The sequence below is a fragment of the Arachis stenosperma genome, chromosome 6, assembly GCF_014773155.1.
Source record: "Arachis stenosperma cultivar V10309 chromosome 6, arast.V10309.gnm1.PFL2, whole genome shotgun sequence".
NCBI classification, from domain to species: domain Eukaryota; kingdom Viridiplantae; phylum Streptophyta; class Magnoliopsida; order Fabales; family Fabaceae; genus Arachis; species Arachis stenosperma.
Window position 1 is genome coordinate 12,617,098 of NC_080382.1, and position 125,905 is coordinate 12,743,002.

Consider the following 125,905-nt stretch of genomic DNA (forward strand, 5'->3'; position numbering starts at 1 on the left):
ATTTTAATTTACTTTATTTTTTTATTTTGGTATTTTGCTATATATCATTGACCTAAAGTTAGTCCACTCTTATTTTCAAAATGTAATTTGATTATTGAAAACAGGAAATAATGTAGCGGATGCTTTTTAAAGAGTCTATTTACAAATTATATAAATTAGATTCAGAAATGCATTGCCTTCGTAGTAATTTTTTTCGGCAAAACCCATATTTTCTCATATTGTAATTTTTTATGCGTTTTGCTTTTTTTTTTTATATTTCGTAACAACATAAAAATAGAGTCTGTGTTATATAATATGTATAAAAATAAAAAATATTATCTACACACTAAAATTAATAATTCTTTTTAAATAAATAAAATAAATATTTTATTTACCAAAATAAATAATTTATAGCATATTTATAAAAATCCATCATATTTTATTTGGTTTACAGTCATTTATCTAAAAAAATCCTAAAATTAACTATTATATAATTTATATTTGTAACTGATTTCACATACCCTAGCATGGTTGTTATAAAAATCAGCAAATTTCACCTTTGAAAGCATCAACTTCACTTGCTTCAATCATCGGTGTTATGTGAGAGTGAGAGTGAGAGTAATGGCTAAAATGATCAAATTCCTCTTTCAATGCTTCTTTGCATGGAGGTAAGCTATATTTTGTTTTTTCATAGAGTAACACAAAACATGACCGTGAATTTCTCCCTTCTCTTTTTCTGAATTATTTTGTACTTAATTAATTGTCAGGAAATTCTAAATACGAAAGTCTTGTTTTGCCAGTCTTTCAGTGGATGTAATTACCGACATTTTTGTTAGGCTTCCCATAAAATCTGTTCTGGTTTGTAGATGTGTTTGCAAGCATTGGAACACATTGATTTCTTATCCAAACTTTGTCAAATTACTCTTTACTTATACACCTACGTGTACCATGATCCGACACTTGCATTCTAGAATCTTTCACCTTGTTGAATATGAGCGAATCGAATGGCATGAAAGGAGAAACAATCCATTATGCTGCAGTGTGTTTGATGTCCTGGATCCCAATAGTAGTAGCAACATAAAACTTAGATCCTAAATTTGATACATTTGTTAACTCATTCTGCTTATTTCAATGGGGCACTTCATTGGATTGGTACAGATGTTGATGGAAATGTCTCAATATGGGCTTTCAATTTTGACATGGAAAGGTTTCAATCCTTTTCTATGCCACCGAGGGATCAAGGTACAAAAGTCCGGATATTTGAATTCAGGGGTTCTATTTGTTTGATATATTTTAATGAGCTACTTGTCACAATGTGGATGATGAAAATATATGGAGATGGAGAATACTGGGCTCCCATTTTTCAATATACTAATTCTTCCATAACCACATCTCAATTACCTGGCTGCATTGGCTCCCTTGATCGTGAAAATCAAGAGTTTAGGATTTTTGTGACTCCTTGGTGTGATTTCAAGGCTCATGGCAGTTTCAAATAATTCACCATGTTCCTACTCTTATTCCACTGAAAGATATTATCATCGGAGATAATGTGAAGGTGCAGAATATTTACTCATCAGATAATCCAAATTAAGGTTCTAACGCTTGTTTGTTAGTTTTAGAAAAAAAAAATCATTTCAATATTTCTTTATTAATAGCAAATTTCTGTTTAATTATTTTAGATTCACATTATAACTTTCACATCTTATTTGGTTGCTTAATTATTATCTCTATCTACTCAATAGTATTTGCAAAACTGTTAGTAAATTTTTTTTAAATTTGTTATAATTTAAAATATAATTAGCTGCAATATGGCTGATTATTAGGTAATAATTGTAAAAAGAAATATTCAAGTTCGTGCGGTGTTAAGTTGTTTATTAGTGGAATATGAAATGATACACAAAACTAATGCCTTTTTTTTCTGCCAAGTTAGCTTTTGCTTAATTAAACCACTATATACTACTAATCAATCACGTAAATGACATGTATTGTTAAAAAAAGTGTATCTGCATGTTATCTTTTTATTAGAACGAATGCAAGCTCTGATCATATTGATGGAATTATTAATGCATCAGATAAGTCCTTCATGTTTTTTAAATGACCAAATGTATTTTTACTCTCAGAAACGAGAATTTTTGTTAATTTAGAAGTCACCAGATATTGCACAATGATGTAAACATATAATGAGTTTAATTTAAATTGGTATTCAAAACTTGGTTAACACATTCATATTGATCCATTCACACTTATAAAATCTTAACCCCCAAATCTTCATCTTTATCATATACTATTTTTCGTCTCCACTTCTCTTTACTGTTGTTCATAGCATTCTCTTGTCAAATTTTGAAAACTGTTCTTTTGGATAAGTCATGATGGATGGTGGTGATAGATATCAAGAAGGCTCAAGCAAGAATAACTATAATGGGAGAAATTACACTAACAGGGACATTCGAACTAGAAGTAAGAACATTGTATTATGCAATTGTGGATTGCATATGGTAATGAAGTACCGAGCGAGGCTAGAGAATCCAAGAAAACCTTTTTATGAGTGTTCCAACTATAAAGTAAAAAATTTTATTTAATGGAATTGTTAAGTGAATACGAGTTTAAAAGAATGATTTAGTAATTGTTGATTCAATATTTCTTTTTTCATTATTATAATATGGAGTTCATTATAATTTTTTTCGTTGAGCTGATGGATATAAAGAACAATAAGGTATATGTAATTTAGGTTTCACAAGAAGTTTTCAATGAGCTCAATTAAAGAATGAAAAATTTAGAGAGCGGTATTAGTATATTGAAAATGTTGATGATGGTGCTGTTGTGTGTCCTAATAATTATTAGATTTGATTTTAGTGTTTGGTTGTTTTGGTTTTTAGTTAAGAAATAATTAGAGTGTGAGTGTGTTCATGATCATTATGCAATGATTATAAATGAAGTTAAGTTTCCTCAACAAAAGAGCTAAGTTTGAATGATTCAATTTTTAATCATATTGGAAATTTTCCTTCTAGTGAGTTAGCACACCTTGATGAGCTGTTTTTGGCAAAGCGAAGCAAACTTGAGTATAGAGCACGTTGCATAATAAAACTAGCTCAAGCTATGTTGAAGGAAAAATTCAATTAGGACAATTTGAAGAACTTTCCAAAGATGCAAGCTTATCTAGGTGTTGTTTTCTTGTTTTTTCCTGTTTCATGTATGCTAAATGATCTTGAATCTTGATATGTATGGGATTTGTTAATTATTACAGTAGGTTCATTCAAGAAATTATACCTTGAAAACAATTCAAACAGATGTTGAAAAAGTTTATGAAAAGTATGAGCCCTGTCAGTTCCTAGCATACTGGTAAATAACAAGATGTCCAAATCTAAAATCTTCATGTTTTGTTGGTGTTTTATGAAAGTTGTTTAAACATCTGCCTTTGAACAGGTCCAAAATATGGGACTTTTATGAAAAGTATTTGGCAAGATGAATGAAATGCTTCCTTCTAACTATAAACTTGTAGCAGCTAGTAAAATGAGAGGCCATGGGGATGGCACAAGAAGGAAGAGAAACAGACCCTCCTCACAATGCTAATATAAACTTGAACAAGGTGTATTATCATCATCACTTAAGAAGTGATTTGCCCCCATTGCAGAAAGCTCCTTGTTTCATGTTTATAATTATTTATAACATTCTGTTACCTGTTAATAACAGTTGAGGTTGAGGGAACCTCTAAATTTGTTATCCCTTCTCTTTTTATAAATGTAATGCAGCTACATTTTACATGGGATGTAAAATTATGTATTTCCATGTTTTCTAAATTCTGAATAGTAATATTAGGTCAAGTTCCTATGGATTACTGGTCTTATTTTATTTATTTGTTCTTTCTAGTTCTGACTTTGATGAAAAAGTAAAAAACAACAGATTCGATTTCACTTCAACAATGAATTTTACAATTAGGGATAAAAATGGATCGAGCCGAGTTGAACTTTGACTTTGACGAGCTTGACTTATATTATAAATAGACGGCCCAAGTTTAGATATGTTACTTCTCACAGGCTTTTTTTTCAGGCTCAAGACCGACCTGTTTAAAGTCTGACAAGCTTACGAGTCAATTTGAAAAGTTTGTTTTGTAAATTAGAACTCAAAAAACAATAAATTTAAAAGAAATCTAAATTGACATTAAATGGATTCTAAAATTTATAAATCATGATTTGTAAAAAAATTCATTTATATAATAGTTTTTAGTCATATATCGTAATCATATTTATAATTCATAAACTTTTTTTTTAACAAAAAAACTACGTAGTTAGTATTAACTATTGATTTTTTTTAGTTTTGTTTTGTGTTTAAGAATTACTTATTTTTACAAAAATATATATATTTTGACGAGCCAACCCAACGAATTTTGTAAACTTTTTCTAAAGTCTATGACTTTGCCATTTTAACTAATAGACTTTACAAAAAGCCCAAGTCTAACTTGTTTAATAAAATAAATCGAGTCAAACCACGAGCTTCTATCAACTCTCTTCCATTCCTATCTACAATGATATAAACAGTATACAAAAACCTTATACTATGACCAAATATGATTGTGTAATGGTGCATAATACCTTGATCATAATGATATAGTGTCTACGAGTATGGGTGCAGCTGCCAAACTTTAGGAGACAATCTCAAATAAGCACCATATACTCCTGTATACCAGTTATAGAATTAGTCGTAAGGCATATAGTTGTCAACTTGTTCTCCACTAAGCACATTTTGATTGCTAACTAAAAATCAAAACATCCAAATACTAAAACTAAAACCAATAATTATTACAACACAACAGTACCATTATCAGCATTTTCGATATACCAATATCGCATTCTAAATTTCTCATTCTTCAATTGAGTTTATTAAATTTTTTTTATGTAATCTGATCTATATTTTGTTGTTCTTCATCTCCATTAACTCAACTCAGCAAAAGAAATTACAGAAAACTCCAGACTATAACAATATAAAAAAAAACTTGAATCAATAATCACCAAATTATTCTTTTAAATTTGTATTAACTTAACAATTTCATTAAATAAAAAATTTTACTTCATAGTTAAAACATTTAAAAAAAATTTTTCTTAAATTCTCTCATCTTGTTCAATATTTAATTACTGTATACAACCCACAATTACATAATATAATTTTCTTATCTCTGATTTGAATGTCCTTATTACTGTAAATTCTCTCACTATAGTTTTTGTTTGAATTTCTTTTATTTCTATCATTACCATCCATCATGCCTCCTTAAAAGAATAAATAAGTTTTTAGAACTTGACAAAAAGATATTATAAACAACAGCTACGAAGAGTGGAGATAGAAAAAGATATGACTAAGATGAAGATTTTAGGGATTAGAATTTTATAAGTGTGAACAGATCAATTTGAGTGTTTTAACCAAATTTTGAATTCTAATTTGAATTAAACTTATTGTCCACATCAAAATGCAGTTAAAACGTCTAATGATTTTTGTATTAACAAAGATTCACATGTATGAGAGTGGAGAGAGAAGTATATTTAGTCATTTTAAAAAATCAAAAACTTATTTAATGTGAGTAAAAAATTTCAAAGATCATTTTAGATATTATCTCAATTATTAATTAATCATACATGATTATATTTTATATTTTATTTAATAACAACTGTGGTTAACGTATAATTATACAGCCATATTATATGCAAACCATTAACTATCGCCTTTAAAAACGTATTTTTCATCTCAAAAATTTTTATTACGTTATTATAAACAAATTTAATTATTCATCTGTTATAAATTTAATTATTTTATTATGATAAATTTGATTATTCTAGTAGTAATTATTAGTAAAAAATATGTAAATTAATATGTAATATATATATATATATATATATATATGTTAATTTTTAGTGTATGTGAATTATTTTTTTTAAAAAAACAGACTTTCATATAAGTATTGAATTGCTTTTTTTTTATAAATCATTTTTAAACTTAAATTACCTTTTTTATTTTTTAATATTCAAACTTTTAAATTTCATTTCGTGAAAGATGCTGAACCAATATAATTTGTTCGTTCGTCGGGTTCCGGACAGGTCGGGTAGACGGAAGATGCAAGGGTGGATAGGTGAGGATGTCTGAGCCTTAGTCGCGCTGATTGCGGGTTCGCCGAGCTAACGAGCACTTGTGCTGGTGAGTGGACGAGGGGGGGTGCCACCTGCAAAGACACTCCGACGCTCAAGTCAGCAATGTGCAGGCGAGCAGAATGAAGGGTTGAGAAGATATGACGTACCTCGGGGGAAGAGCCAATCTTCCCCTTATATACATGTCAGTAGTGGGCCCCTCATGGGACAGGCCCATATTCCCAAGGACGCTGTCCTGCAGCCGTGTGTGAGCCGTACAGGACGCGTGTCCGGGTCGGGCGGAGGGCGCGTGTCCGGGTCGGGTATGGCTTGGGTCGGGTCGACCCGCGCTGATTTTGGGCCGGGCCGTAACAGTGCCCCCACGCGCCAATGGTAGTCGTGGGAGCTACCAATGGCGTGTCGTCTCGCATCTCGTCTGGTCGGCCGCTCGTGGGAAGGATGTGCCCCCAACGCGCGTCTTTTGGTTGCTCAAACAACCGTTTCATCGCTTCGTTTCCTGCGCCGAGCATTGAATGCTCATAATGGGGTGAAAAAACCCCGTTTGAAAAGACCGTTCAGCCCCCAGGTGTTTCGCGCTTTGGAGGCAGTTTTTAAACGATCGGTTTTGATATTTCTGCACTTTTTTCACACTCCCTATTTTTCCTTTCTTCCTCCCTGCTACAAGATTCCAAGGTGTTGCTGTGGTGCCTCCGTTCGTGTTTCTTGCATCTTCCCAGACTCGCAATCATCCTCTTTTCATCAACTTAGGTAACTTTCGAATCATTCCCCTTTTTATGCATTATTTTTGGTATGCTTGTTGCTTGGTTCTTTTGATGTTACTGCGTAGCCTTTTAGTTGCGAATAGATGTGTTAGGGGGAAAGTACCATTCCAGGGTAGGCTTTTTCTCGTTCTTAGCCATTTAGTCTTGTTTGGCCTTAGTCGGGAAGTCGTGGGGGGTGGTGTTTGTGTTCGGCCTGAGCAACCGATCTCTTAGACTAACTGGATGGTACCCCCATGTAGGTATGGCTCGCACGGTCTCCCGGGCATCCGTTAACCCTGCAGCGTACGACCAATATGCTTGGGTCGTCTCTGATATAAGGGATTCACCCAATCAAATGGGCGAGGAGGAGCTCACCGAGTTCCGACAAGCCGGGTATTTATGCGGCGGGACCGACGAGGAGGCCAATTACGACGTTTTCGTCCCGGCTCCTCACGAGCGATTGTACGAAATCAACTTCCAACCCCGCCAGGTCGCCGACTGGATTTGGTTCTACAAAGCCATGTTCACTCAAGTCGGAGTTCGCATTCCGTTCTCAGCCTTTCAAATGGCGCTCTTAAACCGAATTTCCGTGTCACCGTCGCAGTTGCATCCGAACAGTTGGGCTTCGATCCGCTGTTTCGAGATGGTCTGTGAATATCTCGAACTGCCGGTGTCCGTGGATGTTTTCCTCTTTTTCTTCACCCTCACAAACCCTTCCAAGGAGGGGAAACATAGAAAAGGGTTCATGTCCTTCCGGGCTGCCCAGGGTCGGAAGATTTTCGGTTTGTTCGAGGATTCTTACCATGGGTTTAAGGACAAGTATTTTAAGGTCCGCCCGGCCAAAGATCATCACCCCTTTTGGTTGTCTTTGGAGGGGGTACGGCTCATCCCGACTTATTGGAGCTTCGGGGCAGGGGCCAATAGTTTTATTAAGGTAAATTATAGGAGCATGTCGGCAGTAGATAAGCAGATTGCCGAGGTGCTAAACGCAGTTTTTGGGAAGAACCCAGTAAATCCCCATCTCCTCATGGGTGACCGGGAGTCCGGCCGTAATTATATTTGTGAGAAGCATTTCACTTTTCCCTTTGTCTTTTTCCCTTTTGTTGATATTGTGTGACGACTAACCGACCTTCTTTGTCTTCCTGTAGTGGATATGTCTGCGTCGGTGACGGGTCTTCCCGACTTGTTTCAGACTTTCCTTGGCGGTGGTGACGATGAAGAGGATAATGACCAATCTGCTGCTGAGACGTCTATAGTTCCCCCAGAGGACAATACTACTTCAGGGCAGGAGGTCGTGGTTGGGGGAACCGGGGTCTCGACCCAAGCTGCCCAGGTCGAGGTCGAGAAAACGGTTCGTGCCTCTCCTCCTCGCGAAGTGGTAGGCCAAGGGGGTTCGACGTCCGCCCCTGACGATGACGTGGAGGTGGTCCCCACCCCTAAAAGGAAAAGGAAGGCGTCTTCTAGTCCCGAGGGGGTCCTTACCGTCATGGAGAGGAATTTCGATGCAAGCAACTTTATAGATACCCAACTGATCCCTGGCACCGAGGAGTACTTCCACGAGTCTTCCCTTGCCGGGCAGGCGAGGTGGATGTACCGAACACTTCTGCGGGGTGCTGTGATAGCCCGGAAGGCTGAGTTTGAGCTGTCCGGGATGGAGTCCCTCCGCAGGAGGTTGGAAGCTAGTGGGAAGGCCAACAATGAATTAAAAAGTGAAGTGGAAACTCTCCGGGAGCAGTTGACTCAATCTTCAGAAAAGTTGGATGCCGCCGAGAAGAAAGCCACCACCGCTGAGCAGAAAGCTACCGCCGCCGAACAAAAGTTAACAGCTACCGAGAAGAAACAGAAAGAGTCGGACGCGACGATTGAACGTTTGGTCGAGCGTGAGATGGCTATGGAGGGTCAGGTCGGCGCGGCGCAAAAGCGTGTGGCCGAAGTTGAGGAAGAGAAGCGGGCCGTGGAGGCCGAACTGTCGACATGGAAGGCGAAGTACAAGGACGTCGTCAAACAGGGCAGGGGTGCGATCCTGGCTACCGAGGAAGCCCTTAAAGCTCAAATTAAGATTGTTGCCCCTGAGGTCGATACGTCGGCGATCGGTGTCCGCAAGGTTATCCATGACGGCAAGGTTGTCGATGCCCCCATGAAATGATCCTTCTGTTTACAGTTCCTGTTTAGCCGCTTTGTCTTGACTTGTAAACTATTTTAGTTTTTGCCGTTTTTTGGCTTGTGAACTATTTGATGTTAGCCGTTTTACTTTTGGCTTGTGAACAATGACCTTTTTTGGTCGCTTGCTCGTGTTGTCGCGATGAACCTTTTCTTATTTGTCTGAGTGCGTTTTCGTTTCTAACCGTTTTGGTTTATAGTTGTCGTTTATTCGTCTGATCGTGTTTTTGTTCCTATTAACCGTTTTTGGTTTGAAGTTGTTTAGACCGGCGGCCCGTGGCCTTTCGTGTAGTTATTTGTTACGACGGTGGTAGATGACCTCCCGGGGTGATCAGTCCCGGGTCGCATGTCGTTAGTCATGACGGGATGTTTTATCTGAAAAGCGGAGATAAAATATGGTGGAGAATTTGCACAAGTATATCTTATTCGGTAACCACATAAAGGACTTGAAAGTTACTATAAATGACAAATTGACTACTTAGCTAGATTAGCTGGCATGTCGTTCCGTCCTCTAGGAGTAGAACCTTCTAAGGTTGTCCGCGTTCCATGTCCTCGGGACCTCCTTGCCATCGAGCCTTTCTAACTTAAAGGCTCCTTTTCCCATCACCTTTTTGACTCTGTAGGGACCTTCCCAGTTTGCCGCTAGCTTGCCTTCTCCGGGGGTCGGCGGGCCGATATCATTCCGCCTTAGGACGAGGTCGTCAGGCTCAAATTCCCTCTTGAGCACCTTGGTGTTGTATCGCAGAGCTATTCTTTGTTTTAGCGCCGTTTCCGTTAAGTGGGCCATTTCCCGGGCTTCATCTATCAGGTCCTTTTCTACAGTTTCCGCCACTCCTTTCAAAAGCAATCGCGGGCTCGGTTCACCGATCTCTACGGGTATTACCGCATCCACCCCGTACGTCAATCGGAAAGGAGTTTCCTTGGTGGAGGACTGCTCGGTTGTTCGGTAAGACCAGAGGACCGACGCTAGCTCGTCGGCCCAAGCACCCTTCTTACTGTCCAACCTCTTTTTCAACCCTGAAAGGATAACCTTGTTGGCGGACTCCACTTGTCCGTTCGTCTGAGGGTGTTCTACCGAAGAGAACCTTTGCCTTATACCCAGGCCGCTGAGAAATTCTGTGAACTTCTTGTCAGTAAACTGTGTGCCATTGTCCGAGATGACGACTTCTGGTATCCCGAATCGTGTTATCACCTGCTTCCACATGAATTTTCTGCAATTGGCCGAGGATATGCTAGCCAGTGGTTCGGCTTCTATCCATTTGGTATAGTAATCAATCGCTACTATGAGATATTTGACCTGCCCAGGGCCGACCGGGAAGGGCCCTAAGAGGTCGACTCCCCACTGAGCGAACGGCCGGGAGGTCGTTAGCAAGCTTAACTCGGAGGCCGGTGCCTTGGCAAAGTTGGCGTTCTGCTGGCACTTTATGCACTTTTTGACAAACTCTTTGGAATCTGCCATCATCGACGGCCAGTAGTACCCAGCTCGGATTAACTTCCTTGCTAGGGCTTTGCCTCCGATGTGGTGCCCACAGCAGCCCTCATGGACTTCCTTGAGGACATAGTCCGTCTGGTCGGGGTGTAGGCACTTCAGTAGGGGTTGGCTAAGCCCTTTTCTGAACAGCTGTCCTTGGATAACGGCGTATTTTGCCGCTTCTCTTCTTAATTTTGCCGCATCCTTTTCATCACCAGGGACTTGGCCGTGTTCTAGGAAGTTGGTGATGGGGTCTAGCCATGAAGAACTTAGGGTTATTATGGGTAGTGCAATTGCCGGTTCCCTTGTCATGCCTTGGATGAGAGACCGGTTCCCCTCCCCTGGCTTCGTGCTGGCCAATTTTGATAGGAGGTCTGCCCGTGTGTTCCTTTCTCTGGGCACATGCTGGACCGTGACCTCTTCGAACTTTTGGCTCAAGCTTTTAACCTTTTCCAAGTACTTCTGCAACAAGGGGTCCTTGGCTTGGTAGCTGTCGTTTACTTGGGAAGTGACGACTTGGGAATCGCTGCATACTTCCAGTCTTCTTGCGCCGACCTCCGCCGCTAGGGTCAAGCCTCCTATGAGGGCTTCATATTCTGCTTGGTTGTTTGAGATGGGAAATTCGAATCTAACCGACTGTTCGTATACAACCCCAATCGGGCTTTCCAGGATGATCCCGGCACCTTCGAAGGTCTGGTTGGAGGCTCCGTCCACATGGAGCTTCCACCGTGTACCCATGTCTTCGCCTGGATCTCCCGTTACTTCAACCAAGAAATCCGCCATGGCCTGCGCCTTGATGGCTTGCCGGGGCTCGTACCGTATGTCATATTGAGAGAGTTCGATGGACCAAGTCATCATTCTTCCCGCTAGGTCGGGTTTTTGGAGAACTTGCCGGATCCCCTGGTCCGTTCTGACGACCACTTGGTGACTTTGGAAGTATTGTTTTAACCTTCTCGAGGAAGTTAAGAGTGCCAAGGCTAGCTTTTCCAACTTGCTATATCTTAATTCTGCTCCTTGTAGGGCCCTGCTTATGAAGTAGACTGGTTGTTGGGCTTTCCCGTCCTCCCGTATCAGTACTGCGGCCAGGGCTTCGCTTGTTATAGCGAGGTATAGGTATAGTGGTTCCCCGTCCCTTGGCTTCCCGAGAACGGGAGGTGCCGCCAGAATTTCCTTGAAGTGTTGAAAGGCTTCTTCGCACGCGGGTGTCCACTCAAACGCCATCCCTTTCTTCATGAGGTTGAAAAATGGCAGGGCCTTTGTCGCCGAGGCTCCGAGAAACCGGGAAAGTGATGTCAATCGCCCTGCCAACCTCTGGACGTCCTTGATACAGCCCGGGCTCTTCATCTGAAGTATTGCCTGGCATTTCTCCGGGTTAGCTTCTACCCCTCTCTGAGTTATCATAAATCCCAGGAACTTGCCGGCCTCCATGGCGAAGGCGCACTTGAGGGGGTTTAGCCTCATACCGTGTTGGCGCAGGGACGCAAATACACTTGCCAGGTCATTTAGGAGGTCGTCAGGTCGTGTTGTTTTTGCCAGGATGTCGTCCACATCGACTTCAACCGTTTTCCCTATGAGGTCGTGGAATATCCTGTTCATCAGCCTTTGATATGTCGCCCCCGCATTTTTCAAGCCGAATGGCATTACCTTGTAGCAGAAGGTTCCTCCTGGCGTTATGAACGCCGTCTTGTCTTCGTCTGGTCGGTGCATCGGTATCTGATTGTAGCCGGAGTAGGCGTCCATGAAACTCAAATACCGGTATCCTGCCGCGGCGTCGACGAGTGCATCTATGTTGGGGAGGGGGAAGCAATCTTTGGGGCATGCTTTGTTAAGGTCAGAGTAGTCCACGCACATTCTCCATCTGCCATTGTGTTTTTTCACCAGTACCACATTTGAGAGCCACGTCGAGTAGTCCACTTCCCGTATGAAGCCTGCTTCTAGGAGGCCGGCCGTTTGCTTGGCTACCTCCTCTGCTCTTTTCGCCGACATCTTTCTCCTCCGTTGAGCCACTGGGCGTGCTTCCGGCTTGACGGCTAGATGGTGTGAGATGATTTTTGGATCTATGCCCGGCATGTCGGCTGGAGTCCAGGCAAACAAGTCACTATTGGCTCTTATCATTTCGATTAAGGGCTCCTTCAACTCATGTGGGAGGTTCTTGTTAACGAATGTGAATTTCTCCACTTCGTCACCAATTCTAAACTTCTCCAGATCCCCTTCCGGTTCCGGCCTCGGCTTGTCGTCTACTCGAGCATCAAGGTCGGCTAGGAACACGCCGGATGCTTCCTTGGACTTCTTTCTAAGGGAGAGACTGGCGTTGTCGCAAGCGACCGCCGTCTCGAGGTCTCCCCTTATGGTCCCTACGGATCCCTCATCGGTAACGAACTTCATAACTAGCAGCTTGGTGTTGATTATGGCCTCAAAATCATTGATTGTTTTTCTTCCCAAGATGATGTTGTAGGCTGTGGAATCTCGGAGAATTACGAACTCGGCCATTGCCGATCTCCGGCCTTGGATCTGCCCCACCGAGATTGGTAGGGAAATGACTCCGTCTGGTTTGATGAAGTGGTCGCCTAACCCGATAACCCCGTGCTGGTGAGTCGTCAGGTCGGCATCTTTCAGGCCGAGTGCGTCGAACACGTTGCGGAACATGATATTTGAATCAGCTCCTGTGTCGACAAGGATTCGTTTGACGAGGCCGGTTCCCACCCTGGCCGTTATGACCATGGGGGGGTTTTCCGGGGCGTCGCTGAACCATTGGTCTTCCGGGCCGAAGAAAATGGATGGAGGTTTCTTGGAGCTCTGCACCGGCGGGGATGAGATCGCCAGTACCTTGGCGTCTTTCTTGTGTGCCGACCGTGATTTTGGTGCAGCGTTTTTTGCCGTTACCACGTTTATCACAGTGAGGCCGTGGTCTCTGTCCTCGGGTTCTTGTCGCCGTTTGGACGAGCGGGCTTTGCATTCCTCGTCTTGATCGCGATAACGTCTCCTCGGCTCCCTGATGAGATGGGAGAACGCTGCTAGCTTTCCTTCCCTTATCGCTTGTTCCAGCGCATCCTTCAGGTCAAAACAGTCCTGCGTTTGATGGCCATAACCCTTGTGGTAATCACAATAAAGGTTCTTATTTCCTCCCGTTCGGTCCTTAAGTGGTCGGGGCTTCGGAAGAATTCCCTTCTCTGCTATCTGCTGGTAGACCTCCACAATAGGGAGAGTGAGTGGAGTGTAGTTATTGAATTTCCCGACCCGGGGGAACGGTCGAGGTGCCCTGTTTGACGCTTCCTCCCTAGCTTTTTCCTTTGCTCTCTCTCCGTCGACTGGTTGCCGGGCTTGGCTGTAACCGGACTGCCGCTTATTGGCAGCCACAACTCGGCTGACTTCCTCGTCGTTTATATACTCCTTGGCCACTGTTTGGATTTCATGCATCGTCCAAACCGGTTTCGTGGTAAGGTGTTTTCGGAAGTTCTCGTTGAGGAGGCCGTTTGTTAGGCAAAGACTGGCCACCGAGTCGGTTAAGCCGTCAATTTCCAAGCATTCGTCGTTGAACCGATCTAAGTACTTCCTTGTCGGTTCTCCTTGTCTCTGGGTTACTCCTAGAAGGTTGATAGGGTGCTTAGCATTCGCGATCCGCGTTGTAAATTGGGCCAGGAATGCACGACTGATGTCTGAAAAACTGTAGATGGAACCTTGCGGGAGGTCGTTAAACCATCTGATCGCTGGCCCTGCTAATGTTACCGGGAAGGCGCGACATCTTACTTCGTCCCCTACTCCCTCTAGGTTCATCCTGGCCTCGAAAGCTGTGAGGTGTTCCAGAGGGTCCTGAGTTCCGTCGTACCTCATGTCCGTTGGTTTGTCGAAGTGTTTCGGCAACCGGACCTCGAGGATGGATCGGTGGAACGGGGTGACGCCCATTATCACAGGTTGTCTTGTTCTTGTCCCTTCCCCGTCTTCGCGACCTCTTGCCGCTCGGCGGGTCGTTCTGCCGCGGGAATAGATGATTGTGTCATTTCGTCTTCTTCTTACGGGTGATTCCTCCCGCGTGCTCTCCGCTTCCGTCCGGGATGCGGATATACGTCGCGGGCGGCTTCTGTGAGAGTCCTCCTCTTCGCTCGCGGGAGACGGGGTGTAGCTTGGGTCGGTAAACTGTCCATCCCGTTCCCGGTCAGCCAGTTGTCGTTCTAGGTTTTGGACTCTGTGGCGTAGCTCCTGCATTATTATGGCACTATCGCCGCCCGTTCCCCCGAATGGTCGGGTTCTCGTGTGTTGTTGGGGGGATCTCCGCCCTCCCCTTTGCGAGGCGACGGAGGCTGCCCCCTCCGCTCCGGCTGCTCGAGCTCGGTCGCCGGGACCTGGCGCGACTTCCATTCAGGCAAAGGTTCCCCACAGACGGCGCCAATGTTCGTTCGTCGGGTTCCGGACAGGTCGGGTAGACGGAAGATGCAAGGGTGGATAGGTGAGGATGTCTGAGCCTTAGTCGCGCTGATTGCGGGTTCGCCGAGCTAACGAGCACTTGTGCTGGTGAGTGGACGAGGGGGGGTGCCACCTGCAAAGACACTCCGACGCTCAAGTCAGCAATGTGCAGGCGAGCAGAATGAAGGGTTGAGAAGATATGACGTACCTCGGGGGAAGAGCCAATCTTCCCCTTATATACATGTCAGTAGTGGGCCCCTCATGGGACAGGCCCATATTCCCAAGGACGCTGTCCTGCAGCCGTGTGTGAGCCGTACAGGACGCGTGTCCGGGTCGGGCGGAGGGCGCGTGTCCGGGTCGGGTATGGCTTGGGTCGGGTCGACCCGCGCTGATTTTGGGCCGGGCCGTAACATAATTCAAACCAGAAAAGAATAAATTTATAAATTAAATTAAATTAGCTTAAATTATTTTTCAAATTATAATTGGTGATGTCCAATATATATTTAATTGGATTGAAAGCCCATAATGTTTGATGAAAATTTTAATGGTGCAGGTCCAAAATAAAAATAAGTGCACAGCCCATGAAAAAAGGAAGCTAATCAGCAAACAAAGGGGGTATTGCACTGTTAAAAAAACCTTAGGAGCATGCTTTTAAATTTTGTTTTCATCACCGTCCAAAAAAAAAATTGTTTTCATCATTATTATCACTTTATAATAGATTTAAGTTATTATCATTATCCTAAATTTTGTTTTCATTTTTTAATATGTATTTAATTTTCAAAGATTATTAGTCTAAAGTTATTTTACATATGCATTTAGAATTTATTCTTGATGTACTAATCTTGTACAATTATATTTTTTTTAGATGATAATTCAGGTAGTTAATGTAAAAAATAGTTATTTTTATTAATGTGTCATTGCATAATTGAACGCACGCATAAAATTATTTACACTGATTGTGTATTAAAATTAAATTTTTTGAATTTAATCTTATATTATTGTCAGAAAAAAAATAATTTACACATTTACAATATAAATAATTATAAAACAATAGATATAAACGTTTAATTTTCACGTACAATAAAAATATTTTACACAATTAAATTTATATTTTTATATTATTTTTTAGAAAATAAATTTTAAAATTAATTATTTTATTAAAACAATAATATATGATTATTGTCCATCCAAATTTTTATTAAAACATTTAGGGTTTGCTCGGGTGAGTTTTTAATAAAATATCTTTTTTTAAAATATCTTTTTTTAAAAGATTTTTTAGAAAAGTAAAGTAATTTTATATTTGGATCTCATGTGAAAAATTTTTTTTATCTATTAATTATGTTTGGGCAATAAGATAAAAGTTTTTTTTGTTTATTTATCATATAAAAAAATATATTTTTTTAAAGAAAAAAATATCTTTTAAAAAATATGTAAATTATAACTTCTCAAAAAAGAATTTTTTTATTTTTTTTAGTATTTTTACTTTTGTTATTAAAAATTTGGCAAACACAAATTTTTTTTTATCAATTTAATTGCGCCAACCACGCACTTAACAGATTTTTTTAAATAAATAAAATAAATATTTTAATTACCAATATACGTAATTTTTAGAGTATTTTACGTTTTTTCATTATGTGTCTTATCTCATTTACAGTGTAAACGAGATAAGGCACAAACACGTGTCAATGTATCACATTTATAAACATGTTACGTAGGAAAGAGCGAACTATGCATATCTTATTTACTCTATAAACGATATATGTGGGATTTTAAAATATTTACACAGTAAATGAGATATATTAGGACAAAAATCAACCATCTATAAAAGGATCAGCAAACCGTTGGTATTCTTTACAAAACTCTCAGATCTTCCTTCTCTTCTGTCTTTTCTTCCAAAAAATTAGCAAAAATGTCCAGTAGCAGTTGTTTCCTTGTTGTGATGGTATATCTCAAATATTAAATGAAAAATAGTGACACCGGAATTATATTTGGGTGTGATAGTCTTGCGCTATTCTAAACTTGAAGAGCAAATTCGTTGTTCGAATTAAAAAGTATGATATTGGCGCAGTAGGTGGTAGGAAGAGAAAAGAGGTTGATAGAGTTGGGTATAGGATGCTAGTACCGATGAGGAATGGTATATTTTAGTTTCGTCTGTTATGGCTTGATGGCGATGAACACGTGCGCCTAATGTTTGACGTGCACGGGAGAAGTATGGTTGAACAAGTGATGGAACTTTTTATGGAGGTTCGTAATGTTGGTGGCGGTGGTACTGGCAGCTCGGACTTTGTGTCGAATGACCCTCCTCTCACACCACGACCGTTACACTGTGCTAGTTCAGTGCAGGATATGGACATGGACGTTGAGGATGAGGAATCCGACGAGGACTACGTTGCCGATAGACACAGAAGTGGTTCCTCTAACGATGATGGTGAGGATGAGTTCATACTAGAGACTCCTGTTGGTTGATCAGTTCAATACCTTTTTCCTGCTTCGCGTCTAATTTCAGAGTTAGCATCTGTATCCAGCCACTACCATATATTAGATTTGGATGCGATGCACGAGAAAATTCCATATTCGAGTATGGGGGCCGACGATTACGATACCGACGGTGGTGTGAAGTTTAGGGTTGGTCACAAATTCAGGAGTAGAGAGGTAGTGCTGCAAGGCATGAAGAATTACAGTATTCAGAGAAATGCGGAGTATCGAGTAGTCGAGTCGAATCGGTTAAAGTACCGTGTATGTTGTCGGCAATTCACTAATGGTTGTCCTTAGAGTTTGCGTGTCGCCCTCCGACAGAATCTAGGATATTGGTGAGTGCTATAGTATTTTAGTTCGTTTTCTTCTTTGTCGTTGTTATTTTGGTTAGATTTTAATTCGATTATATTTAAAATTATTAGGGAGGTGCGTAAATTTGGCGGATCACACACGTGTATAGCCTCACCATGTTGCAGGATCATCGACAATTGAACAGCAGCCTCATATGTAGAATCATCTTGTCCCTCATACAGTCCAATCCATCAGTTTCTGACCCTATTCTATAGAGTACAGTGAGCATAGCTATCACTTCAAGCAGTCATACAGGAAAGTTTGGATGGCAAAACAAAAGGCAATTGCGTAGATATATGGTTATTGGGCAGGCCTCTGAATGTCTGGTCGCACCTCCCTGGCACGCCTACGGCGATCAGGGACATCTGGTGGAAGGTGGAGGACCTCCCTTAGCATACTAGGTGTGGGCTAGACGTTGTCAGGGAGGGTCGAAAGTCTGGGATCGTTAAGCACATCTTCCCCGGACAGATGCCTGACCCTGCAGGCCTACTAGTACTAGACCCAGTATTCTAGTGTCGGCCTGTCGTCAGTAGTAGGCTGAATGGAGATCACATGGTCCGCCTCAAACGGGGCCTTGAATGCGTCGTACAAAACCCGTTGAGATAAAATCAAAACCAAAATCGTATCTCACTTCTAGGGAAAAGGTCAAAATCTGCCTGTCGACCGGATATCACTGTGGAAACCTGTGGTATATCCACGAGACAAGCAGCAGTGTGCAGCCCAGCTATGTCAGTTGTGGCACAATGTGCTGCATGGCACAAGAAGTGGTATGTCTATGCAAGCACAACGGATCCCCTACGAAAGACCGACGCACCTTCTGAAGTCAGCCAACAATGACAACCATCTGATATGCACCTGATTGTCAGACTTGTGTGTCATCAGGTAGCCACCGATCAACATCATGTGTAACACCTGGTGTATTGTCAAAGGGTGGCTGGATCGATAGTTTGTGGGGGCACGTGCCGGACTCGATCTCGGAGCCACGTCAACTTGATGCTAAACGACTCTTTCCTCTGGGTGCCTTGTTGCATTGGAAGTGGCGGTCTGGCACCTAGGAGTTCCTCCATGTGCTCCCATGTCAGTCGGTGGTACCAAGTCTGAAAGTCATGTAGGCACCCACCCATTGGCTTCCCGTCTGTGTGTAACCTAAGGTGGCATGCAATGTCTTGCAGGGTGATGGTGGACTCATCCCATAGCAGGTGAAAAGTGTGGGTCTCTGAATACTACCGCTCAACGAATGTAGTGATTAGAGAGTTATTAAATACACAGTCAATGAGTTGTACCGTGTCGCCAAACTCAACTTTCCTCAGGTAAGGGACGATGGCGTCCGAGGGGGACAAGTGCGTGAAGCAGGCGAGGCCTCTGTTTAAAAGAAAAATTTTTATAAAGATTCTATTTCGTATTGAGTTCTCTAAGATATTAAAATTTTTTCTAAAAAATATAAAATGTAACTCGTATAAATATCACAACTTCTTAAGTAAGTATGAAAAAATTATACTATTTGAACTCTAACTCATTGGCAAAAAAAATTCCGCACTTTAACCTATTATTAAAAAATGAAGTGAATTGTTTGATGTTATAAGAAAAAAAGTTTTGTGAATTACTATTTCTTAGTGATGTTTTTATTCACATGCACAAACTAATTCATGATATCAATCTTACTAAAGACTAAAATATATTTTATAATGTAAGTCCATCAAGCATAGGAATATAAGATCTCTTTAACTAAAGTAAATTCAGCCAAGACACGAAGACAAAATACAAAGAAAAGAAACAAATAGGAAAATGAAAACAGGCTTTGTCTTTGGTGGGAAAAGTATTTTTCAGACCTTGATGGACCAAGTGAAAAGATGCTAATTCAATGGATAGGATTGCATCCGTACAACAAGTGTTAGAAATTCAATGTTTGACCCAAAATTTAATGAATTTGTAGACCGGTTCACTATGGTTTAGTTAGACCAACTATTTAAAGACCGGTTTTTTTGAAAAAATTGATTTCTTTTTGGACCAACTATTTTTTTTTTGTAACATGGGCTCAAAATAATGTAATACAAATTCATACTCCCAAAACAGCCTGAATTACTACCCGTATTTTAATGATCAAACACTACATATTTTAATCAAACACATATTTTCCTGTACAATTTCATCTTTCATATTGAAATTTGATTTTTTTTTTCTGGAAAAATTTGAAAGAAATAAAAAAGAGTTTATAATAAATTCCAAGTGATTTAATTTATCATTTCTAATAGAAACAACAATACATATTATAAAAAAAATTAGAATAATAAACAATACACAAAAATTACAATGATAAATTTTACAATATCAAACAAAAAATATTCTATAATTGTTTTAATATTCTCAGTATTTTTTTATTTAGTATTATTTTAGACAATAACATTTTACTACTTATGACTCTATTGTTATGTATGATCAAATTTTTATTTATTTTGTCATTTTTAATAAAATCAATAATTCATATTATAACAAAATTATAATAAAAAATTTAATTAAAAAAAATAAAAAATCAAAATATAAAAGAAAGTATTAAAAATGATAAAAAAAATTATGGAGAAAACTATTAAAACCAATAATGACCAGTAACAAATCTAAACACACGTTAAGTGCGCAAAAGTTACAGTTTCTTGTGCGTCAAGTGAACGCACTTTTAGAATACAAAATTATGTCTACGTTCAGAGAAAAAAAAAGTTTGCCAAACATAAAGTCACCCTTAATAGTAATAGCGTATCAAAAACTATAGTCTCTTGTTTGAACAGAATGACATCAGGTAACGGAATTCCTAAAAATTTATATACCAACATAATCCACAAAATACTAGTTTGATTAAAAAAAAAAAGAATAGCAAGATTGATCAGCTTATCGAATCCTCTGTCTCCTCCATATCTCCATTAAATTTCAAGTACTATCACCAATTTGTTAAAGGTGGCATCATCAAATGAACCATCCTGCAGACCTTGCTCCCAACTGCTACTAATTTGTACAATGAAGTTCCCATCAAGGTCGGTAACCACCTGAATACATTTTGGGATTTGAGGTTTAATTTGAAGTTGAGAAAGAGAGAGAGAGAGAGAGAGAGAGAGAGAGAGAGAGAGAGAGTTGTTGAGGATATCAATTGCTAACATCAGTGCTGCCTCTACAAAATCATCAAGATCCTTTCCAAAACAGGAACAATGCAAAACTTTTTTAAATCACCACACTGTAATAAGCTTAATATCTATAACAAGAATGACTACAAGTATCAGTATATCTCAAAATTATATTTCATTAATTCAACATATCAATTTGAATCAGTACCTTCTTGTGACCTTCTCTAGCAAGTTGTGCTAGGAGCTTACCATTGGGGCCAACGACAGCAAATGTTGGCCATGAATTTATGCCTAACTTGCGCCAAAGATACATGTCACTATCATTCACAACCTACAAATGAGTCAAAATAGAAATTTGATAGAACAAGTTTTGTTAATCATGTGTTCAGGAGTCCTAAAGCATTAATATTAACAGTAGTGCAACAATAAAACAAAATAGCAGCAGAATAACCATGATATATCAGTTCTCCATAAGCAGAAGAGGATAAAGACCTGATAATATTTAAAAATGTTAAATTTCAAGTAAAAGATTATGGACTTTGAAATACTAATTGAATTCCAACTTTTGTCGTACCGGATGAGTGATATCATAGCGTAGAACTGCATTACGAATGGCTTCAGAATCTTTCTCATTATCAAACTTCGCAGAATGAACACCTACAACAATGAACTGGATATATAAAGCATACATAAAATTATAACCTCATGTTTTCAATGTCAATAATGACTAGCCACCTTCATGCAGAAGAAAACTGAACAAACAGAGAAAATTTTATAAAGCAGAAACGCAAATGCAACATTTTATATCCAAAATATATAAAAATAAAATTTAAAATAAATTACTGGCATATCTTTGTATTTCTTCTCCAAAAATTCTAGGTCTGGTAAGACATGCATACAGTTTATACAACAATAAGTCCAGAAATCCAGGACAACAACTTTTCCTTTCAGATCCTGTCAAAAGATAAAATTACAATCCAATGAGTTATTGCAAATCTTTTATTTGGATTATAACACAAGCTGAAGAAAGGTACCCTGCGAAATTGTAGTGGAGCTGTATTCAGCCAATCAAGTTTCGCTGGAAATTCTGGAACAATCTGAGTGTTTCCCCTTGAACAGTAAAGGGAAATTAACGACAAATATCAAATTAAAACTTCTCATTTACAAGCCACAGTTGCTCACTCACGGGCTAAATGCCAAAACTTCAACATTCAATCTCCACTTCCTTTTCCAAATAAGGAGATTTAAACATTATCTGTGATAAAAATTTTACAACAAACTCCCAAGACTACATACTATATCCAACAGATCCTCCACTGAAATTTTCAGTACTGACAATATTCTTTCCTGTATGATTTTCTCCAGAGCCTCCAGCTCAATGAACCTCCTCTCTGGCCTGTGAAAAAGCTACTCACAGTAAAATTTGTGTCACTTCTTGAAATCATACTTCATCAACAATCATTTGAGCCAAGTTAGATACATAATTAAATAATTTATCAAAAGCCTAGAAACCAACAAAGAGATCAGACTAAAATTTTGAGCTACTTGAATGTTTAAGAAATTAGATTCTAAACTTTAAAGTAAGCACAAAAAAACAAAGAAACATGAGTGATAGAAAATTAGGAATTTAAAAATCCTAAATTGAGGGAAATTTGAAAAGATGTAAAAAGACCTAATATGCACTGATGGATGAACTTGGCCATGCCGGACTTGAAGATGAGAATATGAAGGCGGCACTCGAGGAAGTTCTCAACAGTGAGAGAGAGAGAGAGGGAGGATATAATCGAGCTTGTTCTGCGTCTCGTCAAGGAGGTCGTAATGGAACATCCTCAGAGGCTTGGGCGTTGCGACCAGATCTGGAGAGGCGATGAACTGCGGTGGCGACGGCAAGACGACGGCGAGGCGAGTTCTCTCTCCTCTCTGAATCTCTCTGTTTTGATCTTCTCTCAGATCTCCTCAGCCAGTGGCATTGAGTCCACGCCCAAACTGTGCTCCGAGTGCTTCACATCCGCCGGAGCAAAAGCAGAACAAGCGGAGAACTTGTCGGGGAAGACGACGCAGCGATGACACCGTGCAGATCTCCTCCCCTCAACCATGACGTGCCGTTGGTGCTTTCTTGTAATAAGAAATTCTGAAATTTTTTCAAATTCCTCTCAACCGTTATTTTACTTTAATTGTGAACCAACCCATGCTTTTTTTATTATTTGAATTTATAACCTGGTCCTTCAAGGTCCAGATTATTCTTTTCCCACCGAAGAAAGCTCCAACAAACAAATAGGAAAATGAAAACAAAACAAGATTAAATAATCGTATCTTGTCTTCCCCCCAATTTACACTCACTTTCACACACAGACGCCAAGAAAGAAACCATACGCCAAGAAAGAAAGAAACCATTTTTTCACATCCTCAGTAGTAAAAACCCTAATCTTCGATCGCGCTCCTCTTCCGCTCTCTAAAACCCTAATATCCGATCCTCCAGATCGCTTCGCCCATCAAATCCCCGCTCCCCAATCGCTAAGCTTTCCTATTGCGCCACCAATTTTCCTCCTAGGGTTTGTTCTGATTGAAATTCCGTCAAGGCTGGCGGCTACCCGGGTCATGTAAATGGCGGATCCGCCAACAATCCGCCCCTGCAAGCGTTGTGTTACAGTTACAGATACAGTTACGGGCGGTAGCATAGGAAGCAGAAGCAGCAGCAGAAGGAGAAGAGTGGTGTTGATAGGGTCAGAGAGTTGTGAAGATTGCGAAGAGTGAAGCATGCTGAGCGTGGTGCGAGTGCACCTCCCTTCCGATATTCCCATCGTAGGATGTGAGTTAACACCTTATGTGCTCCTCCGCCGCCCTGACAGGACCGTTACCACCGATGATGTTTCCGAGATCAACCCCTTAGATGGCCATTTCTTGCGTTACAAGTGGTTAGTGCACTTCCCTCTATTCGCATCTTCTTTTTACTCTATTGTGAAAGAATTATTTATCTTTCTTGATGATCTTGAATTGTGTTTCTTGTTTCTTAGAAGTGGGTGTATGTAGTGTTTGCTGTTAGGTTTTAGCTCATTTAGCTATTTTGGCGTATTAAACTTGAATCTTTTAGTGTCTGCTATTTGAGATCACCATTTGGACCTTCCTTTTGGCAGGTATCGTGTACAAAGTGATAAAAAAGTTGCTGTTTGTAGCATACATCCATCCGAGCAGGCCACACTGCAGTGCCTAGGTTGTGTTAAGGCTAAAATACCTGTTGCCAAAAGTTACCATTGCACTCCAAAGTGTTTTTCAGATGCATGGCAGCATCATCGTGTCTTACATGACCGTGCTGCAAGCGCAGTTAATGACAACGGAAATGAAGAGGAGGAGTTATTTGGGCGATTTAATAATTCTGGTTCTGGATCTTCCAATACCACCTTATCTGCCTCTGCTTCAAGTGCTAGCCTGACAAATGGAGCTGCACCTGTGTATCCGGCAGCAGTTACACAACGAAGTGGTGGTGAAACGTGGTTTGAAGTTGGACGTTCTAAGACATACACCCCTACTGCTGATGACATTGGTCATGTACTTAAGTTCGAGTGTGTTGTAGTTGATGCAGAGACAAAACTTACTGTGGGGCATGCTAGCACTCTACTAACATCCCGTGTCATTCCTGCTCCTTCGCCTAGTCCACGTCGAATGATACCTGTTGATGGGATGGGGCATTTAGATGCAGAAGGGCGTATAACATCTTCGGGATCTTTTACGGTTCTATCATACAACATATTGTCTGATTCATATGCCTCAAGTGAATTATACAATTACTGCCCTTCATGGGCTCTTTCGTGGCCTTATCGCCGGCAAAATTTGTTACGAGAAATAGTTGGTTACCGTGCTGATATTATTTGTCTTCAGGAGGTATGTTCATGTGCTGTTAGATGCTATGAGATTTTTTTTAATGTTTTTTAAACTTTTTGTCCGTTGAATGGTTCTGAGTAAATAGCTCTTTATGTCAACCACAGGTTCAAAGTGATCATTATGAGGAATTTTTTGCCCCTGAACTGGATAAACATGGTTATTATGGTCTTTACAAGAAAAAAACAAATGAGGTTGATGTTTAACTTTACTTCATTATTTACATAATTTTAAGTTTTTTCTTTTGTTGTTAAGCTAAGATGATGGGGGTCTTGCAGGTATTCCTTGGTAATGCCAATACAATTGATGGTTGTGCGACATTTTTTCGTAGAGACAGATTTTCACATGTGAAAAAATATGAGGTGAGGAGTTATTTTATGGGTATAGACTTCTCTTAAGTTTCTATACAACTTAAAGTGGTGTTTTCTTGCATGCAGGTTGAATTCAATAAGGCTGCACAGTCATTAACAGATGCAATGATTCCAACCTCTCAGAGGAAAACTGCCTTGAATCGGCTGGTTAAGGTTGTTTATTGCATGAAACATGATACTTTTGATATTTTGAATGAAGAAATTATCTGTAATAGAGATGTTGCTTAACAAGTTTCCTTTATTTTGCTTTTAGGATAATGTTGCACTAATAGTTGTACTAGAAGCAAAGGTAAACAATCAGCCTGTTGACAATCCTGGGAAAAGACAGCTTCTTTGTGTGGTATGCTTTTCTTACTTTGATTTAGTCACTCCCCTTGCTCACTTACGTGGGTCCTCCTTTGTGGTTCCTGTTGCTTTTTTGTAATATAAATACTTATGCATCCATCCTTGTTGTTGTTGCCAATATTACTTACACAAATTGTGCATGGATTTCTCTTATTGTTTTCCATTTCTGTGTTATGCTGCAATATTTAATTGATGATTGGGCTGTTTTTTGAATTTTGCTTTATGGACATTTCTTTGTTCTTAGTATTCAGTTATTATTAAGGCTAATCATTCCTGATATATGTTTAAGGCCTCTTTCTTTTAATCATTATTCTTATGGCTTATTGTCTTACTTGTGGATTTTGGCTCTGTTAATACAAATTTGGGTAGCATATAAATAAACCATTGTAACACCTTGTCACACCTAGTTGAGTTGTATTGAAATTCTCTATAGTAAGGTCTGTTATTATTTCACTTAAATTTTCTTAACAGTAAGAGGTTTAGTATAGTATCCTTGGTTTGGCCAAACAAGATGGGTTCTTGGATATTTTCAACATAGTGGGCTTATTAACTTCACAAGATTGGTGAGCCAAACGATGTCTGTCATCAGTAGACGCAGTAGTGTTAGTTTTTTCTTCTTCCCCCGTGAATTAACTCTGAAACCTCATATAAAAATGACCAACATAATTATCTGGTTTCAATTTTTTTATTGAAATCACTGTCTGGATTTATCTTTATTAAAGATATGCTTTTCCTCCCCGTTCCCTACCTTTACTACTGTTGGTTTATGTTCAACTTCATTTCTTTTAACTAATATCTAATTGCTATTACTAAATCTTAGTTTTTGTTTGTGGAGTTCAGGCAAATACACATGTCAATGTGCATGACGATTTAAAGGATGTCAAACTCTGGCAGGTTAGTAATTGCTTTGACTTGTTCATATTGAAAAGGAAACAGTGTGTACTTCGAACTCGATCTTTAATAATTTCTTCCTCCCTTTTAGGTGCATACACTTTTAAAAGGATTGGAGAAAATCGCTGCCAGTGCGGACATTCCAATGTTGGTTTGTGGAGACTTTAACTCAGTTCCAGGAAGGTTTGGTTCCTTCCCTTTACGTTTAATGTTAAATAAAGTTCTTCAAGGGTCATTTTATCGGTGTCAGTAATTTTTTTCCTAAGGGCTATTCTGACTTTGCTGCAGTGCTCCTCATTCTCTTCTTGCAATGGGAAAAGTAGATCCTTCACATCCTGACTTAGCTGTTGACCCACTTACTATATTGCACCCTCGTACCAAGTTGGTTCACCAATTGCCACTGGTAATGCATTCATTCAAGTATATTTAAAGTTATATATAATCTCTCTCGCTTTAATTCTGTATTTCCTTGTCAACTTTTCTTATTAACTTTAACTTTTTGGGTGGGGCATCCTTTCTGTTTTAGGTCAGTGCATATTCATCTTTTGCAAGAACAATTGGTGTTGGGTATGAGCAGCATAGACGGAGATTGGACAGCACAACAAATGAACCTTTATTCACCAATGTCACTAGAGATTTTATTGGATCTCTAGATTACATATTCTACACAGGTAAGCTATCTTGCCATATTATCTTACTAATAAATCTAACATCCTGGTTTCTTGCTTGTGAAGTAACATCATTTGTTTTTTCAGCGGATTCCTTGGTTGTGGAGTCGTTGTTGGAGCTATTGGACGAGGAAAGTTTGAGGAAGGATACAGCTCTTCCTTCACCTGAGTGGTCCTCAGATCATATAGCTCTCTTAGCTGAGTTCCGCTGCTGCAAAAATAGATATAGGCGCTGACTCATAAGGTAGTAATATCACTCCTTATTCCCTTGACAAATGAATTGTCCTTTACACCCTCTTATCTTTTGATTTGTGTTGGTGTATATATTTTGTTTTATTCATAATTTTTTTAAAAATAATAATTTTGTTAGATGTTAAGAGAGAAGTGCTAAGTAGGGGACATAGACCTAAAACACTTCCCCTTCCATTTTATCATAATTCCCACATAGATAGACCCTTAATGACGGGAAATCTCTTAAGTTTTCCCCTCTTGTTAAATATGAACACTGAGCCCAATAGGTATGTACCAGTTTTGTTTTAGAGTCTCTTTAAAAGTTAAAGGACTTCTATCAGTTGGAGTAATCTCTCGGTGTGATGAAGGATTTCCCATATCTTATATATGCCGTTGATATTTTTTTCTCCAGGATTTGACTTTCTTTCACTGATGGTTTTTACAATTTTATTGTGTCTGTACTTGTCCTTGATGTGTCTTGTTTCCATTCCCACATTGAATCGTTCTTGTCTTTGATCGTTTTGTTCCACTACCACAGTGGGTAGAGTTTTGATCCTTTTTATGTCTTTATGCTTTACTACTTTTTTGTGGTGATGGCTCTCAATTTTTGTAGGTCGGATCCGGATATACGTAAACAAAAAGGTTGAAAGAATCAAGCATTTAGTTGACAAGATATTGTAAGAGTGGTAGATCATGGCCTTTGTCTTTTTTCCCAGGTATCTCCCATGTGGGGGTCCTTGCAATGATCTGCTTTGTATCATGCTACCTTTGTTTCATAGAAAATTTATCATCCCTTTTACTGATTTGCTTACTTCACCTCCTCTTCCCTAATATATATATTTTTTATAAAGTGAAAGCTTTCTTATTTTCCCACGGGCTTTATACATCTAAAACTCAACTAACTAATCAATCTTTCCATTCTTGAAGTCCTTCTGATCAAGTGACAGCTGAGTGCTGAGTCCAGGGCTTATAGATATCTGTCTCCATTAAATTATAATATATCTTGAAAACTGTTTATCTCATTTGCTAACCTGAAAGTTTACTAGTTTAGGATGGCGTATTGATTTAAGTTTGTGAATTTTGTCACATACGAGGTGAGTTGCCTAGCATGGGCATAATTAATGGAATAGTAGGTTTTCGGCTCTACGTCATAATTTCTGGTAGATAGCAAATACAAATTATTTGCAAGAATATCATCAGCATTTTCTTAAATTAGAATGATGTAACTGTAATGATGCATTTCTATTATTTAATTTCTGTCCATTGTTAATGTAAAGAGTTATAAATTGACAGTTGATAATGCATTGTCATGTAGACACAAAGCTCTCTCTCCTGTTTTTATTATTTTTTGTTGAGATTATGGATATTAAGTACAAAAGTCACTTTCTTCTGCTCACTTGGCAGCATATAAATATATAATTGTGTTAAACTTTTATCGGATTACTATTTAGTTAATTTGATTTTATGGAAGTTATTTCAAGTTGTACATAGGTACTTGAGTATTGAATCATGAATGAAAATTAAAGTTTGTGCCATAGTATAATTGTAAAGAGATTACTCCTATCATTGCTCATGTATTAATGGCCAAAGATCCAATAAAGTATGGACGATATTTCAGAGATACTTTGATGATGAACGAACTAACAAAGTCGGAATGAACCTCATGATACCATCAACGACGTGTGAATATAATTATTGCACTGGTTAAAAATTCCACCAAGTCAAGGAGGTGGTTCTTCTAGTTCAACTCTGAAACCCTTTTGCACTGTATTTCTATCGGCTTGTGGTGCATGTCCCTTGTAACATTAACTGGTAGTTGAAAAGGAATAAAGAAAACGATCATAATAGTATTGTAGTTAATTTCATATTAACCTTTTTTTCTGATAATTATTACAACTAGTCAACTGTCAATCTTTGATCACTTTCAGATAGAGTGATATTAAACATCCGTTAAGTAAGCAGTGAAGATTAATGTTGTAGCACAGGACAAGGACGATGAAGAGCCACTAGGGAGCTGAGATTGAGTGAAACTGTTGTTCCCAAATGACAAAGTACGTCGATGGGGAAAGGGAAAAGAGCCGCCATAGATGGTTTTTTGAGTTGGAATAGTGTTGTGTTTTAGAGCTTCTAATGTCAATCTCTATTGCCGGAATTTTTATACGGTTGTTTGATATATAAATGTAAGATTGTAATGTTTGTATGATAGTATGATGGGAGTAGCAATATTCATTTTATAAGTACCAATGTTCTATCCCCACTAACGTGGATGATTGATATCGTTTGGTGCGCCATATACCTTACTCTTGATTAGGGATATTTACAAACACATAAATTTTGCTCCTTTGAACATTATTAGTTGAAATATTAGTTAAAAATGGTTGGTTACTAATCCTTTCATAATTTTTAACATGTAATAATAGAGTTTAATTTGATGCACTGATAGTATAAAATATTTTATACAGTTGTGCAATTATATCTATTATTTTTTATGATCATCTACGTCAATGTGAAAGGTAATTATTTTTACTGATATAATATTATATAATTGGATGTACGTATAAAATTTTTTATATTAACAGTGCATCAAAATTAAATTCATAATGATATTTAGTTTTGAAATTATATAACTATTTTTATTTTTATAAAAATAAAAAAATGTGTATCGGAAAAAAACTATCAATCCACGCATATTAATAACAACTAACATAGGAGAGAAAGATAGGAGACACTATTTTTGTGTACAGTTTTGTCTTAAAAAAATGATATTTTTCTTTCTAATTAAAATTATTTTTCATTCTTATTATTTTATTGTTCATGATAATATAAGAACTTTTTTATCATTAATAATAATGATTTGAAACAATACATCGGAAGAAAATAAGGTTATTAATTAAAAAGTGATAATATATATTTCCTATTTTTGATATAAAAAAGAATAATGGTATCTTTCTCTCTCTTGTCTAAGTGTTTCCCCCCAAAGGCAGAAGACAACTCGACAAGACACAAACTCGAACCCATTTTGCGATTACTTCCACTGTTCCCTCCACATCCTCCCTCAGTAAAACCCTAATCTTCGATCTCTCTTCTCTTTCTCTCTCTAAAACCCACACTTTCTCTCTCCCTTCATCGATTCCCCTCTCCAATCTCCTATCCTCGTAAGATCTCCTAATTTTCCGCCTAGGGTTTCTTCGGATTGGGCCTCCGTCAAGGCTGGCGGGTACTCGAGCCATGTAAATGGCGGATCCGTCAGGTATCTGCCCCTGCAAACGTCGTATTACAGTTACAGTTACAGATACAGTTACGGGCGGTAGCGTCAGAAGCAGCAACAGTAGCAGCAGGAGAAGAAGAAGAACATTGGTGTTGATAGGGTCAAAGAGTGAAGCATGCTGAGCGTGCTGCGAGTGCACCTCCCTTCCGATATTCCCATTGTAGGATGTGAGCTCACGCCTTACGTGCTCCTCCGCCGCCCAGATAAGACCGTTACCACCGATGATGTTTCCGAGACCAATCCCTTAGATGGCCATTTCTTGCGTTACAAGTGGTTAGTGCACTGCCCCTATTTGCAGCTTCTTCCCCTCCCCCCTCTTCTTTTTCTACAAAAAATTTGACCTTTTCTGGGTGCTATTTGAATTGCCTTTGCTTTTGATGACTTTGGGGGTAGTTGTATATACGTGTGTAATGTGGGTATTTGAGCTTCATTGTGCGTGTCGGAGGATTACTTTATCTGCTTGTTTACTTTGGTCTATTCTTTTCTGATAATATGAATTGAAATTTCATTTTATGTAGTCTTGGTTTGAACTTAGAAAGCAGTCGGATTACTCTTATTAAGCGGGATTTCATATTGTTTGGTTTCACCATTGGTTGATGTCATTTTTGCTTCTTTTTTATTATATCTTCATGTAAGTATTTTTTTTTTATTTCAAACAAAGGTTAAGAAACAGAAATAATAATAGTAGTACAAAACCTGTGCAGCACAATTGACTGAAGTATGTAGTGCTTAGAGAGTTGGTTGCAGTATCAAAAAAACTTTTTCTGATTGTGCTGTGGTGCTCACAGATGCCTGTCTGGCTGTCCAAAGAATTTGTTCTGATATTGCTACGCCATTCCTGTACTGCATGATATAGTCATATATGGCTTCTTGGGTATTTGCATCTATGCCCTTGTCAGCTAGTCCTCTGCTAGGCAGTATTGGCCTGCACAAAATTATATACATATATGGGGAAACTGGGACTTCAAGTTTGTTACATTGTGATATGTTCTCAACAAATCACTACATTTAGATTTTGTTTCATAATCTCTAATACAGGACTGTGGATTTGTCTTCCAGTGTATCATTGTGATGTTGAAGATTTTAAGTGCATATGTTTATTGTTAGTCATTTAAAGGTATTTTAACGAGTTCCTTTACTAGTAAATATAGCATATAGGTTCTAGATGTAATGAAAAGCTCAACATGAATACCAAATTTTATGTTAGGTATTGCACATGATTTCTTTGATAGTTTGTGCTGATGTTTAGTTATTTCTTAAACAAATCTAGTTTAGTGTTAATTTTTGTGGAAAATTGGCATGCAAAATGCATTTTTTAAGGAGGATGTGACCATCACTTTCAGTTTTTACAATGGGGAGCTGTTTACTGTTGGCTCAAATGCAAGAAAAATGTTAAGTGTATTTTAATTTATGATTTGCAAGAATGTTTACGATGTCACTTTGTTTATCACCAAAAGTAATCTCTACGTCTTGATAGTATTCTTCTATACATAGTTTTTTTAAAAAGGTGATTCTCCAAATAGTTGCTCTGTTTTTTGACATGATCATTTCGACATTTCTTATGGCAGGTATCGTGTACAAAGTGATAAAAAGGTTGCTGTTTGTAGCATACACCCATCAGAGCAAGCCACCCTGCAGTGTCTAGGTTGTGTCAAGGCCAAAATACCTGTTGCCAAGAGTTACCATTGCACATCAAAGTGTTTTTCAGATGCATGGCAACATCATCGTGTCTTACATGACCGTGCTGCAAGTGCAATCAATGAAAATGGAAATGAAGAGGAGGAGTTATTTGGGCGTTTTAATAATTCTGGCTCTGGGTCATCAAATACCAGCTTATCTGCCTCTGCATCAAGTGCTAGCTTGACAAATGGATCTGCACCATTGTATCCGGCAGCAGTTACACAACGAAGCGGTGGTGAAACGTGGTTTGAAGTTGGACGTTCTAAGACATACACCCCTGCTGCCGATGACATTGGTCATGTCCTGAAGTTTGAGTGTGTTGTAGTTGACGCAGAGACAAAACTTCCTGTGGGGCATGCTAGCACTCTACTAACGTCCCGTGTCATTCCTGCTCCTTCACCTAGCCCACGACGAATGATACCTGTTGATCCGATGGGGCATTTAGATGCTGACGGGCGTATAACATCTTCAGGATCTTTTACAGTTCTATCATATAACATATTATCTGATGCATATGCCTCAAGCGATCTTTACAATTATTGCCCTTCATGGGCTCTTTCGTGGCCATATCGCCGGCAAAATTTGTTACGAGAAATAGTTGGTTACCGTGCAGATATTATTTGTCTGCAGGAGGTATGTTCATCTGCTTTTTGCTGTTATCTATACTGATCTTTAATGACATCTGTTTTTCTAAATTTATTTCTAATTTTATTTTTTTAAAATTGTTTTGAATAAAGTACTCTCTGTTTTATTGTACTGTTGCAGGTTCAAAGTGACCATTATGAGGAATTTTTTTCCCCAGAACTGGATAAACATGGCTATTATGGTCTATACAAGAGAAAAACAAATGAGGTGGTTGCAGTGTTTTAGTTTGTTTTGACGGAATTTTTAAATTCGTTTCTAATGTTTAATTATGCTTTGTGAACTTGCAGGTATACAATGATAGCAACAATAAAATTGATGGTTGTGCAACATTTTTTCGTAGAGACAGATTTTCACATGTGAAGAAATATGAGGTTAGGGATTATTTTATGTGTACTTTGTAGTGTTTCCAATAATTTTATACTCAACTCAGTGATATGTGCACACAGGTTGAATTTAATAAGGCTGCACAGTCATTAACAGATGCTATGATCCCCACCACCCAGAGGAAAACTGCCTTGAATCGGCTTGTTAAGGTGACTTGTTGAACATAACTTGTCACCTTTTGTATGCTGAAGATAGAAATAGTATCTCATAGAAATGATGCTTACCGAGTTTCCATTTTGTCTTTTAGGATAATGTTGCACTAATAGTTGTTCTAGAGGCAAAGGTTAACAATCAGCCTGTTGATAATCCAGGAAAAAGGCAGCTTCTATGTGTGGTATGTTTTTTCTATTTTTTGATTTATTCATGTTCCTTGATCACTAGGTGGTCGTCTCTTCCCTTTTGTTCCTTGATGCATCTAGAATCTGCTCTGTGGAATTCTTCTTCTTATTATTCCATTATTAGTAAGGGTGGTCATCCCAATATATGCTAGGCATGTTTGTGTCTTTTAAGCATGCTCCTTCTGAAGCAGCTTTCCACTTGATTTTCTTCTTAGTATTCCATTAATATTAAGGGTGGTAATATGTGTTGGAAATTTGTTTGTTTCATTTAAGCATGTTTCCTTTCTCAATCAGCTTCCACTTTGATTTTTGATGGCCTATTTTCTTAGCTATGTATTTTTTTACCTTTTAGGCTGGTTCAAGAACTGTGGATTAGGCAGATGCTGAGGTGTTTACTTTTTTTTTCTCTAAATAAACATTGAAAGACTGGCATAAATGTTTGGCTTCAAAATTTGTTGATTCTCTTTTAAATGAATTTTGTTTAAGGGTGAATCATTATTCCTTTAAGAAAGAGATGGTATTGTCTGCCTTACTTCTCTTGCTTAGGTTTGAATTCAAAAGACTATTTTTATCAAAATAATTGGCATTGCTAAAATATAATTTCTTATGGATGCTAGGCAAATACTCATGTAAATGTGCAGCAAGATTTAAAGGATGTCAAGCTCTGGCAGGTAAGGCATTCCCTTCACACGTTCATGTTTAACATTGTGTGTATGATGAATGTAATAGTTAAAAATTTCCTTCCTCCCCCCGTTAGGTGCATACATTGTTAAAAGGATTGGAGAAAATAGCTGCTAGTGCAGACATTCCAATGTTGGTTTGTGGAGACTTCAACTCAATTCCAGGAAGGTTGGATTGCCTCTCTTTATGCTTAATTTCAATACATTTTTGCTCCATAAGGGATTTTTTTAATCATTATCTGTAATTTGTTTCTAAGTTGTATTCATACTTTTTGTAGTGCTCCCCATGCACTTCTTGCAATGGGGAAGGTAGATCCTTCACATCCCGATTTAGCTGTTGACCCACTTAATATATTGCGCCCTCACAGCAAGTTGGTTCACCAGTTGCCACTGGTAATGTATTCATTCATTCAAGTACAATCCATAATGTAATTCTTTTTGTTTTGTTGGTTTTTTCTTTGTTGTTAGGTACAAGAACCTATGAAGTAGCATGGTCTCTCACGTTGGTTCTATAAATTCCGCCCTGCTTTTTCTTCCTGACTCATCTTACTTTGAATTTCAGGTCAGTGCATATTCATCCTTTGCAAGAACAATGGGTCTTGGTTATGAACAGCATAAACGTAGACTTGACAGCACAACAAATGAACCTTTATTCACAAATGTCACTAGAGATTTTATTGGCTCTCTAGATTATATATTTTATACAGGTAAGCTTTCTTGCGGTATTATATGATTTATAAACCTAACATCATGGTTCCTTATTGTGACGCATTATCATTTTTGTTTCCTTTTCAGCGGATTCATTGGTTGTGGAGTCACTATTGGAGCTATTGGATGAGGAGAGTTTGAGGAAAGATACCGCACTTCCTTCTCCAGAATGGTCCTCGGATCATATAGCTCTCTTAGCTGAGTTCCGCTGCTGCAAGAATAGATCTAGGCGTTGACTCACAAGGTACTATTACTCCTCATTCCCTTGATAATTCATTCTTCTTACTTACCTGCTATCCGCTGTTTTTATCTTTTATAATTTAAAGCATAATTGTCATATTGTGCATTATGGTGTATCAATTTTGTAATGTGTATCATAAGATACTTAAATATATGTTCAAATTGCTGTGATGAAGGATTTTCCCCATTTTATGTCTGAGCCATGTTATGGTTTAAATATCTGCTAATAATGCAAAAGCAAAGCAGAATTTTGCATGTGATGAAGGATTTTCCCCATTTTATGTCTGAGCCATGTTATGTTGAGGGTTTTCTTAATTGATCATGGATCTCAATTTGTGTAGGTCAGATCCAGAGATACACTTAAACAAAAAGGTTGAAAGAATCAAGTATTTAGTTGACAAGATATTGTAAGAGTGGTAGATCATGGCCTTTGTCTTTTTCCCAGGTATCTCCCATGTGGGGTTCCTTGCAATGATCTGCTTTGTATTATGTCACCTTTGTTTCATAAAAAAAAGTAATTATTATTATCCCTTTTTACGAATTTCCTCCTTTACCTTCTGTTTTTTTTTTCTTTATAAAGTTATAGCCTTCTTATATTCACCAATGGCTTAATAGATCTAGCAATTAACTATTCACTTTTAAGTCCTTCACATCAACCAACTGCCGAGTTTATGGTTTAAATATCTGCTAATAATGCAGCATTAGCTTACGTATGTCTTCAAAACTGTTGTTTTGCTAATCAAGTGCGTGGCTAATTGTACTGACAAGTTTGAAATGGGCATGGGGACTGAACTGAAAGGGTAAATTACCATTTTGGTTTCCAAAAGATCTAATTTTTGACAAAATGACCTTCAAAAAAGAAAATGACATTTTGATTTTCTAAAGATAATTTTAGTTTGATAAAATGCACTAAATATAAAGACATTTGAAAGAACTCTAGTAATTAGATTTTAACGTGGTATTTTGCTAGTCTATTTAAAAAATGAGATTTTTTTTTATCTTCTACGTGAATTTGTTTCTGGCACTTTTTTTTATGTTGAAAAGGGTCTAGAGGTTGAAGTTTGTTGTTTTTTTAATGTATTTTCTAATTAAATTTCTAAATGTTTCAATAAAAAATAGACCAAATACATGAATGAGTTTAATTTTGATATATTGATTGTGTAATTACATTCTTTTCAAATGTGACTGTCATGAAGGATGTATGTGTAAAACGGTTTTATATTGATGAGACGTCAAAATTAAATACATACTTGAGTTGCTTGTCAAATGTGAAGGAATGATGTTTTTTTGTAAAATCAAAATCATTTTTAAAGGATTAAAATGTCATCTTTTAGTTATTTTATTAAAAATTTAATTTTTTATGCCAAAATGTCTTCTCTTTCATAAGGTACTATTGGTTATGGTAGGTGCAGCATTTAAGGGCTTACTATCCAACAATGAAAGAGAAGACATTAATTTGCCCATTATGGTTAACAAGAGAAAACATGACGTGCGGTTGGGGGAGTTAAAGTGTACCTCACGAATACCATTAGTGTTTTGGATGTTTGTCAAAAGAGTTCAATTTTTGGGCAGAATTTTACTTCTTTTGAATTTTGTCCTCTTTTCTGGGCCCTTGCCCTGATGATTTACCAAAAACAAAAATTGTTATTTCATTATGGGAATTAATTTCTTCTCCAAGATATACATGTATTATATATTGTTTTCTGTTTTGTATTTTTTAATTTTAAATAAATGGATGAAATCACCGGTGAAGCACAAAAAGTTTATTCCGTGAAAGATGAACGAGATGTCTCATCATTCATATGGCAAAACTTGCACAAACACAATGACAATTTGAAAATATTCTTTTATATCAGAGACATAATGCCGCGTAAAGTCGTATGTCGTATCACCAAAAAGGAACAAAAGATTTCAATAAATTAGATTACAGACTGCAAAATGGAAGTGATATCGCATCACCACCTCATAAATTATGATATGATAAGATACGTTAACATTAAGCTAAAAAATGTTTATCTCGACTCAATGATGCTTCTAACTAGCTAAGATCACATAATTGTGCACATGGATTCTAGATCATGAAATGGATGCTTGTGTGGTGGTGGCAATGGTTGAGGGTACGCCAAAAGTGGAGACTCAAAGTAGTGTGTTCCATATCTTGCATAAGGATCCACTCTTCCCTGAATACCATCATTTCGAGAATTATGGTAATAATAGGGATAATACGGCCTCCTTAATCTTGCATCAAAACATGAACCGTCAAAAGGGTAAGGATTTCTTTCCACATAGTTATTGTTGTTGTCGATTATATAGTGTTGCTGATGTTCACAATAACATGACGGGTAAGGATATGAACCCTCATGGCAACAGTAGTAACCTTGACTCATCTACAATACAATATTATTTGTTACAAGAAATGTTATTGGAACCCCACCATTAAATGGAGTGTGAATTCTACATTATTGTCTAGGTAACACTATTCCAACAACTCAATTTGCAGCTTACAAGATCAAACAATAACTAGTTATTAGCATCAAATAGAAGAAAAAGAAATTGAGAGACCAATAGGAAGATAAAAGAAATTAAACTAAATATTTGAATGTTTATAGATCACTTACCAAACATGCGGGATACATAGTTGGAGCAAGAGCGACCAAAAAGAAATACGTGGGTTGAGATGATGATAGAGAAGTGGAAGGAAAGATAGCAATTATATATAATTTCCCCTCAAATTAACTTGAGCGAGTGGTGGTTTATTTCTTTTCGTAAATGGTATTCAAGACCGGGTATCATTCTTATTTAATGAAATTATTTTGCATGGGATATTATTTATAGAAATTAAATATTTTCTTGTCATATTAATGACTTATTCTTAAACATACGTTTTTTTTTTTTGAAACACATTAGCATATTTCCCATAGTGACCAATATATATGTTTAATAGTCGATATGATACGTATGGTAATATTTCCATCCAATTTGGAGCATATAGTACATGATTAGTGGCAAGCATGGTACGATTTGTAAGAAATAGAACCTTTTTTTTTTCTGATTGGATTTGTTGGCATGTTGCAAAACAAAACATGAACAATAAGAAGAAAATATATATGCAAATCCTTTTGATTTACATCAGTAGCAAGAAGTAACACACAGAAGAATAAGACAATTATTGAGATGAACTAAAATCATCTATCAATGATAATATTAATCCATTTTCATACTCACCTTACAAAAAGATGCAAATAACTAATAAAACTGAATTGAAATACTTATGAACTGGAACATAAGAAGCAAAACTTTTGCCTGGACTTCTCCCCATATGCCACCAAAAAGTGGTAGTTCTTCAACCCATTCTTTTAAGTCATCATTACTTTTCTAAAGTAATGCATGCATGCCCGGATGAGCATAAAGATTGTTCTACTTCTTGCTTTTTATAGCAATGTAGATACATATTAAGCTACTAGCCATAGAGTGAAGAAAAAAGCTGATCATGTCAAATGAACCTAAACCCCTGTGAATGTCTGTCCCATATCTCTAAGGCCTGTACGGTGATTGATTCGGGACACAGAAAATATGTCCCCGGTCCCCCACTGACCACTGTCCCAATATTTTGGAATGAACAGAAAAAGCAATGAACGACTATTTGATCCACTCTCTCTTATATATCTCTGCAAATAAATTTGTGTCATCTATCATCTTTCTATTTCTTTTTGAAGCAATCTCTAAATTCAGCCTAAGTAGTGTGGTGGGGCATAAGCCATCTAACAAACTGTTATTGGCTCCTTCGTACCTATTTATGAAAAGAATACTGTGAGGGTAGATGATCATCTCTTACCGTGTTAATGTACAGAACATGAAGAAGGTACAGCATTTATGCAGAAGATTGAAAGGACTATAGAGAGAGAGGATTTTTCGCAGCTATATGTTGGGGCATGAGGGGGTAATGATGGGGGTGACTTTGGTCTAAGGTGAACAAATATTTTTATGATCTTTTGTTTATAGAGTTTGGGAAAATAGGAACACTCTTGTCTTGTCATTTCAAACATGAGGTGCCTTCAGAAAACAGAGGAATGGGACACACACAAAGAGTTTGAATTTCTTCTGGGAACACCAACGAGAATCTGTGTGAGATATCCTTCGTGAACGTGAGTGACTCTTGCAAAGACATATCTTGTCACTTGTCAGAAGAATTATGCTTATTTTGTTTATTATGCTTGAGTTTGAGTGAGTAAACTGTGAAAGTGCTTGTGTATTCCTTCTGTTTGAACCATTTCAAGGAAAAAAAAAAAAGAAGAAAGAAAAAAGGAGACATGAAAAGACAATGGCATTCTTGGTGAACGCTTGCTACAAGCAAGGGATCACCCCTCATCTCATCTGATCTTTACCACGTCCTTTAATTTGATTGATGATGTTATTATTCTTATGCTATGCGATACAGAAAAGAGGTGATGAAGCACGCAATGCATCAGGGGTAAGAGAATATTCACCATGCTGGATTATCCAACAGAAAAAAGGGAACATGTTAGTTTGTTAGTTAGAGATATAAAGGGCTCATAGTCTATTTCTCTTTTCAAATGACTATTATGGATGAAAAAAAGGGATATCTCATACAAGATATTATTGCGAAAGAAACTCGTTAAAATTTTGGAAAAAGACAACCACAATGACTAAATACTGACATAAGTATCTCACAAGGCTTTGGTGAGAACATTGTTTATTCACCGAAAAAAACAAGGATCACTTATCTCTAAAAAATTAGACATCATTCTTAACATAAGCGTAGTTAAAACTGGATCTGCTTCTTTCAAAAGTGCAGAGACTTTTATAGTTTTATGCGTCTCAATAAGTCAATAGTCAAAACTATCATCAAAGAACCCGTTTCTGTGACAGGTGTGTTACAAACTTCTCGTTTTTTGTTTCAATTTGATCATCAGATCTTTTTTTTTTTTGGTTTACTGATCATCAGATCTTTGTTTTGTTTGTAGGATCATAAAAGACTTGGATCATACTATACACCTCTGTTGGGCCTTTACAAATCCTCCATTGCTGTTCTACAGTTCAATTTGATAGGCCTAGAATTACTCTATAACTTCTGTGTAGTGTTCACTATTTTAGAAACAAAAAATAATATTTATTTTTTTGTGGATGAAGTCTATGTAAAAATTTTTTGGTGGTCATGGACAGGCTGCGATGGTGCAATGTTACTTTTATTGTTTTTGGTCTAGAATGGTGCAATGTTACTTATTCTTGGGTTTACACCAAAGAGCCATTTACAAATTATTTTTTTGGACTCCACTCCATAAACCTTGGCCCATTATCTTTCTCTGATCACACTCACTAGCCTATTATGCTTAAAGCAAGATTTTTACATCAACCTCCGCGCCCGGCGCCGCCCCCCCTCCCGCTACCCCAAAAAAAAATCGCCACCGAGAAAAAACCATAACAAAAACAGGAGTGCTAGGGTTATATTGGGGTTTTTGTAAATTATTACCTCCAGAAGAGTTTCCCTGCAAGCATGAACCATTTCGGAAACAAAAATCGCGTCTTTCAATTTCTCAAGCTCTGCCACCACCACCAGCAGCAATGGCAGCGGAGCATAGTGAAGGTGCGGCTCAAGTGGGTGAAGAACCGAAGCCTCGACCACATCATCGACAAAGAAACCGATCTAAAAGCCGCTTGCCTCCTCAAGGACGCCGTGAAGCGCTCCTCCGCCAGATTCCTGACGGCGAAGTCCGTCGCCGACTGGCAGAAGCTCCTCGGGCTGACAGTCCCCGTCCTCCGTTTCCTCCGCCGCTATCCTTCCCTCTTCGAGGAATTCCCGCACCCTCGCTGGCCATCCCTCCCCTGCTTCCGCCTCACCGACACCGCAAAGCTCCTCGATTCGCTCGAAGAAGAAATCCACCAGAGCCACGAAAACGACGCCGTGGAGAGGCTCTCGAAGGTGCTGATGATGATGAGAACCAAAACGGCGCCGCTGCACGCACTCCAGCCTCTGAAATGGGACATCGGCCTCCCCGATTGCTTCGAGAAAACCCTAATCCCCAAATTTCCCGAACAGTTCCAGCTGGTAAAGTACCCTAACGGCTTGAGCGGACTGAAAGTATCGCAATGGCGGGAAGATCTGGCGGTTTCAGCATTACAGAAGATGAATGAGTGCAGAGAATCGAAGAGAGGAAAAGCGGCATTAGTATTTCCGATGAGGTTCCCGAGAGGTTACGGATCTCAGAAAAAGGTTAGGAGTTGGATGGAAGAGTTCGAGAAGCTTCCATACATATCTCCGTATGCAGATTGCAGTAAAATTGATCCTGAAAGTGATTTGATGGAGAAGAGGGTTGTTGGAGTTCTGCACGAGTTTCTGAGTTTGAGTATTCATAAGAAAACAAAGAGGAACTACCTTCGGAGTTTGAGAGAAGAATTGAGTCTTCCGCATAAGTTTACAAGGATTTTCACTCGCTACCCTGGCATCTTTTACTTGTCTCTCAAGTGTAAGACTACTACTGTCACTCTCAGAGAAGCTTATCAGAGTGGCAAGCTTGTGGATCCTCATCCACTTGCTCGCCATAGAGACAAGTTCTACCATGTCATGAGAACCGGCCTTCTCTACCGGGCCAAGGGCGCCCTGGTAGAGGAGGCCGATCCTCATGCTCACGGAGGAGAGGATTCTGAAGAGGTTGAATCGAGTGATGAGTTGTGTGAGGATGAGGTTTGGGATTCAGAAAATGAATAATTTGTTTTAGTGTTAGTTAAACACATTCTTTATTATTTAATCTTCAGATTTTGTTTGTCCCATTCTTGAATCTTCATGCATGCATATGCCCATTCATTTTCAGGTAGTTTCTTGTTTATAAAGAAACTCAGGAACAAATAATAATGCAAGTATAAGTAGAAAAAAATCTCTAAAGAAAAACATTCCAGTAGAAATTAAAAGATTAATCCTTGAAACATTACTGGTAGTAAAGCCAAAATATACGACAAAATTAAATTGGAAGCGGGACTAGAAAATAGCAGAAGTCAGTTATCTTATAGCCTGACTAGCAACTACTCAGTACTGAGTGGTAGTAGCTCAAATTCATTTACATATTTAGATATTTAGATTAGATTTCTAATTTCTTATTCATATACTTAGCCATCGGTTTTGAGCTTCCGTTTGACCGACGGCAAAATAATAGCCATCGTGAAGTTCATAAAGCTTGGCTATCAATAAACAAGAGCCACGAGTCCCACCAATTTGATCGTTGAATGAATCTAAAAAATGTTGAGCAATAATATGCAAAGCTAAAAACACAAGGACATTAGAGAAAAGTAAAAAAGAAAGCATATGGCACCCTTATTTGCACGGAACTACGAGAAATAGAATAATTGCAAATGAGAGGCGATATGGACACGCCAACTAAATTGCATTGCCTCAATGCCTGCCTCCCTTAAAAGCTCCTCCTCCTCACTTCACTAACCCCTTAAATCAGGAAACAGATTCTATGAAACCAAACAATAATTGCACTCTCTTACTATGAAACTAAATGAGGTCGCTAGCTATTCACCTTTTAAGACATCTTCATAAAGAAATTATATAAGATTCATATGTTGCAATAAATTTTGTAATGAGTTTCAACTTTTTTTATTTTATTCCAAGTCCTAATAAAAAGTAACTCTTATTGTCCCATTATGATCAAATTGATGACTATGTTGCATTTCATCATAAAGTAAAAGAGTTAACTGATGGAGAATCTTTCTCATAACTTCATTCAGTTAATTCAAGTATCAATTTGTGCACGAAAGATCGATGACATAATTTAATTAACATCAATATATAATACATATGATTATATGAATATATACCACACAAAATTAAACTACAAAATATTGACAACATCTTGTTATATAAGCATTATTATTACACATGTCCAATTCAAAATGATCATTGATTTTTATTTCTTATACAACTTAATTAAAAAGGACAATAAAAATAAATAAACAAGCCAAATTTTAGAAAACATCATCAAAATTTGGAGGTGCATAACCACCAAAGGCATATGGAGGACCATTATAAGTATAGTAATAGGGAGCAGGTGGTGGGGTAGAACAAGAAAGACATTTATTACTCTGTCCTCCTTTCTCGGGTGGTGGTGGTGCACCATATATAGAGTAGCCGGAAGATGTCGACGATGGTGGTGTTGGTGGAGCTCCATAAGTAGGGTTCAGTGGAGATTGTTGTTGACATGGAGGATCACATTTATTAGGGCAATTCAAACAAGAATTTGGTGATGAAGGGATATCATTTGATGGATCTCCATAAGCTTCAAGATGAAAATAGGGTAATGATAACAAAAAGGGTATGGCTACTACAACAAATAGATACTTTGGTGATGGAATCATTTTTTTTTCTTTTGTAACAACTTTTAGTAGTGTGTTCTTTCGATAAAATTCAATGGTGCGGGGGACAAAACTTTATTTGTAGACATAATATTATAGTACTCATTAGTCATTACTTGATAACTATAACATATGAAGCAGGGGAAAACAGAGTGTTCTAGATTCTGTGTTTTTATTATAACGAACCAGCATAAGCATGTCCATGTTTGTGGCCTAATGGCCTTGGATCTTTCGCTATCTTTACTAGTTCATGCATGATCAGGTGCCGCATGCATAGTATTGAAGCACCACACACAATGTCCACCGACACTTCAAATTTATTTAATTTAATGCATGTCTCATTGCTAGTTCCTGCTGTGCTAGCAAATTGAAAATTGTTGTGTTTCTTCCCTACTTTTTATTATTTATTATGGTGGATAGCATAGTCTAATAGTTAATAATGACGTATCAACAATTTACACAATAAAGGTAAATTGTGGGGAATATTTTGCCACAAATTTCACACATATACTGTGAAGACATGATGAACCACAATCTTTAGAGAATGAAGCAACCATCAATTCAATTGCAAACAACACAGGTACTATTAGCTAGGTTGTTTTGAATGAGAAAATAATGATGGTTAAAATTGTAAGAGAATCAAAACATGACTTCAGTTTTGGATATATTCACAATTTATTTTATATATAGTTATATTATTTTAGATGTGTTATAAAAGTTTTATGTAAAATATATTTAATATTTTAATGTGTTTATCACACATTTAAAATAATAAATAATCAATATTATTATTTATTTATCTCTTTTAATAAGTAGGCATAATGTTAAAGTACCATACCATTCACCTATATATAATTAAATTTGACTAATAATTAATAACTTAAAACCACCAAAGTATAATAATAACAATAGTAGCATCATAATAACATAACACACAACCTAGTCACAACTAACACAAGACAAGACCAAATTAAACAACATAGATAATAAACTAGCTTAATTAGGGAATACAGATGGGGTCATAGGAAATTAGAACATTGAAGGTTGGTATGGTAGTGGAGCTACTACCATTAGAATTCTTGTTGTCAAGGAGCTCAAAGAGACAGACATCATCCTTCGTTATCTTCATTTCTCGGCTAAACTTGATCCTACCCTTATTAGTAAATTTGTATTGCATGGAAAGCACCCCATCTCTCTTCTTCCAAGTCTTGCACGTCACTTTCCATGTCCTCCCATCTGCTACTCTTAGTAGGTATTCTCCTTCCTTCATGTACTTCCTTGCGAAATTAGATGGTAATAACCCAAATTATAGTATTCCCAAAACAAAAAATTAATAGTGATAGTAGACTAGTAGTATAATTTAAGAAAGATAAAAAAAATTAATTTCAATGTATTAATAGTGTTAAGAGTTACAAATTTATGAATTTAAATAATTTTTTAACAGTGAGTTTAAAAATTTAATTACTTTTAATGGTGTGACTGTATTATTAATGATCTTATTACTTACGCTTCCTCCATTAGGTCCTTTGACAACAACACTCTTGAGATTGACTACCCTTGCCCTAAACTCGGCTCTCATTAGGATAATAATTTTGATTCCGTTAATGTGGATTGAAACTCTGGTGATTTTGAAAGTTGTAGATGACAACCAAAATAAGTGTATTGAAACTCTTTCCATTCCTTCCCAACAAGAAACCAAATGGAACCATTATTATTGGTCCAATACACTTTTTTTGGTTGCCATCTACAACTTTTAGAATCACCTGAGTTTCAATCCACACTTATTTGTGAATTCCGTTGGAAGCTTCTGTCAATTATTGAAGAACAACATAATTAACCATTCTTAATTGATAATATATATTTCTTGAAATTGAAATTTTTGTTCCAAAACAAATTAGATAGAGCTTATAGCTAAGAGTTAATTATTAAAGATATACTTCATATGATTATTGAATTCAAATTAGCGATATAGTAACTAGTAAATAATAATTAATAATAAGTAACTACTCATATTTATACGGATAAATGTTAAATCTGGAAAATTTTTAAACTGGTTGATTGAGAATGAAAAATTTTTAGATGAACAAACAAAAATTTTTTTTTCTCAGAGAAACAACTTGAAGCACGGTATATATAAAATCACCTTAGCTTTTTCTTATAAGCAAATAAGTTGATCACTTCCTTTTTACTCTATTAGTTCAAATGTCATTGAATATATCACAATAACAAAACAATCTTTGAAGATAAGCACCAATAATACCCATATATATTTAATAAATGGTAAGTAGTCATAGTTTACAATCTTTTCTGAACTAAAAATTTAGCATGAACGACTATTAAAAAAAAAAGAAAAGAGAAAGTTGAATTGAATGGTTATAAAAAAACAATAGATAAAGAAAAATGAGTAACTAACAGGAGGTATTATATATGATAATAATATAATTAAGTAAAAGGAATTATAAGAACTTACAATCTTCTCATCATGAATATGCCCACTACGAATGATTTTGAAGAAACTAACAACACTACCAGTGGGTTCACCTTGTGAAAATTGAGCCTATATAGATAACACACTCTTTTCAGTTTTACTGAACAAATAAAATGCAACCGTGGAAGAAAGAGAGCTAATAAATAGTAGTGGATGGAAGAAAGCGAGAACATATCAATGCACCCAGGACGCCACAGCCTCGAGAGTCAAGATGGATATAAATGGATAAAAGATAGATAACTTTCAACACAATAAAAATAAAGAGAGTCAGAGAAATCACATTACTATGCAAGGTGAGTTTTAGCCTGAGCCTCGAGCCCTCCCACCAATGAGACAGGTCGAGGATTTCAATGCTTTCGATGGGGCTGCAGCACGCCACCGTCATTGTCACGATATTTTGCTTCTCCTCGAATTTCTCGTCTCCAATTTCTCTTGTTCACAGAATGATCAGAAACAAAATAAACTCAATTTGATGCAGAAAAAAAAAGAGATTGAAATTGTTAAGAAAGAAAAGCGAAAAGGGAAGGGAATAGAGAACTTGACGAGAACCTTCTTGACCTTCCTGTAGCATTTGTGGCATTCATTACCTATATTGAATGTATGAATGTGCTCCAATTAGAAACTATAGTGACTTCAATTAATTGATTATAAGATAAGATACTGCTCATATCCTGACCCAATGTTAAGGCCCCAGGTCTAACCGAAAGGCCTGATCCAATAGATTAAACCTAGCGAAGCACCGACCTCCACTTAAGAAGTCGGTGTCAACCACGACCTAGCATGAAGAAGTCGGTTATGAGATTAGCTGGCAGATGAACACTCATTCAAATGAGTAACCGCCCCTGAAATCTCTCTAACCACTTCATAAAGCCATATCTTAACCTCCCTAAGATAATGGGATGGTTATTATCCTAAAGATACGGCACTACTTCAACGGTGGTTATTGGCTCACCACTATAAGTACACTGACACGACTCAGGTATTCCTAAGCCCAATACTCTCTAGACCTGCTCACACTCTTGCTAACTTAGGCATCGGAGTGTCTTTGCAGGTACCACCCCCCATTCACTCGCGAGCACAAGTCGGATGGAGCCTCCCGAGTTGCAGATCCACCCGGAGTTCTCCTCCTTCACACACTTGGGCCGCCGAACGCCATCCGTTGTGTTAATCTCCGGTTACCTACCGTAACAGATACCATATACATATATACATTCTCAGCCATGGTTTAAGGCTTCAGATCTGAGGGTGATGATGATTGAATGCAAGAATAAGGTGGTATGTAAGGGTTGTTACATACTTCTCGTTTTTTGTTTCAATTTGATCATAAAAGACTTGGATCATACTAGACATCTCTGTTGGGCCTTTAACAGATCCTCTATTGCTGTTCTACAGTTCAGTTTGACAACACGTGGGAGAAGTGAAGCTGCTTGTGCTTGGATTGAGATTAGGAAAAGGCTTTTAATATCATCTACAAATTAAGAGTAACTTTATTACTTTAGTAAAATAAATTAATGGAAACCTCAATTGAAAGAAAAAACATATAGATGGTTGTAAATTACAATGTAAAGCTGCCAGAATTGACACATTGATGATATCATATATTAAATAAAAACGTCATATGTTAATTACAATTTTTAAAAGTATATCTTTTAAAACTTAATTTTATAAACTACTTTTAAAAAATAAAAATTTTACCGAACCAAATTATAATCTCATTTGTAATATAATAATGTGAGGAACGAGAGCCTCTTTAAGTATGTAATATGGTGGGGTTTGGAATTTAGGATTATTAAGAGAAAAGATTCAATGATGTATATATTTATCCAGAAATTGTGTGGCTGATTTGGACCTTGTGATGAAATATATTCATAAATGCTGGTGGAAGTGTTATTTTCCATTTAATTAATATGAAACTTGTCTTTATTCTGCATATGCTACGGCCAATATAATGGATCTTTGTTTCCTTACTAAAATTCCCCTTTTGTTTCGATCTAACCACATTCTTGTTTTTCCTTTTCTTTATTTTCGGAGCCTGCTTCAAATAGGAAGTTATAATGAATTCGCATGTGGTCTTACCAAAATTGATAATTATACCATAAAGTTTCGTTAGTTCAATAAGATACGTTAGCTATTTAATCCATCAAAATTTATTTTCTATTCGTGTTAAGTAATATCCAAAGCGATAAGAAATCGCTGTCTATGTAATATAGGAAACATTTCAAGTATATCGGGGAGTATTAGTGCACCAATTGTTTTAATCGTTAATTTTAATTAATATATATTATATACACTTTTTATAATTCAGATTAACTGTTAAAATGACTGAAGCATCGGTACTCCCGGTGCACTTGAAATGTTTCCTACAATATATATAGTTAAACTTTTGCTTGGATCATACTAGACACCTCTGTTGGGCCTTTAACAGATCCTCTATTGCTGTTCTACAGTTCAATTTGATAGGCCTAGAATTACTCTATAACTTCTATGTATGAATGTTCACTATTTTAAAAACAAAAAAATAATATTTATTTTTTTGTGGATGAAGTCTATGTAAAAATTTTTTGGTGGTCATGGACAGGCTGCGATGGTGCAATGTTGCTTTTATTGTTTTTGGTCTAGAATGGTGCAATGTTACTTATTCTTGGGTTTATACCAAAGAGCCATTTACAATTTTTTTTTGGACTCCACTCCATAAACCTTGGCCCATTATCTTTCTCTGATCACACTCACTAGCCTATTATGCTTAAAGCAAGATTATGAGCATCAACCTCCGCGCCCGGCGCCGCCCCTCCCTCCCGCTACCCCCAAAAAATGGCCACCGAGAAAAAACCATAACAAAAACAGGAATGCTAGGGTTATATTGGGGTTTTTGTAAATTATTACCTCCAGAAGAGTTTCCCTGCAAGCATGAACCATTTCGGAAACAAAAATCGCGTCTTTCAATTTCTCAAGCTCTGCCACCACCACCAGCAGCAATGGCAGCGGAGCATAGTGAAGGTGCGGCTCAAGTGGGTGAAGAACCGAAGCCTCGACCACATCATCGACAAAGAAACCGATCTAAAAGCCGCTTGCCTCCTCAAGGACGCCGTGAAGCGCTCCTCCGCCGGATTCCTGACGGCGAAGTCCGTCGCCGACTGGCAGAAGCTCCTCGGGCTGACAGTCCCCGTCCTCCGTTTCCTCCGCCGCTATCCTTCCCTCTTCGAGGAATTCCCGCACCCTCGCTGGCCATCCCTCCCCTGCTTCCGCCTCACCGACACCGCAAAGCTCCTCGATTCGCTCGAAGAAGAAATCCACCAGAGCCACGAAAACGACGCCGTGGAGAGGCTCTCGAAGGTGCTGATGATGATGAGAACCAAAACGGCGCCGCTGCACGCACTCCAGCCTCTGAAATGGGACCTCGGCCTCTCCGATTGCTTCGAGAAAACCCTAATCCCCAAATTTCCCGAACAGTTCCAGCTGGTAAAGTACCCTAACGGCTTGAGCGGACTGAAAGTATCGCAATGGCGGGAAGATCTGGCGGTTTCAGCATTACAGAAGATGAATGAGTGCAGAGAATCGAAGAGAGGAAAAGCGGCATTAGTATTTCCGATGAGGTTCCCGAGAGGTTACGGATCTCAGAAAAAGGTTAGGAGTTGGATGGAAGAGTTCGAGAAGCTTCCATACATATCTCCGTATGCAGATTGCAGTAAAATTGATCCTGAAAGTGATTTGATGGAGAAGAGGGTTGTTGGAGTTCTGCACGAGTTTCTGAGTTTGAGTATTCATAAGAAAACAAAGAGGAACTACCTTCGGAGTTTGAGAGAAGAATTGAGTCTTCCGCATAAGTTTACAAGGATTTTCACTCGCTACCCTGGCATCTTTTACTTGTCTCTCAAGTGTAAGACTATTACTGTCACTCTCAGAGAAGCTTATCAGAGTGGCAAGCTTGTGGATCCTCATCCACTTGCTCGCCATAGAGACAAGTTTTACCATGTCATGAGAACCGGCCTTCTCTACCGGGCCAAAGGCGCCCTGGTAGAGGAGGCCGATCCTCATGGTCACGGAGGAGAGGATTCTGAAGAGGTTGAATCGAGTGATGAGTTGTGTGAGAATGAGGTTTCGGATTCAGAAAATGAATAATTTGTTTTAGTGTTAGTTAAACACATTCTTTGTAATTTAATCTTCAGATTTTGTTTGTCCCATTCTTGAATCTTCATGCATGCATATGCCCATTCATTTCCAGGTAGTTTCTTGTTTATAAAGAAACTCAGGAACAAAGTATAAGTAGGAAAAAATCTCTAAACAAAAACATTCCTGTAGAAATTAAAAGATTAATCCTTGAGGTAGTAAAGCCAAAAGATACGACAAAATTAAATTGGAAGCGGGACCAGAAAATAGCAGAAGTCTACACTGACTAGCAACTACTAAGGTGTGTTTGGCAACCACGTTCAAAGAGAAGTACGTTTAGATATCTTAAAAGTTGTAATTTTTGGTCATCAATATTCAATTTTTATTTATTTTTTACCAATTTTATTCTTTATACATATTATTGTATTATTTATATTATTTTTGTTTATACGAATTATCTTTTTCTATTATTTACTATTTTTTTATTAATTATTTATTTGATATTATATATTTTTATAATTATAATTTTTTGTATTATTTTTATTTTTTTTTAATATAATATATTGATCCTATTAAAAAAGTAAATTAAACAAAAAATTAATTTTAAATAATAATAATAAAAAATTATAACATATTAAAAAAGAGTTCTAAGAATACTAAAAATATACTATATAAAAAATATCATAAAATTTTTTTTGATTTATTTCAATTATTACCAAAATAAATATTTAATTTTTTTATTATTTTTAATACTCTCTAAAATTTATATTTTGTTAGTTTTAATTAAAAGTATATTTTGTCAATTTTTATATATTATTTTTATTTTAGTGTATAAATATTAATTTTATTATAGAATTAATTAATAAGATCTATTCAAATATCTAAATTAAAATAATATACAAAAATTATTTAAGTTGATGTCTATTTTAGTAATTTTATATCTAAAAGTGATTTTGAATAGTATAATTCAAACAATATTTATTTTACTATAATCCATTTTGATATAAATATTGCCAAACATAAATTACTTAACACAAACTTACTTTTTATTAAAATCAAGTTTGCAAAATTAATTTTATTCAAACTCCCGTTTACAAACTGTAATCCAAACATACACTAAGTATCGAGTGGTATTAGCTCAAATTCATTTACATATTTAGATATTTAGATTAGATTTCTAATTTCTTATTCATATACTTAGTCATCGGTTTTGCGCTTCCGTTTGACCGACGGCAAAATAATAATAATAGCAATAGTAATAAACAGAATAATGTAGTGAATTTCATAAAGCTTGGCTATCAACAAACAAGAGCCACGAGTCCCACCAACTTGATCGTTGAATGAATCTAAAAAATGTTAAGCAGAAATATGCAATGCTAAAAACACAAGGACATTAGAGAAAAGTAAAAAACAAAGCATATGGCACCCTTATTCGCACCGAACTACCAGAAATAGAATAATTGCAAACGAGAGGCGATGTGGACACGTCAACTAAATTGCATTGCCTCCCTTAAAAGCTCCTTCTCCTCACTTCACTAACCCCTTCACCACCCTCTCGCTTCATTTATACATAGCATTACTATTCCACGCGCCTACTCTCCATTACACACATGTATATAAGTCAAAGTCAAAGAATTTGGCACGGTGTAGAAATATTCGTATATTATACCTTGTTTGTTTATGCTAGTGTTAGACATAGTTAGAATTATTTTATTTAATATTTATTAATTATTAAAATAAAATAATTTTAATTGATTTTGGTTAAATTTTTTATTATTAAATATTTTCGATTTATTTATAAGTACGGACATTAAAATAGAAATACAAAATTATAAAATTATATTTAATATATAAGATATAAATATTGTATTTTAAAAATTATTAAATTAATATATTTTATATTTTTTTCTGACAAAAAAATAAAAATACTAATAAGAGATGTACTTTTTTATTTTCTTTTTATTATTTTTATAAATTTTTGTATAATTATATTTTAATATTTTTGTATAAAAAATGTAATGAATTAAATTTTTATAATCTGTTATTTATATTTAGTTTATTACTAATAATAAAAAATATTTAATTTATTATTAAATAAAATATAAAAATACTAATTTTTATTTTTTATTTTTAATATCTTGTCTTTATAACTAAATGAAGCCTAATAAATTTAGGCGTCTCGTACATACATTCAATATTATTTAAGATAACTACTGAACTAATATACACAAAAGCCAAAAAGTGTACGAATTTTTTAAAATTTCCCCCATTGATTCGGATCTTAGTAGGCTATAATTGTGAAGTATGCAGTGTTGTGACTTGTTTTTATTAATTTATACAGTGTTATGATGACTTCAGATGTCATTCCACAAAAGTATATGAAATCTACTGTTTGGCGAGTTGAGTTATTTTGTTTTGTTTTATTTTTTTGGGGTAATAAATAGAATAATTACTGAGACGAAAATATATTCATATACAAATAATAACTAAAATATTAATACATATATTATATAATTTGGTAAAAATGTCGGATTATTTATTAGTGATTTGTAGTCATTAATTACTTATTATTGTTAGTGTTTTTAATGGTGTAAAATTTTATTTAATGATGTGGAATTATTTTTTTTTTTTTACTGATTAAGTAGGATTTTCACTTATCACCACTATTAGTTGGTGAGATTACAGTAATACAAAAAAAATGCATGAACAAGATGGCTTGAATTCGTTTCTGCAATTCTGTTTCAGCACGTACCATTCTAATTTCTACACATTCCATGCTACTGTTTTCATTTAAGAAAAGATGCACAACACGTGATGACGTGCAGGTTCCTTTTATTTTTCTGCATTTGCATGTGTTATCCACTTTAAAGTAACAAATAATAGAACTGATAAAGATAAATTATATATGGTTTTTTATTTATTATTTTATATTACAAGAAGTTAAGAAACGTTGATTTCCTCAGGCCAATTGCATTTCTAAATATAAAGTAAGCATGGGCCAACTTTATGAATAATATAAATCTGCTAAAAAGATGGTAGCAGTAGTTGAATGAAATCATGTATTTTTTACCTGAATTAGTGACCGATTTGATTTGTGGGAAGCATCCAACAGTGAATCTGGAAGTCCAAGAAAGTAGGATTTTCTTTCATCCCATGATCCCATCCCTAAGTTGCTACTTTATATGTGTGGGATCCACATTCCCCTCGTATCATAGTAAGTATCATACTTAAAGGGGGATTGATGTTCAAATCGATCTATCCTCAAAATATGTAGTGAGTTATTTTTTTTAAAAAGTAAGGAGTGAATATAGGAAAGACTATATTATTTGAATTATAACTCGTTGGTACATAATGAGTTATTCTATAGTACTGTAAAAACTCAGGTACAGTCGACTTTACCTAAAGTTGATTATATCTGAGAGTTGTTAGATAATTTGACTGATTTGATAAAGTTTTTATCTAACGACTCTTAGATATTAATTTCACGTCAATTCGACTTCAATTAATTTTTCACCTTATTTTACCATCCGAAAAATTAACGTTTTAATTTTGTTATTAAAAGATAGGTAGTGAGGCACACGCACCAATGTAGAGAGTGTGGTAAAGCAGAAAAGAAGAGGATCTAGCAAGGTGTGTGTGGGTGTTTCTTTTTAAAGAGTGTCTTCCTTTGTGAACTCTTCATTCATTCTCTCATTCTCATAAGAAGAAGAAGAAGATGATGATGGGTCGGCTCGCAACTCTCTCAGAAGTGGAACCAATCAACGACCAAGTTGACCACCAAACCTCTTCTTCTTCTTCTTCTTCTTCTAAGAAGGTTCTCCATGCATGGCGAAACTGGAGCTGCATCAAGTCTCACTTCAACAAGAAGCACCCTGATCTGAAGCTTCTCCTCAGTGTCCTGGCTTGTCCTCTCTTCCCTGTCCCTCCCCACCCTTCTCTCCCTTCCCTCAACCATGCCCAGGCATGCATGCATTCTTTAATTTTGTTGTCAGTGGAATGCTATCCCCACTTGCAGTTTTTTCTTTCCTTTCTTTTGCAAAGAAAAGGAATGTGTCCTTCTTTCTCCCCCATGTGCATCTCATTTATTCTAAACATACTAACTTTTTCACATCTACTCTCACCTTTTACTTTAACTCTCTCTAACAATAACTCTACTCTATGTCCACTCACATTGATGCAAAATGAGTCTTTCTTTTTATTGTGACAGGTGTCATCATCAGCTGAGTACATTATCCAACACTTCACGGCAGCAACAGGGTGCCGGAAGTTAGAAGGGACGGTGAAGACTGTGTTTGCAACGGGGAAGGTGGCAATGGGTGTGGTGGATGAGGTTGGAGCCACTGCAGGAGTATTAGAAAAAGGCTGCTTTGTCATCTGGCAAATGATACCTCATAAGTGGCAGATTGAGTTGGTTGTCGCCGGTCACAAGGTTGTTGCCGGCTCCGATGGCACCGTCGCGTGGCGCCATACCCCTTGGCTCGTCCCCCATGCCGCCAAAGGCGGCGTGCGCCCTCTTCGGAGAGCTGTTCAGGTGAATTCACCCTCACATCAGTAATGTTAGGAGAACAAAAAAAACAGCCAAAACTTATTTTATTTAGCATTCATTAATTGTCGCAATAATTAATGAATACTAAAAGTAAATTATGACTGTTTTTTATTAATTTTTTTTGTTACCAAATATTTTCGATGTTATAAATATTCTGTTAATAACTTGTCATTTAATTAATACATCATTGTAGGAGTTATAATTTGCACTAAAAAACACCTAATATTTTTTCCTTGTGAAAGTGTCAAATTAAAATTTTGGAGTATATTTCTGTCTTAATATATTTATCAAATACAGTTACCAAACACAACCTTAGTACTAGTTTGTTTTGGTGTCAGCAAGGTTTGATCATGGGGTAATGTTTGGTTCCAAAATTGTTGGTGGTGTTTTGGGACATTTCTTAAATGATTTATTTGGGATCTAAGCGCCAATCTAGTGATGTTTGGCTCTGACAAGATTATTATGCCAACTCTAATATTATAAGCAAATTGATGGTGTTGACACCTAACTGTATTGTTAGCTCCATGAACTGATTATCTGTTTTAGATTTGATTTAGTAAAGTTTTTTGAAAAAATATTTATACTTTTCAAAAACACAAGGCTTTTTTTTGTAAATAAAAAAATTTATGTATTTATATTTGTAATTTTTAAAAGTTAGAAGTACTTTTAAAAAAATTTTAAAATTAATTTTTACTTATCAAAATTAAAAAATTTAATATAACTTTATATATTAATTAATATCCAACTTTAATTTTTATATTAATGTTTATTATAATATTTTTAAATTCTAAAAATTATTTTATCAAATATAGTTGGTATTACTTGTGTATATTAAATATCATTTTTAATTTAATTTATTAAACATAAATATTATAATTTTAAAAAATATATCTCTTAAAAATTAGTTTTTATAAACTATTTTTAAAAAATAAAAATTTCTCCAAACCAAACCTTAATCTCATTTGTAATATAATAGTGTAAGGAATGAGAGCCTCTTTAAGTCTGTAATATGGTGGGGTTTGAAATTTAGGATTATTAAGAGAAAAGATTCAATGATTATACATTTATCCAGAAATTGTGTGGATGATTTGGACTTGTGATGAAATATAATCATAAATGCTGGTGGAAGTGTTATTTTCCATTTAATTAATATGAAACTTGTCTTTATTCTGCATATGCTACCGGCCAATACAATGGATCTTTGTTTCCTTACTAAAATTCCCCTGTTTTGTTTCGATCTAACCACATTCTTGTTTTTCCTTTTCTTTATTTTCGGAGCCTGCTTCAAATAGGAACCCATCATCATCATCAATTCATCATGCATGTGTAATTAGTTTGGCATGGCTAATTAGTTTTAAGATTCTCTCTATAGTGGAAAATGTCTCAATATGTCAAGACAAAAACAAAAGACTCTCAAATATCAATTTACTTTGTCATGGGGAAAACGTTATCTTTTTTCCATATGGTCCACTCTCTGAAACTATGAACACCATGAAAATCCGTAGAATAGTGACTTGACTTGATCAGCATCTAAGTAAAGAGACACCTCTTATTAATATTTTGGGCCACTACGGATATAAAATGTATCAAATTAATCTGTCTCTCATCTTATAAATTACTCATTTTTTCCCGTTTTTTCCGATGTGAGACTAATTTCGTACACTTCTCGATCTTCGTACCAAGACCACTTATTTTTCTTGTATTCATTATGTACTTATTATTGTATCGTTTTAACATTTCAGTTGTTAATATTGTAGGGACTAGATCCTTTGGCAGTGTCTGCTGTATTCAGTGGTGCACAGTACATGGGAGAGAAAGAAATCATGGCCACTGATTGTTTCGTTCTAAAGCTGTCAGCAAATCAGAAGGACCTTGTTGATCGCAGTGATAACACGGCAGAGATGATCAAGCATGTCACATTTGGATACTTCAGCCAGAAAAATGGCCTTCTAGTGTACCTTGAAGACTCTTTCCTCACAAGGATTCAGTCACCTGGTACTCACCCTACTTATTGGGAAACAACAATGTCAACAACGATTGAGGATTATAGAATGGTGGACGGCGTCATGATTGCGCATGGCGGCAGGTCCACCGTGATTATCACCAGGTTTGGTGATAATCTGAGGGCAGGACCTGCCGTTACGCGGATGGAAGAGTCTTGGACCATTGATGATGTTGCTTTCAATGTCCCAGGCCTATCCATGGACTGTTTTTTACCACCTAAGGAGCTACAGAAAGATGATGATTATCCACAAGAGAATCTTGATTGGAGATCACCTTTGAATACATGATGTGTAAAATTGGACCTTTTTTTTCTTTGTATTTCTTTCTTTCTTTGGGCTAAAGAAATGGTTGCTGCTAATTGTTATAGCTTTAACATATGTATTACTGATTCTGGGCATAATGTATCATGTCAGTTATTAATTGTGTATGATTTTAGAGTTCCTTGTAAAAAAGTCTAGTCCTTTTTGCGTTTTCATTTTCTATTTTCAAGATTTTGTAAATAAAAAAGAGGAAAGTGAAAACAGAATTTTATTATTTTCACTTACAAAATTCTAAAATCAGAAAATACTGAAATTGAAAACAGAAACTAAACAAACTCTTATGTTCTTATGGTAAATATTAAAAGAAAAATATGGGACTATTCTCTTTCAAAGAAATGAGAAATCATTATCTCATGTTTCTCATTTGTGGAATCCATCACTTTCTGGTTTAAAGTGTGAACCTACAGAGTTAGACATGTAATTTTTCTCTGCTTGGAAAAAGGTATGCTGGAGTTATAAGATTTCTTCTGAGATAAGAAGAAAAATTTAAAAACAAATAAATAAATTCAATCATAGTAGATATATTTAGTGTTAACTATTTATTATCACATTTACATAACAATACTATTATCATTTAATCTACACTACATCTATATTTTAGCTCAAAATCTCCCACACCCTTTCTTCCCCTATATTTTCCAGGAAAGAAGAAATCATAGAAAACTCCACTTACTTAAGAAGATTAATCAAAAAAGGGAAAGAAAATGAAGGGATGGCAAAAAGAGAGCCGATATAAGATACTATTAACATTTCATAAAATAGTTAGTATTATTATAAGTACTCAAACATCCAATTCCTTCATCCTAAATCCATTCTACTTTGTATTCTTTATATCAGACCAACCAAATTCATTCTACCTTTCTTTTTTTACCTCCACTAAATTGTTTTTGTTATTGTTTAGGAAAGAATTAGCTAAGGTTTCAAGTCAACCATTTTTACCTGCATCATCTTTAGGTGCAGCAATCTTTTCTCTTGAACTGGATTCTCATTTTCCCTTCTAATCATGGGAATTTTCTCCCTTAGTTCTTCCTCAACTCTACCCCATAAAATCACCAGAGTGAATCAGAACAATAACAACCACTTGTCCTTTACAAGAAGGACAAACATTGTGCATTGTCAAGGGGGTGGAAATGTGAAAAATTCTTCTGGCCTTTCTTCTATATTACAAGAAAGACCTACATTTATCAACACAGAACACAGTGCAACTACTATCATGGATCCGGGAAGCTTCGTCTTGTCGCAAAATGCGAAAAGCCACGGAGAGATTGTAGTGAAGGATTTGGTGAGTTATGGTGGATCAGCATCCAATGCATTAATAGGAGTGGAAGATGGCATAGGAATTGTCAAGTTTCTCAGAGGGAAGAAGTTTTTTATAACTGGTGCAACTGGCTTTCTAGCAAAAGGTATTAGTCTATCTATGATTATGGAATTTGGACCATGGTTCTACTGCTTTTAAACTTATGATGCACAATTAACACTCATTTGCTATTAATCTTAGTTCTTATTGAGAAGATTTTAAGGACAGAACCGGATGTCAGCAAGATGTACCTTTTGATTAAGGCAGAGAATAAGCAAGCTGCAATAGATAGATTGAACAATGAAGTATGCTTTTCTGATATTTTGTATCCTCAGTTTACATTTGTCAGGTTTCATGGTTTTACACTTTTACTTCCTGATTTTATGATCTTTTTTTGTTTCTTTTTTATGATTTAGATCATAAATACAGAACTTTTCGGATGCCTTCGGCAAATCCATGGAAAAACATTCAAAACCTTTATGATGAGCAAGCTAGTTCCGGTTGTAGGAAATATTTGTGAATCCAATCTTGGACTAGATGAGGATTCTTCTGCTGTTATTGCAGATGAGGTGGATGTAATTGTGAATTCAGCAGCTAATACTACATTTGATGAAAGGTTATTATCTTCTAATTCACCAGATTACTTCTCCATCACTGTTAAAGTTTCCCCATTTTCTTAGAGTTATATAATTTGACTATAATCTCAGATATGACACTGCTATCAACATAAACACCAGAGGACCCTGCCACCTTATGAGCATTGCCAAAAAATGCAAGAAGCTTAAGCTTTTTCTACAAGTTTCAACAGGTAAAATGACACCAGTAGGTCGAAAAGTGCGAAAGATTATCAGAAACTATAACTATTGAAAGAAGTAATGTCACATTGGTTACCCCATATTCTTTCTTGTGATTTTGCAGCTTATGTTAATGGACAAAGACATGGTAGAATATTGGAAAAGCCTTTCAGCATCGGAGATTGCATAGCAAGCGAAAACTTTTTGCCTAAAGGTTCATCAAAAGTCCTTCCCACATTGGATATCGAAAGCGAAATCAATCTGGTTTCAAGTTACAAGGGCAACTTTGAGGACAACATCTTAGCTCAAAAGATGAGGGAGTTGGGTCTAGAAAGGTATTGAGTGTCCTAATATTTTGCCCTTAGGAAACTCAGAAACGTTCTGCCTCCTATATAGATTTTGATCACACAAATTGTAGATGATTCTTAAGATGCATAATATATTTTGATGCAAGTGAATGTCATAATAGGGCTAGAAGACATGGATGGCAGGATACTTATGTTTTCACCAAGGCCATGGGAGAAATGATGATAGACAAAGTGAGGGAGGATGTTCCGGTTGTCATAATTCGACCAAGTGTTATAGAAAGCACCTTCAAGGAGCCATTTCCTGGTTGGATGGAAGGAAACAGGTACTATCCATCTCCCTCTAAAGAAAAGTAACACCAAAGTGAAAGACTAATGGAACTTGTCTAGTAGCTTGTTCCTTACGAAAGCTGGAGCTCGCTGGCGAAATTTCTATACAATAACTCACATTTTTCTTGCCACAATTAGGATGATGGATCCAATAGTTCTTTGCTATGGTAAAGGGCAGCTAACTGGTTTCTTGGTAGACCCGAATGGAGTGCTCGACGTAGTAAGTTAGTGAGACTTAAAAGTTTGATTCTTTCACAAGAAAAACAAATGGGAAAAGCACAAAATTGCATTCATATATAACCATAGTTCTTTGGATGAACCTGAATGCACAGGTGCCAGCAGACATGGTAGTTAATGCAATGTTAGCAGCAATGGCAATGCATGGAATCAGCAAGAAGCCAGAGATCAATGTCTACCAAATTGCTTCATCTGTGGTGAACCCTTTAGTCTTCAGGGAATTGGCAAGATTGCTCTATGAACATTACAGCTCCTCACCATGCATTGACTCAAATGGTAGGCCAATCCAAGTTCCAATGATGAAGCTTTTTAGCTCCACTCAAGAATTCTCTGATCACATTTGGAAAGATGCTATTCAGAAGAGTGGCCTTACTGATATAACACTCTCAAAAGAAGTGTCTCAAAAGCTTGAAAATATATGCAGAAAATCAGTGGAACAAGCAAAGTACTTGGCTAATATCTATGAGCCATATACATTTTATGGTGGAAGGTTAGATACTTACTAAAGAAATTTCAACCATACATTTTTTGAAGAATAAATTAAAAGAATGATTAAATAAATTCTTAGTCTCTTGTTGGTGCAGGTTTGATAACAGCAATACTCAAACATTGATTGAGAGCATGTCTGAAGAAGAAAAGAGGGACTTTGGATTTGATGCAAAGAGCATAGATTGGGGAAATTACATAACCAATGTCCACATACCAGGTCTAAGGAGACATGTCATGAAAGGAAGAGGGATGGGTAGTTAGTGAGATTGAATCATCAATCATGTGCCTTATTTCAACATTTGCAACTAACTGTAATAAAAATATATAAATAGAATATATATATAGTTTTATTTTCCTTCTTTACTTGGTAGAAAAATGGCTAGAACCACATGATGAGTAAGGTTTTCAAGTTTCAACATCCCACTGTAATTTATGAACAATCAAATTTCTGAATATTTCCTTTGGTAGAGAATTCACTAGTGATGTCATGTGTTTTTGTGTTTGTGGAAAAAGTGAGTGCAAAAGAAAATTGTATGGTTGGTGTGTATTACAGAATACTATTTTGCTTTGAATGATTCAAATTCAAACCATGATTCATGGAACCCACAAGTCATTAATTCCGTGCTGTATTGGTGGAATGAGTGGTTGATAATGCACTAGATGAAATTGACACTCACCTAAGTCAAATTAATATTTGTTTGTAAACCAGATTAGTGTAATTTGATTCTTAGTTTATCTTGGATTCTTGATCCTTGCAAGTACAATGTTTTCTCATTCATTTAAGTACATACACAAATTCTGAATCTTCATTCTATAAGTAAATGATCCCACTTAAAATTATTATAACTAAATTAACATCTGTGATGTGCGAAAAATTAAATTAATTATACTATAGATTTAAAATGATATATTGTTGTTAGGGATAGATTAGACGATATGTAAAGGTAATGTTAAATTTGGAAGCTAATTTATAAAAAATATTGTACAATACATCCATTTGGCAATTTATATATGATTCAATATTATTATTATATAAAAAAATACAAAGAAAAGATATACAATTTTAATATAGATAATAGTTGTATTTAATTATTATTTTATAATTTAGTTAAGTAATGATATGCAGTAAATTTAATTGATTAAAAAGGTTTAAAATTTTGTTTAGTGATATATCAAAACTAATTTAAATTTTGTAACGATTGATGATAAATGACAATTTAAAATAATAAAAATTAATTAAAAAATTAATAAAATTATACATAAATTAGACTATAAATAATAAAAATATTTAATTAAAGTTTATTCATTTGATTTCATATATCTTTTATTTTTTAAATATTTATTTTTGTTTTTTTATCTTTTTTAGATTATATTTAAATAATATAATACAATGATGATACTATTAGATAAAATACTATATGAATATTATTAATATTTTGATAATTAAAAATGACATTCAATTTTCTAATTTTATTTTTTATGAATCATGATAATATATATTTTCAAGAATATTATTACAACTAAATGTTATTAAAAAATATAAATTATTGAAAAAAAATGATATGTAAACGACAAAGTAACTAATAATGAATACAATATAATTATTAAAAAGTTAAAAAATTAATAAATACAATCACACAATCACCTAATACATATGTTTAGCAAATTAAAAAAATAAAAGTAAAAACTATGGTCATTAGTCAAATTATAGTTTACAAAAAATTAACAAGAGTGGAGAGAGAAAGAAAAAATAATATGAAATTATAAAAAAATCATTTTTTTCTTAAAAAATTATATTTTATACATAAATATATTATTTTATGTCTATAGTTTAATCCCAATTAAATTTCGATCGAACCTTTAAACCTTTAATTATATTAGTTCAATCACCAATTAAATTTCCAAAACCTTGCTTTTTTCTACTAATATCTGCAAACTTTTTAAAAATATATTTTAGCATAAAACTCTAAAACCTAATTTTTAAACACTGAATCTTAATTTTAAATTCTAATGAAAATAATATTAACTAATTAAAAATTAATTTTTATATTTAAAACAAATAATTAACCATATAAAAATTAGAAATAACTATGAATTAAGTGAACTAAAATGAATAATATACAAAAATTGAGAGTTAGTAGCTATAATTAATGTTTTTAACTGTTTTTTCAGGGCAGTAGATAATACGAAGAGAGGTAGTTGGCAGGTATTGACTGGAAGGTTTCTATGGCGCCAACTTGACTCAAGAGTCCTCAGTCCACACCGTTGACCTTCATTGCTTCCCTCAAAAATATCTTCATAAACAAGTTGATTAGTGGGGACGATTCCAATGTTTGAATATTATTATAAGGAAATCATTAATTCATCTTTAATTTAATATAATGCAATACAATAAGTGATGATATAGGAGCAGCAATAGAGGGTGTTCTTGAGTTGTGTTGAGATGAGTTGGGTTAAACTTTAATTTGTTCTTTCAATTAAGCTTTTTAGTTAAATTTTAATTGTTTGATCATGTAAGATTTTCAAAAATTACAATTTCTACTATTGATTATAGATATTTTCATTTATTTTTTTCCCCAAATAATTGCATCTCTCAGATATCAGAATTGTACATAAACATTAAAATTATAAGTTTTGTTTGTTTGGTGTTTACAATAAATTTTGGACGGCCTAATAATGCCATGTCAGGTAACTTCCACAAACAAAGAGATGATACCATTTCACACCAAATATAAATCTTATATATTATTATTGTAATAAATGAAAACTTATATATTATTGCAATAAATTTATATTTAATTATAGGAAATGTATAAAACATTAATCTTTTATTAATCAATATTAATTAATTTTTAAATATTAATTTTTTTTAATTTTCTCCTTATCAAAAGATTTAAAATTTAGAGATAAAAAAGAAAATTATGAATATTAGAATACAAAAATAATTATAAAAAAATTAAATATTTGTTTGGATGTCATTAAATTGATAAAAAAAAAATTTCATTGAAAAAAGATTTTTTTTATATTTTTAGTGTGTTTGACAAATTTCTAATAATAAAAGTAAAGCCACTAAAAAAATAAAAAAAAAACATATTTTTTGAGAAGTTATAATTTGCATCTTTTCTTTAAGAGAAAAAACCTTAAACAGCTCCTAACAATTACCTCGAAAGACAACGAGGCCCTTGACAAAAAAATACCCAACCCGATCCCTGAGATTTACTTTTATGGACTGATTAGTCCTTATGTCAAAAAAGTCAATGTTGTTTTTTTGTACAGAGACTAATCAGTTAAAAAAAAAGATCCGGTTGGGTTGAATATTTTTTTTGTCAAGGACTTCGTAGTCCATTCAAGATAATTATCAGGAGTTGGGTGGGATATTCATTCTTTTTTAAAAGATATTTTTTTCTTAAAAAAAGATATTTTTCACATAATAAATATTAAAAAAATATTTTTATCTTATTTTATTCAAATATAATTGATAGATAGAAATATTTTTTTACATTAAATATTTAAATATAAAATTACTTTTATTTTTATAAAAAATCTTTTAAAAAAATATTATTAAAAAAATATTTTTTAAAAAATGAGACCAAACAAACGTTGATTACAATTGACAAAATTAAAAATTAATTTTTTGAAGTGAATTGTTCTTTTTAATTAAGAAGCTTAATTTTAAAATTAAAATTAATTTACTAAGTAAGCCGTGTGGCTTAGAAAGTTAGTACACACGTTAGTAGGAGCCACCAGTATTTACTTCTCTCTCCAATCTCCATAGTTTCTATGCACATTCCTAAATCTGCCAGCTAGCTTCCAACGAATTTTTTCTTCCAGAAGTACCAATTCTCCAAACCAATATTATATTTTTAATTAATATTATAATAATATTCATGGTTCAAAATCAAAACCTTCAGCTTTATTATTTAGTTTCCTAGTTTTCAATTTTTTTTTTATTTTCAGATACGAAGAAATAAAGTTGAATATTTGCAGCACCGGTTTTTTCCAACATTCATGGTCTACTTTTGAATTTGATTCACCCATCTCGTTTTGTTCTCTTCTCTCTCTATTGCTCCTAAGGAGATTATTTTGGGCAGAGAATAATAATAATAATAATAATAATAATAATGGAGGCTGCAGATGCAGCAGTGTGGCAAGGTGCGGTTTTGGGTGGAATAGTGATATGGGTTGTCACAGCTTCATTCCTCGATGTTACTTTCAAGCTTAGATCTTTCCTTCAACCTTGGGTTTCTCACCATGTCGATATTGGAGTCCCTTTCATCCTTCAGATCCAGGTAACGGAAACAGAAAATACCCAGATTCTTATTCTCTCAAATTTCTAATCTTTTCGATTTTTTTATTCATGAATGCTGATTACTATTCGATTTTCGTTTTTGGGGTGTTGCAGAATTACCGGTTTGGCTTCTTGGATGCATTGTTCTCGGGTTTGTCTTGCGTTGTTTCTGTGCCCTTCTACACTGGTTTCCTCCCTCTGCTTTTTTGGGTGTGTAACTGTTGATCATATTAGATTCTCATCAACACGTGGGATTTTTTATATATAAACATAATTTTGATGTTGTGGTGAAGAAATTTACTTTTTTGGTGTCTTTATAGAGTGGCCATGGTAAATTGGCGAGACAGATGACGTTGTTGATTGCGTTTTGTGATTACACTGGAAACTGCATAAAGGTAAATTGTGAACTTATCTTTTGATATGAAATTAGTAGATTCAGTCTTTCATTTGTGTATAATTAACCGGTTTTACCTGTTAAATTAAATGCTTTTGTTGGGGGGTTTTGACTTTTTGTGATTCAACAGGATGTGGTTTCTGCTCCAAGACCCCCTTCTCCCCCTGTCCATAGAATTACTGCTACAAAAGATGAAGAAGATAATGCTTTAGAATATGGACTCCCTTCTTCTCATACTCTTAACACAGTTTGCTTATCCGGGTAAGTATCATTTTCACTTGACTTTTGTTCTTGTATGTGTTGGTTGGGTTTTAAGAATGGGGTGGAAAATTTCATGAATGAATTCTATGGTGTAGTTACAAATGATGTTAACTGTATGGTGGAGCTGTTGAGAATGATGCTAGATATGTACTACTAGAGAATTGACTTGTGGCATGACTTGTAGGTCAAGTATATGGTTGCTACTTACTAGTAATGATTAGTCTATCTGTGGTTTTTTTTTTGGGATGAACTGAGGTCAAAATAACCAATGTAAGAGCTTGGTAATGTATTTATAATCACATATGTTATGTTTCAAAGTCACATTATCCTTTGAGAAAGATGAAGCCTTTTTGCTTTCAATTCCTTGGTCTTGTTATTAATGGGTTTTTTTTTTTCCCTCTGGAATGTGTATTTTATCAGCTACCTTTTGCACTATGTGCTGTATCATACTCAAATAGATGGTGTCCATGCTACCTATATTGGAGTTCCTCTTGTTGTATTGTTGGTGACTCTCATTGGCTTCGGTAGGTCTTCTGATACATTATTAGCGGCTTCCTATTGTTATCCTGCTGCACAGAAGCAATGAAAAATTTTGGTCTTTTTTGTAGCAAGAGTCTATCTTGGCATGCACAGTGTGATTGATATCATTGCTGGGCTTCTTTTTGGACTTGCGATCCTTGCATTTTGGCTTTCAGTTGATGAATACATAGACAATTTTGTGGTCTCTGGACAAAACGGTATTATTCTAAGTACTAAATTTACCACAGAATAGCATTTTCCTATATGATTAGCAATAGTAGAAAAGTTATATTCTTTAGCAAAGATGGCTTTGTTTCATCTTTATCTGTTTTTGTTGCAGTTATATCATTTTGGGCTGGCTTGAGCTTCCTCTTGCTTTTTGCTTATCCAACTCCAGAGATTCCAACTCCGAGTTTTGAATATCACACTTGTTTCAATGGTGTTGCATTGGGAATTGTAAGCAGTTTCTTACCGTTTTAACAATACTGAAATATTTCATCTTGGTGTAGGCTTAGATATAATGAGTGTAAACAAAAGTTAGGAAGTAGCCATAAATCAAAAGAAAAGGTGTTAGGGAGAATGGGAGATTCATTCATTGTTATTTCCTGGATCTCAAAACCTTTCTATATTGAGGCTACATAATTTGAATTTTAAATGTTGTTAGGGACCTCCGGCTAGTCGTAAATTCTATGTAGGCTGTCATATACTTAATTGTAAATATACTTAGTCAAATTGATACAGCCATAGATTAGCATGTTACACTGTTACAGTTGAATATGCTCAAGGAAACATCAGATGTTTGAAATGTTTGCAATGTTGTTCACAATTTCACATCACCACAAGTTTGTAGTGTCAATAGTATAAGAATCTGAAGTAGAATCTACTACAACCCCCAGGGGTTTTCCTCAGATAAGCTAAATTTATGAACATTATTCTGAGCGGATATTTTAGAGTAGGAAAAACTGGAGTGATCAATGCTGTACTATTTCCTAGTAAGTTGTTATTACGTTGTACCGTGTATATTGATGTAAATGCTAATGATGTTCAGGTAACGGGGGTACAGCTAACTTATCATCAATTTCACAGTGAATTTGTGCCTCGTTTGTTCACTTCAGAAATGAAGATACTTGTATTTGCGGGAAGAGTGTTGGTGGGGATTCCAACAATTTTGATTGTGAAATTCTGCAGCAAGGCTCTAGCAAAATGGACGATTCCAGTGGTTGCAAACACATTGGGCATTCCAATAAAGTCAAGCAGCTATATCCCGAAATTGAATCCATTAGTCACGGGAAATAAGCCTAAAGAAGGTTACTTCCAAAAGCTGCTTTCAACGCAGGACTCATTTGATGTTGATACCGGAATTAGATTTGTTCAGTATACTGGCCTTGCATGGTCTGTAGTAGATCTTGTGCCATCTCTTTTTACATACTTGAGTTTGTGATTTGACTGATTTCTCACACGTGTTGCTCTATCCAAACACACAATTTTGTATAGCTAAGGGGAATACCCCCTTCTGGCCATAGAAACTGAAATTCATTTCTCAGTATATAATGTTAGCTAATAGATACATAAATTTTTATTTATTTATTACAATTTGATTTTAATACTTTTATGAATACAAAAAAAGATTTTTTTCAGGCCAAAATTGAACGAATTCTTTAATCCGACTCACCTGACCAATTCATTTGGGGAGCTTCTTATGCACGGTAAATTTTCACCAATTTATCGAATTGACCAGTAACCCCCCCCCCCCCTTTTTTCCTTTTTTTTCTCTCTTCTTTCAAAAGAAACCCAATAGCCGGTGAGTAGAAATAATTTTGGCTCAAGGATTGTACTTGATACAGTTGTAGAAACACTGGATTTAAATATGTAAATGTAAACTACAAATAATCTTTGGAGTATCATCTGGTGTATAGCTAAGAATTTGCGCCCCAGATAAGTGGGGGAAATAATATCGCTGCAAGAGAAGGCTGAGTAAGCTTAGGCATGAATGAAAATTTAATAAGAACAGCAGCTACCTGAATAGGAGGAGGTCAAGGATCGTAAGATGACAAGTTATCACACGACGGCAGATGGATATACCGATGATCGATGATGATTAAATTAAAAATAATTTGTATGGGAGAGCGGAGAGAAAGAATAAGCAGCAATAACTATTATCATGCAAATTATATAGTCAGAATTAATAAAACACAGCAAAAGCATCCATGAGATAAAATCCATTCATAGCTTCTAAAGCATGAAATGGGAGGTATAAAACATACGAAGAAATAAAGACAGAGAAAAGAAAAACAAAAAATATCAACATTTTGCTGGAAAAATACATATTCTGATATAGTCATCACATCTTGGCGACTTCTCCAAACGGGGTGTGTGTCCAGCAAGTTCTTGAGCACAGATCAGTGGAATGTTTACCTGCCCTATTATACATCAAAGCAGTCTTTTTGGACAATCACAAAAAGCATGGGACGTGTATACCTCCATGGATTTAAATGCTTACAGCAATCTCACCAAGGAGAATGCACATCTATCTGAAATTAGTGCACAAGTAATAGATAACCACGATACCAGTATGGCAGTAAGCAGCTAGATTATAGGAAGTAATCGGGAGTTCTACGGGTAACATCAGGTTCTCCTCTCCTTGGAGCAGGTTCGAACTGCAAGAGACATTTCAAACTTATGCACAGACAAACCAAAGCAGAGCAAGAGCAAACAAGTTGTGTGTGTGAGAGAGACCTGGATAAATGTGTGGCCCTTGCAATCATCAACCTCCAATATGGAAGCCATGTTCCCACATCGGTAACAGTAGTTGGGTGCACTGAAAATCGTAACCACCTTTTGTTCCTATTTCCACAAAACAATGCACAGCTGAAACTTATCCAATAATTCTAGAGCAAGAAAATGAAGATCACTCAACGGGAATGAGAATTACATGAGCCCAGTTAAATCCATCCATAACCAGCTGATGAGCTCTAGCAATCAGCTTCAGACTGTTTGTGTGATTAAATTGTTCAGATATATCCTGAAAGGACAAATGTGATCAATAAAAGTATAAAAGACATATTGATATACCAAACATATTCAACGTGGAGTAGAGAAGCTAAAAGCTATCACTACCTGGCCAAAAGTATATCCAGCACCCCGTGGAGAAATTCCCCAGCCACATCTGTCATCTGGATCAGACCACAGAAGATCACACATGGCCCCTTCATGAGGAACCTCTTGAACACGATCAAAGCTCCTTATGTTATCAAGGGTCTCAATTGAAGGTGAAAGTCCACCATGCAGACAGAAAATTTCAGACTCCACCTGGAAGGGACATGCATTAAATTAGAGGCAAGATTACCAAAAGGCTGTAACCAACACAGCAATTTTTGAACAACGATTCCTAATTTATTTAGTATTTTTTCCAACACAGGGAATTTATTGACAAGTAGATATATACAAAGGAATTATTTGAATCTCTTTAAACAAAAGCTAACTTTAAAAAAAAAAGCTAATTATTGGCGATCTTGCATTGTTATACACGGATAGAATAAGTCACAAGTTACATGTACAAACATATCATAGAATAAAGTCATAAATACAAGGCGAAAAGAAAGTACTAACCAATGCGGTCAGAGGAAAAAAATCAAAAAGGTCTGTAAAGATCTTCCAGACATTAGCACTACCATACCTGCAAAATAGATAATGAATAAACAAGAAATGTGATTGTTTCAGTGCATGAAACCAAAACAACACAGTGACATCCACGATCAACAGATCAATTGAGCACAAGACAAACTGGATCTGAATGTAGATCCAATTGCTTGTGAACTTCAGTTGAAACAATTTACAGCAAAATATGCATACAAATCTTTGTCAAAACAGAAACTCCTACAGTTTTGCCCAATTGGATCTCTTAATGATGATGTTGTAAACTCACTTTCTTAGGCACTCATCGTAAAATCCATATACTTGTGTGATCTGCATAAAATCAACAACAGAGATGAACAATTAGCTCAACAAGAAACATACACCAAAGCAAGTCTTTGAATCAAATGCCAAAAGTGCTTACTTGTCAAGCAATAACAACTATAATAAACAAAAGCTTCTGAGCCTACTGCCTAGCTAGTTTTTGTGCCACTCAAGAATATGAGTACTATACAAGTTCAAACATAAATTCCATAAATGACCTCAGCAAACATAGTCAAATTATAGTTTTGATCAATTAAGAGTGAAAATGCATACCTGACGGCTTTCATGGTTTCCTCTAAGAATGGTTATTCGTTGAGGATACCGCACTTTCAGTGCCACAAGCAGCTGCAAAGAATAACTTATTAGCTCATCTAGAGTTTAGGGTCATTTGAATATCATAAACTCAACCTAATTTATGAATATCATATATGCACCTTATAAAGGTTGGCAGAGGGGGAGAGAGATGAGGGGGATTCAACAAAATAACTACCAAAAGGTGAAGATCAAATTTTTTATCTCGATTGAGCTTACCGTTACAGTCTCAACTGAATAATATCCTCGGTCCACGTAATCACCCATAAACAAGTAATTAGTATCTGGACACTGTAAACATAAGGGGTGTATTTAGATTCCACATCCAGATAATAATGTGCTAAGAATATTAACAGAAACTGACAGAAAGATGTATCATTATCATGAACATGAATATGAATATCATTTTGCAAAATTAAAGTGCTAGGGATATTAGGTTTCCAATGAAGGGAATGAGTGATTCCTGCATTTTTTGCAATATACTCCAAACTACCTATGATGCACTTAATCTTTAAAATCATATTCTTTGTCAGGTCTCAATTATTTAGTAAAAATATTTATTCCCCAGCTGGAACATAAGACTGGATACAAAAAGAAAGTCATAGTCAGAAAGTGGTACCTTCCCTCCAATCCGAAATAGTTCAGCAAGATCATGAAACTGCCCATGAATATCACCACAAATTGTCACGGGGCTTTTCACAGGCTGTGGTAGAGGAGAGACACCAGATAAAATTAATGATTTATCTCTCTAAATAAGAACAAAATTAGAAGTCTCACTGAACTAAAGTGATATGGTTAGTGTTGGCAAAAAGCTATATAGAAAGAAAATCAAGTATAGAAAGTAATTATATCAGACTAATGAACCCAAACAAGGGGATAATATATAACTGAAAGTCTGAAATGGTTAAAGTAACGAGAGTTGCACCTGCACATTACTTTCATCCATTAAAATCTCCTTAGCCTTCTCACATAAAACTCTAACCTACACACATAGAAGGAAAAAAAATTATTTTGCAAAATAAACCGATGATAAGAGAAGTAAATGATATTTGAAAATACTCCCGAATAAAGAACATAAAAAACATATTGCTTAAAATAAACAACACAAAGCCAATCAATACGAAAGGATACTCTTTATATGGAGAATAAATAACATTTATCAATGAAACCCAAACATTTTTGCCATCTCTAATCTCAATACTTTTCAGAATGTTGCAAGGAAAACAAGGAAAATTGTCAAATACAAAAAGCAACAGATTAGAGATGGCGGCACCCCACATAATGTATTAAACACAGCCCACAGTGAGCCAACGCCTGATCCAAGTATCCAACATGACGCAAACAGAGCCAGATTTTTTTATAATTCTCACCACCTGATTTTATTCACTAAATTACCTCGCTTTCTCAAGTATCTTAAGAACCAGCAATAGTTCCAAGAATCTAAAACGCAGTGTCAAAAACAGAGAACCTGCGCCTTCTTATGCGAAGCTTCCAAATTCGTAACACAGTAACATAAATCTCCGCACAAATCTTGAAGCCAATTTCGCAGCTGAAAAAATCGCTTCTCGTGAACCAAAAACTACTTTATCAATTCCTATTTGATCTACAACAGATCACAGCAAATCAATATCATCATCTCACTCTCATTTCCCGAAATTAAGCATAGTTTCACTCATGGATTTTCATCGACAACAAATACATTCCTAATTCGCAGCGAGAAAGAGCCAAAAACTAATCACTAAACAGAAAAATCAAGGTTAATTATTGCGTATGCATGCGAGAACGATTTTGTTCGGGAAGGAAGCAGATCCTGAGCATTGAGGCCAAATCGAATCAAACCTGTTGCTCAGAAAGTGGCTTGCACTGCATGAGCTGCGAGATCTGCTCGTCGAGATCATGAGTGGAGTCAGATGGCAACGAATTTGCGCCCATCGTGGTGGTCCTCTCTCTGCAGAATCGGAAGCGCGACGGCGAAAGGTGCTTGTGCGTCGGGGGATTAGGGGAAACCCTAACCCTAGGCGGAGAAAGATTGATTCAGCGGTGGCGATTTTCGCCGTGAAGGGTGTCAGAGTGAGGGAGTGTCGAGAAGGAACGAGAGCAACCTCCAAAAATGGAGAGAGAAAAAGAAAGAGGGCGCGTGAAGTTGCAAGAAAGTGCTTTCTATAGCGCTTGAATTGCACGGTGTCCAATAATTCATTATTTATTATTATTATTATTATTATTATTATTATTTGGATTTTTTTGAATTTGCTTGCGGTTATAACGAGGGAAAGACTTCATTCCTTCCAATCACGCTGGGCCACGTAATTTTTTATTGAGATAAAAATTGCTACTTTATTTGTTTAAAATTGTAAGTACAATGATTATACACACAGTTGTTTTAGTTACTTTGATTTACTAATTACTACATGAATTCAAAAACAAAATTATTATCCCATTAAGAAATATGGGAGAAGATAGATTCACTTTCCAATTACAAACTCCTCAAATAACAATAGGTGAATTATAGTAATGTTTTTTTGTTTTCTTTGGGCATCGAATTATAGTGCTTAGGAATTTTAACTATAATTAAAAGTAGTCCCACACTTTTTGGTCATGGAGTTTCAAATTTTCTGGTGCTTTTTTTTTGTGTATGAATTTTTGATAGTGATGGGTAGGCCCAATAACTTTTTGTGTCTGTTTTCAAACTTCTTTGTAGAAAAGCTAAAAATAGATGTAGCCCATTAGTCCTTGGGTTATGGTAAACGGCCCAAAAACATTTTGCTTTCAATTTTTCTTATCAATTTAGACTTTGGAGAAGTAGCAAAAAAAAAAAACTAAAGTCTATTGCGCTCATCGTGACCCAAAAATAAAGTCTATTGTGCGCATTGGGGTGAAGGTGCTATTCCTATACAAATACAAGTCTATGATAGTATGTATGATTAATGAATTCTCGACAAAAAAAAAAGAAAAAAAAATTGTTGAGATAAGAAAATAAGATAATTGAACATTCTGCGGTTAAACTCAAAGGGATTTTATCTTTTCTTGATTAAGTGTTGATTGTTCAGTTCTCATTTGGATGTGAAAAAGCTTTAACACTAGATTAAAAAAACTATTAATCTTGTAGAATTTAATTCTTTTAAGATAAGGAGATTTATAGAATAAAAATTATGAAATTAATCCATGTTGAACAACTTTCATATATATGATCTTATAAAATAACCTAAAATGATTAGTTTTTTATTGTCTTACTTTAAAGGAGACAACTAAGTATACATATATAATTACCAAAAGCAAACTTATGACTTGCATCTTTCATATGGAGTTGAGCCAACAATTGTGACTTGTTATATCTTTCTTTTGCTAATTATCTCCCACTTTGGTAGATTAAAAATTAATTTATCGTGGATCAGATCTCTATTTAAGTATTTATTAATAGTCAATGATTACTATATCTATAAGATAAAATTTGAACATTCAACACTTAATTAAATAAACTGGTAAGTTAACCAATTTGACTGTGACTTAGTCTATCTAACCACCGATTGTTTGTACATATTTAAATGCTATTGATCTATCCAGAATTTTCTCCCACAATAAAAATGGATCATTATTAGAGAGATACTACTATTCTCCATCTAAGGGATGTCACATATATTTCATCAACACCAACATTCAAACCACTACTCAGATTTTATCTAATAATAAATATGTGATACATAGATATAAATTCATATTAGAGTATGAACATAAAGCAGCTATTCATCTGAAGATGATAATTTAAATATTGACGCATTCACACATATTATATATATTAACAATCATTTAATTAAATTATCTAACGATTCTCATTTATCGTCTCATGTAAATATATTATCATGTGAATAATAATCCCATAATAGTCATGCTCTAATTTCAAGCAAAGAATTCATCCTTGAGAACTTTCAACAACAAAGGGTAAGCAGTAAGCTGAGGAAAATGACCTTGAGTTTTGAGAATCTTGACCTTGTTGGAACTATTATTAGCACCATTATTACCAAGCTTTCGCTTCATGTAAAATGCAACATGTTTTGGAACAACAGGGTCTTTTTTGGATTGGATTATAGTGCAAGGAACAAAAACATGTGGCAGAACCCATCTTTGGTCACTTAAGAACACAGTTTTGGCAACACTAAGTGCCACTTCTGGTTTCATTCTTAGAAGGCTGTCTTCAAACTCAGCAACAGCAGATGGATCGTTCTTTACACCAATAGCGGTTGGAGCAAAGGTGTGTACCCAACTTGGGAAATCTTGTTTTATTGATTTGAAGATTGTGTCCAAAACTGATCTCTCAAACCCTCCTTTGTATCCTTCTCCATTCAGGTACCTATAAACAATTAGTAGGTTTAGTTTGTTTTATGAGTCTAATAATAATATAAAATGCAACATAAGTTAAATAGTGTATCCTTGTAGTAGTTTTAAGTATTTATGTATTGGGTCTATTAAAATATGGTTATTGTTAGAAGTTAAATATTGGTTTGGATTTATTTGTTTGAGTGAAAAAGGTATTTTTTATAAAAAATAAAATAAGATATTTTTACTAAGTTTTAAACATGTTTAGCTATATTTAAAAAAAATTACTTTTTTAATAAAAATAAATTATTTTCTTTTCTTAAAAGACAATAATACCTTGTTTTAAAAAAAATAAAAGCAAAATAAATTTTTAATATTTAAATTCTTTTAATAAAATTCTATTCAAATTTAAAATAGTTTTTATTTATTAATTTTTTTTAAAAAGATAAAAAAATAATAAATTTTTTTAAAAGTCAATCCAAACTTAATTACCCTAATACTTTTAGTATAAAAATGAAAAAAAAAGTTGGTTTATATTAGTTCAAATGTAAGATAAAATAAAAGATTATTTATTTAAATTTTTTCTTAAAATATTATATTTTTTGTTGTTAAAACTTTGTTATATATAATAATAAAAAATAAGATGCATATAGATATTTAAAAGTGTTTACCGCAAAAGTATATTCAAATAACTTTATTGTTTTGGTAATCATTCTTGATGTTTCTCTAATTAAATGAAGAATAAATTTATTACTTTGTAAAATTCCAAAATATATTAACTGTATCTACTAACTACTACCTAATAGCTAAAGTTTAGGATACTATTTCATTAGTTTTAATTTATTTGGTAAAATTATATTAAGTTATATGAAGATTTTCATACATACCAGTGTACTTTATTAAGGAATTGAATCCTCTAAAGTTTAAATTTTCTCACTATTGATTTTATAAGTAGGACCAAGAATAAATATGAAAGAGAAACTATTCAAGGGTAGAAGATCACACTTTACTTTTTAAAGTGAAATTCAAACTTTAGAGGATCCAAATCCCTTTATTAATACACTAGTATGCCAATAATTATCTAACCTTCAAATAATAAATTAAATATATGAAAGGCTCTTATATAAATAAAAATTTTTCATGTGAGGATGTTAACATGTCGAACACGATGTTAACCCAAGAAAAAAGATTCGAAATGTTGTTTTTGACCTTTGATGGTATGATTGTCAGCGTGGCTTAAATATGAACGGCTTGTGTTTAGCTAGGCATGGAGTGGAGAAGGCTTGAGCATTAATTGCTTAAGTTGTGTAGATTAGGCCAAAGTAATGATTCTTCTTTAACATTAGAGTATAATTTCTTTTTGTGGCCTAAGAAATTAGTTAAAGTTGCCTTATATCACCCAAAAATATAAAAAAATTGAGAATAATAAAAAAAATGGGTTAAGAATTTAAGTTTATCATACTGATGTAGGTTTATTTAATTAATTTATTCTAATGAGTTGACTTAGAAATATTTTAATTGAGATCACTGTTACAATAGATTTTTAAAAGATAGTATTTATGAAGGATTAAACATAGGTTACTGATGAGATAATTAGAAAAGAATAAAAAAAAAATTTTAAAAATATATTTAGTATTTATAACAAGAAAGTGATATGATTATTTCAATTTTATTTATTAGAATTTTTTAAATTCAACTTTTGAAACCTAATAATTAAGTTGATAACTCTTTATTAGATGTATATATAAGTTAAATATCAATTATCAAACTTAAATAGAATTTGTGTTCTTTTTTAATTTTAAATTGTTTAAAACTCTAAATGCTATGTTTATCTATTGATATTTTTTCAATTAAAGTTAACTTTTATTTTGACAATTATGTATAGTTGAAAGAACTCTTTACTTTGATTTTGTAATGATATGAAAGATAAATTTTATTTTAATGATTATTTATTAGTATATATAGAAAGAGAAAAATTATGCACTTTAAAAAAAAGAAATTAATAAAATAAAAAATAGTGTTCTAATCAAATTTAAATTAAGATACCAAATTCACATGTTATAAAAATTATAAATATAATAATGACTGCGATATTATTTTTTCATATTGAAATATTTTATTTTTTAAAATGAAGAAACTTGATTATATTGATGACAATAAAAGATTGTTTTATATTTTTTTAAATATAAAATAAAAAAATTTCAAATAATATTTTATCATTTTAAATTATGTTCTTTAAAATGAATGTATTAGTCAAATAATTTGAAATTTGATTATATTTTATAATAGTAAAAATTTCTATTATAATATACATATAGGATTTGTCTGCAGTTAAAAATTTTTTAATCCCTCACAACTGGTGTGTAAGCCAATATCATAAATAATTGGAAAAAATATGGTTAGTTGGAGATATTAAGGGAGAAAAATGATGTTGGCTCAAAAAATATCCCTCTCATTATTCATACAAAAAAAATGGCCTATTACATGCCCAACATAACCAACTCACGCCGCAACTTAGTAGCTTCGATTCTAAGGTAGAGTTTATTTTGAGATATTGAGACAGAGATTGAGCGACTGAAATTTAGTGTTATGTTTGTTGATTCAGAGATTGATACTAAAATTTTTATCTCTGTCTTTAAAATTTTAGTATTTTCAGTACTTTCAAAAAGTAAGCACACATGGGGACTAAAATTTTTAAAGATAAAGACTGGAATTTTAATAATATTTTATACCTAAAATACTTTCATTTCAATATTTTATTTTTATTTTTTGTGCAAATTAAATTAGAGTTTCATTCTTGTTTCGATTTTTATCTTCCATTTTGTACCAAACAGAATACTGAAATTTATTTTAATCTCTATCTCTCAATCTTAATCTTTCGGTCTCTTTCTTTCCACCAAATACTACCTAATAACTATCAACTTGGCTAACTACGCTCAACAACACTTTAAAAATTTTTACATATGGCTGACTCTTTTCATCTTTTAATATGTAGTTTAGGAGAGTATTTAATAAATACACTACTGATTACAAGATAAAACACAAATATAGTAATTGTTCGTACATGTCATAGCGCTATGCCAGTAAAGTGGGTGTCATAGGCGAAAACTTTTCATTACTTTTAGTCTCAAACTTAAGGGTGTCAAAAATTTTTAGGAGACGGAGATTCCTGCAGGAATTGTCTCAAATAGGACCTCAATGGTGGAGAATTTTTTTCGTGGGGATAGAGATGGGGGCGACATTTCTCCGAGGCAGGCGCGGGACCCGAACGGGGATCCCCGCCCCATCTCCGATAATTCTCCAAATTTTTTAACTTACTTAATAATCCTTATTTTATTTCTAATATAGAGTTTTTTAGTAATTTCACTCATTGAAAAATCCTAATTCTATTGTTCAAAATTTTATTTTATGGACTATGATTTGTTATGTTATATTTCTAGACTTATAATTTTGGATAAGATATGTTTGTGTGTTTTTAATAATATTTTGTAGTTTATTTTTTTATTTTTTTATATTTTTTATTATAATTTTCATATAAATGTCACACATAGGAAGATGGAGAATGAGACCCGCAGAAAACGTGGAGAACGCAGAGAATGGGAATGGGGACAATTATTCTTCCATAACGAAGAACGGGATGGAAATGGGAATTAGTTCTGGGGTCGGGGGCGGAATCCTCCCCGCCCCTGCCCCCGTCCCGCCCCGCCCCATTGACATTCCTACTCAAACCTAAGACCTAAGGTTTGGTATGATGATGTCAGAAGTAAAATATATGAAAAAGTCTAGGGGTCAACAACTTTATTAAATTCTGGTCAGTATGTAACCAGCAAAAAAAAGTGAATCATTGGATGAAATTTCACATCAAATTTACACCATTAAAATCATTATTGATGGCTACTTGATGACTACAAATCACAAAAGTTGATGGCGCTAGCGCTCCTCAAAATATATTCAAATAAGAATGAGAGGATAGAATGCTGCTAATTAACTAGCTAGTAACTACTATATGCATGGAGAATTGTGGATGGACCAAATTAAATTAAAAAAAATAATAGATATATGCATGTTTATGCAATAAATATTGAACAAATTAATCAAAAGAGAAATAAACCTAACATATATCACCTTGGAGAACCACTGAGTAAGATTAGATGCTTAAAGAGTTCTGGTCTCTTTGTTGCAGCCAAGCATCCAATCATGGCAGACATGGAGTGACCCAAATATATAGTCTCATTCAAATTGAGCTCATCAAGAAGGCACACCAAGTCAGCAGCATATCCATCATAACTTGAACCATACTTGCTTTCATTATAAACTTGAGGCCTCACATTTGGTGAGAAAGCCAAGTCAAAAACCAAGACTTTGAAGTATAATGCAAGGTAAGGAATGAGGAAATGCCACACTGTTTGATCTGTTCCATATCCATGAGCAAGAACCAATGTTTGTGATCCATTTCCATACATGTGAGCATTAAGGACATTAACTATGCCACCTCCTCCAAAATCACAACTTGTTCTCATTTTTGTTTACCCAATTAGCTAATTAATTAGTCTAGTAGTAACTAGCTTGCCCTAATTTCCAGAGAGATTCAAGGCTTCTATATATATTCCAAGAAAACTAGAAGAAAAAAAATGAAGCAAGAAATTTATTATTAGAAATGTGTATGAAAGCAGATAGTGAAAGGTACTTAACCATATTATATATGTATGTGCACCACTTGCACTCATGTCAGCATGACATATATATATATATATATATATAGTTCTAACTAAACTTTTTAATCTTTAACTTATAATTTATAAACCACTTTTAACCTAATATAATTGTATATAAATGAAAACTCAGGTACAGTCAACTTTAAGTAAAATTAATAACGAAAAATCGTTAAATAATTTAACTGATTTGATTAAATTTTCATCTAACGGCATTCAATTATTAACTTCACATAAAGTCAACTACACCTGAGTTTTCACCTTGTATATATGAATTTGTTGATTTTGTCATCTTCAAACAACCTTTTACAAAGTCTATGCAAGCTGCTACACATAAGTACATAACAACCCAAGGTATTAAATATATATATTCACATGGCCTGCAAAAAATAATTTTACTAATGATAATAATTAGTTATTTTTTAACGTTTAAATTTAACAGAATTGGTCGTATGAACATTATTCTTTTCTATTTTTTTATGGACTGATAATAAGTATATATATAATGCAATATATTACTGTAGAGTAAGAGAATTTATTTTCTATTAAAAATCAAATATTATATTTTTTTCGAGATGATGTAACTCATTAGATATGTTCATCTGTCTATTTAAATACTTTATCATTTTATTTTTTATTACTATAAGATAAAATATGAGTTTAACTTTAAATAAGAAAAAACACACACTTCATCTTATATAATAGTAAATAAAGAAAAATTCGCAAATGAATACACACAAATAAATAAATTATCATATCACTGTACTCCGGGATTATTTGAGTATAGTGAGTGTGTGTTAATTAAGCCAGGTAGCTGCTTCAATATTTAAACTTGTTTCATTCAGAATAAAACAAAATGCTGACACCTTTACAATAATTATGAATAGTTGCGTACATGATGAAGTTAATTATTTATTATTTTGTGGAAATATATATATATATATATATATAATTATATATATAGACAGAAATCAACCGACAAATAACTCCCTAAGTGCCTGCAGAAATGGGTCACCATGAGCATGACTATGTGGCTTACTTCACATTCACATATATAATTAATAGTGCAATGCTAAGTGACTAAAATTTATTATTTTTGTTAATACTTAGTAAATAAAAATATTTTTATACTTAAATTTTAAACTATAAATTTTAATATTATAAAAATAAAGTATTAATTTAAAGTATTACCTAATATTTAATAAAAAATATTAGCTTTTTAACATTTTTTAATTAATAGAATCACTATTTTTTTATTCCAGCAAGATAAATTAATAATTAATCATAGTGTTTACCAAGTATTAATAAACTAGTAAATACTATGTAACAGTCAGAAATCAATTTGAATTAATCTAATGATTAGTTTACTAGTCTGCTAAAATAAGTGTTAGAATTTTAAATTCTGCCTTATATATGTAGCAGGTCAACACTTGCTTAATCGAATTAGTAAATTAATTATTAGACTAATTCAAATGAGTTAGTTTGATATTTTAATTCCATAACAATTAGACTGCATTTGGAATATGATCTCATAATCACACAAGGTAAGATGTCTGATATTGTTTTTTCCTTAGGTCAATTCACGAGATGGTATGAATAGCAGCCCCAATAAAAGTAGCATTATTGCAATCAACAAACTTGCCGGCCCTTGAATTCAATATCGATAGATATTGTGAGCTTTTTATATTTATTGCTATCAGTTGGCAAGAACATCCTAATTCAATGCTCGTTGTTTTCTGAAAAAAAAAAAGGTTACCTTTCCTCAAATCAGAGAAAGGAATAATTCGATGAACAACAATAAAAATCAACCAATAATCAATCAATACACAATTTGCACATTAAAAGAATTATATATTTGAGCCAATGAGTTATAACTCAAATAGTATAGTCTTTCCATATTCATCTAAGAGGTCGCGGATCCGAGTCTCCCCATCTTTAGTATTAAAAGAAAAAGAATTATATATTTAAATTTTAAAATTATTCAAAATTTATGTTGGTTGATCATTATTTTATATTTAGAGTCAATTTGGATAAACAACTTAAATAAACTCTTTTAGTAAAAAAAAACTTAAAACATAAGAACTTATATTAAAAATAGTTTATAAATAAATTATTTTGTATTTGACTTTTTAGTCATAAAAATACTTATTTAAAAAAAACTGATAAAAAGTCTTTTATTATAGGAGAAGACATTTTTCTCAATTTTTCCCTAAAGACTTTAAAATTTAAATGGCGTTTTAGAAAGTCACAAATTAATTTTAAAAATTATACTAAACATTAATACGGTAACTTTTCATAAATTAAAGAAATTACTTATGAACCTATCTAAAAAATGGTCCCTTATTATTTTTCTAAATTTATTCTAGTTTAATTTTGACACAACTAGATTTGCTAATAACTACCAATAAGAGCAGACTTAATAAGGTTACTTAGAGTAAAAATATTTTTTTAATTATTCAATAAATGCATTGCAAATATATTGAAAATTTTGTTGAATTTTTATATCACAAATGTTCAGAAATTAATATATATTGTATTATCTTATATCTGAGTTAACGTTAGCAATTTTCCTTTTTTTTTTCCTATTAAAAATGCTGTCCCTAAGATTTTCCTTTTTCTTCTTTTTTTTTTTTTTCTTGTACCTTCTTCCATAACCTCCGTGAATGGAGAGATCAAGTGAAGTAAACGAAATCTAAGTGGAACCAGTAAGCATACAAAATCACTGTGGTGTTGGATCTATGACTATGAGACGGTGACCAATGATGAGAGATCGATGCACTGCCAATCTTTAAGCCCCCGCTTTATGACATGGCCGAGGTAAACAGCTACACATGCTGAAAACTAAGTAACAAGTGTTCAAAATGGTAGAACTACCTAATTAAGTTTGGAATTGTTATTCGAAAGTTTCTCCACATAATTTTTGCATTAATCAAAGTAGAGCACAAGACATCACATTCATAAACCTTCTATAAAATTCGGCAGGATAAAACTCACAAAGTTGCAAGTATTGGATAGAATTAGAGTAAACTACTATTTTTATTCATAAAAGATAAATACACTAACATTTCTATTCATAGAAGACGAAAATTGAAATTATATCCATAAATGATCTCTGTGTCGAAACTACCCATCATTAGTCTAATGTTGACTTTGTTAATAACCCTTTCTATAGGGACATGTTGAGGCATTATGTGGCTTAGGAAGTCATCTTGTGTGGCATTTCGGAACTACCCATTATTAGTCTACTGTTGACTTTGTTAATAACCCTTTCTATGTTAAGGCATTATGTGACTTAAGAGGTCATCATGTGTGGCATTGTGAGCTGTGTAACCGTTATAAAAAACTCTAAACCCAAAAATTTTCTAAATTTTGAGATTTTCCCAGAAATTCACCCCAAATACCAACCATAGCTTTAAAAAATCTTCACATATATTCGTAGACTAACGATGAATTTCTGTAAAAATTTCAAAATTTAAAAAATTTTGAATTTAGAATTTTTTATAATGGTTACCAAGCTCACAATGCCACGCATGATAACCCCCCAAAACCACGTAATGCCATAAACATGCCACATAGGAAGAGTTAGTAATGGTGTCAACGCCAAACCAACGATGAGGTTGTTTCGACACATAGAAGCCATCATTCATGAGTATAACTTCAATTTCCATCTTCTATGGTAGAAATGTCAGCGTTTTCATCTTTGATGGATAGAAATAATAATTTACTCGTAGAATTATGCAGAAAATTTTCTAAGGATGTTCCTCTTAATCAAGTCAATAAACATCAATGTTCTGCTGAATAGAGCAATCATTTTACCCAAGTGAGAACAAATGATACTTCACTTGAGAGAATATGTAAGGAGCCAAAAGTTCACACGAAAATGAACTCTTTTCTTTCTAAATTATTAATGTACAATATTGTAATTTAAGACGACCCCCACCCGGCAAACACTGTCGCCGCTGCCACCACCACCCTTCTTTCCCAAGAGAAAAAAAAAATGCTGGACATACTAATCTCGCTATTGTACAATTTTATTGTGTCGTGTCCTTTTTCTACTGTATAAGTTTCTGAAACTACAACAGATACAAGAGACTAACCATTTGAGAAGACTGAAATCTTGGCCCAACTGTCATGCCTGAGCAGCTTCGACCCAAACTCAACAACAGCATTACATGGAGGCCGTGATTCTGCGACCAAGCTTACCCTGTGATTGATTGTTAATACTACACCGCTAATTGTGGGATCTTGCAGCCACGAGTTAATAGCTCCTCTTCACATGTTGGTACTGTCTCATGTCATGTTCCATATCAAACACCATATCAAACACCACATTGCAAGGGAAGTAACAATTTACGGCCAACAATGATTATGACTAGATATGGATTGTCCCGCTTTTCATTTACCGTTGTTAGGGGAAAAGAGGACCGGGCTAGAAAGGTGTATTTATGTTTAGTTCAGCGCATAATGAACTCGTTCAAGAAGTTGAACAACCTGATTAATAGGAACATGTGGAGGTAGGAGTGACTTCAAACTTGATTTTACCATTTCCGGTGGGTCGGATGATAAAATGATCTGTTGTTGCATGCTTGTCAACTCCAGAAACTGAGTCAACATATCACCATCAAGTATTTTGGGTGTTCCGGCCTAACAAAATGAAGATAGAGAAGCAAAACTCATTCTATATTCTTAATGTATCACATACAATAATTGAAAGCATGCCAGCTTTAACTAAATTCAATTTCTGGTTCTTACTGGATTTTCACGGCTGCGAAACTCATTATGATCGTTCCCAAGAATAGGTGCAGTCAAATGATGTACAGCAAGTCTTGTTTGCACTGCTTCTAAGAGCTCATATTCTTCCCTATACAGAAGATAAAATTCATCTTTTTCAGGTTGTAATCCACCACATATTGGAAAGCCTTTATTGGCAGATCTTACAAATTGCCATCAAGGGGCCGTGACATCAACAAATAATAGTAGTAGCTTACTTAAAGAAATATGCAATTATCATGAAGACTAAATATACACAAAATTCAGATTGAAAAGAAAGGAGGAAAAAAGGTTAGAATAGAGCCCCAGAAACCAGTCAATCCACAAACCAACACTTCCCAAATGCAGAGTTCTTACCTAACCTCTTTACCATACCTCAATCACCTTTATGCCTTTATCCCGGTCCTAACCTTCCAAAAAGCTACATTCTTTTTTTGAACTTTTCTAAATTTGTTTATCTTCAATTTGAGCCACATTTTCAGGAGTATTCACATTCGAAACATGCCACCTCCTATACAACTTATGAAAAAAAAATGTCCTCTCGAAACAGTAGCACATATATCTACAAAAATATATATACAAAAAATGTTTCCAAAATAAAAAATCTTATAGAACTCCTGTACAACTAATTGATTTTGTAAACTCCTTGTCATATGATCTTATAGTAAAAAACCTTATAAAACTCCTGTATATATATTTTAAGTAACAACAACTGTCCCATTTTATCCAACACAACTTTTTGATGTGAGTCAACTAGATACCAATTTGAATGGAACGTCTTGGGCTGCATAACTTGATCCACTAAATCAATTTGGGAACCCTTGAAAATTATTTAGGGGTGCTGCCATAATTAATGATTACCTTGATAAAGGGATGAAGATCATGATGCTTCCTAACAGAGTACTAGCAATAATTGTATTTTGTAGTGAATCAATGTTTGTCTTGGGCCAATTGGCTCCTTGCAGAGCATCGTCAGCTGGAAGACGGTATGAATATGAACCCTGCATTATAAAATAAATTTCAAAACAAAACTTAATAAAACAAGTGCTAGAAACATTACATCAACAACAATAAGTTACAGAACGGAGCTTCACTAATTCAACATGTTTTATCATATATTTATTACGCCATAGTAGATCTGCATTCTACAATTCTGCTTTTGAATCAAATTTCAACAGAAGCTGATAGCATTTAAAGGATCTACCTTCTGAATGCTCATGGCTATTTCACCCATGAAATAAGCACAATTTAGTGACAAATTGCATTCTGGACTTGCATTATCTGAGACAAAAAACAGTAGCAAAATATGGTTATAAATTAGAATATTGTTTCAGGAGGGAAAAAAAATCAATAAGCAAATAGCTTGATGCATGCTAATAGCATGAAAATAGGCTACGGTAAAAATGTTAAACACCATTGTAATATGAAAAATATGCCACATGAATGCACAATCCAGCCGCATTATAAAAGGAACTGTTCTGAGAATCTGACCAGGCAGGCTGTAGCCTAAAAACAGGCTGCAAGAAAACCAGTGAAACAGTTGAAATAATGGTGGCCTTTATGGTTAACTGGTTCAAAAAATTGATTAAAAAATTCAAAAAATTATTTTTATTTTATATTATTTTATTATATCCAGTTGAACTCCTGTCAAACTTTTGAACCTCAAAATTCACTGGTTCAATGACTAGTCCACTTTTCATAACCTTGAATTAAAAAGGTTGGTGATAATCAAGTTGAAAGAAAAGGATAATTAGCAAAGCCTCCATATTTGGTAAACAAGGTCTTTCTCGATATTTGCAAATCAAATTGAATAATTCACAAGTAACTAAGAATATCACACTTTATAATATAGACAGGCATATCTTGATGAAATTGATTTGATGTTCTTCTGTTGGGTTCTAACACAACCAAATGTACACTCATGTATATTTTAGTTTCTAGCTAGAATTAGAATCACTCAAGAATGGAATTCTTTCTCATGCTTTGGAAAAAAAAAAAAAGAATGATTTTAATTCATTTGGGAATTCCAATTCTCATGTTTATCAAAAGTGGTCTGATTTCCAAATCAATTCTCACAACAATCATAGTTAACATTTGAAATGTAAAAAATTATCCCTATTTATAAGTTAATGTTCAATGCAAGGGTAAAATTGTAAAGAAGAGAATTCAACTCATTTATAAGACATTCCAAACCAAAGAATTGAATTCAATTTTACTAATATATCAAAGTCATTCCAAATCATGGAATTAAGTTTCAAATAGAAATAAATTCTTTTCTTAATGAAATAGAATTCTTTTCTCACATTAAAAAACTTTCCAAACACACTGGAAATAGTTCTTGGACACTGAGAAGATAAGATGCCAAATACAATGGTAAACCCTAGATTAGAAAATCGTTAAGGAGAAGCTGATTTAACAGAAGGCTAACCTTCCAAATGATCTGAACATAAAACAGCAATGCTTCCTTTACGATCCGAAACGACAGCCGTTTCAGCATCCATAAGAATGCAATCAGCAACTAACCTCAGCGATGGGTCAGAGTAAAGTTGCTCCAATTTTTTTGTATCCTAAATTAGAATTTATAAGTGAAACAGTTCAAAAAAGTGAAACAGTTCTGCTAATGAAGAGGGAAAAAGATCATCTAAAATGTGGAGGTTTGGTAAAGTCGAAAAGTAAAGCTTTAATCACCTTTGAATTTGTAACTTTTATTAGTTGTGAGCCCTACTATCTTAATTCAAGGATGATTAAAGTCTTACTTTATCACTTTACCAACCTCCTCAAAACATATCAAGATAAGTGGATTTTTATCCTACTATACCAAACATAGGATACAAAAATAATGTGTAAGCATCCATAACTAAAGCAGAAAACCTAAAACAATATTAATGCAGAAAATGCTCTCTAATATCTCTGCCTTTCTACCAAGAAGATCCAATTTAAAGTAAACCTCAAAATTGAGTTCTTATTTCCATTTATCTTTTATTTTTTCTTTTCCTTTAAGAAAAAAAAGAAGGGAAAGTTGTTGGGGGAAGGAGGGGGGTCCACAATAGAGACCACAGTACCACTCACCTCATGGTAGGAATAGAAAAGGACACCATCACGACAATCACCAACAGCGATTCTAGTGAAATGTACAGTCAATGATGTTACCAAGAAACGTGTCCTTCCCTGCGCAAACTTTCTCACTCTTTGGGGATTGTCATTTGGGAAACCACAAACATAAAACTGCATTCAAGAAAATATCTTAATGAGTAGACTATATAAGAACATAGATACAACTGAATGAAAAGAAAATCTTGAGAAAGGGTGGGGTGGCAGTGTGGAAGTGACAGAATAAATGCACAAAACGGGCAAGTTTCATGAATTACAGTATTGCCAGCTGATGCCAGGAAGTAACGATCAAGATAAGGACAGATTGCAAGCACCATTCCCTGCCATGTATTGCCATAAGCAAACCGGAACTGCCATACTTCATTTTCATCTAGTTTGATCCCATCGGAACTATTATCATCGGGGCTGCTGCCAAGACTGCTGCCTGATAACTGTTCGGGAGCATATGTAACAATTTCATGAAATGGTGAAGTTCGTAGAGATGACGATCCTGCCTTTGAACATAATGTCATTGAACCACTATCTGAATTTTGCACATGATCAAGGCAAAGAACAAGAAGGCGACCCCTAGCACTGCCATACAATAAAAATACAGTAACCAATCTGACATGTATACATTTCCAAAAATTATAATTATTTGACAATGGTATGAACATACTATCTCGATTCCGCTAAGGTCGGATTCTATACACTGAAAATGCTTGCTAGCATATACATAGTAGAACAACTATATTGCTAGAGAGAATTCAGATCATTTGAATATCTTCATTGCAGAAAAAGTTAGTTAAAAAGTAATGACTATGCAATACTATTTAAAGAGGTGACAGAATTGAGTTTTGATGGCTGTATTCCGAAATAATCATAGCTAACCATAGACAAGGATACAGAAGAGAATACCCCATTAGGCAAAAGATCAGCTCAAAATTATGATTGTTGGTGCATGAGTAAACCGGTTGACTTGTGATGTTTAACATCACAGAGGCCAAACAGCTTCCTACATGTTTTTATAGATTCAATAGTTATTGTTTAAATGCAGTTTGGGATACTCTTAACCTTGAGTACACCTTATCGTTATTTTACAAAATTCTAATAGATGATAGTTTGTTAAACAAGCCAGACATGCCACATACAATGTTGCAAAAATTAAAGTGCCCTTCAGTTTGGATCAATCAGGAAACAAAAATGCATATTAAGAAGAATAGATACCTCGAAGCAAATGTATAATACCAGACTTCAACAATGGAAAAGAAAAGTTTTAGGTTATAAATATTAGGTCCCATATTCATTGGGAAAAGCATGTGCAGTTGATGGTGGTTACTGGTTACTACTACGCAATGCTTATTTCTGAAATTTTACTTTACTAAAGATATTGCATTATGCACACTTGTGAGACCCAAAGTTGTGTAAGTCGCATTATAAGCAAGTTGAGGTGGGTACACACCATGCCACCATGAAAAGAAACTTGCAAAAAGCTCACCGACAGCTTGGTTCGTTCAACCCATAAAAGCTAGATGTAATTCAAGAAGGACAGTTCACAAGCAATTTCATAGTTCGAGGCAGAAACACTGTCAACTGATACAACTTAGAAGGAAAATAGAAAAGAGGAGAACTAAATGGCATACCTCTCAGCTTCCCCACTGGGCATTATGGCCGGACCAGAAGACAGACTAGTTCCAACTACAAGAGCCTGCTCACTTCCAACCCTTACTAATTCCATGGATTTTCCTGTTTCTCCAGGTTCGAGTCTAAAAGATGAATGCACTGACCCACTTGTGGGATCCACAAAACATATGTCAGACGAGCATGTACCATAATTCAGTCCAGTCCTCAACACAAGCAACATCCTGCTTTCATTGTGATACAGGATCTTGCGTAGAGTGCCTTCTAAATGAAACTTCTGTGCATTAATTCTCTTACTGTGCACCATCTCCACCTAAAGCATCACATGATGAATTAAGTACAAGTTAAACATAGCAATTTACAAACAAAGAACCCACCATGAATAAGGAATGATAAGATAGTAGTTATTTCCTAAATCATGTAAATGAAATAACAAACAAGAACAAGTAGTAGACACCATGAAAAACATTTTTTATTAGCTTGCATTTTTAGCCAGCAACTTAAATCCAGCTTCAGACAAATTAAACTATTTCACAGTAATCATAACACATGCTTATATCTTAGTACTTCTCTGTGCATTGAAATCTCTAATGTAAAGACGCCTTTCAGTAAACAATAAATAAAGAGAAACCAAAGAATAAAGTAATATAGAAATACAAAAATCAAGCACTACTGGAGAATGATTTCCTTACAAGATGTAAACTGTTTTCTGCAACAAATAGTATTCCTTTAGGAAACTCAATGGAGCAAACAGGAGTAACATGTGTGGATGGCTGAAATGAAATAGAAGTATAGGAAAGGCTGTGTCTTGCGCTATGCAACAACCAAGGTCTCTCACATAGAACAATTATATCAGCATCAAGCGAGTCATCCAAGGGCACCAAGAAAACTGGAGTAACACCAATACGACGAATGGCAATCAACTGAAGCACGGAAGGCAGGTCATTTCTCTTGTCAAAAGCATTGGCCACAGAATTCACCAAATTTGTGGAACATAAATCAGCATTATCCACAGTCAATGGTATTGAAGATGATCTTGTTGGCCACTCAAAGCGAAGAAGCATTCCATTCCTCAATCCAGCAAGAACATAATACTTATCAACAAATACAAGCTGCACAGCTTCAGGTACACAGCCACTTAAGGTAGTCCCCATTGTATTTGTTAATGAAATTGTCCCACAAGCAACCACCGTAACTCCATCAGGACCACAAGACAAAATTTCAACAGATGGCTTGTGTGTGCCAATAACAAAGGTTTTATTGATGTCAACTCCACTAACAAGGGAAGAAGTACTTCTTTTATTTGCAGAAGATGAATTTGGTTGTTTCTGCTCAGTTTTTTGTCTAGGGATGGAAATGCATGACAATTCATTCTGCAGTCCTAAATGATGCATTTCATAAATTTCATAATGATAAGCTGATAGCAACCTTACCCCTAGAATAAACAAGAAGCATGGGTTAGAGGTGGACACAACTATGAAATTGTGCCCAACTGCCCCCAAATTGATGGTCATGTTATCTGGAGACCAAGATGTGCAAATAGGAGAGGACATGGATATACCTTCAGCATGAGCACCCTTGGTAGGCAAACAAAGCCTAACAGTAGATTTGTGGATCTGGACAAGCAGACCATCACTAAAAAGGCCACATGCCAAGGTACATACATTAGGTTGGAAACCAACTGAATCAGTCACGTCTGTAAAACTTAATCCAACTGACAATATTCTTGTCTGCTCAACAAATGATAGCACTAGAAAAGAATGATATGAATCAGTAATTTTCATTCGAACAGTCCAAGCACCATAGACCCCCTGATATATGGGAGCAGTCCTAATTAGCTTGTCTACACTGATACCACTCCGAATTATCCTTAACGACCCCTCAGGTGCCTCACCACTGCAGGCAAACACTTGATCATGTTTCTCATCATGATAATCCACAACTGCCATGTCCAGTATTGGTGTAATATTTTGAATAGGGTTTGTATAGCATAGCCTTCCATCTTCCAATTTCAGAACCATGCCATCTCCCATTTCTATAAAGGCAGCTATATATCCACCTTTAACCCACAAAAGTGCTTTACAAGGCATACCTTTATAAAGACACTCAGAGATACTAACTTTAAGGCCATCAGATTCAAAAAGAATTTCAATCATAAAAAATTCTCCAGTATTTACAGACAAGATCATCCTGGGATCTTTATTATTTTCAGGTTCCCAACTCCATGAGCATACATACTTGAAACTTGGATTAGTACTGGCACTGTCATTGTCTATGCACATAGGATCATAATCACTCAGCTCCAACAAAGCACAGGCAGCAACATTAAAGCGTTCATCGTCAACATCTTGTAATTTACAAGAGTCCTCAATATAAGTCTGCTCCTCCATGGCATTGGGTAAAAAGTTTAAGTTAGTCCTATAGACGCAACATGGGTTGCAAGCGTCTCTTAAATCCATCAAAAGAGCATCACCTTCTCTGAATAGAAATGCAAGTCCATGAGAGTTAGGAACTTCAACAATGTTAAGTGCTAGAAACCCAGCTTCAGCTTCAACAAACTGAGAAATGACAGAGATTGTACGTGCTTTAATATTCCATTCCAACAGTATCAAATCATTTTGAGGTTTTCCCCTCCTGCCAGGCCAAAAAAATGTACTAAGTAGCTAATCATTACAAATAAAGCCAAAAGAAAGACAAGCTGATTTCAAAAATAATCATTTTTATAATAAGACTTATAAACAATCATACCTATTTAGAACAACAGCTAGTATAGGATTATGCTCCTTGTTTGATTGCTTGGAATCTTGTGAAATAAAGCACATGCTCCAAATAGTACCACTTAAAGTGCTTCTGTGATTACTTGTAGAAATACTTGCAGTCCCTTCACTTTCAGTAGGATACATTATCCTCTGGAGTTGAGCAAATGAGACCATGTGAGTACATTTCTCCAAATAAAACAATAATTTATCAAGAATAAGCTAACTAGGAAAATCATAAAATTATAGTAATATATATTGCTTCAAGTATGAGAGCATTCGAAAATGAGAGAGAGAGAGAGAGAGAGAGAGAGAGAGAGAGAGAGAGAGAGAGAGAGAGAGAGAGAGAGAGAGAGAGAGAAGGTGTAAAGAAGAGACCAGGATAACAAATCCCTCCAACTTGCCCTACATGTTTCTATCGTATAACCCATAAATCAAAAGACACACAACCTTTTACCAACACACCCCAATATGAAGCCTATCTAAAATACATAATGGCAAAGCAGTTCCAGACCTCATCAACAATATCATTGCCAATCCCTGACACAGAAAATAGAGCCAACCGATCTTCATATGCACTGGCAGCAACAAAACAACCACTGAAAAAAGACAAACATGAGAATTGGAAATACTCACAATAGTTTACACACTTCACATTTGTCCATTTTAACATGGTGCATTATATTTTGAAAGCACAATATTATCCAGATTCCAGATAAGTAGAAAATTATATATCCATTCTATTAATAACAGATATCACTTAGAGTTAGTCAGAGAAACCTATATGGAATAAATAAGACAGCAGAATATATATATATATATACCAGAGAAAACATCACCTAGAATCAACTGCTAGCAATCTTCCAGGGAGATCCCTTGTGTTTCCAGGACTAGATAGATGAACATGTGTTACAGGGAAAAATCTACAATGATGCATAAAATTGCATTAATGAACCAAACTGGAATCTCAATTATCAATAATAGACATACAAGGAAATTTAGTAGAGATAAAGAGAGGGTTCACCTGTGCATTTCATTGCAAAATGTGAGGAATGAAAGCTTCCCAGAATCGGATAAAGCAATCAAAAGATCTTTACCCCACATCTACAGACCAAGAAGAAAACAAGCACCAACTAAGGTTCTACTTTGGCCAAAAGGAAACCCAGGAAAAGGAGGGGAAAAACAATAAAAGACCACAATCAGCTTGAGCTCACTACAGATGAAGCGATTAATACCTGCGGATCCCGCATTTGGAATTTGGCATTCCATGGCAATATTGCAAGATCTTTGATAATGCCAAAAACTGGTTGATCACACACTGATTGTACAATCCCATCCTCACCAATGACCACCAATTCTATTGATGTCTCCTGAAACATTAACAACAAAATACATACTTCAGCTGAATTAAAGTATTTGTGCCTAATTCAGGTCCATTCCTTTCCCAATTTCCATTTCCATTATAATCATTAAGTGTTATGCTTCAGTTAAACACCAAATAAATCAATAAATAAGGTGCAATTCAGCATTTCCTTCAGCTAGCATTTCAGTTCCAATTAGCAGATTCCCTCCGACCTTAATGAACCCTAATTCAAAGCTTAAGACTATAATTAGGAAACTAAACCAATGTAGCTGAAACGAGTCACCGCAAACAAACAAAAGCTTGCAATTCAATAACTCTAGAAAATCACTGCAGCATCAGAAGCCAATAAGACAGAAGATTCTGAAGGTAAGTAAATGGAGTAACGGGGAGAGAGAGAGAGAGAGAGAGAGAGAGAGAGAGGGTTGAACCTTGCCGAAAACTACGTCGTTCGATGAAGGTGAACGGATGTGGCCATAAAGAACCTGAAGAACGGCACTGCCTCTGAGAACGCACTTGGAGAGATAGTAGGGCTTCGTGGAGGGATATGAAGACGGTCCTGGCTTCGCGGAAGAACACTCTTCCTCCGAAACCGCCATTGACGATAGCTTGAAGCTTGAAACAGTTTAGGTTTTGAAGATGAAGAAAGAAACAAAAATTGAAGTGACGATTGGTGATTGGTTGTTGAAGAAATTTAACTAACTTGTCATTTCTCTTGCTACCATCATGCATACTTCATTTCATACTCATTCAACCAAAACGAAGAGGGTTTTCCAGACATGCTCGATTATCATGAACTTACACGACTACTTTATTTAATTTAAAATTACAAAGCTCCAAAAAAAATGAAAAATAATACTTATGTATTATTTGGTTTTATGTGTAAAGTTGATTCATTTTTTATTTCCAATTCTATTTCAACTTTTCGCTTTTACGGAATATAAAAATTAAAAATATTTAGAGTTGAACCTATAGTTTAGTAATTAGTGTTAAATTTAATTATGGAAAAAAATCGATAATTATAGGAGTGATTGTATCTTGAAAATCAAATTGGAGGAGAATCACTTGAATATTATTGCCTAGTTAGGATAAGATCACCGAACCAAAACAAAATGATGGTTTCTAATTGGAGTGAAGATAGATTCAAGAATTTATGTTGAATTATGAGTAACATATTTGTTATATATAATTATTTATGTATTTTTTTAGTTTAAATATTTGAGATAATAATTTTATGATATAATATACTATAAGATTTAAAAATTTAATTTTAATGTATTATCAATATAAAATTATTTTATATGTGTATTTGAATTAAATAACGTTACATTAATAAATATAACTAGTTTTTATATTAATTGCATAAATAATAATTCAAAAAAAGAAAAACTATAAACAGATCTTGACAATCACTTTGAAAGACAATAAAACTCTTAACAAAAAAAATATCATTTTCAATACTTGATATTTACTTTCATAGGATTGATTAGTCCATTTGTTAATATTTTTTATTGTTAACTCAGAAAAATTAGTGGTAAAAAATGATTATTTTTTTGTTAAAAATCTTATTATCTTTTCGAAATGATTGTCACCAGCAAATTGGGTATTCATCCTTAAAAAATAATTATAATTAAAATATTTTACATAAAAACTAAACTCAATATATTAACGTATGATTAAAACTTATGCAAAATTCATATAAATTCCAAAAAAAAAAGTCTACTCAATTTGGGGCTTAGGGAATTATGGCATAAGAATGAACTCATATGTTCTATAACAAAGTAATAAAATACGTGTCTATGTCTACATTTAGGAATCAATATTCACATTACTACATGAGATTAAGATATATGGTGGGATGATACTTTACACTCTAATATCTTGAATAGACACTTCAACAACCGATTAAGTATCCAAATTGCAAATGCTTATAAATGGTTCAATATATCAAACTTCTTGTATGATGTTGGATATCAATAAAATGAAATTCGATATTTCTGAAGAAATTAAAAGATAAACTTATCATAATAGCAATTAGAATGAGAGAGAGAAAATTTATTTCATAAATCAATGAAAATGTTCTCTTAAAATTATTGAATTAAATCAAACTTACATATATTTTTTAATTATTATTTAATAGTTTTTTGATTATTATCTTTGTATAAAGATAATTTTATGTTAATTTTTAATATTCTTTAAATAAAATACATAAGCAATCTAATTTGGCTCAATTAGGTTTAATTACTGTGTCAATTATATAATTTCATTAAATTTTCAATTAAATTCTTATACTTTTTTTTCTTTTCAATTAAGTTCTTATACTATATTAGATTTTATAAATAAGTTTTTATTGTGACAAAAACGTTTAAATTAACAGAATATTCTATTAAATTATACAAAATGTTCAGTAAAGTGTTAGATATATTCAATTTATTTAACAGAATATTCTGTTAATTTCATCGTTTTTATCACTTATAAAATCTGATATGGTATAAAGACTCAATTGAAAAGAAAAAATATATAAAAACCTAATTAAAAATTTAGTGGAATTATATAATTTAGTGGAATTATAGGAGACCGACAGAATAATTAAACCTCAATTATTTGATGTGAAAGTGAAGGCATTTAAAAAGAATAATCTAGAGGACCATAAGGTTGAAATAGCTCTGAAAATATGCCTTTCTTCCTTCTATGGTTCCAACCCATGTCCTTGCATAGTTGATCATTATACCATATGTGCAATGCAGCTATGCATGATCTTCTATAGTAATTCCCTGAGTATTTCTTCATGTATTCATCCCATTTTCTTATATCTTTCTTCATTTCCTCAATGCTTGGTAGCTTGAATCTTCCATCCACAAGCTCTGCAACCCAACGGCACCTCATTTCTGATGTATACAAATTTGCTGCACTTTCAGAGAATCCAATCACAGCCACTTGTGGGATTTCTGGCTGGATGCATTCCCTGTTTAGTAATAAATCAAATCAAATCAAATATATCAAATTTATATACATACCAACAACCTCTGCTAAAGAGTTTAGGCTGTTATGTACAAATATACAAGTATTAGATTATGTTTTGGATTAGGTGGAAACTCGAGTGCAGTTTAATAACTGAGAATTGATATATAATAATTTAGTCAAATCTGTCAAATTATTTAACGATTTTTAACTATCAACTTTACATGAAGTTAACTGCACTTGAGTTTCTACCTTTATGACTTGGTTCAACTTCAATCTCACCTGTATAATGGAACAGTTGAATTTGGAGAGCCAAGTATGAGATTTTGGAAAGTGGGAGACACAAATATGTTTCTGAGTTTGATGTCACCCTTGAAGCCAGTAGCTAATATTACCAAATCAGTCTTTAGAGGAGAGGCTTCTTCTCCATCAATCACAACACCTTCTTTGGAGAACCAAAATCTTGGAGCTTTCTTCAATACAATACTTCCCTCTTTAACCTTGTCAAAGAAATTATCAGGGACAGTAGAGATCAAACAATTGTTGATTTCTCGGTGAAAGCTATGACTTGGTACCATCCCAACCTCTGATAACCCAAGTTTCCTATCTATGTGGCTTTCAACAAACTTTGAGAACACCCATCTCTATTAACAAAAAAAAAAGTCATATTTAAAGTTAAGAGTGAGATTGGTACCCAAAACTTCTAAGTAAAAATGAAAAAACTATGTCATTTGAGTTATAATTCATTAGTTATAACATGTGTATGACATGAAAATATTTTCATACGAGTAATGACCATAATCTATAACATAAAGATTCCAAATAAATAAATACAGCACAAAATTTATGGCGTGGGATAAAGTAATAACAATGAACATAACATATAAGAAGGTCACAAACAATGATTACCAGAGGTGCAAGAACAGTGGCAACCAAACTCAGGAAGAAGCTTTCGCCGGGCTTATGAACCATAAGCTCGGCAAAACGATTAAGGTATAGATAAGCCAGAGGAATGCCCCATGGCAGGTAATCTGGAAGGTTCCAATGTTCTGTTTTGTATAGCACTCGGCATGGATGATCAACACCTACATTGTATGCCAATTAATACAATTTGAAAAAACAGCATAGTGAATCCCATCAAAACACAAGAATCATGTTTGTTTGTGTTATTAGTGGCATTCATAATCTATTATGTTACTCACATGAAAATATGAAGAAAACAGCTATAAGTTAAATCATGTAACGATTTACATTTATCATTTTTACATAGAACAGTCAAACGGGTCAATCCGACTCATTTAGACTTGACCTTTTATATTTGCGGGTCGTTTAAATCTATTTTATTCACATACCATAATTTTTCAATTCAGACTATTTATGGCCAGCCAGCTAAGTTAAATAGACTGATCCGTTTATCTTTTTATTTTATTTTTTAAATAAAATTCAACAAAAAATATTATTTTTAACTCAAAAACCTCAAACAAACAATATATATAAATATATTATTGATGGATTGCGTTTTTTGATCGAATCAGTGGAAATATTGTCCTAAAATACTACTTTTTATGAAAGAATATAAAAAAACCCGTTTATTTAACGTCATTTTTTTTGAATTAATCAACCTCAACATATTTAGTCCAAAATTTTATCGGACTTTGTTTAAATGCAAAGTCTATATATTTAAACACATAAATAAATTGGCTCAATGAGTTTAACCCATTATGACGATTCTATCTTCACATGGGTAGCCGCCTTATTTGGCATGCTATCTTATCGTTTACCATTTACTGTAGAGCACTCCATTGCGGTGTCTAGAGCAGATTTCTGAAATCCAACGACAGTGACTTGCTTCCCTTTTATGAACTCAGTTGCAGTTTGAGAATCCATAGAAGCATACTCCATTGAGTGTATGACTTGGCCTCCAAAGACCTCTGGTCCTTTCTCTGAAGGAAATTCTGGAATGTTTGGAACATCACTGAACCTCCCTATGCAGAGGATCACAAAGTCTAATGTATATACCTGCAATCACAGATCAGAGTTATGCTTCTAATACTATTCATATAGAGCCAAATTAAACCATCATGGTTCATCATCATACCTCAATTGAATTTAAACCGTTTTGTGTATCCGTCACTGAAACTTTCCATTTTCCTCTTGTGCTGAAAGCCTCACCGGTTCCATTCCATAGATGCCATGCTTGGATCTCTTCCATGGAAGGGCCTTGGTACTCAATTCCCTCAACTCGAGTATTGAACTTGATGTGCTTAATCAGGTCAAAGTGCTGGGCGTATTCTTTGATATAATCAAGCACCTCGTTGTGGTCAGGGAAATCTTGTGTTACAGAAGATGGCCATGGAAAATCTGAGAACTGATACATCACTTTGGGAGTTTGGAGTATTGTGGAGTTTAAGGTTTTGGTCCACACTCCTCCAATGGTGTTTGTGGCCTCAAAAACAATTGGATGAAACCCTTTTGCTTTGATGTACTTGCAAGCAATGAGGCCACTGATTCCAGCACCTATGATCCCAACCTGCTTCTCCATTCTTGGAATGAAGGATGTTTGAGAGAGAGATTATGGGAATTGGAAGTAGGAAGAGTAAAAGATTGGAGTGGTGCAATTTGATTAGATTGTTTGTACTAGTAATATACTTTGAGAAAATCAATAATATCACTTTAGATTTTTTTTAACAAGAATCTTGATGTAATTCTAAAGATATGTCCAATAATGTTATTATTTGGCCAACTATTATTAACAAAGAATAATGTATCGTTTTTGTTATTAATATTCAAAATAAGTTTTATTTGTGTTTTTGATATTTAAATTATTTTATTTGTAATTTTAATATTTATAAAAATAATTTAATGTTATTTTGTCATCATTTACATATAATGAATTTTAGTTAGAGTTTTTAAAATTTTTTGTTAAAGTTAGAATACAAATATTTAGGACATAATTAATAATCTATTTTAAATAATAATTTATCAAAAGTTAAAACTAATTCCTATTACATTTACATAATTTACTTTTTAGGAATATAATTTAACCTGAACACAAATAATTGGTACAATATTAATATCGAACACATTTAAGTGAAATCTAATTAAAAATAAATACATTTAAATAAAAATTATTGAAAAATATAATCCAATCTGTTAGTATAGTTGGCGACAGAATAATATTAATATAAATATGATGAATTAAACATTAAAAATATAAATAAGACTTATTCTAAATATTAACGATAAAAATAATACTTTGTTCTATTAACAAATTACTTGTATAACTACCAAATATATAGTTGGTATTGGAGAAATACATATATTTATATATTTATCCAAGTTTTAAAAAACAATAATATCTTAAAAATATTTATGTGTAAAAATAATTATTAAACTATTTAATATAATATGTATTTATATATTAAGATATTATTTTATATAAAGATATGATAATGTGAATAGTTATTAATATGGTGTAGGGATTGGATAGTTGATTGACTGATTCATAATAGTTGGCAACAATAAAATCATACTAATAATTACATTCGACCCATAGCTCTAAACTCAAGAATAATTCAATGATATATCTTTAACAAGATCTTGGATCCTGAATGCACAATAACATATGAACATACATCGCCCTAATAAGGAAAAGTCTAGGGGGCAGCAGTTTTTGTGAATTTTGGCCAGCATGTAACTAGCAGAGAAAGATGAGTCATTGGATAAAATCTCACATCAATCTCACACCATCAAATCATCATTGATGGCTAATTGATGGCTAACAATCATAAAAATTGCTGGCCCCTAACATTGCTCTCCTAATAATTTAGGTGGAGAGGGGGTTCAAGATGATAGACGTGCCAAAAGAAAAGATGGAGTTGTAGTCTTGTGGATGGTAGCCACGTAGAAATGTTGTTGCATACGTGGCAGGCTAAGAGCGCTCAAGATGGATAAACCTTAGCCAAAGTTTAAGGCCCAATTTAAATAATCAACTTAATTAAATTTTTTTAATAAAATAATTTAAACAATAAATAATTATATTAAAAATAATTTATAAATAAGTTATTTTATATTTAGATTTTTAACTCTAAAGATACTTATTTTATAAAAATGTGATGAAAAATAAAAGTATTATAAGAGAAGTCATTTTTTTAATTTTTTTATAAGTTTTTAAATAGCTTCTTAAAAAATTATAATTTAATTTTAAAAATTGCACCAAACATTAATACTATTATTTTTTATAAGTAAAAAATTTTAAAAAATTACTTCTAAAATTTTTCAAACGAACCCTAAATATTAGTAACTTCTCAACTTTTTTTTTTCTAAACCCAGATGTGATTCTATATTCCAATTCTAATTTACATGAAACAATACATTATAGTTTTTGTATTTAATAGTTACAATTAAAAAAATTTGTTTTCTTTCTCTCATGGATTGACTGAGGATTCCGATATCTTTGTTAGAAAGACAAAGCCAAATGGATTTTTTGAGTGAGAATGAAGATGTCCTTTATAAAAAAATTTAATGTTCAAGTTAGTGAGAATTTATAGTAATTTTTTTATGAATTAAATTTAAAAATACTTTTATATAATTAGAGTGAAAAACTTGATTATTGGTCTGTAACTCTTTTATTTATAATGGTAAGTAGTTATTTTTAATATTTAGAAAAGTTATTATTTGATATTTTAAATAGTAGATAAGATTATAAATATATATTAGTGTAGTTGAGAGTCTTTTTTCGTCATTAAATCAGATCAGATAAATTAACTAATAAATTCACTTTTTTAATAAATTGAGTGATTTAGAAAACTTTTTTTAGGTCTTTCTCTTTTTTATAGACAGGAGTTACTTATTTTAAATCTAACTTTAATATTGGGTCATAATATGAGACAAAAAGAATAATCATAAGAATTCTCAATAATTATTGTCTTTTTGAAAATATTTTTTTTAATGTTATCTTATATATATTATGGTCTTTTTTTAATGAAATTTTAAATACTCATTCTTCGTATAAATCTTTTTTAATTATTTTTACTACTACATTTTTTAATATTTTTTTATTATTTGTTGTTAAATTTTGTATAATTTTTACTATAAGTTCTTAAATTAAAATGTACTTGATTTATTATTGTTAATTTTTTATAATATAAATTATTGATTCTATTAAAAAGATTAAATTAAATAAAAAATATTGAAAAGAATATTACAAAATTATGACCAAAATAATGTTAAATTTTAACGCAAAAAATTTATATTTTTTAAAAAAAGATTATAGCCAAAAAATGTTTAAAAAATATAGTTTTAAGTAATATAAATTTATATTCTTATAGTAAATTTTATCTAAACGTAATTTTTAATAATGTAATCTAAATAATATTTAATTTATTATAATTTATTTTTATATAAAATTTTAAATATAAATTACATTAATAATAATTTTTTTTATCAAAATCAAATTTAAAAAATCAATTTAATACGAACTCTATTTATCAATTTTAATCTAGATACTAGATACCCATGGGATTCAAATTTTCTTTTCTGCTCTTAATTATTTTCTTTCCTAGGGTTTGATGTTCTTGGCCTACTTATCTACTGTACTTTCCTTTTTCATTGATATGTTACTATCTTTCAACAAAAAAACAAAATTGATATGTTACGATCAAAAAAGAAAAAAACAAACATTGGAGTGATATGTTAAAAATTAATTATTATACGTAATATAATTATTAAAATATATATTTAGTTTTATCTTATTTGTATTATTTATATTATTTTATGTAAATAATTGATTTTTAATACATTTTTTTTAGAAAAACTCTTGAAAGTTAACAACTTTTAGTATTTTTAGTTATTATTTAGTCAGCACAAATATTAAATTATTTTTAATAAATAAAATTTATTAATTTATATATATAAATTTTAAAAAATATAAATACAAATTATATTAATTTATATGTACAAAATTTTAACAAATATAAATATAAATTATATAATTTTTATATACAAAACATCTATAAATATAAATAAAAATTATTACTGACAAAAATAATAATATTTAACGCTATGTAACATTATTTTTTTTATATTCGTTTTTTATTAACAAAAATATTTGTAGATATTTTTCTAACTCACATATGCTATAAAGTACAGATACTTTGCTGAGTTGTTGTGTCTGCGTATCGGACACATTTCGGATACGATACTCACCGACATTCGTGTCTATTGTGTACAATCGTGTCTTAATAAAAAATAAAAAATTATTCTCTGAACACGCTTGGACACACCTAAATATCATCACGTATCAGTGTGTCCAGTCTTATTCTTAATATATATTCTTAAAATAAAATTAGATATAGTATATATTATTATTTATTAAAAATAAAAAATAATTTAAATATTTAATATAATTAAAATAAAATATTAAAAATAATTAAAATTTTTAATTTATATTTTAATATCAATAAAATATTAAAATATTATTATAATTTATCCAAAAAATATTTTATATTTTATATATATGTATATTTCCATCATGTAAGATTTTAAAATTTATATATCAATATATCTCGTATTGTATCATCCGTATCTGTCTCCGTATATCTTAATTCGTATGTGTTTTGAATTTGGGAGTTTCTCAAATAGCAATGGATCACTACATATAGTAGGTAATAGCTGCAGGATGCCTCTTCAAAAGGAAAATTTAGAACAAGAAGAAAATTCAACTGAAAATGTTGAATTTGAAGTGTGTGTTTAGATTAGAGTTGGCTAAATTAGAGTTTAAATGAAAGTAATTTTATAAAATTGATTTTAGATAGAAGTAAGTTTATGTTAATATAATTTATGTTTGGCAATTTTATACTAAAATTGATTTTGATAAAATAAAATCGTTTGGATAATATTAGTTAAAATCACTTTTAGATAGATAATTAGTTAATTACTAAAAAAATATAATATTAAATTATAATATTATTTTTTAGTATATTTAATCCTTTTTTAAATTTCTTTTAGTATATTTTTTATATAATATTTTTTATAAAATTTTATTTTAGTTTGTTATAATTTTTTAATAAAAATTAATATTTATTTATTAAATTAAAAATAACATATAAAATAATATATTTTAGTATTTTTTATGAATATTTTTAATAATTTTATTTTGTTTACTGTTTTGAATTCTAATTTTTTATTAATTATGTTTTTATTATTATTTATAATTAATTTTTTATTTAATTTATCATTTTCAATAGGAATAATAATATATATTATAACAAATTAAAATAATAAACAATGAACAAGAATTATAATAATAAATTTTACAATGTCAAATAAAAAAAATATTCTATAATTTTATTAGTATTCTCAGTATTCTTTTATTTAGTATTATTTTGGACTATAAAATTTTATTACTTATGATTCTATTGTTATGTATGATTAGGTTTTTATTTACTTTATCATTTTTAATAAGATCAATAATTCATATTATAATAGAATTAAAATATCAAATTTAATAAAAAAAACCAAAATATAAAAAAATACTAAAAATTGAAAAAAAAATTTAAAATATTTGAATGACTTGAAACTAATATGAAAATTCTTTTGGAAAAAACCAGTAATGATCATCAAAGTGAACTCACGTTGAAATGAACGCAGAAACAACAATTTTTTGCTTCCAGAAAATGCGCTTTTAAGCTGTAAAATCACTTCTGCGTTCAAAGAACTTCAACGCACTTTTATCCTCTCAAACAGGTTTACCAAACATATCAGTTACGTGTATTAACCGTTCGATAAACACTCAAGTACTGTAATTATTTTTACGTAAAATTATTAATTAAAAAATATTAAATAATTTAATATATTTAATTAAATTTTTATTTAACCATTTTTAATTAATATTTCACATAAAACCACTCAATCATTTAGTTTTCCTTCATCTTCATAAACACGTGATAAAAGCTTATCGGTTTAAGCCTTTAATTAATGCAATAATGAGTGGCTTTTTAAAATTTCCTAGGAACCTTGATTACCAAAGAAGAAATAATTTGACATGAAACTATTTTTTAATGGTCAACAATTGCATATTGTGCTGTCTCGGAACTTTATTGTTATAGACAACTATAATGCACCTATACAACATGATATGAGATATGTCGACACATAAATTTTAAAATTTTACATGACAAAAAAATACGTATACATATAAAATATAAAATCTTTTTTAGATAAATCTTAATAATATTTTGATATTTTATTGATATTAAAATATAAATTAAAATTGTTAATTAGTTTTAATATTTTATTTTAATTATATCAAATATTTAAAATATTTTTTATTTTAATAAATAATAATATATACTATATCTAAATTTATTTTAAAAATACATGTTAAGAATAAAACTGGACACGCTGATACGTGATGGTATTTAGGTGTGTCCAAACGTGTTTGGAGAAAAAATTTTTATTTTTTATTAAGACACGGTTAGACACAGCAGACACGCATGTCGGACGAGCGTCGGTGAGTGTTATATCCAAAATATGTCCGACACGCAAATACGGCAATTCAGTAGAGTGTCCGTATTTCACAGACAATGATAAAAATATATTGAAAAATACTATCAATCGTTAAAATTAATTATTATATATTAATATATAAATATATATTAATTAATTTTAATAGTTAAAACTTAATACATGATTATAAAAATGAAGGATCAAAATAAACGATATCGGTATCTATTTCTTCATTTTATTTTTTTAACGTACTTATAACAATGATGTTAGATATAAAAATCTAAGGAAAAGTATAAGTGAACAATGAAAATATTAAGCAATGTAAACAATAATATATATAAGTTTCACAAATTAATTAAACAGTCAAAGACTACAAATATTGTAGAATTAGAAGATTTGGCAAAAGAAAGAGATCATAGATACAAGAAAATTGGAATGGAGGTTGTGCCATTCGGCCAGCTAAAAAGGCGAATGTTCCTTCAAAATTCTCAAGCACAAGCATTGTGCAATTAATGATTCACATTGTTTAAAGATCGCAACTTCGGTAAGCTTTTTTTTTTTTTCTGCAATTCTTTTACATTATAATTTTGAGATGTTAAAAACAATAATAATAATAATTAAGAAGGGTTGCCGAGGCTTCAGATTTAATGGCATTGGTTCTGGTCGTAGAAGGTTTGATTTTACTCAATTCAATTAGGTTAAATGTTGAGAAATCAGAAAACTGACATGTGAAAATTTGTTGGTTGCTATAAACTACTTGTTCGTTTAGCTACCGATCTATAATTTCATCTTAGACTTGTTAGGTTTTAGTATCTTAGACTTTTTAGGTTTTTAGTAAATGATGATAGCATCTGGAATTTCAAATTGTGCGATGTCTCTTCAATTTTGTGCTTTATATGCTTATTTCTGTTGTCTTATAGAATAGGATAGAAATTAGAAATTACTCACCAGACAGCATAAGAATGATGAGTTAATAGAACTTTGAATTTTTCGTTTTAGGCATATCAAAGAGTGTAAAATGATATGTTATTTCTGAAGCTTCACTTTTTTCCTTTTCTTCTTCTAGAAATTAATAAGCATGAATCCGCCCACGATAGACTTCAAGGTGGATCTCAATTCAGAGAGGTTTGAAGAAGAGAAAATGGAAGGGGGTTCTATGCTTTATTGTGATCTTTGTGATACAGAAGTAGTTTACAAGTTGGCGCAAATGTTGCTTCCAGGGCTAGCAACTTCCTGTGTTGATAGCACAGCTGGGAGCTTCAAGACTCCTGGTTCAGTGGCTGTTGATTTGAGAAAGGAAATGATAATCTATATTACGCAGAGAAGCGAAATGTTTGTCGCTGAGTCTATTGTCTTGGATGGTGGTCCTAATGGTGAAGAATCGGATCATCCTTTTGATATCATTTCTAACTTTGTTGATGACTTTGCTATTTCAAAGAGGAATTTATTTACCCGGGTTTCTGGATTGCTACTCACTGATATGAGAGAAGACAAGATTGATGATTTCATGCAGGAGATGGAACTGACTGGTTTTTGGCCACTGGAAAGAAGAGAAACGATTGCAGAGGCGATTCTAAAGAATGTTGACATCAAGAATGAATTTCATTGTGCTATGAAGTTCAGATCTGTAGATGATCTTGCTGTTCATGCTTTCCATTGTAACTTCAGACCTCTATTCTGCGAAAATGAGGGATGCAATGCAAGGTTAATTGCAAAACATTTGGAAAAGCATGACTCAATTTGTCCTTTCAAGATAATTCCATGTGAGCAGAAGTGTTCAGATAGCATTATGAGGCGTGCAATGGACAGACACTGTATCACTGTTTGTCCCATGAAGCTTGTAGATTGTCCATTTCATTCGTTAGGTTGTCGATCTGCTATAGCACAATGTGTGATCGAAAAGCACTGCGCAGATGATGTTCGTTCTCACTTGTGGCACTTGCTTAAAGGCATGTACAAGCAAGCATCTGGGGAAGATCTTCAAAGACGGGTACAGCAAATTGTACAGGTCAGTTTAGCTAAAGCATTTACTAGGAGAACACATTAGATAAAGTTGTTATATTCAATGTTCAAACATATGGTTTCTTGTTTTAGGCATCACCAGGCAGCAGGTTAGCAGAGGCCCGGGATGTGAGATCTCTAAACTTTGTTGTCAAGGATATTGAAGCTAAGCTAGGGCCTTTTGAGTTGGGTTCTGCGAAGAAAAATAACACGGAGACTCTCGCCAAAAACAATGGTGGGAAAAATGTTGCCACCAATGCAAATGGCAGTGAAGAAAGCACAAAGACTCCAGATTTGGTAAATTCATCACATAAAGCTGAAGTCAGTGCTGAGAAGAAAAATAGTGTAGAGACTATCGCTAATAACAACAATGGGGGAAATAGTGTTGCCAATGCAAAGGGCAGTGGAGAGAGCCCAAAGGCTCTAGATATGGGAAATTCATCCAATAAAGCTGAACGGAGTTTTGAGAAGAAAAATATCGCAGAGACTGTCGCCGAAAACGACGATGGGAGAAGTAGTGTTACCAATACAAATGGCAGTGAAGAGAGCACAAATGCTCTACATATGGTAAATTTATATACAACTGAAGTGAGTGCTGAGAAAAAAGATAGCTTAGATATTACAACCAATGAGAAGGGCAGTGAAGAGAGCACAGAGGCTTTAGATATGGTAGATTTACTAGATAAAGTTGAAGCGCGCGGTATCATCCATATGGATAGTTCAGAGAATACTGAGAACAAAGATGGCGAACATAGTCACAATGAAAGCAGGAAGAGCAACGAGAGGGAAACGATTCACATTGAAAGCAATGGCAGCGAAGAAAGAACACAGAGTTGCATTGAAAGCAAGAACAACGAAGTTGATAAACAGAATCCAATTATGGCTAGTTTATCAAATGAAGATGAAACTAGCCTTATGAACATGGACGGTGTGCAGATGGACATCAAAACCAAAGATGGTGAAGGTAATGGTGAATATAAATTCAAGGGCAATGAGGAGAGCACCCAGACAAATATGAAAAATTTATCAGACAAAGCAGAAATTAGTGCCGCAAATGAGGACAGTGCAGAGAATAGCACTGTAAATAAACATATTGGATCTAATAGCTTTGAAGATGAAGATAATGAACAAAGGATACAGAATCCAAAAATGGAAACTAACTCTAATGCACAGCACAATGTTAACAACAAAGATATCGACGATGAAGATTTAGAAGAAAAACTACAACTTCAAGCTTCAAAAGTTCAACATTTATCTGATAAAGCTCATGTCATGGATGATAAAGGATATGCTATGGAGAGTGATGTCAGTGAAAGGCAGATATACAACCAATCCAGTTCATAAGACTAGAATTCAGACTTTCGCCGAAGTTCTCTCCTGCTGAATTTTCACTGCAGAGGTTTTCAATCGTACATGAACTTAGTGCACTCGATCTTTTTATTTTTGAGCTATTTTTTCTTGCAGAATTAATATTCTCCAGTTGAGTATTGACCATTGTATCTTTTGCAGACATGCATCTGCCAATAATGTTGAATTGTTTCAAGGGGAAAAAAAAAAAAAGAAAAACCATGGGTTCGTGTTGGAAAGATAATAATAGCCATATTAAACATTTTCGGTCTAAGCAATACTATTGGCAGAATAGTAACTTATTTCAGAACAAATTTAGAATTTAACTTTATATTAGAATGTTCTATCCTTTTTTCTAGTTTCATTAGAATTGATGGCAAAATCATTTTTCTTCACTAACTATTTAACTATATCTTAGACAACCTCACAGGAAAATTGAAGAGAGTTGAAATCGCTAAACATCGATGGACGATTAGTGTGACTTCTTCATATTGGTGAGTTTTAGTGAGTTAAACTCCAAAATGGTTTCTATGTATCGAAATTTCTGAAATTTCAATTGTATCAATTATGTTTTTGAGATTTACAAAAGTGTACCATATTAGTCCCTGATCTATTTTCTATTAATGACGTGATGATATGACTTCATGACGTGGGTTATTAGTGACACGTGTCACTCCATAGTTTGGACACGTGTAATGGTAGGATGATGTGGTGACCAGTAACACGTGACATACTGATGTGAATGGTTGTGCCATGTGTCACAAAACTATTTGGTCATGTGTCCATTTGTGCCACGTGTCGTAACAGTATTTGTCCACGTGTCATCCATTATATTATCATTGTAGATGCACCAAATTAGTCATTCACTTTGCATTAAGTGACTCATTTTAGTCTCTGGAATTGAATGTTGTGCACCAAATTAGTCACTTCATTAGTTTTTTTCCATTTTTTTTATAAATTCAAAATTTTCGATATCTTTGAATGCATTTATTTCAATTCTATTTTTTCACATGTTATTCAAATACAAGTGCTTAGCTTTTATAAAATATTTTTCTCTTGCGGATACCCCTAACCGCCGTCTTGTAGTTGATGTAAAGGCATTTCAAGTATCTTACTACCATCTCCGACCTCTTTCAATACTTTTATGAAATATTTTTTCTCTTGCAAATACCCTAACCGCCGTCTTGAAGTTGGACGAAAAAGGTCAGAGATGGTAGTGAGGGTGCTTGAAATGTCTCCAGTCTAGACCATTTACACACAACAGAAATGTGTATTTTACAAGAACAAAAAAATGTTTATTTTAATTATTGATTTCTTGTTTAAAAATACATGTTTTTTGATGAAAAATGTGTCTTAATCAATCGTATAATTCTTTTTTTTATAATAACATATTTATATATTACAAAAGTAACTAATGTTAAATTATTATAGAAAAAAATATATAATTAAAACTAAAATCTTAAAAATTTTTAGAAATCACTCGTATTTAAACGATATATGAAAAAATAGAATTGAAATTAGTGCATCCAAGATATTGAACATGTTAAATTAAAAAAATGAGAAAAAATTGGTGAATGGACTAGTTTAGTGTACGACATTCAATTTCAAGAACTAAAATGAGTCACTTAATACAAAGTGATGAACTAATTTGGTGCATCTATAATGATGATACAATGGATGATACGTGGACGAATACTGTTACAACACGTAGAACAAATGGACACGTGGCACAACCATCCACATCATGTCACGTGTCACTTGTCAACACATCATCATACCATTACACGTGGTTAAATTATGGAGTGATACGTATCATTAACAGCCCACGACATCAAGCAATGTCATCACGTCGTTAATGAAAAATGGGTCAGGAACTAACATAATACACTTTTGTCAATCTCAGATAATTAGTGCAATTAGAATATTATGGATGATTTTAGTGCTCGACGCCAATTTCAAAGACTATTTTAGGGTTTAACTCAAGTTTTAGCTTTAGTCTCACCTGAACTAGGCTCACCATTAGCCTTTACTTTTTGCTGTGTAGTCACTTTTGGATGATGACACGTGTTTAAAATTATTAAATGCTAAATATTTTGTAAAATAATTTTGTTTTTGCTATTGAAATTAAAAAATTGAGTTGTTAATGAATTCTAATTCAAATTCAAATTTTAATAACAAAATAAAAATATTATTTTAAATTTTATTTCTCAATTTTAAATTATTTTTAAAATAAAAAATCATTTTTTGCATCATATTATAGGATATTGTGATTATTTATTTTTTTTAATGATAATTATTGTCGAACAAAATAGTGTAAGGAATTAGAGAAAAATATATTTACCAATTCAAGGGATAATAATTCATTTTCCAAATGAATAAATTATTAAATAACAAAAGTTATTACAGTTTTTCTTCGCACAAACTAATTCTCAACATGATGTTCAATAATATTACCAAAAAATATCAACCAAAGTAATAGTTTTTGTAATGACATAAGTCTATATAAGTTTGAAAGCTTAGAAATTATGTCCTAAAATATGAACTTCTACCAGGTACTAACGTTGATAATTTTGTTTTATTTAAAAAATGAATATGATACCGACAAATAAAATTATCGCAGGTGAATTTTAACAAGGATAAATCTTCATAAGTACTGCTATCGATGAGAAATTATTATACTTTAAAGATAAATACTATTTTTTTTATAATATTTTTCAATTTGACAGACCATAAAGATAAATACTATTTTTTTCACGATATTTTTTAATTTGGCACACTGAAGACTAATCTACCACGAATTGGAGTTCCATTTAAGGATCTGTTACTAGTTAATGAGTTGCTACACACATAAGACGAAATTCGAATTCTTTATATTTGCTTAAACAAACAAGTAAGATGACCACTCAATCAACTCAAATTAGTTGAGTCAAATATTATTTAAAATCAAGCGACGAGATACAAATTAATATAAGAAATATAAACAACTCATAAAAAAAAAGATCAGATAAAAATCGAACAGTAAAAATCATGGTTTTGAAAACCGGACCGGATCGGCCGGTTCAATCGGAAAAACCGGGAACCGGTCAGTTAACCGGTCCGGGTAAGCTCAAAAACCGGCCAGCAAAAAACCAGTAAAAAACTGGTCGAACCGGCCGATTTTTTAACGGTTTTTTAACGGTTTTTTATTAAATTAATATATTTAAAATTATTTTTAGGTTTTTTAATAATTTTATTTAATATTTAATTAAACCGGTTAAATCCCAGTTGAACCCTGGTCGAACCATTAAACCATTGAACCAGTAACCTCACCGGTTCATTGACCGGTCCGGTTCTCGCAACCTTGGTAAAAATAACTTAATAAAGATGGACTACTCTAAGTCGACTCTGTAAAAAAAAACTAATAATTTATAACTCAACAAAGTTGCCAAAACCTGAAGTTGTGCAAATTATATTCAATTCGAAAAACTTAGCTTCAATTCAAAAGGGTTCTCTGACATAGAAAATTTTGAGCATTACTTTATAAAAATTATGGAAACAACTAAAATAAAAGACAAAAGTGTTCGAAAAACTATCAACTATTACCAAAAAAAAAAATTGTTATAAGATTCATAGATCAGGTCAGACATCTAACATAAGGAGAATTCAAGATTTCTCGCAAAACAGCGAGTTAAGACCCTCTCCCGTACCAGCATCCTTTTCCTTAACAGGAGGAGTCGGAAGGATCATGGAAACCGCACTGTTGGGACAGTATATTATTATTATTATTATTATTCACTTTTTTTCTTACGTTAGTAAATAATATTTATGACTAAAAAATATATATATAATTATAATTTTTTAGTTTGATTAAATTTTTGTTTGTAAGTATATCTAATTTTTATATATATTAAATATAATAATATTTAATAGTATAATATTTATTATAATAATGATTAAAAATATTAATTCAAATGAGTAAGATTAACTTAAGTCTTGTTACGGTAGGTAACCGGAGATTAATACGATAGATGGCGTTTGGCGGCCCAAGTGTGTGATGGAGGAGAACTCCGGGTAGGTCCGCAACTCGGGAGGCTCCGTCCGACTTGTGCTCGCGTGTGAATGGGGGGTGGTACCTGCAAAGACACTCCGATGCCTAAGTTAGCAAGAGTGTAAGCAGGTCTTAGAGAGTATTGGACTTAGAGATACCTGAGGGGTGTCAGTATATTTATAATGGTGAGCCAATAACCACCGTTGGTGTAGTGCCGTATCTTTAGGATGGTAACCGTCCCTATTATCTTGGGGAGGTTAAGATATGGCTTTATGAGGCGGTTAGAGAGATTTTAGGGGCGGTTACTCATTTGAATGAGTGTTTATCTGCCAGCTAATCTCACATCCGACCTCTTCAGACCAAGTCGTGGTTGGCACCGACTTCGTATATGAAGGCCGGCGTTTAGTAAGGCTTAATCTATTGGATTAGGCCTTTAAATTGGACCTGGGCCCTTATCATTGGGCCAGGGTATGAACAGTGCCCCTACTTGAGCCCAAGATCCTGTTAAGGTTTGGGTTCAAGTATTCAACTCGGGTTCGCAGCCGACTTTCACGGGTTTTGAAACCGACGTGATTTTCGCGACCTTTTGTTTCTGACAGTTACGTCAATTCAAGCGTCGTGTCCGTTGAGGGATCATTTAGGGATTGAGGGCTTTGGTAACGGTGCAGTCTCATTAATGACTGCCTCGTTTTTACCATTATGCCCCTCAGCCTATTTATAAATACTTTCCCTCTCTTTCGTTTTTCCGTTTCTGCAATCTTTCAAACTTCTTCTTATCTTGTTCGTGCGGCATTCTTGCGTTCGAAGACTCCTGCTCTTCTCCAACCTTCATTTTCGGATAAAGGTTAGTTTTGCTTTTTCCGTGTCATGCTTTTATGTTTGCATGTTTTGTTTTGCGAGTAGATAGGTTGGCCTGTAGATTCTAGTTTCGAATCTCTCTTCTTTAGGGGCCGTGTTTTTTGATTTTTCTTTTTCTTTTTCCCTTTTGTAGGTTTCTGCCACTTTTCTTTTCATAAAAAATGGCTTCTGTAGACGTTCTTTCTCAGTGGGTTGACGTTACGGTCCTTGGGGAGGAACCGTTGGTCGACGCTGAGTTCATCACTCACCTCCGTACTCATCATAGGCTCTGTACTTCGGAGGAGGACGAGCCCAAATATGAACTGATAACCCCGGGTCCTGAAGACCGGGTCTGTTTTGGGAGAGAAAATGAGGCGGCCCCTCATTTTTTCTTTATGTATGAGTGTATGCTCACCCGTTTGGGTGTTTTTCTTCCTTTCTCCGATTTCGAGATATCCGTCTTGCACCACTGTAAAGTTGCCCCTACTCAGCTTCACCCCAATTCTTGGGGTTTTTTGAAGATTTATCAGTTTATAAGCCATGCTCTGGACTTCCCGACCTCTTTGAGGATTTTCTTTTATCTTTTTCATATGACTAAGCCCTTTAGTGGGCTAAACAACAAACAGCAATGGGTATCCTTCCGAGCCATTCAAGGTCGGAGGATTTTCACCCTTTTTGACGAATCTTTCCACGACTTCAAAAACTTCTTTTTTAAAGTTCAAGCCATAGAGGGTCACCACCCCTTTTTTCTGGACGAGCACTCTTCCCCTCGCTTTCCCCTTTACTGGCTGCCGGCCACCCCTTGCGAAAAGATTGGTCTAGATGACCTAGACGAGGTGGAGGCGGCCATTGTGGGGTTTTTCCGAGAAGCATGGGGGAGGGCCCCATACTTAGATACGAGGAAAATCCTTCAGGGGACGCCAACTTTTGTTCAATCTCAACTAGGTAGTGCATGCATTTCTTATTTCCGAGTTGTTTTGCCCGACTTGCATTTTACCGACTTGTAACTTGGTTGTTTCTTTTGTAGATATGGCAAAAAAGAATGCTCAAGAGTCCTACCAGAGGGTCCAGGAAGCCAAAGCAAAATCCCGGGCTAGGTTTGGGGGTGCCAAGGCGGTCATCTCTCCTCCTCCTCCTCCTCCTCCTCCTAGAAATGTGGGTACTCCCTCTCAACCTATTATTATTTCCTCCTCCTCAAGTTTGGCTCGACCACTCCCTTCTGCCCAACTACTTTCCGAGCCGGAGAAGAAGAAGCGCAAGACTTCAGAGTCTGGCCCTTCTTGGGAAGGTGGGGTTAAGGCGGATGCTCTTGCATTCGTCCGAAAGAACATTTATCCTCTTATTAGTATGGATGATGTTTCTGTTCGGAACCACCTTACCGCTCTGGCCGAGGAAAGTTTTAGGGCAGCGGGAGTTTGTGGCAAACTTTTGGATATATTCGAGAAGACTCCCCTCAGCTCCTTGGGGACTTCCTCGAAGGTTGAGAAATTGGAGGAGAGGCTTCTTTTGTTTGAAAAGCATCAAGGGGAGTTGAAGGAGGAGAGGGATAAGTTGAGGAAGGAGAGAGATGACCTCCGGGAGAAGGAGAGCCAGCTGCGAGCCCAATGCACTATGGAGGTGAATCTGAGGAAGGCAGCCCAGGAGAGTTATCAGAGCTTATTTAAAGATATGGTGGAGGTGAGGAAGGATTTGATGAACTCTCGGAATGCTTATACTGAGTTGGAGGACTCTATCGCCGAGGGCGCCGAGGAGTCTTGGAGAATTTTCTTGGAGCAGGTCAGGGTCATAGCCCTCGACTTGGACCTTTCTCCACTACATCCTGACAAGGTAGTTATCGATGGCGCTATTGTTGATCCTCCTGCCCCTGAGGTCGTTTCCGAGTCAGACCTAAAGACTCGGGGACAGAGGATTATTGAGTCTCCTCCTCATTCCAAAGATGCTCCGAGTTCTTCAACCCTTGCCCCGACTTCCTCTTTGGCTCCTCCTCCCGGTCCTGGTGGCGCTTCTCCTGGTGGTGGTGATTCCTCTACTCCGATGAAAAAATGACTTTTATTTTGTGGCTATATGAGGGCCCGGCCTGTGGGTCCCCCCTTTTTTTTAAACTTCTATTTATTTGTTGGTGGTTGTGAACAATTTCCTTCTGGCCTTTTAAGGCCGTAAACAAAATATTCTGTTCGGTGCCCCTTTTTTGGATAAGGGTTTTAAACAAAATAAATGCCCTTTTTTTGGATAAGGGTTTAAGTTGCTTTGCGTGTGTACATGCTTTTCTGTTTTGAATATGTTTGATCCTTTCGAAAAAAACCTTTGTTAGCTTGCATTGTTTTCTCGAGCCTTTTTCGTGCAAAGGCTTGTATGCAAACTTTAAGCTTTTTCGGGTTTTCCTATCTCTTTTGTTATCCTTTATACTCGACTTTACTTTAGTGAGTTTTTATGACTTAGGTTATTTTTGCGATGCGTTTTCCATTTACTCGGAATATATCCGACTTTCTCTACTCGGGTTCTTGTCTTCGACTTATGAGTCGGACTGTTCCCGAGTTTAATACGATCAGCTCATATAACCTCTTTACGCCGACTTGTACCTCGTCGTTTCATCCTGACGACCATGTTAGGTCGGTTCATGGGATTTTCACGTTTTGTCGAGCTTAAGTCGGCGCGTTTCGTAGAAAGACTTATAAAAATAAAGGAGGATTTTAAGAGAGATATTGTAAAAAAGATCTTTATTAATTGGGAAGGTACCTTTTTTCTACTAAGGGTCTTGACAGCATGTTTTCCCTTAGCCTCTACTATGATGCCTCGTTAAAAACCCCTCTCCAGAAAAAACCCTTTTATTTTTTTGGGAAAAAATCATGAAGCTGGGAAAAGAGTACATCAGGGAGTAGAGTTCGCTTCTAACTGTAGTACCTTTTCATATTACAAGCATGCCACGACCTTGGTAGTTCAGTGCCATCCAGGTCGGTTACTTTATAATAACCTTTCCCTAACACTTCCTTGATTTTGTATGACCCTTTCCAATTTGCGGCGAGCTTTCCATCTCCTGATTTGTTGACTCCAATGTCGTTTCTGATTAGGACCAAGTCATCTAAGGCAAATGTTCTTCGAATGACTTTCTTGTTGTATCTGGTAGTCATCCTTTGCTTTAATGCCGCTTCTCTTATCTGGGCATTTTCTCGGACTTCGGGGAGCAAGTCGAGCTCCTCTTTGTGCCCTTGTACGTTTCCGACCTCATCATGGAGAATTACCCTTGGGCTTTGCTCACTGATTTCTATAGGAATCATGGCTTCTACGCCGTAGACTAGTCGGAAGGGTGTTTCTCCTGTGGCGGATTGGGGGGTCGTCCTATAAGCCCATAGCACTTGGGGGAGCTCGTCAGCCCAAGCTCCCTTTGCTTCCTGTAACCTCTTCTTCAGTCCTGCCAGTATGACTTTGTTAGCTGCCTCGGCTTGCCCATTGGCTTGTGGGTGTTCTACCGAGGTGAATTGATGTTTGATTTTCATACTGGCTACCAAACTTCTGAAGGTGGCGTTGGTGAATTGGGTTCCATTATCTGTGGTGATGGAATAAGGTATTCCATACCTTGTGATAATGTTTTTGTAGAGGAACCTGCGACTTCTTTGGGCGGTGATAGTGGCTAACGGTTCTGCTTCTATCCATTTGTGAAGTAATCTATTTCCACGATCAAGTATTTGACTTGCCCCGGTGCTTGGGGAAAAGGACCTAACAAATCCATTCCCCATTTTGCGAAAGGCCAGGGGAAAGTTATACTGATGAGCTCTTCTGGTGGGGCCACGTGGAAATTTGCATGCATCTGACATGGCTGGCATTTTTTCACAAAGTCTGTGGCATCTTTCTGCAAGGTCGGCCAATAGAATCCTGCTCGGATTACTTTCCTGGCCAGCGACCTTGCTCCGAGATGGTTTCCGCAGATTCCACTATGTACTTCCTCCAACACCTCGGTGGTTCTTGAGGTCGGTACGCACTTCAGCAATGGTGTTGATATCCCTCTTCTGTAAAGGATATTTCTCACCAAAGTATAATGTTGTGCTTCCCTTCGGATCTTTTTAGCTTCTTTTTCCTCTTTGGGGAGGATGTCGAATTTCAAGTATTCGACTAAGGGATTCATCCATCCGAGGTTTAGGCCGACTACCTCAAGTACCTCTTGTTCATCTTCTGTTTTTGATACCGAGGGCTCTTGGAGGGTTTCTTGAATCAGGCTTCTGTTGTTCCCTCCGGGTTTGGTACTTGCTAACTTGGACAGGGCGTCAGCTCTGCTATTTAGGTCCCGAGTTATGTGCTTAACCTCGGTTTCCGCAAAGTGCCCAAGGTGTTCCAAGGTTTTTTCCAAGTATTTCTTCATATTGGGGTCCTTCGCCTGATATTCTCCACTTATTTGGGAAGTCACCACTTGTGAGTCGCTGTAGATCATCACCTTTGTAGCGCCAACTTCTTCTGCTAACTTTAATCCGGCAATCAAGGCTTCATATTCTGCCTGATTGTTTGAAGCCGGAAATTCAAATTTTAAGGAGACCTCTATCTGGGTTCCTTTTTTATCTACCAATATTATACCTGCGCCGCTTCCTGTTTTGTTGGAGGATCCGTCTACATAGAGTTCCCATGTAGTCGGTTTTTCCTCTTGTTCTCCTGCATATTCTGCAATGAAGTCGGCGAGGCATTGGGCTTTGATTGCTGTCCGAGTTTCATATCTCAGATCGAACTCGGAGAGTTCTATCGCCCATTGAACCATTCTCCCTGCAACATCCGTCTTTTGGAGGATTTGCTTCATGGGTTGGTTTGTACGGACTCTTATTGTATGAGCCTGGAAGTAAGGTCGTAGCCTTCGTGAGGCTATCACTAAGGAGTAGGCAAACTTCTCTAGTTTGTGGTACCTTAGCTCAGGACCTTGTAGAACCTTACTGGTAAAGTAGACCAGGTGTTGACCGACCTCGTCTTCTCTGATCAGGGCTGATGAGACAGCCCTGTTTGCCACGGATAGGTATAGGACAAGGTCTTTTCCCGGTACTGGTCGGGTTAAGATAGGAGGTTGGCTTAAGAATTTTTTGAACTCTTGGAACGCCTCCTCACATTCCGGAGTCCATTCAAACTGGCATCCCTTCCTTAATAAGGAGAATAATGGAAGGGATTTTAGTGCCGATCCTGCCAAAAATCTGGAGAGGGCTGCAAGTCGGCCATTGAGCTGTTGAACCTCTCTTAAACAAGTCGGGCTCTTCATTTCTAGGATGGCTCTGCATTTGTCGGGATTGGCCTCAATCCCTCTTTGTGTTAGCATGAAGCCTAGAAATTTCCCTGCTTCTACTGCGAAGGCGCATTTTGCGGGATTTAGTCTCATCCCATGCAACCTTATAGTGTTGAAGACTTGTGAGAGGTCGGTTAAGAGGTCGACTTCTTGCTTGGTTTTTACTAACATGTCGTCGACGTATACCTCCATTAGGCTCCCTAGGTGGGGGGAAAACGCTTTGTTCATCAGCCTTTGATACGTGGCTCCTGCATTCTTTAGTCCGAATGGCATGACCACGTAGCAATAGTTGGCTCTTGGTGTGATGAACGATGTTTTCTCCTGGTCGGGTTCATGCATCGGGATTTGGTTATATCCCGAGTAGGCATCCATGAACGATAGGTATTGGTACCCCGAGCTGGAGTCCACCAGGGTATCAATACTCGGTAGGGGATAAGGGTCCTTAGGGCATGCCTTATTCAAGTCGGTATAGTCGACGCACATTCTCCATTTACCATTCTGTTTTTTGACTAGCACTACATTGGCTAGCCATGTTGGGTATTTGACCTCTCTAATAAAGCCGGCTTCCAGAAGCGCCTGTACTTGCTCCTCTACTATTGAGGCTCGCTCTGGGCCGAGCTTGCGTCTTCTTTGCTGTATAGGTCGGGACCCCGGGTAAACCGAGAGCCTATGGGACATGAGCTCGGGATCAATCCCGGGCATGTCGGAAGCCTTCCAGGCGAAGAGGTCGGAATTAGCTCTTAGGAGTTCGCCCAATCTTTGTTTCAGGGTTTCCCCTAGGTTGGCTCCTATGTAAGTGTTTTTTCCTTCCTCTCCTCCGACTTGTATCTCCTCGGTTTTTCCTCCCGGCTGGGGTCGTAGCTCTTCTCTGGTTCTTGCGCCACCTAACTCTATGGTGTGGACTTCTTTGCCCTTCCCTCTCAGATTTAGGCTTTCGTTATAGCACTTCCTTGCCAATTTTTGATCTCCCCTTACCGTTGCTATTCCTCCTGGAGTCGGAAATTTCATGCAAAGGTGGGGAGTTGATACCACTGCTCCAAGACGATTAAGGGTAGTTCTGCCGATCAAGGCATTGTAGGCTGACCCTTCATCGATGACTATGAAGTCTATGCTTAGAGTCCTTGATTTTTCCCCTTTTCCAAAGGTGGTGTGAAGGGGTAAAAATCCTAGTGGTTTTATTGGCGTATCCCCTAGTCCGTAGAGGGTGTCGGGGTAGGCTCTCAACTCTTTTTCATCTAACCCTAGCTTGTTGAAGGCGGGCTTGAAAAGGATGTCCGCCGAGCTTCCTTGGTCTACTAGGGTTCTGTGGAGATGGGCGTTGGCTAGGATCATAGTTATCACCACGGGATCATCATGCCCGGGGATTATCCCTTGCCCATCTTCTTTCGTGAATGATATAGTGGGGAGGTCGGGTGCCTCATCCCCGACCTGATAGACTCTTTTGAGATGTCTTTTGCGAGAAGATTTGGTGATTCCACCTCCCGCAAATCCTCCTGAGATCATGTGGATGTGTCTCTCAGGGGTCTGTGGTGGAGGATCTCTCCTGTCCATATCATCTCGCTTTCTCTTTCCATGGGTGTCCGACCTCTCTATGAGATATCTGTCAAGCCGACCTTTTCTAGCCAGCTTTTCTATCACATTTTTGAGGTCGTAACAGTCGTTGGTGGAGTGACCATATATTTTATGGTACTCGCAATACTCGCTGCGACTTCCCCCTTTTTTATTTTTAATAGGTCTTGGGGGGTGGCAGCCTTTCAGTGTTGCAAATCTCTCTGTATACGTCCACTATAGAAGTCTTTAGAGGAGTATAAGAGTGATACTTCCTGGGCCTCTCGAGACCGAGCTCTTCCTTCTTTTTGACTTCCCTTTCTCTCTCCCTAGAGGAGGAAGTGGGTCTAAGTCTCGAACTCAGATCTCTTAGTTTGGCATTCTCTTCCATGTTGATGTACTTTTCGGCCCTTTCTTGTACATCGCTTAGAGAAACGGGGTGTCTTTTAGATATGGACTGTGAGAAGGGACCTTCTCTAAGTCCATTGACTAACCCCATTATTACTGCCTCCGTGGGCAGGTCTTGGATCTCTAAACATGCCTTATTGAACCTTTCCATATAGGCTCGTAAAGACTCTCCGACCTCCTGTTTTATTCCCAGGAGGCTCGGTGCATGTTTTACTTTATCTTTTTGGATTGAGAACCTCATCAAGAATTTCCTTGAGAGGTCTTCAAAACTAGTGATGGATCTTGGGGGGAGGCTATCGAACCACTTCATCGCTGCTTTCGATAAAGTGGTCGGGAATGCCTTGCATCTCGTAGCGTCGGAGGCATCGGCTAGATACATCCGACTTTTAAAATTGCTTAGATGATGCTTTGGATCCGTGGTTCCATCATAGAGGTCCATATCAGGGCTTTTGAAGTTCCTTGGAACTTTTGCCCTCATTATGTCCTCGCTGAAGGGATCTTCTCCGCCCGGGAGTTGATCTTCGCCTTCGTCGCGGGAGTTCTTGAGGGAGGATTCTAGCTGTAAGAGTTTTCTTTCTAACTCTTTTCGCCGTTCCATCTCCTCTTTAAGGTACCTTTCGGTTTCCTTTTGTTTCTCCCGCTCTTGCTCCAATTGCTCCAGGCGGCTATGGACCAATCCTATTAGTTCAGCTACGTGGGATGGTCCGTCCTTTTCTGATTCACGCCCATCTGAGGAATTTACCTTCGGATTCTTTACTCCGGAGGTACCCTCTCTGTGCTGGTCGTTGTCTTCATTGCCATTTTCCATGTCTAGATTCTCTTGTTCAGAATCTGTTTCGACATGGCCTTCTTCATGGGATCTATCTGCCATCGTGGGATGATCTCGCGGGTCCCCGGCAACGGCGCCAATGTTACGGTAGGTAACCGGAGATTAATACGATAGATGGCGTTTGGCGGCCCAAGTGTGTGATGGAGGAGAACTCCGGGTAGGTCCGCAACTCGGGAGGCTCCGTCCGACTTGTGCTCGCGTGTGAATGGGGGGTGGTACCTGCAAAGACACTCCGATGCCTAAGTTAGCAAGAGTGTAAGCAGGTCTTAGAGAGTATTGGACTTAGAGATACCTGAGGGGTGTCAGTGTATTTATAATGGTGAGCCAATAACCACCGTTGGTGTAGTGCCGTATCTTTAGGATGGTAACCGTCCCTATTATCTTGGGGAGGTTAAGATATGGCTTTATGAGGCGGTTAGAGAGATTTTAGGGGCGGTTACTCATTTGAATGAGTGTTTATCTGCCAGCTAATCTCACATCCGACCTCTTCAGACCAAGTCGTGGTTGGCACCGACTTCGTATATGAAGGCCGGCGTTTAGTAAGGCTTAATCTATTGGATTAGGCCTTTAAATTGGACCTGGGCCCTTATCATTGGGCCAGGGTATGAACAAGTCTATTGTTTGAATTTCAAATCTAAATTAGCTTTATTATCTTAGGACTCAATAGTCAATACACATGAAGTCTACGTATCCCATTTCAAATTGGTTCAAATTAAATTTCTGTTATTAGTCAGAGACGGTAATGGATATTCGTGTGGGCGCGGCATACTTCCTTTCTTGTCCTTTACTCCTGTTTTTAAAAAATATTCTCTGTTTTCTTCATATTTTTGTCGTAAGTTCGTATTTAATTATCCTCTTATTAGGGAATATAGATACCCACAGTTATCTATAAATATTCTTTAATTTTTTTTAAATTGACAAAAAAATTATAATATAATAATCGTAAAATAATTAATTTAATATAATTCGACACAATTCATAATATATTCATTACAAAAAATAACATGTTAAAATTAAAGACGCGAGGAGTGTTAATAGCAAATGAGAACTTAAAATTATATGTAAGCAAATTAAATGATGTATTTAATGTGATTTGTAAGAAAAAAATTCTCGTTATTTAAGTATAATATATGTTTTATTATTTTGTATCGAACAATATTAGTTTTAATTTATATATTATTATTGTTGGATATTAAAAACAAACCGTGTTTATATTATTAGTATTTTTCTAACCTTCCTCAACTCTAATCGTGATTAGATCTAAAAACTCGTTCACCTCATTAGAAACAAATATAATCTAATAATTTTCTATCTGATAGTGTTATACATTTGAATAATCATAGGGGAATTAACTTTAGCGAATTAATGGTACGATGTTTAATCACCATAGGAGTATTTTTACACAAATTTATCAATCAATTATGTATGACTTTTGATAAGAATAATATATTCAACATGAATGATGTTTATTAGGTAAAAAATAACAAATTGACAAAAAAAATATTACAATGGGTATATTTATTTTAACAAATATTCTTCTATCTAATACTATAAAAAATATACTGGTCACCTTAATTATTACAGATCTAACTTCCATCGATAGTGGTAAGATGCTTAAATTGAGTCATTTCTAATATTTGATATTCGTCAAACAAACAATCAATAAAATATTTATCTATGTCTTCTCATTTTGAGTACATTTATATATAAAAGAAATTATACCTAAAAAAAGAGTTAAAATAGTAAGAGTTTTAAAAATGATAATTTTTATAGCAACTTTAATAAGTAATAGATCAATTTTAGATATCAATTTTGAAATGTACAGTAAATAAACTGATTTAAAATTAATAATTAGTAAAGAGATACTGTCTCACTTTACAAAAAAAAAGTAAAATATTGTCACTTGTTTAAACCCATCCATTAAATAAACATTAATAGTATTACTGTAACGTTGCAATGTTATTTATTGTAACATTGTAACAAATACTCAATTAAAATTTTCTCAAAGTATTTATTTGTGCTTTGTATTTTATTTTTTATTATCTTATCAATTTGGTAGAAAAATGAATCGAAATCAATTTAACTTTAATTATTTATAAAATTTAAAATTTTTTTTCAATATAAATATGGTATATAATTATTAATTTTATAATTTTATATTTTTATTTTAGTTATATTTTCACAATTTAATTAAATTTATTTAAAATAATAAAAAATAATTTAAAATTTAAATTGAAATAAAATCAAGCATTGGAGTGACAAATTTTACATTAAATTTTAAATCAAGTCTTATGATATATAATCCACAAATATTTATGTGGCATCTTGATGTGAAACCTAAAATAAAATAAAATTAATACCAAGTATTAGAGATACTCTTATAAATTTGTTTGGTCATCTATATAAAAAAAGATCAGAAGATCATGATTATCTAATAAAATTAATTTGTATTTATTACATTTAATTTGAATAAGTAAGATATTATCTTATTTTAATTTTGTCCTTAATTTACATTATTTGAATTTGACATAGTAGATATGATTTGATTTGATATGATTATTAATTGAAAATATCTCATTGTCTAATATATTCATATATTTATTATTTTATTGATTAATAAATTAATCAAATCAATTAATATATATATATAATTATTATAATTAATTTGGTTTAATAAATTAAAAAAAAATAAATTAAAAATACTATCAGAATATTAAAAGAAATAAATTAAAAAATACTACCAAAATAAGTTGATATAGTTAATTTATCGTAGTAAATTATATTTAATGAGTTAAAAAAATAAATCGAAAAATACTTTTAGAATGAAGTATGTCACATCAGCTTCATTATTAAGTACAGAAACATGATTTTTATATAATATAATAGAATATAATAGATATAATAGATCAGAAAAATAACATTCAGATGTGCGCATAAAATTTATAAGATATGATTATCTTAGAAAAATATATATATGTATAGCCCAAGTGAAAGATTGTTAGGAAATTATTATTTCTTAATATATTTATGGGCAATATATATATTAATTATAATCATAAATTAAGTAATTTCACATTAAATGACTTATATAACAATGACTTCATTTATTGTCATAAATGTTGAATTAAATAAGTCATTATTATTTTTTATTTAGATAAATGAGATTAAAATCAGAGATACTATTTTATTTAGATTTTCGGGTTTAATGAGTGTCACACTCAAATATGAATAATGACTTAGGATTTTGCTTCCTAACACATCAAACTCACCTCCGTAACTCTTTTTCCACAAACAGAAGGTTTTGGTTGACAAAGATTAAAGAACCACAAGAGCCAAGCTCTCTAATCTCAATCATGCTCTCGAATGAAGGGATTTTTCCGCACTCTCAATTATATTTCTTAATAATTTAACATGAATGATCTTGAGGTTGAGAAATCCTAAAATTTTCAGATAAAATATAATTTTTATTCAATTAAATGATGATAAATAATTTTATTGAATTAAATTATATTAATGTGATAATTGGATAACAGAGAATGCTAGAAAAATAAATAAATAATATCTTAAGAATATAAAATGTTAAATTGTCATTTTAATTTACTTTTTTAATCAACGACAATAAATATCTTAAATTAATTAAACTTTAAAAAAAGTATATACCTAAAATTATTTCATTTATTTGAAAATCTTTTGAATATACAATGCTTTAATTAGAGGTTGATTATTGAGAATTAAATATAATATTTTTAAATTTGTATTTTTAATAAAAAAATGTATTTAGTTTTATCCATCCTAAATAATTCTATATTCACTATTACTTATCTATCTAAATAATTTTAATATTAATAGAATATTATTTTTAGATGCAAAAAAATTTAAAATATGTTTATTCTATTTCAAAAATTAATATTCATATTTAACTTAGAATTTTAACAAATATAAACATAATTATATTTTCTAGTTAAAAAATATAAAATATCTATAAATATATTTTTGTGCTTTAGCTTTAGATTTTTCAAAAAAAATTTACAAATTAATGGAATCAAATCATATTTGTATAACATATAAGAATATATATTACACATAAATAAGAAATGCTAGGTGTAATAAGAACAAATATATAAATTAAAGTAAAATTTTAAAAAATAAAAACTAATAAAATATTGAAAAAAATAAATATAAATAGAAGAGAAACAAAATTATTAGATGAAAAAAATAATTTAATAAATTTTATGTATATATAAAAGAGGAATAAAAAGAAGATATATAGTACCTTGTTTAATTTAATAAGATTTATGAGAATAAACACGTAAAGTAAAAATAATAATAATAATAATAATAAAAAGAAACTAAATATCTGAATTAATATAAAAAATAAAAAATATAATTAATCTTTTAATCTTAATCTTTTAATATAATTAATTATAACAATATAATTATTCTATCATAATCTTAATTTATTGTTTTAATATAATTAACTCTAATTAAATAATCAAATAAATTGAATGTAAATATGTCTAATATAATCATATAAAAAAATAGTAAATTTTTTACAATTAGACATATTATATATTTATTGAGGATAAAACGTCATTTTAAAATGAGATTATTATTATTATTAACGACATATAAATATTAAAATTGTATTAATGCATTAATTGAAATATATTATTAGAAGAAAAATTTGCAAGAATTAAAATAACTAAAATTTATTAACTTTAATTAGTTAAATGAGCATAAAATAAGAAAAAGATGATTAATCGAGTTAAATAAGTTAGAAAATATTATTGAGTAAAACAAATGTCACAATAATTATATTACTAAATGAAAAAAATCAATTCAATTAATTCAAATTTTTATTTTAAATCGACAATTAAAGATCACCAATGAATAAAAAAAATGAGATATAATAAAGAATAATTTGGTAGTATAAATAATTAAATTAAATTATTATATATAAATTTTATTTTTTACCTTATTATAATTTAACATTAATGATAAAAAATTAATTTTAAATAACCTCAATTTATATTTTACAACATAATTAAAGCACAATTCATAGTTTTTTATTTTGTAATTAACCAATATTTTTAAATTTTTTTGGTTAAGTCTTTTGTATTATATGATTGACAAATATTTTTTACAAAATACAAATTTGTGATGAATTATTACAATTAATTAAGAAAATCAAGTAAAATTATAAAAAAATCAAATAAAAGATAAAAAGTAGAGTAAAAACTTATTTTGAAACTAAAATTTTTTTAATTGTGCTAGAAATTCTAAAAATTTGTATTTTATTATACAATTAATTTTGTTACTCACTTCAGTTTCATTATCTCTTTGTATCCAAAAAAGTATATAATGTCGCACTTATTTAAAAAAAAACT

General features: G+C 34.2%; 12 protein-coding genes and 1 long non-coding RNA gene across 17 annotated transcripts; 8 read left to right on the forward strand and 5 right to left on the reverse strand.

The window, feature by feature from the left end:
• The first annotated feature begins 23,147 nt into the window (after nt 1-23,147).
• On the forward strand, nt 23,148-29,471 carry LOC130935111 (carbon catabolite repressor protein 4 homolog 1-like). 2 transcript variants are annotated; one of them, XR_009067811.1, is made up of 13 exons: nt 23,148-23,733; nt 23,953-24,697; nt 24,802-24,888; nt 24,973-25,056; nt 25,132-25,218; nt 25,319-25,405; nt 26,251-26,304; nt 26,393-26,484; nt 26,590-26,704; nt 26,828-26,972; nt 27,057-27,213; nt 27,814-27,916; nt 29,129-29,471. XR_009067811.1 is itself a non-coding variant. In XM_057864685.1 (12 exons), the coding sequence occupies exons 1-11, from the start codon at nt 23,576-23,578 to the stop codon at nt 27,203-27,205; spliced, it is 1,803 nt and encodes a 600-aa protein (XP_057720668.1). In that variant the 5' UTR covers nt 23,148-23,575; the 3' UTR covers nt 27,206-27,213; nt 27,814-28,003. The 2 variants fall into 2 exon arrangements, 1 of the variants encoding a protein (XP_057720668.1); XM_057864685.1 differs by lacking the exon at nt 29,129-29,471 and having other exon boundaries at nt 27,814-28,003.
• A 698-nt stretch (nt 29,472-30,169) lies between these two features.
• On the forward strand, nt 30,170-36,812 carry LOC130935364 (carbon catabolite repressor protein 4 homolog 2-like). Of its 4 annotated transcripts, none has more exons than XR_009067863.1 (13): nt 30,170-30,741; nt 32,037-32,781; nt 32,914-33,000; nt 33,081-33,164; nt 33,240-33,326; nt 33,425-33,511; nt 34,133-34,186; nt 34,273-34,364; nt 34,474-34,588; nt 34,758-34,902; nt 34,991-35,147; nt 35,490-35,588; nt 36,550-36,812. XR_009067863.1 is itself a non-coding variant. In XM_057865068.1 (12 exons), the coding sequence occupies exons 1-11, from the start codon at nt 30,584-30,586 to the stop codon at nt 35,137-35,139; spliced, it is 1,803 nt and encodes a 600-aa protein (XP_057721051.1). In that variant the 5' UTR covers nt 30,170-30,583; the 3' UTR covers nt 35,140-35,147; nt 35,485-35,696. The 4 variants fall into 4 exon arrangements, 2 of the variants coding, with proteins under 2 accessions (XP_057721051.1, XP_057721052.1); XR_009067862.1 differs by having other exon boundaries at nt 35,485-35,588; nt 36,550-36,807; XM_057865068.1 differs by lacking the exon at nt 36,550-36,812 and having other exon boundaries at nt 35,485-35,696.
• A 3,676-nt stretch (nt 36,813-40,488) lies between these two features.
• Nucleotides 40,489-41,956, forward strand: LOC130932972 (protein WHAT'S THIS FACTOR 9, mitochondrial-like). Its single transcript, XM_057862448.1, has one exon. It carries the CDS (start codon nt 40,659-40,661, stop codon nt 41,868-41,870), a length of 1,212 nt encoding a protein of 403 aa, XP_057718431.1. The 5' UTR covers nt 40,489-40,658; the 3' UTR covers nt 41,871-41,956.
• A 2,417-nt stretch (nt 41,957-44,373) lies between these two features.
• LOC130936767 (uncharacterized) lies at nt 44,374-46,248 on the reverse strand. The gene is made up of 2 exons (XR_009068173.1): nt 45,984-46,248; nt 44,374-44,790 (listed from the first exon to the last, which is right to left on the reverse strand). It is a non-coding gene; the product is annotated as an uncharacterized LOC130936767 (long non-coding RNA).
• A 2,368-nt stretch (nt 46,249-48,616) lies between these two features.
• Nucleotides 48,617-50,437, forward strand: LOC130936766 (protein WHAT'S THIS FACTOR 9, mitochondrial-like). The gene has a single exon (XM_057866920.1). The coding sequence runs from the start codon at nt 48,909-48,911 to the stop codon at nt 50,118-50,120; it is 1,212 nt and encodes a 403-aa protein (XP_057722903.1). The 5' UTR covers nt 48,617-48,908; the 3' UTR covers nt 50,121-50,437.
• Nucleotides 50,438-53,809: 3,372 nt separating this feature from the next.
• LOC130936384 (uncharacterized) lies at nt 53,810-57,097 on the forward strand. Its single transcript, XM_057866448.1, has 3 exons — nt 53,810-54,069; nt 54,316-54,639; nt 56,412-57,097. Exons 1-3 carry the CDS (start codon nt 53,824-53,826, stop codon nt 56,943-56,945), a joined length of 1,104 nt encoding a protein of 367 aa, XP_057722431.1. The 5' UTR covers nt 53,810-53,823; the 3' UTR covers nt 56,946-57,097.
• Nucleotides 57,098-57,981: 884 nt separating this feature from the next.
• Nucleotides 57,982-60,862, forward strand: LOC130933690 (fatty acyl-CoA reductase 2, chloroplastic-like). Its single transcript, XM_057863310.1, has 9 exons — nt 57,982-58,381; nt 58,477-58,580; nt 58,692-58,891; nt 58,983-59,083; nt 59,194-59,404; nt 59,539-59,700; nt 59,843-59,924; nt 60,037-60,431; nt 60,526-60,862. Exons 1-9 carry the CDS (start codon nt 57,982-57,984, stop codon nt 60,689-60,691), a joined length of 1,821 nt encoding a protein of 606 aa, XP_057719293.1. The 3' UTR covers nt 60,692-60,862.
• Nucleotides 60,863-64,221: 3,359 nt separating this feature from the next.
• Nucleotides 64,222-67,498, forward strand: LOC130935632 (lipid phosphate phosphatase delta). Its single transcript, XM_057865466.1, has 8 exons — nt 64,222-64,719; nt 64,833-64,928; nt 65,039-65,113; nt 65,243-65,373; nt 65,794-65,897; nt 65,982-66,110; nt 66,233-66,348; nt 66,941-67,498. Exons 1-8 carry the CDS (start codon nt 64,552-64,554, stop codon nt 67,331-67,333), a joined length of 1,212 nt encoding a protein of 403 aa, XP_057721449.1. The 5' UTR covers nt 64,222-64,551; the 3' UTR covers nt 67,334-67,498.
• Nucleotides 67,499-68,024: 526 nt separating this feature from the next.
• LOC130935633 (serine/threonine-protein phosphatase PP2A catalytic subunit) lies at nt 68,025-72,300 on the reverse strand. The gene is made up of 11 exons (XM_057865467.1): nt 72,001-72,300; nt 71,087-71,143; nt 70,781-70,864; nt 70,381-70,452; nt 70,123-70,194; nt 69,818-69,858; nt 69,502-69,568; nt 69,010-69,201; nt 68,825-68,914; nt 68,629-68,736; nt 68,025-68,549 (listed from the first exon to the last, which is right to left on the reverse strand). The coding sequence occupies exons 1-11, from the start codon at nt 72,091-72,093 to the stop codon at nt 68,484-68,486; spliced, it is 942 nt and encodes a 313-aa protein (XP_057721450.1). The 5' UTR covers nt 72,094-72,300; the 3' UTR covers nt 68,025-68,483.
• Nucleotides 72,301-73,796: 1,496 nt separating this feature from the next.
• On the reverse strand, nt 73,797-79,064 carry LOC130936232 (strigolactone esterase D14-like). The gene is made up of 2 exons (XM_057866269.1): nt 78,598-79,064; nt 73,797-74,506 (listed from the first exon to the last, which is right to left on the reverse strand). Exons 1-2 carry the CDS (start codon nt 78,990-78,992, stop codon nt 74,056-74,058), a joined length of 846 nt encoding a protein of 281 aa, XP_057722252.1. The 5' UTR covers nt 78,993-79,064; the 3' UTR covers nt 73,797-74,055.
• Nucleotides 79,065-83,053: 3,989 nt separating this feature from the next.
• LOC130934962 (uncharacterized) lies at nt 83,054-93,597 on the reverse strand. Its single transcript, XM_057864475.1, has 15 exons — nt 93,233-93,597; nt 92,677-92,811; nt 92,466-92,545; nt 92,281-92,364; nt 91,956-92,040; nt 91,434-91,594; nt 89,378-91,319; nt 88,688-88,998; nt 87,323-87,638; nt 87,024-87,179; nt 86,383-86,521; nt 85,159-85,235; nt 84,816-84,955; nt 83,937-84,045; nt 83,054-83,828 (listed from the first exon to the last, which is right to left on the reverse strand). Exons 1-15 carry the CDS (start codon nt 93,398-93,400, stop codon nt 83,634-83,636), a joined length of 4,098 nt encoding a protein of 1,365 aa, XP_057720458.1. The 5' UTR covers nt 93,401-93,597; the 3' UTR covers nt 83,054-83,633.
• Nucleotides 93,598-94,968: 1,371 nt separating this feature from the next.
• On the reverse strand, nt 94,969-98,394 carry LOC130933197 (probable flavin-containing monooxygenase 1). Its single transcript, XM_057862747.1, has 5 exons — nt 97,861-98,394; nt 97,544-97,781; nt 96,672-96,847; nt 96,045-96,406; nt 94,969-95,766 (listed from the first exon to the last, which is right to left on the reverse strand). Exons 1-5 carry the CDS (start codon nt 98,302-98,304, stop codon nt 95,427-95,429), a joined length of 1,560 nt encoding a protein of 519 aa, XP_057718730.1. The 5' UTR covers nt 98,305-98,394; the 3' UTR covers nt 94,969-95,426.
• Nucleotides 98,395-104,653: 6,259 nt separating this feature from the next.
• Nucleotides 104,654-107,862, forward strand: LOC130933328 (uncharacterized). The gene is made up of 3 exons (XM_057862917.1): nt 104,654-104,814; nt 105,337-106,278; nt 106,365-107,862. Exons 2-3 carry the CDS (start codon nt 105,349-105,351, stop codon nt 107,613-107,615), a joined length of 2,181 nt encoding a protein of 726 aa, XP_057718900.1. The 5' UTR covers nt 104,654-104,814; nt 105,337-105,348; the 3' UTR covers nt 107,616-107,862.
• The last annotated feature ends 18,043 nt before the right edge of the window (nt 107,863-125,905 follow it).

Excerpts from the sequence above, each read along its gene's own strand:
- LOC130935111 (XM_057864685.1), top strand. The coding sequence starts at position 23,576 with ATGCTGAGCGTGGTGCGAGTGCACCTCCCTTCCGATATTCCCATCGTA. Across the intron at positions 24,889-24,972 it reads ACAAGAAAAAAACAAATGAG|GTATTCCTTGGTAATGCCAA; the intron begins GTTGATGTTTAA and ends GGGGTCTTGCAG. Across the intron at positions 25,406-26,250 it reads AAAGACAGCTTCTTTGTGTG|GCAAATACACATGTCAATGT; the intron begins GTATGCTTTTCT and ends TGTGGAGTTCAG.
- LOC130933690 (XM_057863310.1), top strand. The coding sequence starts at position 57,982 with ATGGGAATTTTCTCCCTTAGTTCTTCCTCAACTCTACCCCATAAAATC. Across the intron at positions 59,405-59,538 it reads AGGGAGTTGGGTCTAGAAAG|GGCTAGAAGACATGGATGGC; the intron begins GTATTGAGTGTC and ends ATGTCATAATAG. Across the intron at positions 59,925-60,036 it reads CGAATGGAGTGCTCGACGTA|GTGCCAGCAGACATGGTAGT; the intron begins GTAAGTTAGTGA and ends CTGAATGCACAG.
- LOC130935632 (XM_057865466.1), top strand. The coding sequence starts at position 64,552 with ATGGAGGCTGCAGATGCAGCAGTGTGGCAAGGTGCGGTTTTGGGTGGA. Across the intron at positions 65,114-65,242 it reads ACACTGGAAACTGCATAAAG|GATGTGGTTTCTGCTCCAAG; the intron begins GTAAATTGTGAA and ends GTGATTCAACAG. Across the intron at positions 65,898-65,981 it reads GGTGACTCTCATTGGCTTCG|CAAGAGTCTATCTTGGCATG; the intron begins GTAGGTCTTCTG and ends TCTTTTTTGTAG.
- LOC130936766 (XM_057866920.1), top strand. The coding sequence starts at position 48,909 with ATGAACCATTTCGGAAACAAAAATCGCGTCTTTCAATTTCTCAAGCTC.
- LOC130932972 (XM_057862448.1), top strand. The coding sequence starts at position 40,659 with ATGAACCATTTCGGAAACAAAAATCGCGTCTTTCAATTTCTCAAGCTC.
- LOC130936232 (XM_057866269.1), bottom strand. The coding sequence starts at position 78,992 with ATGAGAACAAGTTGTGATTTTGGAGGAGGTGGCATAGTTAATGTCCTT. Across the intron at positions 74,507-78,597 it reads TTACTCAGTGGTTCTCCAAG|GTACCTGAATGGAGAAGGAT; the intron begins GTGATATATGTT and ends AATTGTTTATAG.
- LOC130933328 (XM_057862917.1), top strand. The coding sequence starts at position 105,349 with ATGAATCCGCCCACGATAGACTTCAAGGTGGATCTCAATTCAGAGAGG. Across the intron at positions 106,279-106,364 it reads GGGTACAGCAAATTGTACAG|GCATCACCAGGCAGCAGGTT; the intron begins GTCAGTTTAGCT and ends TTCTTGTTTTAG.
- LOC130935364 (XM_057865068.1), top strand. The coding sequence starts at position 30,584 with ATGCTGAGCGTGCTGCGAGTGCACCTCCCTTCCGATATTCCCATTGTA. Across the intron at positions 32,782-32,913 it reads ATATTATTTGTCTGCAGGAG|GTTCAAAGTGACCATTATGA; the intron begins GTATGTTCATCT and ends GTACTGTTGCAG. Across the intron at positions 33,001-33,080 it reads ACAAGAGAAAAACAAATGAG|GTATACAATGATAGCAACAA; the intron begins GTGGTTGCAGTG and ends GTGAACTTGCAG.
- LOC130933197 (XM_057862747.1), bottom strand. The coding sequence starts at position 98,304 with ATGGAGAAGCAGGTTGGGATCATAGGTGCTGGAATCAGTGGCCTCATT. Across the intron at positions 97,782-97,860 it reads ACGGTTTAAATTCAATTGAG|GTATATACATTAGACTTTGT; the intron begins GTATGATGATGA and ends CTGTGATTGCAG. Across the intron at positions 96,407-96,671 it reads CCACTGTTCTTGCACCTCTG|AGATGGGTGTTCTCAAAGTT; the intron begins GTAATCATTGTT and ends TTTTGTTAATAG.
- LOC130936384 (XM_057866448.1), top strand. The coding sequence starts at position 53,824 with ATGATGATGGGTCGGCTCGCAACTCTCTCAGAAGTGGAACCAATCAAC. Across the intron at positions 54,070-54,315 it reads CTTCCCTCAACCATGCCCAG|GTGTCATCATCAGCTGAGTA; the intron begins GCATGCATGCAT and ends TTATTGTGACAG. Across the intron at positions 54,640-56,411 it reads CTCTTCGGAGAGCTGTTCAG|GGACTAGATCCTTTGGCAGT; the intron begins GTGAATTCACCC and ends TTAATATTGTAG.
- LOC130934962 (XM_057864475.1), bottom strand. The coding sequence starts at position 93,400 with ATGGCGGTTTCGGAGGAAGAGTGTTCTTCCGCGAAGCCAGGACCGTCT. Across the intron at positions 92,041-92,280 it reads TTGCTAGCAGTTGATTCTAG|TGGTTGTTTTGTTGCTGCCA; the intron begins GTGATGTTTTCT and ends GTCTTTTTTCAG. Across the intron at positions 91,320-91,433 it reads CTAGCTGTTGTTCTAAATAG|GAGGGGAAAACCTCAAAATG; the intron begins GTATGATTGTTT and ends TTGGCCTGGCAG.
- LOC130935633 (XM_057865467.1), bottom strand. The coding sequence starts at position 72,093 with ATGGGCGCAAATTCGTTGCCATCTGACTCCACTCATGATCTCGACGAG. Across the intron at positions 69,202-69,501 it reads TTTTTCCTCTGACCGCATTG|GTGGAGTCTGAAATTTTCTG; the intron begins GTTAGTACTTTC and ends TGTCCCTTCCAG. Across the intron at positions 68,915-69,009 it reads CTGGATATACTTTTGGCCAG|GATATATCTGAACAATTTAA; the intron begins GTAGTGATAGCT and ends TTGTCCTTTCAG.